We start from the raw sequence: 144,179 nt of genomic DNA on the forward strand, positions 1-144,179 counted from the left end.
CTTAGTGCCACCAAATTAGTTTTGGCTCTACTAGATTCATTTTCAGTAATTTTTTGCTGTTTTTTTAATGCCTACCATATCCATGAGCTCTTTTGATGTACCTTTTTTTTATTTGGTATAATTTTATTAATTATTGCAGTATTACACCTTTACTCTGTTTCACACGTGGGTCCTGTATACCCTCCGATAACTGAGCGAGTAACTTGTGCGAGTTGCCAGAGCTCCTCCCTCTAAATGCAGAGAGTTTTGGCGCCATGATTTTGAGCGAGTGACAGAGCCACAGCACGAGGGAGAGGGGAAGCTTGAGCGCGCGCAAGAGAGAAATCATGGTGAGCGTCGCCTCTCCAATGGAAATCGAGGACGGTCCGCCGACCAAATCCAACAAAGGCAAAGCTGTTCTTTTGGCCGCCGGCGAACCCAAAGCTATGCCTTGGGTGGAAAAGTACCGTCCTCGATCCCTCGCGGACGTCGCTGCCCATCGAGACATCGTCGATACTAGTGAGCCTGTCTAGCTATTTCTGTTTTCTTCTTCGCTTCTGACTTACTCGTGTTTTGGTTTCACTAACGCTGTGTACGTAATTTTGGTGTTTGTTTGCGCGATAATATCCTTAGTTGATAGACTCACCAACGAGAACAAATTACCCCACCTTCTTCTTTATGGTCCTCCCGGAACCGGGAAGACCTCTACCATCCTCGCTGTGGCAAGGAAGATCTTCGGGTCCCAGTACCAGAATATGATTCTTGAGCTCAATGCTTCTGATGACAGGGGAATCGATGTCGTTCGCCAGCAGATTCAGAATTTTGCGAGTACTCAAAGTTTTTCCTTTGGGTAATTCTTCTAGTTGATTCTATTTTCTCTTGAAAGACTTAAAAGCCTGATGCTAGCACATATATACTATTATGCACCTTATGAAACCTTTTTATGTTTTGTCAGACATATATGCTTATTTTGAAACTATTAAAATGGGTTTCAGATCTATCACAAAATGACCTGCCGAAGTTGGGAAGTTTTTTCCTACTGATAGTCACATTACTTTTTTCTTCACAATAACCTATATCAGATTATTCCTACTAACACTTCCAGCATGTCTAAGCCTATACAAATGTTCAACAGGCCTAAAGCCTGAGAAGTGAACAACACAAGTATGGTGCAGACATCCTGCATTCATACTGTGTCAAAGTTGGTTTCAGGTCCATCCTAAAATGACTAGCTGAAGTTGGGAGATTTTTCCCAACTAATAACCCTGTGACTTTTACTGATATAAACCTCACTGCCGGCTTGATCGTAGAATCGACCTCTGAGAGGTGGAACTGCGACAACCTCAAGATTTGGTTCGGAGATTTCTTTCGAACACAGCCCAGGGTCGCGAGGTTGGAGCCACGGAAATGGCTGGTTCTTCCAAAATCGATGGAGGAGACGGAAGTAATCCTGGAAAATAGGAACTGGCTCCAAGAAGATGACCTATGTGTTTCGCAGTGGACCGAAACTACAATATGCAAGCCCCTTGGCCAATGGATCTCGATCCGCGGCTTTCCGGTCGAGCTGTGGACGATGAAGGTTCTCAACGCGATTTTTGCAACCTTCGGAAAGATCATCAAGTGGTCGGACGCCACAATGGAGGGAACAGACCTTGAAGTTGCGAAGGCCTTCGTCGATCCAAACTCATGTTGGAGTGAGAAGTGTTTCCAAAAGCTCTGCTTCGGGGGAAATTTCGTGTGGATAGAGGTATCTTTTGAGGACCTCTGCATACTGTGTCCACCGGAACGGTGCCGGACGCGAGGAAGAAGAAGCACGACCTCAGACTCAGCCTCTCAGAGCACTAAACGAGTCTACTCCGGAGACATGAGTCCAAATATCTCCCACTCAGGTGAGTCATCCCCATTCCTGAGTCCTGACTCAGTTCTAAATTCAAAAAAGCTTTCAGCAACGAGCTATCCCGGGATTTCCCCTATCCCGAGACCCATTGACTCCTCTGGGAAAATGGGGTACGAGCTAGTAACCCATCTGCCGAGAACCACTTGCAATGTGTCAAAGGGTGCCCTCTCGAGGAATACTGATGGCGTGTTAGAGCTATTTAATTCAAATCAGCCTTTCCTATCTGGGAAGACGGGAGGTGTGGTACCAAACACTTTAATCTCGGGCCCAACTTTCGAAAAAGCAAATAGGGGTAACGTTTCAGATCAGCTCTCTTCCGGAAATTTTAAAAATCACAGCCCACTTTCAAATTCAAAGTTGATGAATCAGGAAGCTTCTCCGAAACCAGTTTTGCCTCGGAAAACGAGCCTACCCACTCCCTGAGTGCGCAGGGTACGCAGAACGAGCTCCAGCCTGTCCCTGATTCTTCTGAACAGTGTTCTGATTATGGCTGCTCTTCCCGTACCGGCATGGCTGATTTTGAAAATTTCGGAAATATCCTCTCTTTTCTCCCCCTCTTTTCTCTCACCCTCCCCCACACCCGTAAAAAATATGCCACCTGATTCCCATTTCCAGAAATACCCTTCCCCCCAGAAAGACTATCCCAATGGCCCTGACACGCAGAATGTTGAACTCGATGGGTACAAGCAGGGTAGTCAATCCCGGACTACAGAAAACAGAAAGGAGGACTCTAATATCAGTCTTGAAGATAGCTCCTCAAGTCAAACAAATGGCCCAAAAACTCTCTTGGGAATTGTGCCTGATATGGACTCTGAATCTAGAAGATCAGAGAGGCAGATGGAATCCACCCAAACTCTGAATACTCAAATGGAGACCGCCAATCTGAACTTTCCCAACTCAATTCCAAAAATACCCTCCACTCCACCCTCTCCACCTATCCTGACCAAAAACAGAAGAAGAAGAAGACAAGTGGAAACCGCCCTACAAAGGAGGCAATCTAACAGACTGGCTAAGAAGATGAGCATGGTTAAAACATCTCTCACTCCAAATGATAGATCTGCTCGTCTGGTGAAGGCCCTCCAAGTTCAAAGTCATAAATATGACGATGAAACATGGCAAAATATGATGAGATTGGCTAGCATATTGGGGGTTGTTTACAAGGGTCAGTTACCGGGAGACACAATCACATCAGGAGTACAAACCCGAGATAGTAAATGATTTTGCTTTTGTGGAATGTCAGAGGTATTGGCGCCGCCCGAAAGCGCGGCATGATATCAAGTTTTCTCGCTCAATTCAAGGCTTCTATAATAATCCTCCAATAAACCAAATGCCAAGAAATGACTGATGCCATCGCAAAAGAGCTCTGGTCGTGTCCCTCAATTAAATGGGAAGCTGTGGATGCTATTGGTCACTCAGGAGGTATTCTTCTAGCATGGGACTCAACTTTCTTTGACTCTATCAACATCATTAAGGGGCAGTATTCATTAGGTATTCAATTTCGTGATCTCTCCTCCGGGAAACTCTGGTGTGTGGGAGGAGTATATGGTCCGACCAGATACAGAGATCGGAACTCTTTTTGGGAGGAACTTAATTCTCTTAAGCAGAATTGGAATCTCCTGTGGATCTTTGCAGGAGATTTCAACGCTATCAGATATTGTCAAGAAAAAAAGCCTCCGGCAGTCCGAATTTCGGCCTCTATGCGAGGCTTCTTTGATTTTATTGGGGTGTGTGGGCTGGATGAGATTTCCCTATCTGGGAAGAATTACACATGGTCAAATGGACAACAACAACCAATTCTATCAAAACTGGACTGATTCTTGGCTTGTCATGACTGGATGCAGATGTTTGAGAACGTCACAGGTAGAGTCCTCAATAAGGTGGGATCTGATCATTGGCCTATTATGCTGACTACCACATTTGAAAAATGGGGACCCTCGCCTTTCCGATTTGAAAACTCTTGGCTTATGGAGGAAAATTTTGAACAACTTATCAATGATTGGTGGGATGCGGGGCTAAACCTTGGTAGAAGGGAGTGGGCGTTCCCTCTAAAGTTGCGGTACTTAAAAGAGAAAATTAAAGAGTGGGCCAAGAGTAGACATACTTCTCTGTTAGTTGAGAAAGGATCTCTTATGTCTCAGATTGAGACACTAGACCTGGTGGAGGAACAGAGACATTTAAATCCTGATGAAGTCTCTCGCTGAAGCTCTTTTAACCATAAGCTAAAAACTATCCTGCACCAAGAGAGGATCCGGTGGAAGCAACGTGCCAGGTTTAGATGGTTAAAGGAGGGAGATGCAAACCGAATTACCTCATTATGCATCAACAATGAGGTAACATCGAGTCGGACCTCAATTACTAATGAGTTGGTTCAGTTTTTTACAGGTCTATATTCGGAGGAGTGTGCCAACAGGCTGAGGTTCCAGCACATCAATTTCTCCCGTATATCCACAACAGCCGCCTCACTTCTTGAATCCCCTTTCTCGTCTGAAGAAATTGAGCTGGCAGTATTGGGCATGGAAAGCGACAAAGCTCCGGGTCCTGATGGATTTAATGGAGACTTTTTGAAAAAGTTTTGGCCCAAGATTAAGGAAGATATCAATGATATGATCGGAGGTTTTTACAGAAATGGCATAACATTCCGCAGCATTGGTGCATCTTTTATCACTCTAGTCCCTAAGAAGACAACTGTGGAAAAACCAGAAGACTTCCGGCCTATCAGTTTGGTCTCGAGTGCATACAAAATTATTGCAAGACTCCTAGCGCACCGTTTGAAGATTTTGCTTCCTCTTGTCATCCACAAAGGGCAGGGCGCTTTCCTCAAGGGAAGAGAAATTTTAGACTCCGCAATGGCTGCGCATGAGTTTATGGATCACTTCAAACGTAACCAGGAGCCGAGAATAGCCCTCAAGATTGATCTCGAAAAAGCTTTTGACCGTGTCAACTAGACCCTATTGGATGAAACAATGGAAAAAATGGGATTTGGAGAGAAATGGTGTTTTTGGATAAGAAGCTGTGTGGGCTCAGCAACCTACTCCCTGATCCTCAATGGTTCGGTATGCGGTTATTTTAAAGGCACGAGGGGAATAAGACAAGGTGACTCTCTATCCACACTTTTATTCAACATAGTAGCAGAATTTCTCTCAGCCATGTTCTATTCGGCGGTTGACCTTGGATGGCTCTCCTCAACCAGCTCTCAACAAGCCTTCAATATACCGATTTTGCAATATGCGGATGATACCATAATTTTTGGCACCGGTGATATGGATACTGCTAGGAGGATAAAAGCAGTATTAGGGCTCTTTGAAATTGCATCAGGTCAGAAAGTTAACTGGAGGAAGACCTCTCTCATTGGTTTTAATGTGAGGCCATAAGACCTTGAAGGGATGGCAAATCTATTTGGATGCTCTACGGATACGCTTCCAGCGAAGTATCTTGGTCTTCATCTGTTCCATGGGCGTATTTCCCAAAATCTGTGGATCCCAGTGGTTGAAAAGATTGAATCCAGGCTAGCCAGTTGGAAGGGGCGGCTACTTAGTAAGGCATGCAGACTAATTCTCCTTAAATCTTGTATTGCTGGCATCCCAAACTATGCACTATCTTTTCTGCCTTGCCCATCCTCAGTTTGCAAAGCCATAGATAAAATGAAAAGAAGATTCCTATGGAGAGGATCAAGTGACTCTTTTAAATATCATTTGGTCAAATGGAATGAAGTCTGCTTACCTAAAAGATTGGGAGGACTAGGGCTTCGGAAATCAAAAGAAATGAACAAAGCCTTAATGCTTAAATGGATTTGGAAGTACAACACAAACTCCTCCAATCTTTGGAAGGATATGGTTCGCGTCAAGTTGGGCTAGAATATGCCATGGTGGATGGTTGGAGGAAATCGGAGAGGACTATCCTCAATATGGAGATCTATTTTTTTGCTTCTTCAGAATTTCTCATTAGCCTGTAGATTTTTTGTGGGTAAAGGAAGATCTCTCAAATTCTGGGATGACTGGTGGATAGGACAGGCACCTTTACGGAACTCTTTCAGCACTCTTTTCCTTCTCTCCACTCACAAGGAAATTACAGTTGCGGATGCTTTTGAGGGAGGGAATGTGAACCTACATCCCCGAAGGGGTTTAACAGACATGGAGGCCATGGAAGCCAGCAGCCTCTTAGATGCTTTGAAACATGTTAGAATTTGGCCTTCCAATGACGACAAACTCATTTGGTGGCCTGAAAAAAGTGGGAAATTCTCAATTGCTTCGGCATATGGATACATCAACGGTTGGGATCCGACGCAAAGGGAGCATGACATCAACTTTGTCTGGAATCTTTGTGCCCCCCCAAAGGTAAAATTTTTCATGTGGAGTGCCTATCAAAGTAAAATTTTCATGGCTGATGTGCTCAGAAGAAGAGGTCACCCGTCTATAGATCCACTATGCCCTTTCTGCCACAGTGAAGATGAATCCACCAGTCATACTCTTCTTCAGTGCCAGTTCTCATGGATTGTGTGAACCTCTATTTTAAGCAAATTGGAGATTCAATTTTGGATTGTTGTTGACCTGATAAGCTTTTGCAAGTCGATCTTGGGATATCCCCTTCCTGGCCTCGGTAAATTGATTATCTCAGCTTGTGCTAGTTTCGTTCCATGGGGGCTTTGGAATGAACGGAATAGAAGGCGGTTTGATGCTAAAAGTGAATCTAAGGCTAGAGTTGTTGATAGAGTGATTGGGCAAATATCAACCTGGTTATTGACAAAAAACCCCCTCTCCTCTTTCAAAGGCACTGACATTCGAGACAACTGGAGCAATTTGGCGAGGATGCACATTGGAGCTAAAATCCCAGTTATACAGGAATGGACCCCTCCGGAAACTGGCTACCTAAAACTAAACTTTGATGGATCTTCTCTTGGAAACCCCGGGATCGCGGGATTTGGGGGCGTCATTTCAGACTCAACTGGGAACAAATGTTTTTCCTATGCTGGTCCTTTAGGCATATCCGACTCAATGTCGGCGGAACTACATGGCCTTCTTAATGGATTGCGGGTGTTCAAAGACAAATGTAGTGGGCCTATTCACATCGAAGGGGATTCCAAGGTGGTGATTGGTTGGTGCCAGCGCAATTCTTCTCCCCCATGGAGGCATTGGGACGTATTCCAGGAGATTTTGGATATCGTTTCTTCCTTTTCTTGTATTTGGTCTCATATTCCGAGATCTGCTAATTCGGCAGCAGATGTGCTTGCCAAGGAGGGAGCTTTCCTACAATCTCTCATTGTAAAGGATTTGCGCCCTCCGCTTTTGTAGTTTTCTCTTCCTTCTTTTTAATAATAATACATCTTCATCAAAAAATAAAAAAACTAATGTGGGATTACTCCTTCATTGATAAAATCCACTTGTACTTGAATATAATCTGATTTGTGCACTTTAAATTAAATATATAACTAGTTGCAGTTCCGTTACTGCCAGTTTTGTTGCTGTGTATTTGCTTCATTTTTTCGTTTTAATTTAACAGAAGATATCTTTAGGTGATGAACAAAGAAAAGAAAACTCTATTATCAAAATTGGCAGGTAAACTTTTTTCTCTAACATTTACTGTTTTTGTTATTTGCAGAGTGAAGCTTCATCTAAAGTTGGTTCTGTTGGATGAGGCAGATGCTATGACTAAAGATGCCCAATTTGCCCTGCGTAGAAGTAGGTGACTGATGGATTCTCATAATTTTTTTATGATTCTTTTGTAGTTTTTCACTGCTTTCCCTTTCTTCATGTTCACATGTTTGCCTTTGTGCTTGTATATGTTGCAGTTATTGAGAAATACACAAAGAGCACCAGATTTGCACTTATTTGCAATCATGTGAACAAGATAATTCCAGCCTTACAGTCAAGATGTACCCGCTTTCGTTTTGCTCCTTTAGATGCTACTCATGTAAAAGAGCGACTCCAACATGTGATAAAGGCTGAAGGGTTTGTTTCTCACTTTCACTTTCCCATCTGAAATGTAATGTATATATGAAAAAGAATTATAGATAAGTAGAATTTCTCTAAATTCTGAAATTTACAGTTTTCTTATATGTATTATGATCAATTTGTTAGGGACACTTTTTGATCTTCCCTTCAATCCTTGTAGTTAAGGTCCACACTGGGAATATTTGGAAGTTGAACTCTTCTTTTCACCTTTTATGGAAGACTAGAAAGATAGGAAATTTTAAAGTTGATATTGAGTTCACTTAATCTTTTGATGGTGAATCGCAATACTGTTGGGAAAAAGGTTCTGAAAATGATAATGGGAATAGTGAAATACTCTTTTGATTTCTTGTTGTTTTATTTTTTTCTTTCTTGATCATGGATGTGGTCAGCTTAACTCTTTTCATTTCTAGGGCATAATGTGGTTCTTTCTTCATCCTGGCTTCAGTGGATACAGTCTCCTACATATTTTCTTTATGCTTATTGTTTGTGAAAGATCAAACTGCTCTAGCTCCTCATTATAGCAATTAAATGACTTGCTTTTTAATTTTTGTTTTTTGGAGACCGATAAGAATTCTATTTGAGGGTGGAAACACAGGTAAACCGAAGAAAAGGCCAAGAACGTATTATCAAATTAAAATGAGGGGGACACTCCAAACAAGCCCATGGAATTAGAGAATTAACTTATTCAACCACTAGTGATCCTTTATACTACGAGGGAGAAACTCCAAACAAGCCATTGTGGATTTATTCTGCCATTAGTGATCCTTTATACAATAAGAGAATTAGCTTGACTCATGGAGTAAAGGGGCCAAAGAATGATGGGGCTTTTACTGACTGATATATATATATATATATATATATATATATATATATATATATATATATATATATATATATATATATATATATATATATATATAAATAAAGTTACAATGAGGGAGACACTTCAAACAAGCCCATGGAGTAAGAGAATTAGCTTATTCAACCACTAGTGATCCTTTATACAATGAGGGAAAAACTCCAAACAAGCCATTGTGGTTTTATTCTACCATTAGTGATCCTTTATACAATAAGAGAATTAACTTGACTCATGGAGTAAAGGAGCCAAAGAATGATGGCATTTTTACTGACTGATATATATATATATATAAAATAAACAATACACTGGCCTTGTCCAATAGCGAAAAACAACTCTATGAAAAACTGCTCTAATTGTGTTTCTATGGCATCTTTGGAAAAGAAAGGAACTCATTAATATTTGAAGGACAAGTCAGGCTTTCTGAGGCCCATTATAGAAAGAACATCTTAACTTGTTCTGTCTTGGGCAAGCTAGGTTTAACAGGCTTTCACCATGCCACTATTTAGTGTTTTTGCCATCTGGTTGGCAAAACTACCCTTTTCCATAATAGAGAGGTTTAAGGCATCCTCAAAAGTTTTAATGATTCATCTTGTTGTAATTACATAAGATTACTCTATTAGTGGAGAAAATGGTTATAGACCATTTTTGAATGTTCCTTGCAATGCATTTTGGAAATATAGATGTTGCTGAAGGGCCTAATGTTTTTAATTGCCGAATAAGTTAAGTGATGAAATGGTGATTCAAGAATAACTTGTCCAGATTTTGGTAAAGTTGCATGAAGTAAATGGAATGGTTGAATAATTGAGAGTGAGGCCTTTCAAGAAGGTCAACTATATTTTATGATTACACATTGAAGTTCTTGTATTGATTCGTAGTCAAGAAGCTGTTACCAATTTTTCAAGAAGAAAAGAAAGAAACCATATGGTAGGTATGATGTTCATCTTGATTCTGTAGAACTATGGATGGACTCACATTTCTCACATATAAGTATTTAATTGCTTGAGGCCCTAGTAAAAGATTCTGGCCCACTTATATTTGTAAGCTTTGATTTTCAAGAGGCAGTTTGCTTGAGGTCCAATCTCTCATTGTAAGGGGTTCCCCTTTTGCACAACTCTTTTCCAACCCTCTTCAGGCTCTCCATGCAGAGGAGGATTTTAGTTGTTGAAGCCGCCTGAGAGGAGGATTTTAGTTGTTCCGCCTGTGATGGGGGTTGGGACCAGAAGCTCTGGAGGCCAATCGCCTATTGTATGCCATTCGACCGACTAGGTTTTAGGCTAGCAGACCGGATAAGTTAATATGGTGGCCTGATAATAGTGGTTCTTTTTCGGTCGCCTCCGCATACCTCGCAATCAGAGGATGACTCACTCATAGCTCAGGGCATGCAGTGGATTTCACTTGGCATCTCAGTGCCCCCTCCCCCCCCCTCCCAAAGTGAAGTTCTTCATGTAGAGCGTCTGCCTCAACAAAATTTATTCGATTGACAATCTTAGGAAGCGTGGCCAACCCGGGGTGGACACCATTTGTCCTTTTTATGCCCTTTCTCTTGGGGGATTTGGACACGTCGATTCTCAGTCATATTGGTATCCAGTTATGCTTTCCTTTGGATCTCCCCACCACTTGTCGGATGCTTATTGGTCTACTGTCTCCGGCCTTGGAAGAATGATGATCTTTGCTTGCTCGACTTTCATTCCTTGGGGTCTCTGGATAGAGCACAACCAAAGGCGGTTCAACGCCAAGTTAGAATCCCAGGAGAGAGTCGCTAAAATTATCTCAAGGAATATTTTCACTTGGCTTCACACTAAGAAATCCTTCTCCCTCTTCACTTGATCCTCCATTAGAGACAATTAGTGTTGCCTTGTCCAGCTCCATACGTCTTCAAAGCCCCCAACTGTAATTGAGTGGACCCCATCGACGGCCGATGTCTTGAAGTTAAACTTTGATGGTTCCTCTCTCGGCAACCCTGGGAAGGCTGGTTTTGGTGGAGTTGTTCGTGACTCTTTGGGCAATGAGATCGTCTTCTTTGTTGGCCCTCTCGGTATTGCGAACTCCTCAATGGACTTCGAGTCTTTCGTGATCACTGCGTCGACCCCATTCACATCGAGGGAGATTCTAAGGTGGTGATTGGTTGGTGTGAGCGATCCTTAGTGCCTCCATGGCGTCATTGGGACACTTTTTTTGAAATTATGGAAATTGTTAGCCTTTTTGATTGTTTTTGGTCTCACATCCCGATATCAGCTAATTTCGTGGCCGATGTTCTGGCCAAGTAGGGAGCCTCCTTTCAATCCCGTGTTGTTAGGGGTTAGCTCCTCTGTGTTTGTTTCTCTTTGTTATCTCTCTTAATAAAATCGCCTTTCATAAAAAAAACGAAAAGAACAAAAAAAGCCTTCTCAAGGTCATGCTTTAAGGCGAAATGAGGTAATCCCAATCTCTTGAAAACATCAAGGAGCTCATTCGCAGCCATAGCGGAATCAATAATATTTCTCTTCATGAAAGCGCTTTGATCATGATGAATGACAAAGGCAAGGCTACCCTAAGTTGCCGAGTAAGTAGTCGGGCAAGTAGTCGAGCAATTATCTTATAGGAATTGGAGACCAATCTAATAGGATGATAATCCATAGGGCCCTCCACGTCTGCCTTCTTGGGTATAAGAGCAATAAAGGAAGAACCCATACCCCTATAAGTGAGGCCTCTCTGGTAGAAATCATGAACCATGGCTAAAACATCATTTTTAATGATTGGCCAACATCTTCTGAAAAATTCACCATTATAACCGTCGGGGCTAGGAGCATGGTCACGTGGCATACCCATGAAAGCTAGTTCAATCTCCTTGGCAAAGAACAAAGACTGAAGGAGTGAAGCAACTGATGGGGGAATAGAAGCCATGCTAAATGTGAATCCGCGGTGAGAGTTGCTGATAGTGTGTTGGTCAAATCTCCGTTTGGCTTCTTACTAAGAAGGTCTTTTCCTCCTTTGTGGGTTCCTCTATCCGAGATAATTGGAGCAACTTGGCTAGGATGTGGATTGGCGCCAAGGTCCCAGTCATGCAGGCATGGACCCCTCCAGAGCCTGGTTTCCTCAAGTTGAATTTTGATGATTCTTCTCTCGGTAATCTCGGGATTGTTGGCTTTGGGGAGTTATCTCTGATGCCTCCGGTAATTAGTGTTTCTGCATTTCTGACTCGACGTTGGCTGAGCTTCATGGCCTTCTCAATGGGCTTCGTATTTTCAGAGACAACTGTAGTGGCCCTCTTCACATTGAAGGTGACTCGAAGGTGGTTATGGGTTGGTGCGATTGTGCATCCTCCCTCCGTGGAGCCATTGGGACACTTTCCAGGAGATTCTAGATATTGCCTCTCAATTCTTTTGTATTTGGTCTCACATTCTGAGATCTACTAATTCGGCAGTTGATGTACTTTCCAAGCATGGAGCATCCCTTCAATCTCTTGTTGTTAGGGTTTTTCTCCCTTGACCTTTGTATTTTCTTTCTCTGTTAATATATACATCCTTTTTTTTTTTAAAAGAAGCCATCCTGATGTGTTGGAGCTTTGGTCTATAGTGGCATTCTACAAAGAAGTTGATCAAGGCGTCAATAATAGAGGCCCTATCCCATGTTACTTCACTATTGATGCATAGATATGTAATTCGGTTAGTCCTCCTCGCCTTGGCAAGCCATTTGAAGCAGGCGCATTGCTTCCAATGAATTTTTTCACACTGAATTAGGATTTGAAGCTTATGTTGAAGATAATTTTAGAGAAAAAATTTAGTGGAAGAGAGACACCTTTGTTCTTCGGCGGTGACCATGTTAACAATCTAAGAAAGGAGAGGATTTCTCAGCCTTGGTTTTTGAGAGACACTCTAAGGACCATTGTTTCAACTTCATTTTTAACTCTTTAAGCTTGAGAGGAAAGGTCCATCCCCTAGGCCTGCAAATGAGTCCAGCAGTCGGCAACCAATTCATCAAAATCCTTTTCATTTCACCATGAGTTCTCAAATCGCAATGGAGCTGGTCCCCATTTACCAAAATTGGTATCCAATTGGATCGGCCATTGGTTAGACCCTACACGGTTTAGGGTTTTTCTGGTAGCATTTTCATAGATTGAAAGCCATTCCCCATTAGCAAGAAATCTGTCTAGTTTGGAGAGAATAACCTGTTGTTGGCCATTTGACTTGGTGTAAGACCTGCCTGATAGGGGAATTTCATCCAATTCACAGCTGCTGATGAAGTTTGCAAATCCCCTCATAACGGATGAGATTCAGGTAGCTGGAGGGTGTATTTCGTTACAGAATCTAATGGCATTGAAGTCACCTGCTAGGAGCCAAGGATGCTGCCAACCTCAAAGAAGATTGAGTTGTTCCTCTCTAAAATCTCTTCGGTCTCGATATCTTGTAGGCTTGTATATTCCAGCAACACATCACATTACCCCGTGGCTCTGTCTTTCAGCCGAAGACCAATGGAGTGATGCCACGTTTTCGGTCCAAGAATTCAATTGCGTCAGAATTCCAGAATGCTAAAATTCCACCGAGTGCCCAATTGTGTTGACTGCATGCCAATCAAGACGAGCAGCTCCAAAGATCATGGGCGATGGGGTCAGTCATGCTTTGACATTTTGTTTCTTGAAGGATCATTATGACTGGATTAGGGGATTCAAGGAGATATCTAATTGAAGTCCTTTTCCTCGGACTATTAATTCCCTGGACGTTCCTGGATAAAATTATCATTTCCGTTGTCTCTTTGGGACTCCCAAAGAATCATCGTGACTTGGGAGTTTTCTGCCATAAACAACTCCCAAGATAGAAGACAATTCCATCGTGTTGTGCCATAAACAACTCCCAAGATAGAAGACAATTCCATCGTGTTGTGCCAAGTTTCATCATTGTACCTTTTCTCAGATTGTAGCTCAGCAATTAAGCAGTGAGAACGGTCACTAGGGGGTGGGAAGAGCACTTCGAGTAGCGGGTCGGATGGGAGTTGAGGTGGGTTGCTGGACTTTCCCTGAAGTAATCATCTGGGTTGTCCTCTTCGACAATGTTGGTAAGTTGCAAGAGGTAGGGATTTATCTAGTCCGATTTGTGAGTGGCGATTTTCGGTCCGATTTGCGAGAGGTGAGCGATTGCGAGAGGAGAAAGAAAGCTACGTGCATAACGTGAGCCGAAGCGACTTGTAACATGCGTCGGAGAAACGCGTTACGTGCGTTGAGAGCTTCAAGTGTGCTAATGTGCGCCGATTTTTGAAAATGAGCCGGGACCCTTCTCCGGTCACCATCCCCACGGCCGGTGACTGGAACCCACGACGACGGATTTCTGGCACAACCACCTTCTCGGATGCTGATCGACGGAAAGATGACGTCTCACCGAGAAGACATAGAAGATTCGATCCATAAAAATGTCACTACAGACACTTGGAAATCTCGGAGCTCCCCTCCGACGAGACTCCGGAACCTCCTACGGAAGGTTTCGATGCCAGCTAGAAGACGATCTTCCGACAAAAGAAGAGGAACCATCATTTCTGTTTCAGTTACAGAAAGAACAGAGTTACAGTGGAGATAGTCGCTCGGAGCTTTGGACAGGTGACTTGCATCTCCTCTGCCATCGGATCGAAGATGTCCTTCATCTGTGTTCCAGTGAAAGCCATTTCAAGCTTCGTTCTTCAATTCCAACAAGTCATGAACGAAGCCAGTTGAACCCGTGTACTTTGGACACGGGATTCGATTTTCTTCTTGTCGGTGAGCTCCTTTTGGGGACGAAGAGAGTGCTGTGTCGTCCATCGTTGTGGCTCAACAGTGCTCGCCATGATCTAATTCCCGAGCCCACCAACTAGGGATTTGGTTGGAAGGAGTTCGCAAAAGCCATCCGAAGCCTCTCTCTGACGCCAACTCCGGCAAGGGGAGCTCCCAGCTCCAGCAACAACACCCGAGCCTTCCCCCCCTTATTTCCAAGCCCCACCAGAGACAAAACACCCCCTTGAGCCCACCTCTCCCTCCAATCAGCCCTCCCCTTTCTTCAAAATCCCATAACCCAGCCATTCAAAACCTTTTTTCGGGCCACCATGTCCCACCACACCTTCTTCACCGAGAGACATCAAAAACTATCCAAACCCCTCCCAACTTGCTCCATAAAGGGCAACAATCTCTGGCCCGCTCTATCCTAGTCCACACCTCCCCCAGTATCGTCAAAACGAGCATCCTTCAATGACTGACCGATGAACTTCACCTCCCCTGCACACCCAGAATTTCCTACTTCAACCCCCAATCCTGGCTAGTTCATTTTGAAACCCAGCAAGAGTATTCTGTGGCCCTTGCTCTCACACCCCACACCCCCTTGGGCATCATTGGGATATCAGAATGGGTCCCCTAGACTCCTTCTAGTTAATTTGGGCAATGGGCTATAGTCACTGGCCTCCCTGCGAAATTATGGCACAATGAGGTTTTCATGAGCATCATCTCGGAGTTTGGCATCATAATTGCTCTGGACCCTCTTACTGAACACTGACATCACCTTGATGAGGCTCGAATCCTCATCAATCCTATTCGTCCTTGCGAAGGACACTACTTCCGATGCATTAAGGTGGATAATGCCCGATTCTGGATCCACATTGAATTGGCAGATATGGAAGACTTTAGAAATGTGACCTTGAGTCCTGCAGCTGAATCTAGAGATTCTCCACAGCCTGTCCGCACATCAAGAGCAGCAACCCTAGTCTCTTCTCCCCAGCAAATGCGTCCTCACCCAGCCAGTATTACAACTGGCACTGATGCTATTCCAGCTGCCTCCTTGATAGTCCCTCCCTCCAGCCTGCAATACCACCCCCTACCCGCCCATCTCAACTCACCACATATTTTATCCCAGAAAGAATCTATCCCAACCCCCAGATACCTACAGCCGCCATTCACCCTCCCACCTTATCCCACAGTCCTCACACCCCTCAAGCCACCACTCAGATAATGAACTCTCCCCCTCCCTCACCTTCGAGAAATCTCCACCCCAAAATTCCTTCTCATCCTCCCCTTGACACCTACCAGCGCCGGAATAGAGGTGAACCGAGACAACTTCTCTAGGGTGGTCCCTGTGTTATTACTAGATACACCTGCAACCCAGAGATAAGGGACTTCATCCTTCCAATATTGGGTGAAAGAGCTCAAAATTATGTGGCTGCTCTCCAGACAGAACAACAAAAATTCGACCTAGAAACCTGGGCTTAGATAGTGGAACTTGCCAAGGTGATGGGCACTGTCTACACGGAGCCCCTCCGAGGAGATAACCACTTGTCTGAGAAGTCCAAGAAGAAGACTAGTGATCAATGATCATTCTCTCTTGGAATGTTTGTGGAATTGGATCTGTGCCTCAGTTCGGGACTTCCTTGCCTCTACCAAGGCAAATATTGCTCAAGAAATCAAGGCGACTTCTCTGCACCTTGGATATATCTGTGAGTTGTGGCCTCTTAAGGAGCATGGATGGATTTTTGTGGATGCAATTGGATCGGCAGGCGGCATTTTGATGATATGGGACACTAATACCATTGAGGTGCTCGATTGTTGTTGTGGCATTGTTATGGTCCCTTGCCATGGATCGAGTAACGCGGCGTGAGATTGGTGAATCCAGAGTTGTAAGAGAGTTGCTGCTCTCGGTTAGGAGGACAAGAGCCTCCTTTTTGTAGCTATACTGCTCTTCTCGGTAAGGGGCTGAGAAGCCCTTGCTGCTCTCAGACAGAAGGGGGATGGCCCCCTGCTGCTCTCAGCTGAGAGGGGTTAGGACCCTTCCAGCTGCTGTCCATGTTAGGGCTGAAAAGCCTCTAACTTGGGCAGCCCACGGATTAGAGGTTAGGAGTCCCTAACCTTGCTGCTCTCTGGTTTAGAGGCTGAAGACGAGCTTTTCCTCAAGCTCGGAAGTAGTGTCTGTATGCCGACGTCTCCACCGGTGTCGAAGTAGCATCCGCGATAGCTATGACCCCCCCTCAGGACGCCAAAAATTGGATTTTTTTTTTTTTTTTGGCCCGGTCTGAGTTACCCTGGGTTGACTCGGTTCAGGAACCCCCGTTCGGCGCGCGACTCAGCTTCATGCGCTGATTAAAATTCCTAACCTAGGAAAATTTGAATCGGAAGCCATCTTCTTCCTTCGGCGGAAATTTCGTCGACGGGTCTTCGGAAATTGGAACCCTGTCGTATCCTCCTGCCGATCCCGAACATTGGGGCCGTTGGTAAGTGTGGGAACCTTGTCGACAGCAGCTCCTTCCCTCAGGGCACCGACGAAGGTGGGCGACGGTTGTCTTCTGTCCTCACGGCCCCGAACAGGGCGGAAATTTCGTCGACGGGTCTTCGGGAATTGGAACCCTACCGATCCCGAACATAGCGGCCGTCAATAAGTGCAGGAACCTTGTCGACAACTGATCCTTCCCTCAGGGCATCGACGAAGGTGGGCAACGGTTGTCTTTCGTCCTCACGACCCCGAATAGGGCGAAAATTTCGCCGACGGAGTCTCCTGTTGCTCCTGCGGTGAACAACAGCCCTTGGAGGCTTTGCCGCTTGGAAATTTGCCGAGACAGACTCTCAGAACTATTTCCTGGTCGGAATGGCCGAAATTTTTTCCCTCTTCCGTGCGGAACGGAGTGTGGCTTGCCGTGAGCAGGGGAGGATTGATTTCAACGTCTTGGCAGAAAACCCTGTCGAATGCCCCAAATCGTGATCCCCGCTATGCGGCTTTGGATCTCCCTGCGGGGAAATTTTGAAAGTTTCCGATGCCTTGCCCTTTTTTTTGCTCGTCAGCGTTGACCTCTGCTACAGGGACTTCGGCCGGTAACGGAGACGAATTTTTTGATTTTTCCGGCCATGGGCCGTTCTGCCCGTCCGAGATAGCTTCTGCTACCTATTGTGCGCATATGTGGTCGGCGATTTGAGGTCGTGTGACCTGTTTTTCTGCAGCAGCGAGTTCCTCCATTGCATAACGTTCAATGGAAGCATCTAACCGTGCTCGTATTTCTTCCAATTCCTTACCCATAGCAATTCATCTTTCTTGGGATATCGAATAACTCATTCTTGGGGGTGAGCCCTTATAGGTTTCAATAGGGAGACATGAAACACATCGTCCAGCTTGGCCGTGGCTAGAAGTTGCAGCTGATAGGCCACTGGTCCCACACACCGAATAATGGGGAAAGGCCCAAAGTACTTTCCTGTAATGGAGTGCTGTCTGTACGGTTGGAGTTGTAGCCAAACGTAGTCCCCCACCTCGTACAAGACGTCTCTTTGCCCCTTGTTGTAGAAATCTTTTATACGAACTTGTGTTCTCAGGAGGCGATCTATTATATTTTGCAGTACCTGGTCGCGGTCCATGAGGGCCTGATCAATTGCTTCCACGCGGGTGGAACCAAGAGTATAAGAGAGAAGCCTAGGAGGATCTCTGCCATATAGAACCCTGAATGGAGTGGATTGCAAGGCTGAGTGGAAGGAAGTGTTGTAACAATACTCGGCCCACGGTAGCCACTGAACCCAGGTTTTAGGACGATCACCCACAAGGCACCATAGATACATCTCTACGGTGTAGTTAACCACCTTTGTTTGGCCATTTGTCTGAGGATGATATGATGATGAAAATTTCAGCTTCGTGCCACTCAGACGAAAAAGTTCCTGCCAGAAAGTGCTGGTAAAGATCGTTTCCTGATCACTGACAATGGATTCTGGAATGTCATGTAAGCGGACAATATGCTCGAGGAAGGTCTATGCCACTCGGGATGCTGTATATGGGTGTGCCATAGGAATAAAATGTGCATACTTGGAGAATCTATCGACCACCACAAATACTACCGATTTGCCGGATGTTTGGGGAAGACCATCGACGAAGTCCATAGAAATATCGGCCCAGACTTGTGTAGGGATGTGAAGCACCTAGCCAATACTACCCAAAAGACGGGCCTGGTAGGTAGCGGGAAACCAAGTACTTGACCTAGGACCATAACATCACACCCATCTTCACGAGCTGACGTCCACAGAGGCCCACTTGTGACGGCCTACTCTAGAGACCCGGACCGCCTTTTTGCGCTACACAAGTCGCTGGGTCGCCCCCTCCGCTAAGTTTACTCACACCGGGATTCGAACTCGCGACGGCGTTATAGCTTTGATACTACCTAAAAGATCGGCCTGGTAGGTAGTGGAAAGCCAAGTACTTGACCTAGGACCATAACAATGGAGCGCGAGAGGTTGAAGAAGACCTGCTGGACTTAAGTGTTCGGTCTTGTTGCTTTGACATATCGGGCAGGCTGTGACATATGTTGCAATAGTGGTCTTCATGGCCTGCCAATAGAAATCTGCTTTCTGGTTGTTCTGCTCAAGTACGATTAGGCTAATCAACTGGTTGATTCTATGTCGGGGAGTGCTTTCTGGTTGGTCTGCTCAAGTACGATTAGGCTGATCACAATGAGGGTAGCAACTGGTTGATTCTATGTCGGAATGGTAGACTGGGTTGGGGTTGTGGTGCAGGGATGGGGGAGGGGGCAAGGAGATTTCTGGTTAGTAAGTTGGGGGTGTTACAGGGGATATTGTGGCCTCAGGCTGGGTATTTATTTGAAAGCGGGGGGCGGGGCAGGCTTATGAAGCAGCTTCTTTCAGTGTTGTCACAAGGTTTGGTGCATGTTATCAGCTTGGTTGGTGTCACAGTAGGACGTGGCAGTTGGCTTGATGAAGTTTGGTGTAGAAGGCTGCAGGCTGCACTAGGTTGGCAAGTGAACAAAGTGTTTTGACCAGTGGCAGTAGGGCTATTGGGACTGGCAAAGGATGCGTCAATACTCCGTACCTTGGGTGAAGAGTCCTGCATGCAGTGGGACATGCAGACTGCATTGGGGGACAGCGGCCGGCTTCGTTAGGCTATGCTGGGCAGAGTCAGCCCAGCTTGAGTGCACCGATTGAGCCAAGTTGACCAGCCGAGTCTTGATGCAGCCGGGTTTAGTCCAGTGGCGGCCAGTCTTCTGCCAGTCCGGTGGTTGGAGTTTGTCGTCCAGATGCCACAGCTCGTCGAAGTCATCACATGAGACTTTGATCCAGAAAAACTCTTCCCCAGCGATGAGCTTGACGAAAGAATGCCCATGCCTATGCTGCTCAGGGTTGATGAGGATGTTGGCAACATAGCACAATTACTTCAGCTTGTTGACAAATTATGCTAGACTTTTCATCTTAAGCATTAACAGACCAATCTGTATGACATTTAAAGCTGTTTGGGATGTGGTTGAGCTGTTTGCCTAGGAGGTGCGTGGTTGTTCTTCATTTTTGTTTTTGACTCTGGATTTTGGGGCTGTTGTGTTTCTGGCATCTGGTGAGGCCACTGACACTTCTTTATTTCTTTGAACATTAAGCTTCTGCCCTTTGATGTATCTGCCGATCTCCACCATTTTGGTTCCACTGTGGTTGTCTGCAAATTTTTTCATTTCTCAAACAAGATTTTACATACTCTATAAGCAAATTTAGTTTCTGTTCAGTTTCATTTGGTGGCTTTTTGACTGTCAGAATCCTTGGTTTAAATTTTATTCTAATTTCTGTAATGTTATCCCAAAGTTGTTTGTTTTGTTGGACCTACTGATGTTCTTTGCATTTTAACTCCTCCCCCCCTCAAAAAAAAAAAAAGCTACTCTAACAGGATAGGTAATAATAAATTGGAAAATGTTATCTGGTCTCGACTGGGAAGCAATATTCCTTCTAATTTAGCAGAATATTTTCTGGTCATACTTTTCTGATTTCTCTTCTTCTTCTTCTTCTTTGCTCTTTAACTTGGAAACCAGAAGAATGGCTAACTGGAGGCCATACCAAATTGCTTATTACTTGCTCTGCTGAGCTGCTAGTGTATCTCATATGATTTTCTAGCTATGTGATCAGTTACTGAAATTGAATTGGTTTTTAGTTATATTCAAATTGCTGTGATGACATATCTAACTAATCTATTGTATGTTTATGTTTTTCCATTGATTAGGCTTGATGTAGACGAGGCTGGCCTAAAAGCTCTTGTACTACTGAGCAATGGTGATATGAGAAAGACTCTGAATATTTTGCAGGTAATTCTTGTGTTTATTTGTTTTTGAGTTGTTGGAAAACTAGCTTTGCAAAGTTTTTCTGCCACAATTAATTCTGAGACCTATGGCAATCTTATTAGAAAATATTATAACGATTTTTCTTATGTGTTGAAATTCTTGATCTATAGTTGTAGGAGAAAAGTGGGAGAGATATTAGAGACCCCTCTTTCCTATTAATAACTTAAATATTGTTAAAATTACACTCATATCCCTATTCCCTTTAAACACCAGAAATCTAATTTCTATAGGAAAACAAATTCCTTGGAAATAATGTAAACTAAATAAACCTAAAGCTATGACTTCTAACGATCTCCTTCAGGTTGGAGCGTATAGCTTAAGCTTGTTAAAAAATGCTATATAGTTTTTCTCTTTAAGCATCAGGAAAAAAATCAGAACAATTAGTTTTCAAACTCAAAGTTGAATGCTTGGCTTCTCATTGCTATGTGGCTACGTCTTCTATATGGCCTCAACTCTTGAGCTTGGACTTGCACAACTTGAATATAATATAAAGCAATCCACTTTATTCAACTCCCCTAAAATGGCATACCACTTGAAGTCGTCCTATTAGGCACAATACAGAGAGCAAAAACTAGTGAACATAGACACTCCTAATTCTAACTAGAGGACACAACCCAAAAAAAGGATAGAAAAAATATAGGTGACACGAATATGAAAATTCGAAATCAACAAGAAACTTATGGTCTTGAACACAAAATAGTGATAACAATCACTAAGCACGTAAACTTGAATAAGACTTTGTGGGAAGAATGGCAGCAGAAGGCTACCCTCTTCTAAGGGTAGTACGACGTCACCTATGACGCCCATATACACCAAAATAAGAAGACCAACCCAAGGAGCTCAAACTAAGGGATTGGAATATTGAATTTCAAGCTAGGAGAAAAGCTTTGGAGAAACAAAGTTCAAAACACACATGGTATTTAAAAATCTGAAGAAAAAACAAAGAGTTTCAAAATAAAACAAAGAAATTGATCTCACCTGATGATAGAGTGTTGCCTCTACAGTTTGAGATGGAATGGGAGTAGACAAAATTCAAAGAATATAAAAAAAATTATGGAAGGATCATACTAACATACATGCAAGAAACATGACTAATCCAAAGTGCATAATAAAATGAGACCTCAATGGCTGTACCACGTAGGAAAAAAAAACATAAAAAATTGCCAGAAACATTGAACATAATTTGACTGGTGTTTCACCACCAAGTTGATCTCATCCATCCCAAAAAGAATCCACCAGAAAAAATAAGACAGATTAGATTAATCGGTACTTGGCATTGAGTTTCACGTAATACAAGCTAACCCATTTTTTATAAAAAAAAAAGTAATACAAGCTAACCAATGACAGCCATGTAAGAGGGAAAAGAACCTATCTTTTTGTTAGGCTGAAAAATTTTCGATGATAAAAAAATTGAAACAAGCAAGATTGACCTTTCTAGCAAAAGGAAAACTCCCAAGCGGAAACAACGTCTTAAAGTTTCTTACCTTCTCAGATTGGGTCTCAGTGGCTTTTGTTAATTTGCAATACCATCATGCCCTCTAATTCAAATGTACTTATAACTCCCTAAATACAAGTCAAAACTTAATGAAAATTGAAATATAGAGTCCAGACATGATGTCTAGCCTGTTGTAGCACTATGAGATCTATTTGAGTTTGTGAAAATACCAAAATACCCCTATACCAGTATTTTAACACTTCCTCTCAAGTTGGAGAGTAAATGTTAAAAGACCTAGCTTGTCACCGAACACCAAATGCTCACATTTTCCAAGGGGTTTTGTAAACACATCAACAAGCTGTTTTGAGGACTTCACATAAGGAGTAATAACCATCCCTTGCATAACAATATCTCTAATGAAATGACAATCAATCTCTATGTGTTTGGTCCTCTCGTGAAACACTGGGTTATTGGCTATGATATAGTAGTTTGATTATCGCAGTTCATAACCATAGGTTCTGGAATATGAATCCAAATTCAACAAGAACTGATTTCATCCACATAAGTTGACTAACAATGTGAGCCTTCACCTCTATATGCTGCTTCGGTGTTGGACCTAGCCTCTATAGCTTGTTTCTTACACTTCCAATTCACTAGGTTACTTCCAACTAGGGGTGGCATCGAATCGAGGCGAGCCCGAACCTGCCTATGTTTGAGCCAGGCTTGATTTAAATATTTCGAACTCCAGCTCGAGCCTAAAATTGTAATCGAGCTCAAGCCTAATAATTTTAACTTAGTTCGAGCTGAATTCGAGCTCTAACCTACATTTAAAACTTTGCATAAAATACATGTCAAATAAATTGTATATAAAATTATGCATACATTTTACATTAAATTGGGCATGACCTCTACTTAAAATTGGGCATAACCTCTGTATATTAACCCTGCATAAACTTATCTATACACTCTGCATAAAATTATTCATAAAAGTTGCATAATTATGCATAAACTTTATTCAATAATCAAACACAAAAACATTCCTTTGAAAAGCAACGCTAGTTTTGTCCATTTGTACTCAATCAAATCGTTTTGATACAAGGATTGGAAAACCAGATCACCGAGACAGAAAAAGTTTAAGAAAAATGGTTTTGGATGACTTAATCGCATGCCTATTTTCGTTTTTTCTTCAGAGCATGTTATGATAGTATTCATAATAAAAAAATTCGCATGTGTGAAGTTCGCATCCTAAATGGGACCGGGGGGAGTGGAGCGGGCGGCAGGCAACAATGACAGCAGAAGCATCGGGGAGGGGGGCAATGAGAGACGGAGACAAAGAAGAGGGAGAGAAAGTTGCGGGAGAGGCTCGACAGTGATAAGGATCGGCGACGACAGATGAGGGAGGAAGAAACTAAAGAGGAAGAAATCGGAGATTGAGAGTAAGAAATCATAGAGGAAGAATGAAAAATAAGCAAGGCGAAATCAATCTTCCCTCCAAATCCCATTTTGCTCCCTGATTCCCGAGAAGTCGAGAACGAAAGACGAAGAGTTGTCTCGAACTCGTAGAGTCGAAGACACCTCCCGCCTCCGCGCTCGGGCCCTCGTTAAGTTAATGAGTTGGTTCGCGATCTTTCGAACCGAACCATGGTTCGGTCGAGCTTGGCTCGTTAACTTAAACTAGCCTGATCTGGATCTCGAACTAGATTAGAGATCCAGATAAACTGAATCAAACCGAGCTCGAGCAGCTCGCGAATTGGCTTGGTTCGATGCCACCCCTACTTCCAACAAAACAACAATACCCAATGGTGGACCTCCTATCAATCTTGCAGCTAGTATAGTTTGCATCAAAGTATATCAACACATCAATATTCTTATAATGAGTGTACAATCTTTTCCAGGGGCACCTTTCAAATACTTTAGAATTATTTGGCTTCTAGGTGTATTCGCCTTAGATTTTCCATGAATTGACTCACCAACTCGACTGCAAATGGTATATCAGGCTTGGTAACAATAGCATAAATCAACTTACCCACTAGACATTTATTGTGTGTCTATAGGACTCTGAGAATCATGAAGGCTACCGTTGACTTCCATGTGAGTATCCACTGGTATTGCATCCAAGAGACCATGCTCCTGTACCATATCTACAACGTATTTTCTTTAAGATAATAAACACCTTGCTTCCTTTGAGCCACCTCAATACCAATGAAACACTCCAACTTTTCTAAATCCTTTGTTTGAAAATGTGTGGCCAAGTATGTTTTAACTCACTCAATCCCTTCAAGGTCACTTCCAGACAACACAATGTCACCCACATGCACAACCAGAATTACAATGCCTGTCTTCTTTTTCAATAAAAAATATAGAATGATCATAATAGTTTCTATAAAAATCTAAATTGCATCACAACACTACTGAACTTTTCAAACCATGCTCTGGGACTTTGTTTAAGTCCATAAATAGCTTTCCTTAATTGAAACACCTTCTTTGTCTCCTCCTGAGTAACATACCCAAGAGGTTGCTCCATATAGACCTTCTCCTGTAACTTACCATACATGAAGGCATTTTTAACATTCAGTTTGAACAATGCCCATCCTTGATTAACTACTACATATACCAAAATAGTAACTGAACAACTGGAGAATGTTTTAAACACATCAACACCAAAGGTTTGTGTATATTCTTTGGCTACTAAGCACGCCTTGTACCCGTCAATGGTCCCATCGGTTGTATTTAATTGTATACACTCAATGACGTCCCACAATAGCAGTTTCTATAGGTGGAGCACAAAGATCCGACATACCCTTCAACAACAAATCATCCATCTCCGCATCCATAGCTGGTTTCCACTAGTGAAACTAGTAGCTTGCACTGAATGAGGAATTGTGGACTTGAATAATGATAAAGCAAGGGACTTGTACGAGGGAGATAAAAAATCAAGGGACACATCTTTGTAGATTGGATGAGAAGTACATGACCTTTTACTTTTTCAAAGACCAATGGGCAAATTCAAACCAGAAGGAACCTGATCTGTAGGCACAGAGGAAGATGGTTGGTCATGAGGAGGAGGCTCATGATCTAGGACATATGGAGGCGCTGGTGCTTTTACCGTACCATGAGAATGCTAGTTGTACACCTATAGTGGTGGGGAGGAACCTGTGGTGGAGAGGAACCTGTGGTTGGTGCATCCATAGTTGTAATATGCATTGTGTCATCCATTCATTGTAATTGAAACCTCATTCCTTGATCAGCCAATTCTTTGGCTGATAAATTGGCAAAATTCGAAACCTCCCAGCAATCTCTCATTGTTTGGGAAGGCTTCCCCTCTTGTAATCTGTTTGTTTGAGAACTCTTAATAAAATTCAGCATCATTTCAAAAAAAAAATATATGCATTGGGTTATCGTTTGTTCCTGATATGGAAATTCGTTTACAAGCTACTCCCCACTTTCAAGGCCATGACTTCCTTCTACCCTGTGAGTGGGAGAACTCTTCTCTTTTGGATTGATGAGTGGTGTGGTTCCCGCCCCCTTTTCGAGGATTACTTGGGGCTATCTAGGATTGCTATGGATTTGTCATGCTCAGTGGTTGAATTGTGGAATAATCAGTCTTGGAGCCTTCTCTTCTATCGGGGTTTGAATGATGAAGAAGCCATAGCCTTCTGCTCGCTTCTATCCAACCTCAATAATGTCATCATTTGGGATTGGGTGTATGATAAGTTGATTTGGAAGCCTAACATCAATGGTATCTTCTCGGATGCCTCAGTTTATTTCCACATCAAGTAGGGTGACCCCAGCACGCCTGAGCACAATGCCAATCTTGCCTAGAAATTCTCTGCGTCAAACAAGATAAAATTCTTCATATGGACAACCATTGGGGAGCAAATCCTCATGACAGACAACCTCCGCAAGAGGGGCTTTATCGCCTCTGATAGCACCTGCCCTCTTTGCGGCGTTTGTGAGGAGTCCGTTCAACATGTACTCTTTCACTATTGTTACACTTGGAGAGTTTGGATGATGATCCTTCAGAAAATTGGCATACAGTTGGGCCTTCATCAGGACCTTTTCGGCATTTTCCAGATGGTTTTGGGGACTTGACTGCCTAGAATTGGCAAAATGCTTCTATTTGCTTGCCTTGCCTAGATCCCGTGGTGTCTCTGGCTTGAGTGAAACAACCAGTGGTTCAACCTCAAATTTAGCAACCTGGAAAGCACTGTCTCTTTTGTTGTGGGTATGATCTCTAGCTGGCTACACTCCAAGAAGGAGTTTGCTCCCTAGGCAGGTATTTTCCTTCACTGGAATTGGAGTCTTTTGGTTCATATGGCGGGTCCCCAAAAGGTGCCTACCATATCAGAATGAGAGCATCCTCCTAGCGATTGCATCAAGTTGAATTTTAATAGGAGTGCATTGGGATGCCCAGGGCCGACGGGTACGGGAGGAGTCTTTAGAAACCACAAAGGAGAGACCGTTCTTTCCTATGTGGGGCGGGTTGGTATTGCTGACTCCAACACCACTGAAGTGACTGCCCTTCTCCATGGGATAAAATTTTTCAAGGACCGTCTTCATGGGAAACTACTTATTGAAGGGAATTCTAGAGTTGTTATTAGTTGGTGCTCTTGCATGACCTCCCCCCCTTGATTGGCCCATCATATCTTCTATATCAGACATTTTATCTACTATTTCATGTACATGGAATCATATTCCTAGATCAACCAATTCCTTGACTGATAGATTAACTAAACTTGGAACATACCTGCAATCTCTCATTGTTTGGGACGGTTCCCCCTCGTAATTTTGCTCTTTGGAGCCTTTTAATATAACTTAGCACTATTTCAAAAATAAAATAAAATGCATTGGGTTATCCAAAGAAGACTCGAATCATGGTGAAGGATAAGTAGAAATATGTCTTACGCTTGACAAGGTCATAACACTTCTAGCTCTTTTGATGTCAGGAATAACCCAAAAAGACACATTTAACAAACCAAAAAGACAACTTATCTATAAAGGTACTAAACAAATGAAGAAAATACAGAGATCCAAAGAAACGATGAAGGGCATCAAACAGTTTACATTGTGGTTTTAAAACTTGCATAGGAACTTCTTCATGCAAAATTGATGAAGGCATATGATTAATTAAAAAACACGATGTTAGTATTGCATCACCTCAAAAAGATTTGGGAACATTCATATGAAATAGTAAATTACGAGTAACTTCAAGGAGATGTTTGTTTTTGCAATTAGTAACTCCATTTTGTTATGGAGAATAGATGCAGGAAGTCTGATGAATAATGTCATATAAACCATAGAAAGATGCAAACTTATGATTCATAAACTCAAGGCCATTATTAGTGCGAAAAATATGAACGTTTGTGCTAAACTGATCTTTTATTTCCTTAAAAAATTCCACAAATACATTAAAGACTTTGGATGTCTCTTGTTGGATGTAAACCTAAGTGACTCTACTGAAATCATCTATGAAGGCAACAAAGCATGTGAGCCAAAAAGGACTAGGGACTCTACATGGGCCCCATACATCATAGTGAATTATTTAAAAAACTTTAGAGCTATGACTGAAACTAGCCCGATGATGTTTCCCAAGTTGATACGACTCACAATCAAAGGAAGTATCAACTGGCAAAGATGGAAAAGGTTGACAAAGCTTAGCTAGTGATGGATTTCCCAAATGCAGGTGCCATAGGTAAGGAGAATCCTTAGTTGTAAGAGCCACTGCTTTTGGAATTGAAACATTATCCTGCAAATAGAGTCCTTATTCATCATGATTGGAACCAATTGTCGTCTTCGTTTGCAAGTCCTCAAAGAAACATGAATGGGGAGAGAATGTTATAGAACAATTTAGTTATTTAGTAATATGACTGACAAATAAAAGATTAGTAAGAAAGTTTGGAATAAATAGAACAAACTCTAAGGATATTGTAAAGTTGGGTCCAAGGCTTATCCCAAAATGACTAACCAACTTAGGAAACCTCTTTCCCAACTAATAAACTCAAGATCTTTGTACTCACTAATTCATGTGGGACTATACCTTAACACTCCCCCTCACGTGTAGGCCCTCTTTTGTGGCTTTACAAGTGGATAATTTTAGGTGTAGGCCTTCTTTTGTGGCTCTACAAGTGGATAGTTTTAGGTGTAGGCCCTCTTATGTGGCTCTACAAGTGGATAATTGTAGGTGTATGCCCTCTTTTGTGGCTCTACAAGTGAATAGTTTAGGTGTAGGCCCTCTTTTGTGGCTCTACAAGTAGATAATTTAGGTATTGGCCCTCTTTTGTAGCTCTACAAGTGGATTATGTAGGTGTAGGCCCACATATGAGTACCCACATTGATACCATGTAAAGTTGGGTCCATGGCCTATCCCAAAATGACTAACCAACTTGGGAAACCTCTTTTCGAACTAATAAACTCAAAATCTTGTACTCACTAATCCATGTAGGACTATTCCTTAACAAATATCATAGGTGTAGTATGCACAGTGCCTTCCCTCTGAATAGGGGAGGTAGATCCATCAGTTAAAGTAACATAATGATAGGACTTGATAGTCTCGATAGCGTTATGGTTCGCCTTCATACAGGTGACCAGATGATTTGACTTGACTCCCTGATGACAGCGGGCGATTCTCAGTTTCCTCGGCCTACCGTCATCTTATGGGATGGACCCGGCTCCCGGCCCACATCTGGCTGCTCTTGCCTAGCTCCTCTCGGCCCCGCCCAAGGTAAAGTTTTTCCTTTGGAATGCCTGTCACAATAAGATCCTTACTACAACCAACCTTATTAGGCGTGGCAACACCACTCCCGATCCTTTTTGCCCCTTCTGCGGGATGGTGGCTGAAATTGTGAATCACCTCTTCCTCCACTATGACTTCGCCTGGAAGGTCTGGATCTACATGATTGACAACATGACACTTAGCTTCTGCATCCCACTTGACCTGAGCTCCATGTGTCGTTTCTCTTTAGGAACCCGCCTACCCAGCTTGGGCAAGCTTCTGTTGGCTGCCTGCATTGCTTTCGTTCCTTGGTTCCTCTGGAAGGAAAGGAAATCCAGACGGTTTGACCGTACTTTTTGCTTTGTTGCTGAGGTTGCCTTCACTGCCATTGGTCTCATGTCTACTTGGATCCGCATCGGAAAGAGTTTGCCTACCTCTCTTGCGCCCCGATCCGCACCAATTGGAAGATTATCTCTCAGATGCCTGTCCCCACTGCCCCCCGTCGAGTTGCTGTTTGGGAGTCTCCTCCCTTGGGATATTATAAGCTAAACTTTGATGGTAGCTCCTTTGAGAACTCGGGTTTGGCTGGGTTTGGTGGGGTGATTTTTGATCCAGTGGGCATTGCCATCCTCTCTTACTCTAGCCCTCTCGGAATTGCTAAGTCGACCACTACTGAGCTCTCCGGTCTCCTTCATGGCTTCAGTGGTCCCCTTATCGTGGAGGGAGACTCCAAGATTGTCATCGGATGGATGGTTTTTCATATACTCAAATAGTCAGTGAGAGACGGGAGAGGCGATTTCGGAGGCGATCTACGCGAAAATGAAAGGGAGAGAAACGTTATGCGTAACGTGCGCCGATCAACGTGTATTGTGCACCGGAGAAACGTGTAACGTGCGCCGTTAGCTTCAAATGTGCTAACGTGCGCTGATTTTCGAAAATGAGCTGGGATCCTTCTCCAGTCACCATCCCCGCGGCCGGCGACCGGAACCCTCGACAACAGACTTCCGGCAAGGACACAACCACCTTCTCTGACACCGATCGACGGAAAGAAGTCGTCTCTCTGAGAAGACACAGAAGATCTGACCTCGAAAAATGCCACTCCAGACGCTCGAAAACCTTGGAGCTCCCCTTCGATGAGCTAGTGGAACCTCCTACGGTAGGTTTCGACGCCAGCTGGAAGACGATCTCCTGGCGAAAGAAGAGGAACCCCCCTTTCCGTTTAAGAGCAGAGTTACGGTGGAGAAAGTTGCCCGAAGCTTCGGACAGGTGATTCACATCTCCTTTGCTATTGGATTGAAGATGTCCTTCATCTGTGTTCTGATGGAAGTTATTTCAAGCTTTGTCCTTTAGTTCCAAAGAGTCACGAACGAAGCTAATCGAACTCGTGAACTTTGGACACGGGATTCAATTTTCTTCCTGTCGGTGAACTCCTTTCGGGGACAAAGAGAGTGTCGTGTCGTGTCGTTCATTGGCGTGGCTCAATAGTACTCGCCAAGATCTATATTCCCGAGGCCACCAACTTGGGATTTGGCTGGAAGGAGTTCACAATAGCCATCCAGACCCTCTCTCCGGCAGGGGGAGCCCCCAGCTCCAGCGGCATCACCCGAGCCTTCCCCCCCCCTTATTTCCAAGCCCCACTAGAGACAAAACACCCCTTTGAGCCAATTCTCCCTCTAACCAGCCCTCCCCTTCCTTCGAAACCTCCTAACCCAGCCATTCAAAATCTCCTTTCAGACCACTATGTCCCACCACACTTACTTCCCTTAGAAAAATCCAAAACCATCCAAATCCCTCCCAACTTGCTCCATAATGGGCGACAATCTCTGGCCCGCTCTATCCTAGTCCACACGTCTCCCAGTATCGTCAAATCCAACATCCTTCAATGGCTGATGGATGAGCTTCACCTCCCCTACACCCAAAATTTCCTACCTCAACCCCCAATCCTGGCTTGTTCACTTTGAAACCCAGCAAGAGTCTTCTGCGGCCCTTGCTCTCACACCCCACACCCCCTTGGGCATCATTGGGATATCAGTATGGCTCCCCTCGACTCCTCGTCAATTTGGGCAATGGGCTACAGTCACTGGCCTCCTTGAGGAACTATGGCACAATGAGGTCTTCACGAGCATCATCTTGGAGTTTGGTGCCATAATTGCTCTGGACCCTCTTACTGAACACTGACATTGCCTTGATGAGGCCCAGATCCTCATCAATCCTATTCGTCCTTGCGAAGGACACTACTTCCGATGCATTATGGTGGATAATGCCCGATTTCGGATCCGCATTGAGTTGGCAGATATGGAAGACTTCAGAAATGTGATCTCGAGTCCTGCTGCTGAATCTAGGGATTTTCCACAGCCTGTCCGCACATTGAGAGCAGCAACTTCGGTCTCTTCTCCCTAGAAGATGCGTCCTGAACCAGCCAGTCTTACAGTTTTTTTTTTTGAGAAGAGTTGTAAATGCATTCAAAAGAGATAAAATACAAACTAAAAAACTAAAAAGACATTTCCTCCACAACAAGATGTTGGAGGGTAACGCCTTTTTTAGCTTGAACAGCCAGTCTTACAGTTGGTGTTGATTCTATTCCAGCTATCCCTTGATAGTCCCTCCCTCCAGCCTGCCATACCAACCACCCACCAGTCCATTTCAACTCACTACAAATATTATCCTTGATAGAATTTATCCCAACCCCCAGATACCTACAGTTGCCATTCACCCTCCCACTTTATCCACCGAAATAATCCACCACCCCCCCCCCCCCCCCCATTAAAAGCCTCACAGGCCTTCCTATAACTCTATCCCAAAGTCCTCAAACCACCACTCAAGATAATGAACTCTCCACCTCCAAGAAATTCCCACTTCAAAATTCCTTCTCCTCCCTTTGCCACCTACTTGCGCTGGAATAGAGGTCAACCGAGACAACTCCTCCAGGATGGTCCTAGTGTGACTACTAGATACCCCTGCAATCTAGAGATAGGGGACTTCAACTATCAAGAGACGGGTGAAAAAGCTCAGAATTATGTGGTTGCTCTTCAGATAGAACAACAAAAATTCGACCCAGAAACCTGGGCCTAGATAGTGGAACTTGCCAAGGTGATGGACACTGTCTACACGGAGCCCCTCCGGGGAGATAATCACCTGTTTGAGAAGTCCAAGAAGAAGACTAGTGATCAATGATCATTCTCTCTTGAAATGTTCGTGGAATTGGATCCGTGCGTCATCGTGCCTCAGTTCGGGACCTCCTTGCATCTACCAAGGCAAATGTTGCTATTTTTCAAGAAACCAAGGCGGCTTTTCTGCCCCTTGGATATATCCGCGAGTTGTAGCCTCTTAAGGAGCCTGGATGGATTTTTTGTGATGCGATTGGATCGGCCGGCGGCATTCTGATAGTGTGGGACACTAATACCATTGAGGTGCTCGATCGTTGTTGTGGCACTTACTCCCTTGGAATCAAGCTGAGAGACAAAAGATTAGGAAACATTTGATGCCTTGAGGTTTCATCAGGGCTAGAGTGCTTTTTTCAAGGGAAGAAATATATTAGATTCGGCCATGGCATGTCACGAGCTCATTCACCATTTTAAGGCTTTAAAGTTTCCCAGATTCATCCTAAAGTTTGATTTTGAGAAAGCCTTTGACAGAGTTAATTGGAGGCTTCTGGACACTCTCCTGGGGAAGATGGGATTCGGGAAAAAATGACGCTTTTGGATTCAAAGTTGCATCTCCTCTGCAAGCTACTCTGTTCTTCTCAATGGAACAGCTTGCAGGTATTTTAAGGGATCTAGGGGATTCAGGCAGGGAGACCCCCTTTCCCCTTTGCTCTTCAATTTGGTTGCAGAATACCTATCATCTTTGATCTATTTGGCCAAAAACCTGGGTTGGCTCTTCCCAATGACAGACTGTGCAACCTTTGATGTGCCGTTCCTTCAGTTTGCAGATGATACCGTTTGCCTTGGGTTGGTACTATGGATCAGATCCGAAAACTGCATGCTGTATTGGGACTATTTGAACTGGCTTCTGGTCAGAATATTAACTGGAAGAAAACCCTATTGACTCACCTGTGCTTCAGGTTATGGCTGACTATTTGGGGTGCTCAGTGAGAAATTTGCCAGCTACATATCTTGGACTACCACTCTTTGACTCTCGGCCTTCGGCGACGCTTTGGTCCCCCCTCATCGAGAAATTTGAGAAGAGACTAGCTACTTGGAGGAGCAAGCTTTTATCTACTGTCGGGCAACTCACTCTCCTTAAGTCTTGTTTGGCAAGACTGCCAAACTATTTATTATCTTTCATGCACTGTCCGGCCTTCGTTTGCAACAGGATTGACGCCATCTGTCGACGTTTTCTTTGGAGGGGATCAGAGGACACCTTCAGATATCATTTGGTGAGTTGGAAGGATATTTGCATGCCCCGCAATTGGGGTGGTTTAGGCATCAGGCCTACAAAGGAGATGAATAATGCCCTTTTGCTCAAATGGATATGAAACTTCAACATCAAGCATAACAACCTATGGGTGATATGGTCAGGTTCTATCTTCAACCTTCGGGTGCCTAGTGGAGGGAGGATGGCGCTACTCGCTTCCTATCCCCGATATGGCAATTAATTCAAAACTCCTCCCAATATTCAGAGATGCAACTTCCTTTCACACAGGCAATGGAAGTACCCTCTTTTTTTTATTGGATGAATGGTGCGGCCCCCGCCCCCTCTCCGAGGACTTCCTAGGGTTCTCTAGGGTGGCGAGGGACCTCTCTTGCTCAGTGGCTGATTCTTGGAGAGATCGCTCATGGAGTCTCACGTTTCGTCGGGGATTAAATGATGAGGAAACTTTGGCTTTTTGCTCTCTCCTCTCTAGACTCAACAACATTACTATTCGGGAGCATGCAGTTGATAAACTGACATGGAAGCTTAGCATTAATGGCTGATTCACAGTTGCATCCATCTACTCTCACATTAGAAAGCAAGATTACAGCATGCATGAGCACAAGGCAAACCTGACATGGAAGCTCTCAGCGTCTAGTAAAATCAAATTCTTCGTATGGATGACCATCAGGGAACAGATCATCACCTCTGACAACCTCCATACCCCCGATCGTACTTGTCCCCTTTGTGGTGTGTGCGACGAGACAGTCCAACATGTTCTCTTACATTGTGATTTTTCTTGGCAAGTTTGAATGAAGATATTTCAAAAGATTGGTCTCCAAATGGGGCTACATCAGGACCTTTTCAGTACCTATGAAATGGTTATGGGGATCTTCCTTCCTAGGGTGGGCAAGATAATTCTCTTGGCATCCCTTGTGCATATCCCATGGTGCATATGGCTCGAGCGAAATAATCGGAGATTCAACTCCAAGGCTAGCACCCTGGACAATATAGCTTCTCAGGCAGTGGGCCTTATCTCGAGTTGGTTACATTCTAGGAAGGAGTTTGCTTCTCTATCAGGCGTTTCCCTTTGGGAAAATTGGGGTTTGATTGCTTATATGGCAGGCCCCTGTAGGAATCCGGTTATGGCCACCTGGGATTCTCCCCCTTACGACTGCATCAAACTCAATTTTGATGGCAGTGCTTTAGGCTATCCTGTGCCGGTTGGAGCTAGTGGTGTTTTCAGAGACAACAGTAGAGACCCTATTCTATCCTATGTTGGTGTTATGCACCTAGCCAATACTACCCAAAAAACCGGCCTGTTAGGAGCGGAAGGCATAGGTACTTAACCTAGGACCATAACAGTATACCCTGCCCTCCCGAGCCGACGACTACAATGGCATTAACACAGCGACGAGAGCCTTTGAGGAATGTCTAGGGATTGCGGTCGCCCGCGCACATGGGGAGTCTTACTTGGGATGTAGCGCCTTCTCTGATACCAAATGTTATGCACCTAGCCAATACTACCCAAAAGACCGGCCTGTTAGGAGCAGAAGGCATAGGTACTTAACTCAGGACCATAACAGTTGGGCCAGTGGGTATTGTTGATTCACATACTGCTGAAGTGAGTGCTCTTCTATTCGCCCTCTAAATTATTAAAGAGTGGCTTCATGACAAGCTGCTTATCGAAGGAGACTCAAAGATTGTCATCAACTGGTGTTCAAAAGATAACTCCCCTCCTTTGCGCTATTGGCCAATCACTGATTGTATTATTGACATTGTGTCATCCATTCATTGTAATTGGAACCTCATTCCTAGATCGGCCAATTCTTTGGTTGATAAATTGGCAAAATTCGGAACCTCCCAGCAATCTCTCATTCTTTGGGAAGACTTTCCCTCTTGTAATCTGCTCGTTTGAGCTCTCTTAATAAAATTCTGCATCATTTATAAAAAAAAAAGATTATCATTGGATGATGCTCCACCTCATCTTTCCCCCATGGCGTCATTGGCAGATTTTTCTTGATATTTTGGGCATTGTATCCACCATTTCTTGTACTTGGTCTCATATACTTAGATCAACCAATTCGGCTACTGATTTGTGGGCTAAATTAGCCCCCCCCCCCCCCCCCACCTCTCTCTCTTCTATCTCTTGTTGTTAGGGGAGGTTTCCCTCGATGTATCTTCTCTTTCTTTGAAATAAAATTGTCAACATTTCAAAACAAAAAAAGACAAAATTCAATGAATTTTGTCTCCACCTGTAGGAGGAATTAAAAGAAAATTGAGATTTTCCTGCTCTTTGAAAGCTGTCTCTTCTCATGTTCACTTTGCAATAGTTCACCAAACATATATTAGAGAAACTCAATTACCAATCTTCTCTACTTGCTTTCTTTCTCACAGGGAGAATAGTGATTGCAGGTCAGCAAGTGGAAGGAGAAGACGTCGTGTTTTAGATAGATTGAGATATATGCAGGCAAAACTAGCTTACAATAATCGAGTAGAGATAAGAAAAAAACTATCCATCAAGAACACTAATACCTAATGAAGATTGCGTAACAGAAAAAGAAGAAGCGTTGTGAGGACTCAAAGAAGAAGATTGATGAACAAACGAAGTTGAGAATTCATTATCTTGTGAAGTGACCAGGTCAACCCACAAATCCTAGAGGTTGACCTGCTCTGATACCATGTAAAATTTGCATGAGAAAAGTGTTAGAGAGATATTTCCATCGGAAGACACTTTCCTCTACTTGCTTTCTTTCTCACAAGGAGAATAGTGATTGCAGGTCTGTAGGTGGAAGGAGAAGACATTGTGTTTTAGATAGATTGAACACTAATACCTAATGAAGATTGCTTAACATAAAAAGAAGAAGCGTTGTGATGACTCAAAGAAGAAGATTAATGAACAAACGAAGTTGAGAATTCATTATCTTGTGAAGTAACCAGGTCAACCCACAAATCCTAGAGGTTGACCTGCTCTGACACCATGTAAAATTTGCAGGAGAAAAGTGTTAGAGAGATATTTCCATAGGAAGACACTTTCCCCTACTTGCTTTCTTTCTCACAAGAAGAATAGTGATTGCAGGTCAGCAGGTGGAAGGAGAGGACATTGTGTTTTAGATAGATTGAGATATATGAAGGCAAAACTAGCATACAGTAATCGAGTAGAGATAAGAAAAAAATTATCCATCAAGAACACTAATACCTAATGAAGATTGCCTAACAGAAAAAGAAGAAGTGTTGTGATGACTTAAAGAAGAAGATTGATGAACAAACGAAGTTGAGAATTCATTATCTTGTGAAGTGACCAGGTCAACCCACAAATCCTAGAGGTTGACCTGCTTGATACCATGTAAAATTTGCAGGAGAAAAGTGTTAGAGAGATATTTCCATAGGAAGACACTTTCTTAAAAAATCAAAGAAATTAAATAAACCTAAACTATGACTTCTAACATGATCTGACATTGGAATGGCAAAAGAATTTATTTATGCAAAGAGCCAAAACCAGTAGCTAACAAGGTAAATAAGCAAATGGAAATAATATAAAAAGAAATAAACTTGAAAAATAAAAAACTTGGGGGGGGTGGGGGGTGGGGGAGGACTGTAACAACAAGATGTTGCAGAGTAGTCCCTCCCTTTGCTAAAGTGTTGGGGCCATCGATTTTGCCAAACACAAAACATATGTGAATGTCATCATAAATGTTTTTTATCTTACAACTACTGGTGAATGCCAGAACTGCTTCACATGAGGATACTCAAGAGCATGATGTCTCATGTTGTCGGCTTTAAAATGAATCTTTAGCATGCTCAGGGCATGTAGATCATTAATGAGTCACCATTTCTGATTGTTTTGTGCACTAACGTGGGTATGGTGTTTCTTTATTTTCCTTTTTCTGTTATGTCTTAATGAGCAATCGTTAAAAAAATTTAAACAAGAAACATGTAATTGCTAAAGGCTTGCGTGTGTTGTTTTTGTTTAACATCAAGTCAAAATCAATGCAATCTGAAGCGGTATGTAAAATATTTTTTCATTTTTAATTTTATTCTGAAGTAGCAAATATGTCTGCTATGTAAATTTACTGTTCTTTTTGCATGTGCGCTGCTTTTAATAATTTGAGTACTTTGAATGTAGTTGAACTCTTCTTGTTCCAACTGCAATATGAAACAAATTATTTTGTCAACAGTTAAGCTAAATCAATGCTGGAGGGACTATCTTTCAATCCTTCTGTTAGAATTTTGCTGTAGTATTAGGTGATCTACTTTTATATCTCAAAATAAAGTATCTTTTGTTTGTGCAGTCAACTCATATGGCTTCTCAAACAATAACAGAGGAAGCAGTTTATCTATGTACAGGGAACCCAATGCCGAAAGAGATTGAGCAGATATGTTTTTGGTTACTCAATGAATCATTCTCAACTTGTTTCAGACGTATCCAGAAATATCATCCATTTTTTTTTAATTTCTACTTTATAATGTTTTTGAACTATTGACCCGATTTTCTGCTTATGAGATGCAGAACTATTTCTTTTATTCCTGGAATTGGAAAACTTCATTTTGGCAACTTCAGATGACCTTGCCACTGGTTTTTCACAGAGAAACTCAATAATTTTCTTCTGCTTAGCCAAAAAGTGGATGAAATGGAATGCAGTTTTTTTTTTTTCTTGAAATATTTTAAAACTTGTGTTAGTGGGGATAAAACAAACCTACTGCCTACTAACAGAAAGGACCAAAGTGATTTTTCAGGAATGAGATTGCCTTAAAAGATACTTTATCCTCCATTGCAAATAAAACAGGATATGTTGATTGGAAGACTTTTCTTAAATGTAAAGTATCTTTTATGTGAAAATAATCTGAATGTTTCTGATTTTATGTCCAACACATGGATGTGCAATCATTCAGGAAAAAAACATGGATGTGCACTTAACTTTGTCTAGGTATATCTGAAATGAAGATAAGAAAAGGGTTGGCGCTAGTAGACATTGTGAGGGAGGTGACAATGTGAGTGTAATTTTTACCTTGAGCTTATTTATCTTGAAATGTTCTCTAATTATTTGATAAGAAAAAAAAAACTAATCTTTAATGCTGGCATACTACCTATCTGAAACAATCATTTCTTGTTACAGGTTTATATTCAAAATCAAGATGCCATCAGATATCAGAGTTCAGATAATCAATGATTTGGCTGATATTGAGTATGCCTCTGTTTCACACCTGTTTTTTAATGAGTTTCCTTCCACTGTCAGTTTTGCTTATTGAGCTATCACCTGTATCTGTTGCTTTAGTAAGTTGCTCTCGAAAAAGTTCTGACCCACTTCTCTGTTAGGAACTTACGGGTATGGTAGTCATTATTGTTGTAATTAAGAACAGAGGCATTTTATATCATCAAAATGGGTAAATTAGTAATTAGGAATGTGTATGGGTTGACTTGGATGTGGGGATGCCCTAGTCAATGTAAGAGTCATACTATGTTACATTCACACTTGCATGCAATGACTCACGAGGATAGAGAGGGACCTAAGATACCTAGTAGAAGTGTTGCATGAAAGATTTGGAGAGGTTTTTGTGAAACCTTCCTAGAGAAGCCTAAATTGCATTGACTGTAGAATTAAAGTTTCTGTGTTCGCACACTAATAGAACAAGATTTGGGAATGGGGAAGGGAAAAGGCTGACACACTTTAATAGTTTGGAGGGTTAGGAATCTAATGGAATTGGTTTTGTCGCAATTTGAGAGGTGGAAGGAAGAGAACCAAGCATTTTCCTATTAATGTTCAGATTAGGCAGTGATAGAGAGAGGAATTAGGATTTTTGTGAAATTTGGGTTAAAGATTTGCAAAGAAGGACTTAAATAGACTTGAGGGGACTCCAGAACGTGGGGGAAGACTTCTAGCTTTAGAGATGAAAGCAAGTGATTTGAGTAGGAAACTTAGCTTTCCTAGAGTTAGTGCCTAGTTAGAGGAACAAAAATAGAATGTGAAAATCATATCAAGGGCATTTTGGTCATTTTACATGATTGGTTATTTGATATCTTTGCACTATCTTATTCTGCATATTTGGTTTAGTCTATGTACAAATTTTTATATTCATAGGAAGTGTAGAATGGGAGATATAAGGGAATAAGTGATTTTATGCAAGAAGGGGCACTTTTGTAAATTGTCCAATTAAACTTAATAAATAGCATTAGGGATCGTGCACGACCCCCCAATGTAGCTCATTCAAGAGCTTCTCTCAAACTCTCCTCCTCTCATTCTCTCTCTCTACCTCCAAGTTTCTCATATTTTACATGGTATCACAGTGGTAAATCATTGTTGGTAGTGCTTAGGGGTGGCATCGAGCCAAGCCAAGCCGAGCCCGAACCTGCTTATGTTCGAGTCGAGCTTGATTTAAATATTTCGAGCCGAGCCTCGTCTCGAGCCTAAAATTGTTATCGAGCTCGAGCCCAACGAGTTCAAGCCTAGCTTTGAGCCGAGCTCGAGCTTCAACATACATTTAAAACTTTTCAAAAAATATATATCGAATAAAATGTATATAAAATTATGCATACATTTTACATAAAATTGGGCATGATCTCTACATTAAATTGGGCATAATTTATATATATAATATGTGTATAAGATTGGGCATAACCTCTACTTAAAATTGAGCATAATCTATATATATAATACTTTTATAAAATTCAGCATGACCTCTACTTAAAATTGGATATAATCAATATACATAATACCTGCATAAACACTCCATAAAATTGTCTATACATTCCATAAACACTTCATGAAATTGTTTATACACTCCATAAAATAATCTAAACACTCCATACACTGCATAACATTATAAATAAACTCCATACAATAATCAAACACAACAAAATTAAATAAAATATCACTATCAATTTACAATCACCCAAATAAAAACTATAAATCCTTTAAATAAAATCCTATTACTATTACAGGCTTACTAGAAAATTACAAGAAATATTTTAAATTTTTCTTAGGAAAGTTAAATGGACCTCTTATTGCCTTTTCTAAGGAAATAAATAAAAATTAATAATTAATCTAATATATTATTATACTTATCGATAAATTTTTAATCACATAAAATGTCAAACACAAAATTGCTATGAAAATTGCCTCATGCTCAAAGTATTATATCATCAACTGTCAAATACTTATTCAAAATTTTTCTATATGGTTTTCTAACCCATCTTGGCAAGAAAATCTTACTTGGAAAATTATATGATTTTTTAAAAAGAATTTATAATTAGAAAAATATTTTGAAAAAATATGAGGCACTAATGGTCCCTATATTTCTATTAAAAATGTTTTTTCAACATTTATTGAAAAAACCCTAATAGTCTCTAGAAACGTATTTCTACTAAAATATCTTTTCAATTTATTTAAGAGCCATGAGGAAGGGACAAAGAGTTTTTTTTTTCCTTGTTTATGATCTCGCACGTAGGGGTGGCTTTGAATAAATTATATATAAAATTATGCATACATTTTAAAAAAATATAATGATAGGGGAGGTTCAGGATTGAATTTCAATAATGGATTAAAATGCACCAATATTAATATTTTTTACTCCAATTGTTGTCTAACTTGTTTTGTAATTTTTGAATCTGGCCATAATTTATTATGGCCTCCTTAGTGCCCCTAGATAAAAATTTATATTCTAGGAAAAACTAAAAATATTTTTCCTATGGTACATATTCCCAAAAAAACCTTTAAATAAAATCTTATTACTATTAGTGACTTATTAGAAAATTACAGCAAATATTTTAAAATTTTCTTAGGAAAGTTAAATGGACCTTTTATTGTTTCTTCTAGGGAAATAAATAAAAATTAATAATCAATCTAATATATTATTATACTTATCGATAAATTTTTAATTGAATAAAATATCAAACACAAAATTGCAATGAAAATTGCTTCATGCTAAAAGTATTACAGCATCAACTGTTAAATACTTATTCAAAAATTTTCTATACAGTTTTCTACCCCATCTTGGTACGAAAAATCTTACTTAGAAAATTATATGATTTTTAATAAAAAATTTCAATTAGAAAAATGTTTAAAAAAACATGAGACACTAATAGTTTATAGAAAATTATTCCTATAAAATTTATTTTTAATTTTATCCAGAGGAAAAAGTTTTTTTTATTTTTTTATTTTATGATCTCGCACGTGCGAAAATGCACGTGCGAGATCATCTTCTCGCGAGGAAGGGGGAGATTATTTCTCCCCTGTTCTGGTTTTCCGCCAAGACGACGCAAAGGGAAGGGGGTTACGGTGCCGGGGAGGACCTATCGTCGGTGATGACGGCGGCGACGGCGAGGAGAGGAAGAAATCGAACGGACGGCCACAGAGGCAGCCGGCGAGCAGCTGCGACGACTGTATAGACACCGGCGAACAGCTACGACGGCGGTAGAGGCGGCGACAACAACCGATGGGAGGGGTCAGCGGTGACGGGGGGGAGGAAAAATTTTTCCCCCCCTCGCTCTTGCTCCCGCTCCCGCTCCCTCGCTCGCTCGCGATCCTGTTACCAATTCATACCGATCCGACTCATTTCGAGCCGGCTCGCGAGCCGACGAACCGAACCTAGCTTCGGTCGAGCTCGGCTCGTTAAGGTAAACGAGCCGATTTCAATGCTCAAGCTCGATAAATGACAAATCGAACCGAGCCAATACTGAGTCGAACTGAGCCGGCTCGCGAACCGGCTCGGTTCGAAGCCACCCCTAGTAGTGCTTCTTTGCCACTAAACTTCATTTTTTTATCAGGGCGACCTCATAGAAGCAGGGTTTTCAAATTTCCTCTGTGACTGGTTGGTAAAAATTTGATTTTTCCTTCTTTTCTTCAGCCATAACCCTAGGGTTCCTGGTTCTATCACTTTTTGAAGGATTGTTTATGTCTTAATTGCCCTAAAAAGGGTTTTTTGGATTGATCTTGGGATGTGGATAACTTATGCTAAACCTATTGCAGCTTATTTTATGTAATAAGGTCTACTTTTCTAATTAAACTTAATAAATATCATTGGGGGTCGTGCACGATCCCCAATGCAGTTTATTCAAGAGCTTCTCTCAAACTCTCTCATTCTCTCTCTACCTTCAAGTTTCTCATAATTTATAAAGTTGTAGTGGGAGAGACTTGAAAGATAAGTTTGGTGCTCTAGAGGGAAAGTGGACTCTCGTTTGGGCAAAAGGGAACTTTTGGAACTCCAGGGTAATAAGGAAAGAGAGTTTTTAGTTAAATGAGGAAAGTACTTTAGATGAAAGGTTGCCAAGCTTTCCAATAAAGGCAGTCTCTTGTTGTTGGACCCACATTCCGAGATCTGTAAATTCAGTGGCAGATGTACTTGCTAGGCCAGCTACCCTACAATCACTAGTTGTAAGGGAAATGCTCCCTCAAACTTTGTAATTTTCTTCTGTTTTATTAATACATCTTTATAAAAAAAAAAAGGGATTAAGAGAAGAAAGAAGAGGGAAGAAGGGAGGAGAGAAGAAGAGCTCTAGCTCGTGGAGAGGCTAGGAGGAGAAGCCAAGGGAGAGAAAGAAGAGAGAAAATGGGAGAGAATAGGAACACGAATTTGTGCTAAAGAGGATTTAGTTTAATGCTTTATTTCATGCCTTGAGGCTCTATTTATAGTTTTGAGATGGTGTTTACAAAGACTATAATGCCCTTAAGGCTACATCCTTCAAAAGCAAAAAGGCAATAATAGATACACTAGTTTGTAATATTACTACTCTATGCCATCTTTGTAGAAGTTCCCCTTATTTACTATCTATGCTACCAGTGTCTTAATTTACTATCCATACCACACCTACACGTGTCTTATTTACTATCCGTGCATCCCCTACACATGAGTGACCCTTTTAACACTTGAACAACATGCATTTCTCATCTACTTCCAATGTGGGACTAATAGTTTCCCACATTTTCTAACTTGAACACCAAACTATCTTGGTATTCTTCTAAACTATTCCTACCTCTCGTGGCTTTATTGGAGAGTTTCCTCTTCCTCGAGTCTTACATGTGTACACTTTTATCATTGAAATACTACTTAATTAAAGAGACTTGCTGAAATAAAGCTACTACTAGTTGATTTTTCTAAATCTATCTAGTCCACATAGGGGCAGTCTTGTCTTCTGCTTCCTCTACTTGTCTAGCCAACCTCTATAGCCTGGCTGAGCCCTCTGAGGGTGAGTCTTGGGCCAAGTTTATGTTAAGTTATGAAGACTAATTAACACCCTACGCTGGTCAGGTTGCTGTGGGGGTTGGCGCCCTGCCCAGTCCATGACATATTAACTGTTATTTCATTAAGGGCAGTTTGGGAATTTTACTCTCGTATCGTGGTTGCCCTAGTTTTCTCTTTATAATTGAGGGGCGTCGCTATTAGGGTTTGATCATCATAATCCGAGGAGTATCTCGAGTTGCAACCCAAGAGGTAAGAGAAAAACACTTTTAAGTGTGCGATTTCTCTTATAAACTTTTTCATCTTCATAGTGGATTATTGCAGCGGCGGAAGACAGGACGTAGTCTCACCTTGAGGCGAACCTGTATAAATCTTGTTGTGTTTGTTTTTGTACTTGTTTTTCCCTTCTTCCGCGTTTATTGTTATTGCTCTCGTTAGTATTGAATTAAGGCGTCTAATTCCTAACAGTTTAGAGCTGAGTCAAAGGTTTGAAAAGTGAGTTTGTAACATACTAGTTGTCATAATTAGAGTTAGAATGAAAATAGGAGTTAGAGTAAAAGTAGCACTTAGAGTTGAATTTTTCTCAAAGGAATCCTTATGAATGCAAGAGTTGTGGTTTATCAGTTGAAGAATAAAAAATTAGTTTTAAGATCCCTATTGAGACAATTTTGATGATAACAAACACTTAAGTTACTATAATGTGTAGACCTAAGGGCATCATTTGATTGGACAAAAGCAAGAAAAACCCTATTGAGGAACAAAAAAAGAAAAGAAAAGAAAAGATATAGATTTGGGAAAAAAGTTGCCAGTACACTCATTCAACAGAGTATTGATCTATCGAATATTGTATCCAAAAGGCCCAAGCGAGTTAGTAAGGAAATGACGAAGGGCAATTGCATGGTTGCAGCTCAATCGAACGACAAGAGAGAAAGAAAGTCTTTGTTTGAAGTTGTTCACCTGGATGACTGAACAAGCAAGAAGCACGAAGGTTTGAAGAGGGGCTTTGTGTAAAATTGACTGTTTGACACCAAGTTGATTAAATGACATGAAACAAAAGAGTCTCTATTGCCACACAATCGTCTCATCAACTGCAGTCTTGAAAAAAAGAGATCAAAACATTTTATTAAGTGCGACCAATTGAAGCCAACTCGATTGAACAACATGTTTGAAATTTGAAATGTGGAAATGCTTCTCAAATTTAATGGGTCCAAAATTTATAAGTGATCTATCTATGTGATTAGCATTTCATAATGAGAATTTTAATTATATTATCATAGATTTTAGTCGATATTTCATAAAATTTTGCAAAAAAACAAATGGACCATTGTCAACATCTTCTTAAAAGTTGAGTGCCTTTTTGCTCAAATGGATGTGGAACTTCAACATCAAGCATAACAGCCTATGGAGAGATATGGTCAGGTTTTGTCTTCAACCTTCGGGTGCCTGGTGGAGGGAGGACGGCGTTACTCGCCTCCTATCCCCGATATGGAAATCAATTCAAAAGCTCCTCCCAATATTTAGAGATGCAACTTCCTTTCACATAGGCAATGGAAGGACCGTCCTCTTTTGGTCGGATGAATGGTGCGGGCCCCGCCCCCTCTTCGAGGATTTCCCGGGGCTCTCTAGGGTGGTGAGGAACCTTTCCTACTCAGTGGCAAATTCATGGAGAGACTACTCATGGAATCAAACATTTCGCCGGGGATTAAATGATGAGGAAACTTCACCTTTTTGCTCTCTCCTCTCTAGCCTTAGCAGCATTACTATCCGTAAGCATGTAGTTGATAAATTGACATGGAAGCCCAGTATCAATGGTCGATTCACAGTTGCATTTGCCTAAAGCAAGATTACAACATGCAAGAACACAAAGAAAACTTGGCATGGAAGCTCTTAGCGCCTAGTAAAATCAAAATTTTCGTGTGGATGACCATAAGGGAACAAATCCTCACTTCTGACAACCTCCATAGTAGAGGCTACATGGCCCCCGATCGTACTTGTCCCCTCTGTGGTATGAGCGATGAGACAGTCTAGCATGTTCTATTACATTGTGATTTCTCTTGGCAAGTCTGGATGAAAATCTTCCAGAAGACTGGACTCCAAATGGGGCTACATCAGGACCTCTTTAGAACCTATGAGATGGTTATGGGGATCTGCCTTCCTAGGTTGGGCAAACTAATTCTCTTGGCATGCCTTGCGCATGTCCTATGGTGCCTATGGCTCGAGCACAATAACCGGAGATTTAACTCCAAGACTAGCACCCCGGAAAACACGACTTCTCATGCAGTGGGCCTTATCTCGAGTTGGTTACATACCAGGAAGGAGTTTGCCTCTCTATCGGGTGTTTCCCTTCGGGAAAATTGGGGTTTGATCTCGCATATGGTGGGCCTGTGCAGAACCCCGATTATGGTCACTTGGGATCGTCCCTCTTGCGACTGCATCAAACTCAATTTTGATGGCAGTGTTTTAGGTTGTCTTGGGCCGGCTGGAGCTGGTGGTGTTTTCAGAGACAGCATTGAAGACCCTATTCTATCTTATGCAGGGCCGGTGGGCATTGCTGATTCAAATACTGCTGAAGTCAGTGTTCTTCTATTCGGCCTTCAAATCTTCAAAGAGCGTCTCCGTTACAAGCTGCTTATTGAAGGAGATTCTAAGACTGTCATCAGCTTGTGCTCAAAAGGTAGCTCCCCCCCTTAGTGCCACTGGTCTATCACTAATTGTGTTGTTGACATTGTGTCATCTATTCATTGTAATTGGAACCTCGTTCCTCGATCAACCAATTGTTTGGCTGATAAATTGGCAAAATTTGGAACCTCCCAGCAATCACTCATTGTTTGGGAAGGCTTCCCCCCTTGTAATCTACTCGATTGAGCTTTCTCTTAATAAAAATCAGCATCTTTTCAAAAAAAGAGTTGAGTACCCCTGAGTTGCCCATTCAAGGCCTTGCTAGAAAAACAAAAATGGATGACCTTCTTGGCTTACCCCCTGACTAGATGCATTAGATTCAATCACAAACACCTTTGTAAAATCAGGCCAAGCTAAAGCTGGAGCTCACAACATAGTATCTTTAAGTCGTTGAAACGACTTTGTAGCATCCATAGCCCCTTTTTTCAAAAGCTTTGTAAGAGGCCAAGCAAGAGCACCATAGTCCTTAACTATCTATAACACATGGTCAAACCCAAAAAAAACCCTTAGCTGCTTGAGGGTTGATGGGACTTGCCAAGTTTTAACTGCTGCCAACTTTTCTAAAATAGTTGACACCGATGGGTGACAATAATGTGACCAAATAGGCCACTTTTTCTGTACCAAAGACTGATTTAGGTTGCTTCACCAAAAGGTCATGCTGCCGTAGAAGGTTTAACACAAAGTACAAATGTTTAATGTGGGCCTCCAAAGTCTTACTGTAAATTACAATTTCAACGGAAAACACCAGTGAAAATGCCTAAAAGAAGAGTTTATGAGGCTTTAAAATGTAAATGGCACATATTTCAACCCAAAAGGTATGACTAAGAATTCATATTGGCCTTTGTGAGTTTTGAAAGCGGTCCTCTGAACATCTTGTGGAACCACTCGAATGGGATGGTACCTTGTCCTGAAATCCATTTTAGAAAAAATGTAGGCTCCATGTGATTCATCTAGCAATTCTCCAACCATGGGAACGGGAAATTTGTCATTCAAAGTAATCAGCGTTTAGCATGCTGTAATCTATATAGAAACACTAAGTGTTATCTTTCTTTCTCACCAACAATACTGGTGAAGAATAAAAGCTATTGTTGGGCGCGAATAGTAGTTGCATCAAGTATTTCTTTGACAAGGCATTTAATTTCAGTTTTTTGGATATGAGGATGCCTATAAGGTCAAACATTTGCTGGTGGTGCACCTGGAATGATTGAGATCTTATAATCATGCTCTCAGGCTGGAGTCAGGCCTTTTGGCTCTTGAAACAAGTCAGCAACATGAGCTAATATAAGGTCATTTTCTTTACGTGTGTGTATCTCAGTGGCTGAATAGTGGCTAGTCTCCAATATCAAATAAATGACCTCAGTTACCCCTTCTTCCCCTATGGCCTCCAAAGTTAACTCCAAGCCTCTCTTTGGGGGACTCTCAATCTGCAATTAACTGAATGGAATTACCTTGCATTTCAAATTCAAAAGATGACTCTGAGAAATTCCAATGGACCATTCCCAATGTTTGCAGCCACTGTAATCCCAACACGACATTTGTGCCTTTCATCTGTAAGTAAAAATCTACAAGGACAGAGGTGCCTTGGATGTTTATGAGAATTTGTTTGCACATCGAACAATAATACAAGTATTGTCCATTCCTCACCATCACGCAAAACGAGAAACTTTTGGTTGCACTAGGTCTAGTCTTTTAACATTTTTCCATCAAATGAAATTATGGGTGTTTTCTACTATCCAATACAACCACTACTTCCCTGTTCTTTATGGCACCTTCCAAATTCATTATGCGAGGATTATAATTAACTGCCATAGCATGAATGGACATAGTGGAGAAGGCCTCAACTGGCTCCTTCAGATCCTCTTTTTGGCTCTTCAATCAATTGTAACTGGAAGTCGTCGAGACAACCTTCTAGCATGTGTACTATCTATTTCTTCTTGAGTTTGAATGGTTGATTAACGGGCTAGTTTAGTGACCGAGAAGAGTTATTAACCCTCCTTTGCATGGTGTTAAAACAAAGATAATGTGTATTCGAGAGGGCAACCTAGATTTCTTAAAATATTGAGCTTTTCCTCTTTAATATTGGCCAACCTGTTAAAGTCCTAGGCAAGAGTACTTCCCAGGAGGTCACCCATCCTAGAATTACTCTTGCCCAAACTCGCTTAACTTCGGAGTTCTGAGTCAGATGCCTAGCCAATACAACCCGAAAAGACTAGCTGTTTAAGGTGCGGAAAGCCAAGTACCTAACTCAGACCACAAACTCTAACAAGAGTGGATGGAACCACTCTGACACCCACCTTCCCATTCTGGAGCCGCTTCTCACGGATACGAACGCAGGCCGTGGCGTGCCTAGCTCTGATACCATGTTAAACGCCTAGCCAATACAACCCAAAAGACCGGTCTGTTAAGTGCGGAAAGCCAAGTACCTAACCCATCAGTGGTGGATGGAACCACCTAACTCTAACACCCACCGTTCCTGTTCCCTACCGCTTCCACCGGGGTTCGAACGTGGAACGTGGTGCCCAGCTCTGATACCATGTTAAAATCCTAGGCAAGAGTACTTTCTAGGAGGTCACCCATCCCAGAATTACTCTTACCCAAACTCGCTTAACTTCGGAGTTCTGAGTTAGATACCTAACCAATACAACCCGAAAAGACTAGCCGTTTAAGGTGCGGAAAGCCAAATACCTAACTCAGACCACAAACTCTAACAAGAGTGGACGGAACCACTCTGACACAACCGAGTGGCATCAATCACTTTTTGAGGGTTAAAAGAACTTTGGTTGCAATGTCTTTCCTCAATTTACTGATAAAAAAGAACCAACCCTTGCATCCTGAGGCCAATCTCGCACCCGATTGAAGAGTCTATCAAATTCAGCCAGATATTTTTTGAACATGAATATTTGTCTTAACTGAACTAGTGCATGCAAGTTTTCATATTCCTTTGCCCAAAGCACGTACAAAAAACCTATACTAAAATCTACTCAAGTGGGTTCCCCATTATCTGTCTTGTAACTGTTATACCATTGTTGTGCCTCACCCTCTTAAGTAGAAACACACTAGACCTACTTTCTATTCCTCCTTGGTATTGTGACATTCAAAAAATTATTCTATCTTCTTAATCCATGCGGTTGCCTTGTTGTGGTCCACATATTGTGGACAACCCAGTCTCATAAACCTTGCACTAATGCTAGTCGAATTTTGGGCATCTGTCAACCCAAAATGCGAGATTGTATTCCCCTGCCACCCTCTCCTTAAACAAATCTTGTAGAGATGTGGACGTAAGCTTCTAGAGATTGCGTAAGGCTATCTATCTTTGTATTAGCCCCCTTCAGCTCCCCTTCTAGCCCGTCACAACAATTAGACAAGCCTTCCCCATTCGTGTTTGCAATTGAGACTTTCTATCAAACATGAGGTGTGTTCTTTTGTCCATGACAGAAAAACTTCTCAAGTAAATAGCAAATCTGCAAGTCCAAATCAGAGAAGGACTTACCTTGCTCCGAGCCTGCTCCTCTCTTCTCGGGGATAAGCGAATCCCCTTAGGTCGCAAGTTGACTTCTCTGTACCAGTTGATACATTTCTTTAATAGTGAGAAACAAAGGATAAATAGAGACAAAAATGAGTGTAACAAATTGAGAAAGATGGATATCTACCAATTTGAGAAGTACCAAGTCTCCTAAAATCTGAACACAGCAATTGTGCGAGATTTTGTCTGCCAGACAGGTTGGCCAGACAAGTGCAATATTCCTCTCACTTCTCTTGTAAAAAAGATCACCCTTTACATGAGCCCCCTATGGCATATTTGGCTAATGTAAACTGATAAAAATACTAAAAAATGACAGAAAAAAATTATATAAAGGAGTGTAAATGTATTAGAATTGGAGAAGCTTCTCCTTCAAGCCAATATGTCATCTCCCATTCTTTTCATACTAATATTTGCAAGTTTTTAAAGGAAATGAATCAACTCCAATGTTTAACCATGACATGAGACGTCCTCAAATTAAGGTTTCAAGGTCAAACTTTACCTTCCAAAATGAGCAGAGATTTCTAAACTAAACTTTCAGCATGCTTGTGAAAAGATTTCAACAAGGGGCCTATCTTCCACACAAATTTTGCCAGAATATGTGGAGGTTACCACTTGCATAAATTTGTATGGCATTTATATGACTCGAGGCTTAAGCTTGGCAGTAGACTTTTGAATTTGGTAATTTTTTCAGAATTTATTAATGACAAATAGTGTCATTTACTAATTAGAAGAAGATCCTGAGATAAGAAACCTGGGAGGGTGAAAAGGAGAACGACAATCCTCCCACTCTTTGGGCTAATAAAAGATGACAGCAAGTGCCTAACAGAAATATTGGAGACCATGGAGAGTGAGGATCGAGGTGTCTGAGGCCTCTTGAACTGAACCATTAATGAAAACAGAGGTTGTAGGGAGACAACTTTGCCAATTCTTATTCTTCTTCGTAAAAAAAGGAATTGACAAAGCTCAATAAAGGCCAAGGATGGCCACCTGAGTCAAAGAAAGGCTTTTCCATGTCTGATGTGGCCAGTACAGTGTAGAGAGTAACAATTCATGGGTAGTGAAGCTGTTTCGAAGAACGAAGGGCAATGAAGGCAAATTCAACAGTTTGTCTTGTTCACATAAATGCAATTTGGTTGTTCCTTAAAAGAGGGAGGAGGTCCTTTATGAACTTTTATTTAGGAATTAATTTATAAGAGCTGGAAAGCAAACTAATTGGGCAGAAATCACATGGGCAAGTGTCATTCCATAGAGATCCAGGCAATAGAATGTGCACTCATCACTCTTCTGGTGAGTTCTCTCCTGTCCACTTCAGATTCCAGAAGCTTGCAGGGTACTTGATCTTGCACTTTAAATTGCTTGAGCTTGCGAGGAGAAGTTAAGAAGAGGAGAACTAATAGTGGAAAAAACCTTCCAAATAAAGGGGCACAATCGGAGGCCCTAATCCTCATATCACAGCCCCAAATTGGAAGGGACAGTGTCCCAATCATTATGGTTGTCAGACATTGGCTTCGGATAAGCTAGTATTGGTACAAGAGTTGGCAAAGATATTCAACCAATCAGAAGCAAGAAAGCATCCAGCTTGACAGAATAAGAAGAGATTGCTGGTTGGCCCAAGGGAACTTCAACTCAGATAAAGGAAACTCCACAGGATGATGATCACCAAAGAAGCTAGGAAAATTTTGCCTTCACAAGATCAATCTCAAACTATTGTAGTTTAACATGTTTTCCCTGTATCACCCTGTAGTGAGGAGTTCAAGTGTCACCTGCTTGGTTTAGAGTTTCAACTACTATTTGAAAACAACAAGTTTAATTCCTGAATTTCTCCGTGAGGAAGAAATTTATAGAGCACAACAACAGTAGGCTCAGAACACATTTGGGAAAATTTTCAGATGCCCAAGTAGTCATATCATTTCAGACGCCTCAGTAGTAATTTATTTAATCTGTTTCACATGTTCGTGCTTCTCTCAATGTTAATATACGACCTTGGCTTGAATATGCAGGTATAGACTGAGCTTTGGATGTAATGATAAGCTGCAGCTTGGAGCACTTGTCAGTGGTTTTACACGTGCTCGAACTGCTCTGGTTGCTGCAACTAAGTGATCCGTTTTTCCTACCACCCTGCCTTTGTAAATGTAACTTATATTTTGTTCAAATTGTACTAAATTGTCCAAACTTATAATTGTTCAAATTTTACCAAGAGATGTGGAGCTAACTGTCTTTCATTTAATTTTCTTCTTTTGACTGACTTCATACATATATATTCAGAATATTACATCCACGTTCATGAAACCTGAGTTTGTGCTGCATTGGTTTGTGTGGTTGCTGAAACAATTGTGCGAACAGAACCTTTAGAGCGCAATTTTTACCTTTCTCTTAATGGTGATTTTTAGTCTTTTTAGATAAAGCCAAATTTGTGATATGGTCTACGGAATTTCTTGTGTAATAGTAAAATGGTCGTCCTTATAATTAATGCTAGGTTTAAAATGTTAAAAAATTGGCCTTACTATTTGGCCCCTTTTTGTCACGTTTTTCTTTCTTAGTTGAGATGATAAGTTTCCCTCTTCCATCCATACTCCATCACCAGTGTCCTTCCATGGGATACTGATTTTTGATTTTTAAGTGGTAGGAGAAATAAATATTAATTAAGGGTAATAACGGGTAATCATCTAGAAGATAATATTTTTAGGATCACATTGGTTTTCGTCATCCATTATAATAATTAAAAATCAACAACTGAAAAATCCTTCCATCTAAAAGAGATAATAGCTACAACTGAAATGGGTTAATGTCTAAGTAGTATGTACCAAATTTACAGTAGTATAATAATAGATAACTGGTAAGTAATGAAAATTCTTAAGAGTAATAAGGACACATGAAATAATCCGTTGCAAATCCATCAGTAAATAAGGAAGTTGCACAAAATGATATATTGGAACCGAGTAATAATCTAAGATAATAATTCAGCCGGAAATAGAAAACCGAGTCATACTTCCAGATTCAATAAAAATCCCACCAAATTCAAGTATAAATCAGCAAACTATGCAGCTCAAGGATTAAGCTGACTTGCTGAACTCTTGTGCTACCAACAATAGCAGTAATGAGACCTGCAGAATGGGCCCTGGCCTCTTCATATCCTCAACATGAAAGTAATGGCAAGTTGCTGAAGATTAATGCATGACACCATTTAGTTATTGATTTACAAACAGCATCAATGTGCTTATGCAACAACGATTTACTGAGACAAACTTGGCAAGAAAACTCTACTAATATATTGATTTACTGATTATGTAGCAATGTGACCAGCTTGGTTAGCTATTCTCAATAGCCGTAATGTGATTATGCAGCAACAAGACCTGCTTGGTCAATGTCTGTCTAGACATGTCTTCTGCAGTTCAAGCATTCTTCGTGCAGTAGCAACAACGATTATTAGAACTTGTCTTCTACCGTTCAAGGATTCTTCGTGCAGCAACAACCAACACATCTCAAATATGAAACCACTAGCGACCAATAGAACAAAAACATTGGATTATCTGGAAGAACATATGAGACAAACTCAAAAGCTAACATCGTGTACTGGTTTCTGTTTGTCCTCCTTGACTCCATCTTATTCCATGACAATTAAAGTTCGTAGATGTAGAATAATCTATAGTCTTCCAATGTAAATATATTATTAAATATAGATCGAATTGATATAAAATTTTCTCTTTCTGAAACTAGACTTAAATACCTTTCATCCAAGTATAAATTCTTTTTATAAAATATATATTTTATTTAGATAAATAATTTGATAGATTTCGGTCTCTCATTTTGCCAGTATGACCATTGACTCTTCCAACTTGGTCAAACTGATGTACTATCGACTTTCTTTCCAAGTATTGTTTCTATCCACATTGTTCATTTAAATTTTATAATTAATCTTTTAGTGTTTATTACAATCAAAGTTAATTGAACAGGTCTTTTCATGCCAACAATAAACTCACAATCAAAACAATACTAAAGACAATTGATTTCAAAATCAACAGAACCAAGTCCAACATGTAAAATATCTAGTATACCTTGAATTTTAAAGAACATTCTCGGATACTTAGCTCTTTCGAAATACTTCATTGCATCAATTGGTTGCGCATGGGTCTTTCAAACGAGTGAGTCACCAAATTTCTTTTCAAATCTTCTTCTGCCCAAATTGTTAGTTTTAATTTCTCTATTAGTTCTAAATTGTTTGCTATCATTAGATTAACTTCATGGGGATCATTAGAGCAACATTATGTTATTAGTATTCTTATAATATAATTGACTTTTTTCAAGAAAAAAAGTTCAACTATTTATGAATATTTATTAGCTATCTACTACATGTTTGACATAAGACCAAAACACATGATAGTATGAAACATCAAATGCTAATAAGGAAATGCATTTGATTAGTCAAAAGAATTAAAGCCAATTCTGGTGTCAAAATCTTTGAAGTGGCAATGATGGAATAACTACTGGTACAAGGTATAAAATCAATTTTTTTAAAAATTATTTTTGATCCATTATTCAACTTATTGTGAGGTGTGAAACAGGTTTTCAATGTGTTATATTAGAATCAATGAATTTTTATTTTTATTATGTTATATTGCAATACCTTTTTATTTTTTGAAAAGTTCTTTATAAGAACAAGTATCATTCATAACAAAAAAATAATGTACAATCATGATTTATTTTTATTTTTGAAATATTTTATATATAATACATTTGTTGTTCCTAATATATATTTTTTATAGATTTCAATGTTTTCATGAATACAGAAGATTAAAAAAAAGATAAAAAAAATTTAGATAAAGAACAATTAAAGTGTGCATACTAAAAATCAAAATGGACCAACAAAAACAGAAGCAAAAGAGCCTTTGTAAATTCTAGGGATGAACAACTCATAATTTAAACAATGCTTGGCACCTACTGCATCCCCTGGTATTTGGAAGACCTGTACACGAGAATTAGTTGCATGCTGTTGGAAGATATGGATATGTTGGAGTGTTAGTGTTATTGATGTAATTAGTTTATGTTTCCTCCTCTATTTTCTAAATTCGTCACTCTTCCTCTTCTCCTAAAACACAATTCTACATCTTCTTCTCGCCCCTCAATTCCTCTTCTAGTATAATTATACATCATGGAATCCTAAGTCCTAAGTTTCAACATATGCTTCACCTACTGCGCCTAAATCTTTCCACACCCAAAGAATCCAAAGTTGTATGTGCAAGTGATTTATTACTGATAAAAGGTTACCTTGCTGAAAGAAGACCAGGAAACCGCATAACTGAAGTTGCTTTTGTAATCACTCTTTTCTTCTATTTTTGATATTGCTGCATCTACTACATCACGGAATCTTCGTTAGAAATTTTATATTGAATACACTTGAACAAATTAATCAATATAGAGAAACGTATAAAAGCCACACTGGCCCCAGCAGTTCCTGGAGGCCATTACAAAGAACCTGAGCAATGGTACAACCTACAGAGTCATCTGTACAAAGTTACAATCCTTCCTCTTCCCTAACCCAGCTTCCTGAACTCAGCACTCTCAGAAGAATTAACACATTTACCATCTCCGTACCTACAAAACTGGAGCTCACAACACAAGCAACTTACACCAAAGTAGTAGAAGTTGACTATACCGTGTGAAGGATCATATTACGTGGTCCTGTCTCGTGCAATTTACCTTTTGAGTAGAACTCAGGGAGAGAGGAACAATGGATTTTTGCTGGGATTTAAATACCCAACCATGAGAATCAATTCAAACACTCTCATTTGATATTCTATTGGACCACACAATCTCAATTTCAAGGGTGCGAGATGACCCGCCCTTGTTGCCATCATGGTTAAGGCTGAAGAAGCCACTGTACACACCTTCTGTTACAACTTTGTCTATTTGAATTGTCACCCTTCCAAGAGTTGTCTGAAAGATAATATTAATGTGGGTCAACTGATCGTGTTAGATGAAGAAAATTATAGCCCAGGTAACACACCAAGCTTAGGAATCAAAATCAGGTGCACTCGTATCTTAACATACTTTTCCAAATGTATTTTTGCTCTTGCAGAGGATGTGAAGCTTTTGCCCCTTAGGTGGTACATCAAATGCCCATGTAAAGCCCTCCTTCCATTCTGGAGAAGTGCTGTGACTCACCACCTGAAACAGAGCGTCCAGTTCAGAATTGATGTGAATGACAAATACCAAATCAAGATGCATCAAACTAGTTCTTGTTGTAGATAAATGTCAGTAGGTGGAAGTTACATGCATATTAGGTAATAGAAGCCTCCCCTGAGTCTTGTATGCCACAGTTCAATACTCAAGTACATGCTTTTAACTTCTTCGGGTCTCCGAGTAATGTTATGAGGACCATCCAGATCCTGACTCCGACAAAAGTTATTGACAAGTTCTTTTGGAGTCACAGAAAAGATATGTTTTGAACATCAGAAAAGAAGAAAAAACCATTAACAGATCGTCATAAATGTCAACAGCACAGTTGAAGGCTTTCTTTGATGCTGAGAAATACACATTGGAGATGCTTGGTAAGAATTGATTAAGTGAATCTGAAATTGCATAAAAAATACAATGCTTAATAAGTATCAGATCCACATGCAGCTTTTTACCTTTGTCTGCCGTGGTGGTCCGTTCCCTATTGTCAACAGGCAAAAAGAATTTGTGCTTCCCATGGTTTGCTTCAAGTTATTCCCGCGCTTAATTGTGACTGTCAAACACCCTAGTAAGCAGTGCAATAAACTTTCAGCCCTTTCATGTAAACTTGGTGAGCAGGTTCTTATTAGTAACTGGAGAATTGGGATAGCTTCAGCAGCGATCATTTTTAGCAATATCTATGGGCATGGTGGACCAAGACTGTTTCAACAAGCATAGTGTGTCCAATACAGATTCCTGGGCTACCTCACTACCAGCTTTAAGGGCCCCCACCAAGTGTGGGATACATAATGTGGTGGCTTCTGACATATGCAACTTGAAAAAGTTCATAAATATCACATTTATTGTTCTTAGAACTTCTTCATTGATGGTTGCTGTGGCCGACAACTCCTTCTCCAAAGCAGCTGCAAGACAAGCCGACAAGATGAGTAATCCAAATCCCAATCCATTATGAGAAGGGTAGCTATAACCTATTTTTGTTAATTAACTAAAAGCATAACTTCAAAAAGATGACACTGAACTTGCATAAAGGCCCCAGAATAAACTAGCAGGTTCCGGTGGAGCAAGGTTCCACATCAGATATGTGCGGCACACATTAAAACATCTAATAAAGACATAATATGTTTCTGAAGAGAGAATTTCGCCTTTTTCATCTAATAAATGATATGGTTGTGGGTTGTGAATGATTTTTGCAACTTTTTAGCTCTGTATGTGTCTATTTCTGTGGTGCATTTAGGTATATATGCTACATGAAAGTGTTGAATGTGCCTTTGACAATTGGATTGACAATCCAATGCATAACACAAAACTCACAGACAAAGTACAAAAAAAAAAGTAATTGAAAGTTTCTTCCAACTCTCCAATAGCTTCCTTCAAAATAAACTCTATCTAGTTTATGGGTCTAAAGTGGAAAGTGTCATAATTCCAGTCAACATACCTGTAAGAGACCTGATCAGCTCATTTGATACATACTCTTGAAGAGTGGTTTGAGAAAAGAAACTTGATCAACAAAGCAGCCTGCCTGGAAACCTCTGAATTTGGAGAAAGTAAGAACTCCTGAATTACCAAAATGCCTCCGGCTTCTGCCACAGCTCGCCTATTTGTCCGACTGTGCATGACCAGATTCTGCAAAGCACAAATTGCCACCATCTTCATTTCCTCCATAGGTTGACCCTCAAGCAAACTAACTAGCGCTCTACATGCAGATACTGAATCAGAGGCTCTTGCTAATCCCTCGTGTTGGAAAAGATCACCAAGGGCAAGGGCTGCCAATAACCTGGCAGGTTGGGACCTGGTTAGGGGGTCCAACAGATACTGGGATAAAGGTGCAATAGTATATCTGGAGACTTTCATTTCCCTGACACTAACATTGTTAAATAAGGCCTCCAGTAGTCTCCCACCAGCTTCTTCACATTGGTGGGATTGCATGAGTTCAATTAATGCATCAATAGCACCAGCTTCAGCCATCAGGACAGCACAGGAAGTATCACCTCTTTCTTGAACAATCAGGGCTGCCAGGGCTACTGAAATGGTGCTCTCTGAGCCTGAATGTAACATTCTAACAAGAACCACCGAAGGAACTTTAAAGTAATAGTCAGAATTAAATTGCAACACATTGGAGAGGACAAGGGCAGCAGACTCGCACAGGGAGTGAGGTGGTTGTGGGTTCTCCTGGATGATGACCTTAGAGAGTTCAAATATCCCACCGGCATCAGCAACTGCCTTAGGCCAACTTGTGGAGATACTCTCCAGTGCTTTTATTGCTGTTTGCTGCAAACTCAGTATCCCAATCCCATTTTTTTTTTTTTTTTTTTTGATAAAGATGTATTGATAAAACGAGAGAGAACAAAATTTTACAGTATCCCAATCCCTAATAGCCTTACAAGAGGAACAACTGCATTTTTTTGTGGTAATATCTTGTTGGAAGTGCTCTTGTTCTAAAAGATGTGACAAAATTTCAGTGCCTAGTTAGATAGCTTGAGATGGAGATTCAAGAAAAGATATTAATGGTTCAATCGCTTGGCTATGAATGAGCTTCAATGTTGTGAGACTCTGGGTTTCTCCAAAATATTTACAAGGGCTTGCAAGGCACTCTGCTGGCCCCACAAACTGAAATCTGGCCGTTGCAACACAAGGAAAAGGGGTTCCACCACTTTAGCAACAGCTGAGCTTTTGGCTATGCCACTATTGTTTGTTAATATACGAAGTAATTCTGCAATTGAGGAACAAACAGAACCATGCATCAAAGGAAGCATTTCAAGGGCATCATCAATGACCCCTGCTTTGACCATGTCCAGTTTGCAGTGTGGTCGATCTTTTCCGAACTTTATAAGGGAATTGACACTGGCCTCTGTATGTAAATGGTTTGACCCTCTAACCATTCCAACAAGAAGGTCCACCACCTCATAATGTGATGCAGTCTCTGCATGTTGTTCGTCATCCAGTAGTCTTTCAAAAGCTCGCACACTAGATTCCACCAACTCATTTGACTCAGACCCAATTAGACAGATAAAGAGGCACAATAAATTCTGATGCAAGTGGGGCTGATCTTATCTTCAAGTTATCAAACAGAAGGTAGCAGAGTTGGGCAGCATTTCTTTTTAGTTCCAAAGAAGAATTCGATGACAATATCTTATAAAGGCTATCCAGTGGGTTTCCCTCCGCATCAGCCAAAGTGATTGACTTCGAAGCATTTCCAGAAGACAACTTGATCAGAGCAACTAGTGCAGCCTGTTGCTCCCTCTCAGATCCTGCATTTAGCATATCAACCAATGGTTGAATGGCTTGCCTGGCCATTTCAGTATCTCTGATATTTTCTGCTTCAAAAAGCTCATTTAGGGCACATACTGCACTATACCTGGCACTTCTTGACCCCAGATGCAGTACTGCTACAAGTTGTTTCAGAGAACTAAGCGATGCTTCATGGTGAAGCAGATTTGAGTTGCTGAATAAGATTCTTAAAAGCTCTGATATCATTGCTTCAGTTGAATCTTGTGGGCTCAAAGACAAATACTTGGTCAAAGCATCAAGAGCCCCAGCTTCTGCCATGGTGAGTTTGTTTGCATCATTTCCTTCGGCTAACTGAATTAGAAGTCGAAGAGCAATTGGTGGCGCTCCAGGCCTATCTGACATTGGTATCAGAAGATCCACAAGAAGAGGTATAGAGTTCCATGCAGTTGAACCCACTCTCACATCTTCAATTTCAAAAAGAGTTTCCAAGACAAATTGGTCAGGGTTTTGAACCAAAGAGAATTCTTCAGATAACTGTATATGGTTAGACATATCCGCTTCTACATTGCTCAGAAGGGGTATGAGCCCTCCCACTGCCCCTGAATTTGCAATAGCAAGAAGAATTGCTTTTTTTCTGTGAGAAACAAGGCTTGCCATGACTTGAGCAGCAAAGTATCTGTCAATAATTTCATCAAATTTGAGTAAGAAAGCAAGAGAAGGTATTATTTGCATGGTAACAGGCGATAACTGCACATCATGATGTGCAAAAAGAATGGCCAAGAGGAGTGCACTAATCCATGTTCCTTCTGTGTCTTCAAATTCTGCCTGTTATCCAAAAAAAAAAAACACTCAGGTTCAGAACCAATAGATGTGTATGTGTGTGTGTGTGTGAGTGATATGTTATTATGAAACACATAGAAGTAATGAACAATTGGAGCCCTCCAACCACATAAAGTGAGTAATTGCTACAGTAAAATCCTGTAATTCACCTCTCTTATAGAAATGCTAACAAACAAACTATATCTATGCAGGGAATCTGTCCTTCTTATTTTCTTGCCATATAATTATAACAGATGTATAGAGAGAAAATAGTGAAAGCAGCATAACAAAATGCCACTTAGAGTTGATCTGCAAACATTGTTGAACCACTGTTGGGAGAAGAACACATTTCAATTGAGGGGCAGATACCATTCAAACAGAAGTGCTGCAACATCCTAGCTGAAGACTCCATGGAGTTTCTAAAAGTGAAAAATTATATATTTCATCCTGTCTGGTTTTTGTCTATGTTAATGTGTCTGCTCATATGACAATAGAAAATAATAATCCATTAACGCGACTAAAATTATGATAACAATAATGATAGCAATGCAAAAAAAAAAAAAAAAAAAATTACCAAGAATAGACTAAGGCATGCAGTTTCAGGCTGTTTCATTCTATCTTAGAAAAAGGAATCTATGAGGAGGGCCAAAGCTTTAAAGACCAGGCGTGATGTAATTTGAAACAAAAAAAGGCAAAATAAGCAAACACCTCCGGTACCTGTGGACCAAGAGCATAATTAGCAAACCTTTCAGATAAGACCTCAAGCCCACCAGCTTCCATGACAGTAATTTTGATCTTCTGATGTGAAGAAGAAATAAGTGATAGCAGCCACAAGGCAACAGTTCCCCCAAGAACGGTTGCAGGGTCAGGAACCCCATCCCCTTCAAGAAGGTATAGACTTTTCTCCCTAAACCCTCTTCTGGTTCCAACTTCCATTTCTGAATCTCTGGAATTTGAATGGTGCTTCACCATATCTAATAGGGCATAAATCAGCTGCTTCAAAAATCCTGACTCATCAAGCGCATCTATTGTCCTCTGTCTGTGTTCTTTTACTACACAGACTAGCAGGGCAGCCCCACCAACTCTCACCTCTGAACTTGAGGAACTCATAACCCTACTAACAAGAGATGCAATACAGCCAGGGTGCCCAACCAAGAGGTCACCTAGTAGGACTGGATGTTCACCACATAACCGAGAAAGAATTTCTATAGCCTTTTCTTGAGCTGGATGGGTCCCACCAGCGAGGCAACGAACTAGAGGCTCCATGCTTGATGGAACTTCAGAAATGGCAGTCCAAGGAGGGTATGTGAAGTTCATACTTTGCTTTGTTTTGACCAAAAGGGAAAGCACTTCCAAAGCATCAGATGAATCTGTTCCTTCCATGTGCATGACATTTAAAGAGTCAACCTGTGCCAGGACTGCAAATTGGCACTGAACATTTTCTGTAAGCACTTCACCCACAGGAAAATAGTTCAGTAATTGATGAAGAGCTCGTGAAGCATTCTTCTTACCTTCGAGATAACCTTCGCCATTCTTTTCTAAAACTCTTGTCAAAGCAGAGACCACATCCTCACCAAGAGCTTCTCCAGCTATTTGTGGGTCTGAAAGAAGATTAGCCAAGGCAGCAACAGCAGTCTCAGCTGCATTCGTGGAAGAAGTCTTTGCCAGCTTGATTAAGGGTTTGACATCACCTTCAGCAATATAAGGCATCTTACAAGCTGTCTTAACCTTTGCAGAGCGGGATAAAGCTCCCAAGGCCCGAGCAGATTGGGTTGCAATAACCTGAGTTTTGCTGGTCAAAAGTTTCATGCATGGATGAACAATCTCATCAGTTGCTAGGCTGTCACAGATATCTTGCCTTGTGCTGAATAGATCAGCCAAGACAGAAGCTGCATGTTCTTGAGTGTCTTCATTTGAGGAGTTAAGAACCTGAACCAGAGATCTCAGCCCTTTATTTGCCAAGCCTCCTTTCTGTACTAAGTCCTTTTGAGAAGCCATTGTAAGCACATGCCCCAGAACAGAAATAGTATAAGCTTTCAATCTAGGAATATCTCCCAGGAGCAGAGCTAAAAGTTGGTTCACAGTGGCAGAGTATGCAGATTGGATAAGCTTCATAAGAGCCTTTGCTGAAGCCTTTTGTCCCTTAGAGCCCCCACTTTTAAGAAGCCAAAGGAGAGCAGGGACTGCAACTGCACTCTCCACACATGCACGAATATCTTCACTGTGGCAGCATAAGTTCCACAGTACATGTACAGCATCCTCTCATGCGTGTTGAGATCCCAACTCTAACAATTGTACCAAAGGAGGGATCCCACCTGCAGCTGTAATTGCCCATTTGGAGTCATCAACATGGTCCGACAAGATCACCAACAACAGCATATTCTTGATGTTGTTCACCTGATAGCCCAAGTAATGAAATTAGCAACTGAATTCCTTCTCTTTTCCCTAGTGCTTCCCAAAGCCCAACCCGATCGCAGCATAATCTTATAAATGAGTTTACTAGCTGCTCCTGCACATCCCCACCGGCCATGATTATCAACCCAATAAGAATCCGTTTAGCTTCTGCATGATCAAGATACCTTGAAAGATATTGATTGCCATAGAGGCTTGCAAGAGCCTCAAGCACACTATCATGAATATGCTTATTGTCTCGAGGCTTCAAAATCATTACTAGGATATCCTCTATCTTTATCGCGTTAAAGGCCTCCTCTCTGTTGAAGAACATTTCATAAACCATTAATGAATATGCAACCGCTCCAATTATATCAGCAACTGGAGCAAGTAACCTAGGAGCTTGAGATAATTCTCCAAGATACATAATTAGCTCCGAAATTCCCCCACAAATGTTGGCTAAAGCACGCATCGCATGACCCTGAAGAGCTTCAGCAGATTCGCCCTGCATACATTCTTTAGAAGGTGCAACTACTGCACCTAGCAAAACAGGAATTCCATTTGCATCCACCACAGCTTTCTTAGCTTGAGATAACTTGGAAGAAAGACTCTCCAAAGCATCAGCTGCACTTGCACGAACAGAAATATCATTTTCCTGGCCCACTAGGTGGAGAAGTGCATTGACAGCCCCGGCATCAATAGCTGTGGGAATACTATCACTAAAAGCCAGTATTAAACAAGCCAAGTGGGAGGCAGCATTTGACTGAGCAACTGAATTATCAGAAGACAAGAGATCGACAATAATATCCACTCCTCCAGCTTCAAGGGTGGCCTGCAAATATCCATCCTTATTACTACAAAGGTTCCTCAAGGCTCCTGTTACAAATCCTTCAACCACTTTGTCTTGTTGGACCTTTGGATTGAGCTGCTCCCACAGGTTGGCACCACACCCTCAGTGACAAATATCTTCATTCCAACATGATCTTCAGATAACCCACCAGAAGAAACCTCATAGATGGCCTCTGCAGCAGCCTTCCTGGCATCAGTTTGATCAGATTTTAATAGAGAGAGCAAAGGAGGTATGCATCCACCCAAGAGTACCCTCAGTCGTAAGTCTTCTTCTTCACACAATACGCTTAAGGTCATGGCAACATTAACTTTAGCAATGGAGGTCCCACTCCGGAGAATAGATATGAACAATGGCATTGCCTGGGAGTGAGATCCAATAAGATTTCTAGCATCTTTTCTGGCTGGAGCAAGGCCGAGTAAACGAGCTGTGATCAGCTCCTTTTCATGGGGGGAGTTCATATTTGCATGCAACTGTTCCATAAAGTGAGCAACAGTTGCCATTGTATTCTCTTGGTCATCCATCTCTTTTGTTCCATTTGATTCCCTATAAAGTTACATAGAAATTTCTGTCACTATTTGATTTTACTCTTAAACAGTTGAAAATGGTGAATGATTGAGTAGCAGCTTAGATCGATAACCAGAGGACTTCTTTTAAGAGTAAAGAACACCAATTTGCTACTACAATAGCAAATACAATACTCTTAGTATTTTTTCTTCTTTCTCTTTTTCAAGACATAAATCATTTGAATCAGTAAGTGGTGTTTCAAGAAGGAAAAATATTGTAGACTACATATGACAGCTCAACGGGACCTAGGTTACCTAGATCGAGAAGAGGATGAAGATATGGATTCGCGAGATTCAGGGGAGGGAGGTTTTGACATGTACACCAATGGTAACTTGCAGATCAAAATAACAACCAATTGAATATAAAGGTTTAATATTTAAAACAAAAAAAAAAACAGACTAGGGAGAGCATCTGGATTCTGACGCGCAAATTGTAACTTAGGAAAAGAATGTATATATTCCAAAAGAAAAAAGACTAGAGCGGCCAAGCTTACAAGCGCCAAATTTATACTGAAATTTTTTATTAAATAAAGCGAGTCTTTGACAGATTTCAATCCCCTGGACTTGACAATGAAGAAGCTACCTCTAAAGCAAATGTAGCATATCTCTACAGATCAAAACTCAGACGTACCCTAAGAAAAACAACAACAACAAGAAGGGAAAAAGGAAATTCAATTTTCAGATAAATTGCTAACTACACTTAATCTACAGAAACTAGAAACAGTTACACATACCCAGGCAAAAATGCAAATGCCCAATAACTCTCTCTTCAAAGTTACAGCAAGTTCCCTTCTAGTTCCTCGACATCGACCACTCTAGGGGAATCCAAGTCCCCAAAGGGATCGAAGTCAACTGACAGAGCACGAACAACCGGAATGAGGAAGCGGATTTCCTCCAGTGCCCAATCGGAAGCTAAAGCTGAAATGATCGGATTACACCGAAAAAACGCCAGAAATCGGAAAAGAGAAGAATTTTCTAATGTTGCACCTCAAGATCTAGAAATGTGCCGCGAGATTTGCGTATTAATTCCAGCTGGTATGTGATGTGGTGGCCATGGAAATTTTTCACTGCTTCGTTTATCTCCTTCAAGGAAAACGGGCGACGGCATTGGACAAATGGGAAGAAAGGTGTTGGCGAAAGGACCAATTTCTGGGCATTCACATCAACGAAGCCTCTTTTTCTCAGTTTTTTCTGCTCCTTCTTTCCCCTGTCATTATGTTCTTAATGATTGATTATGAGTCCATTAACTAGCATTCAAAACGGTTCTTCTACTGATAAGTTCAGGGATTAAGGTACCGTTAGAACTCATAAATACCTCCCACCACCCAATCAACCAGACAAAACCAAAAACCAGTATTATCTTTTTATTTGAAAAAACGTTTATTAGCAGTTGGAGTATTATACGCTTTTATGCCGTTTGAAGATCACTCATTCCCCCCTCTCGGCTTTCCCTCTATTGCTTTATAAACATTTTCGTTCGAAGATCAAATATAATTATTTAAAAAAATAAAAAAATATTTTATGAGATTTAAAAGTTCACTCATTCCCCCCTCTCGGTTTTCCCTCTATTGCTTTATAAATATTTTCGTTCAAAGATCAAATATAATTATTTAAAAAATAAAAAAAATATTTTATAAGATTTAAAAGTTGATGAGCTGGATAGTATAAACTCCCCCTTTTTTTTTTTTTTATTGGCTACTACAAGGCCCAGAAAGTAGTTCAACTCTTGGACAATGCATAATTAACTTTGCCGAATTGTTCTTAATATTTTTATTCAGTTACTACTAAAGAGTGAAACCCCTGAGGACCCACTAGAAAACTATAGAAAGAGGATAATCGATAATAAAGAGACAAACATCTTTTTCAAATACTGACTCAGATTTCTCACTTATCACACTCGACACACGACCAAAACAAGACAAAACATGTACTTTGTGAGCCCCTCTTGGTGATACTTGATATGAATTATGAATACTTGTTGACATCGATAGTTTAATATCTTCTAGACTATTTTATTTTCCCTCTATTTACTCCTAAATATGATATAGATGGAATACGGATGTAGAATAGTTTATATTCGTTCATTTTAAAGTGTATTTATGCCAATGTAAAATGATAATCATTATTACAGATTGCTTCTACACTACTTAGAAGCCACTGCCTTAGAATTAAAAATTCCACTATGATTTGTCAAACAATATAGAAGGTTCAATTACAACACCTGATCAAACACCTTGGAACTTATGGCAAGTAGCTCCCGGGACATGCACCCAGACACAAAATGGACTTTTAAAATTACAAATAGTCAATCTAATTTGAATGACCTATGAGTGAGGATTACTTGTTTTACAATCAAGCTTCCAGATACCTCTTAATAGTTAGAGACCAAATTGAAAAGTAAAAATACTGTCACACCAACTTACGAGGTGAAACTATTAAATGATCAACAACACCAGAATAGATATCAAAGCAAATTCAAGTAATGCTAACTGAATAAAAGTTTTGAACTTGAAAACAATAGTTCTTATAGTAAGGATAATCGAAACTTATGTTACTTTGAAAAGTTATCAGTGGGTGTAAAAATAAATGCAAGAATTCTAAGCTCTTTGAAGATAAATTTTGAGTGGGTGCCTCAAATATTAGATTTCGAAATCCAGGCTCTTAGAAACCCCTAAGATGAAAAGGAAGCTTCTAAAAATTCATGTGTGGAGTTGTTATTTAGGCTAGAAAAGCCTTAGGTATTTATAGGGAAAACCCAGTTTAAAAAACAAGACATTGCACAATATCTGACTTGTTTCTAGCTCTCATAAAAATTTAGTCACAAGTTTTACAAAAATTAAGAAAAATACTTTTTTAAAAGCTAGTAATATCCTTATCATTTTTGTAGGTCACTTACACAAATTGAAGACCTACAATATATCCAACTACTATTTGCACAATTAACTTTGCCCTCAAGAGTGAAATCTTTGTTTCCTAAGGACCCACTTCAAAACCATGGAAAGAGGACAATTAGAGTAAGGAGACTTAAGCATCTTTTTTTATGCCAACTTAGATTTCTCACTCTTCACACGTGACACACAACCAAAACAAGACAAAACATATACATTTGAGAGCCCATCTTGCTTGATACTTGATATGAATTATGAATACTTGTGGATATCCATAGTTTAATACTTTTAGACTATTTTGTTTTTTTGTTTTCCCTCTATTTACTCCGAAATATGACATAGATGAAATATGAATGTAAAATAGTTTATATTCATTTATTTTAAGGTGTATTTATGCCAATTTAAAATGATAATCAATATTCCAGATTTCTTATCCACTACCTAGGAGCCCTTTCCCTGCAATTAAAAATTCCACTATGATTTGTGAAAGGACATCTACAACATAGAACCACAAAGGTTCAATTACAACACCTACTCAAACACCTTGGAACTTGTGGCTAGTAGCTCCAAGTACATGCACCTAGACACAAAATGGACTTAAAATTAAAAGTAGTCAATCTAATTTGAATGACATATGAGTGAGGATTACTTGTTTTACAACCACTTAATAGGTAGATACCAAGTTGAAAAGTAATAATACAGTCACACCAACTTCCTAGGTGAAACTATTAAATGATTAACAACACTACAATATATATCAAAGTAAATTCAAGTAATGCTAACTGAATAGAAGTTTTGAATTTGAAAACAATAGTTCTAATAGTCAGGATAATAAAAACTTCTATTAATTTGAAAAGTAAATAAGTGGATGTAAAAATAAATTCAAGAATTGTTAACTCTTAGAAGCTAAATTTTGAGTGGGAGATTCCAATATTCGATTTCAAAATCAAGGCTCTTAGAAACCGCTGAAGATGAAAAGGGAGCTGCGAAAAATTTGTTTGGAGATCTTTTTTTGGCTAGAAAAGACTTGGGTATTTATAGAACAAAACCCAGTTTAAAAAACTAGTCATTGCACAGTATTGGTCATGCACCTAGCTCTTGTAAACATTTAGTGAAATATTTTAAAAAATTTAACAAAAATACTTTTTAAAATCTAGTTATATCCTTATCATTTTTGTAGGTAACTTACACAATTGAAGACCCACAATAAATCAAACAACTATTTTCACAATTAACTTTGCCGATTTGTTCTTAATATTTTTTCTAAGTTACTACTGAAGAGTAAAATCATTGTTGCGTGAGGACCCACTTGAAAACCATGGAAAGAGGAAAATCAGAGAAAGGAGACAAGCATATTTTTCAGATACCGACTCAAAGCTCTCACTTTTCACATACGACACACGACCAAAACAAGAAAAAAACATATACATTTGAGAGCCCCTCTTGCTTGATACTTGATATGAATTATGAATAATTGTGGACATCCAGAGTTTAATACTTTTTAGACTATTTTGTTTTCTGTTTTTCCTCTAATTACTCCTAAATATGATATAGATAAAATACGAATGTAGAATAGTTTATATTCGTTCACTTTATGGTGTATTTATGCTAATGTAAAATGATAATCACTATTTCAGATTGCTTATCCACTACCTAGGAGCCCTTGCCCTGCAATTAAAAATTCCACTATGATTTGTGAAACGACATCTACTACATAGAACCAGAAAGGTTCAATGACAACACTTGCTCAAACAACTTGGAACTTATGGCCAGTAACTCCAGGTACATGCACCCAGACACAAAATGAACTTTTAAAATTACAAATAGTCAATATAGTTTGAATGACCTATGGATGAGGATTAATTGTTTTACAATCAAGCTTACATATGCCTCTTAATAGGTAGATACCAAATTGAAAAGTAATAATATTGTCAAACCAACTTTCTAGGTGAAACTATTAATTGATCACCAACACTAGAAAATATATCAAAGTAAATTCAAGTAATGCTAATTGAAAAGAGGTTTTGAATTTGAAAACAATAGTTCTAATAGGAAAGATAATAAAAGCTTTTGTTACTTTGAAAAGTAAATCATTGGATGTAAAAATAAATGCAGAAATTCTTCACTCTTTGAAGCTAAATTTTGAGTGGGAGACTCCAATATTAGATTTCAAAATCCAAGCTCTTAGAAACCCTTGAAGATGAAAAGGGAGCTTCGAAAAATTCGTGTGTGGAGTTGTACTTTAGGCGAGAAAAGACTTAGGTATTTAAAGGACAAAACCCAGTTTAAAAAACTAGTCATTGAATAATATCGGGATTGATTCTACCTCTTGTAAATATTTACTGAATTTTTTTTCAAATATTAACAAAAATACTTTTTAAAATCTAGTCATATATTTATGGTCCCAAATCCCACAAGACGATTCGTAGGGAAGAAGAAGAAGGAGAAGCAAATCAAGCTTGAAGGGGAGCTTGAGACCCTGGGTTCATTGAGGAGAACACCAATCCTAGGGTTCGTTGAGGAGAACGTCGATCTTATGTTTTGGGTGAAATTAGACTTGTCCATTTCATTCCAGGTCATCCCTTAAATAGGACCCATGACCACAAGGTTCTAGAGAGAATTATAATTTTGCCCCTCCATTGCATTTAACTTGAAAAGTAAACTAATTGACTAAGTAACTGACTCAGCTAGGGTAATTGACTCAGCCACGACGTCTGCATGACTCAACCCGCTGTTGGGTTCATAACATTACAGCCCCCTGGAGATCGACCTTGTCCTCAAGATAGAAGGTAGGGAGGAGTGCCAAACGTCGCCACATCTCCCCAAGTAGCATATGTGGTGGTTGTCATCCATCCAATTCAGATACACGTTGTCATCCATCTTGTACCATGACCCCTGAATATTCCTCCCATAGCAGAAGAAGTTCCTAGAAATTTCCCTGTTGATGAGCTCAGCAGTTGTTCCCGACTGCAAGCGCTGGACAACAAGTGACAGAACACTAGGGTCCTTCAATATGGTCAGCTGGTGCTCGGCCTTGTCATAGGAGTTGCATCTACCACAGGGATGCTTGATTGCTCCTTCCAATTTTTCGGAAGAAGTAAAGTGCTGCAGTACTCCGAAGTCACCCTCATGATTGTTCTTTGATGTACATGGAAGTAAGCTTTGTCTATTAGCTGCTTTGGTCTGCTCGCGAATCCCTTCAAGCTGAAGAGTAGTACCATGAGCAGAAAAATTCACAAGTTCATGGGCGACCACGGTCTGATTTTTCACCCTACAAGCTGCAAGTGGAGAAGATGCATCGAATATCAAAAGATCAACAACATTGGAAAGTAAATTTTCCCAATCACATTCTGCCACTTCATCCTGAGCTTGCTTGAATTGACACACACCCTGCAATTTTACAGCAGTCTCCATTGCACTCTGTTTTGCTGGTGAACTACCTCTATTGATTTTCAGGACTCCATGAATTTAGTTCCTGGAGAAAAAGGGAGAGAAACCCATTGGGAGAAAATTGGAGGAAGAAGGGTTATAGACTTGATTATTCCTTACCCTCCTCCTGAAGCTCTATTTATAGATTTATGAAACTACTATATTACAATAATACCGCTGAACTTAGGGTTTTAACCCTGGAACTTTAGCTTAATTACATCAATGTCATCTCTATGAGATGACCCTTTATTTACCATCCTGTCATCAATGTATATGGGCCTATGGGCCTTATCCTTGATCTGTGGGCCTTGGGCCCGTCTTCTATTTCTCTTGGTTTCATGGGTCTTCCTTGGTCTTATAGGCTTGGACCCATCTTCTAATACACTTTGATATGTGAGCCTTCCTTGGTCGTGTGGCCTTGAGCCCTGTCTTCCAACACTTCCCCTCAAGCTGGGGGTGAGAGAACAGCATGAACTCCCAGCTTACTGCAAATGATGTATAAAATCTTTTTTTGTATAATATGCATTCATCTTCCAACACTCCCCCTCACGCTGGTGCTCTCGTTCATGAGGCCCAACTGATATAATATGAGTGAGAGTAAATCACTCCAAGCCGTTAAGACATTGTTCTGAAGTGTCCACCTCCACCACCGTCTCTCCACATGACAACGACTCTCAAGTCGTAGAGTAATATATAATATTAATGGGGGAAAGTAACATAAATATAATAATAAGTTCCTCCGTCATGGACTTCCAACCACAAAAAATGATATTTTTGACGGGGATGAAGTTCATCTGTCATGGACTTCCAACCACAAAAATTTTGATATTTTTGACGGGGATGAAGTTCCTCCGTCATGGATTCCCAACCACAAATAAATTTGATATTTTTGACAGGGATGAAGTTCCTCCGTCATAGACTCCCAACCACAAATATATTTGATATTTTTTACGGAGATGAAGTTCCTCCGTCATGGACTCCTAACTACAAATAATTTTGATATTTTTGACGGGCACATAAATAAATAATGGTATGAGGCTACCTCTTCTTCAATAATAATGTCTCATCAAAACAGACAAAATAGCAGCAGCTGAAATGGGTTTGGGCCCATTTAACACAACCAAAATAATCCTTGTAAAATGACCCATGAAACAATCCAATACAAGTATTTGTACCAAATAATATGCTGACCAAGGAATAATCTGTCAATTCTTCAAAAATAATAATCCAACCAAAGAAAGAATTTACTGACTCGTGCCGAAATCTTGGGCACACATCCTGAGGTAGAAATTAAGTGACCCGGTCAGGTTGACCCGGACCTGAGTTGACCTGAACCGAGTTGGTCTAGGTTGACTCGGTCAGCTGGGAACTCGGTCACTGGCTTGACTCGGGCGTGCTGAGTTGACTCGGGCGAGTCCTGATTGCACCAGAATAGAGTGCTCAATTAAATGTTCCGAACTTAGGCGCATAAATAATAAATTTCCTTGACTTAGGACAAGCTTTAATCGGAAAACAGAGCCTTCTTCCCCGCGCGAAGAGACGAAAACTCGGAAGGAAAGTTTCCAACCCTCTTCTTCCCCGACACAGTGGCGAAACTTGGAAGGAAAGTTTCCAACCAGTCTTCGTCTTCTCCGACATAGGCGGGTCGTCTTTCCCAGTGGCCGAACAAAGAACGACAGAAAAAAAAATGCAGCAGTAGTACATCTTCTTCCCGGACGCCGACGCTGTAATGGATTTGGTGACGAAGACAACTCGCCGGAAACAGTATTTTGGACGGAGTAAATGGCTCGGGTAGAAAAGTTTTTTTTTCGCAAGCTGTCGTCGTCTTTGAACAGTGTAGAGTTGTCTTCTCCGACAACGGAAAACAGAGTGTGGCCGACGTCTTTCTTCTTCTTCGGTAACGATGGTGAACACTCCTTTGGCAACGGCATGAACAGAGAAGCAATTAAACTCCTTCTCCTTCTATTTCGCGAGCCTCAACAACCGTGTCTTCTCTCTTTCATTTTTTTTTCTTTGGCAATGACAACGTTATCTTCGACAAAAATCAGAACCTCGGCATCACGGCAACAACCAGAGAGCATACCTGGTGCTGATCCAGTAGAAAATATTCACGCCATAAAGCATGCCAGAAAAAACTAAGGCTTAACGATGCAAAACCAGACTTAACGAAGCAGAGAAAAAAACAACAATAATAATATGACGGGTAAAACAAAACTAACAAAAATTATGAGCAAAGAAAAAAATAACAGTTTCTTTGAATCTGAAAACCATAGATGGGAGTCCTGAAAATCAATACTTTGATACCATGTTGATTTTCAGGATTCCATGAATTTTGCTCATGGAGAAAAAGGGAGAGAAACCCATTGCGAGATTATTGGAGGAAGAAAGGTTATAGACTTGATTATTCTTTACCCTCCCCCTGAAGCTCTATTTATAGATTTATAAAACTACTATATTATAATAATACCCCTGAATTTAGGGTTACCTTGGAACTTTAGCTTAATTACATAAATGTCATCTCTATGAGATGACCTTTTATTTACCATCCTGCCATCAATGTGTATGGGCCTATGGGCCTTTTCCTTTATCTGTGGTCCTTGGGCCCGTCTTCTATTCTCTTGATTTCATGGGTCTTCCTTGGTTTTATGGGTTTTGGCCCATCTTCTAATACACTTTGATATGTGAGTCTTCCTTGGTCATGTGGCCTTGGGTCCTGTCTTCCAACAACCTCGAACAAAGTGTACAAGTAGCCCTGAAGGCTCAACAATTTCTATATCAGTATCAGTCTCAACAACCCGACAAAGTGTACCTTTACTATTTGGACTAACACAGTCATATTTTAAGGTCCTAGATAGCTTCACAACTAGTTCTACGTGGTCATCATCACATGGTTCCACATATGCTTCTCCCGTAGAACAAAACCCAGCTTTGCATGAATCCAACAAGTTGTTCCTTCTAAAAAATCTAGACCTCACAAGCTGTTGCTCACTATCCCAGAGTACAACAAACACCTCCCCACACATAAAGTCCATGTTTTTTGAGATCTCTACCGCTACTGTTTGAATCCAGTTCGGATGACATTAGTCATTAAGTTCCAAATTCAGAGGGGAGTTGTGAAAGGAGACCACCATGCAGACTGCAACAACAACAACAATTTTAATTTGTATCATCCTCTCAATCTCAGGATGTCCAAGAATGGCACCAGCAGTAATAACAATGGTTCTGTTCTCAATACCAACAAAATAATTCCTCACCTTCCTCTGTTCAATAAAACTTCTGAGCACAGAAATCCCGTACTCTCCCGCCTTTGCGAGCAGTGTATGAAGTATAAGATTAGTCCACTGCAATAAAGTGGTTATTTGTGTTGTGGTGAAGACAACATTCTGGTCAGCAGGCATGATGCTCACCAGCCATGTAGGTAAACGATGTGAGGTGCCCCTAAAATTAGCCATAGCAACAGCCTCAGTACCCATGTTGGCGAAAAAAACAGCACCACTACTTGCATCTGTTTTGTTGTTGTAGCTTTGTCCCCCATCGCTGCAAGATACCCATGAATACAGTGTCCCAATAGGATTTCACTCCAACACTTTAATTTTCTCTGTGAGATTTGGTCCAAAACGCGTCTAGGAGTATCCACCTTAGGTGCCTTGCCAGGCCTATCATGGAACTGGCCAGCAACCTCATACATTCGACCTAACAGTGATAGGGCCATTTCAAATTGTGGCCCAACTCCAATTTTTGGAAGCCAAACAGGATTCCATTGATGCCTAATTATTGCTGTCCGCCCATTCTTCCAGTGTCTCATCTTGTTTCATTGCAACAACTATTGTTGCTACCTTTGGACTCCTGGCAGTAAGGCCAGCCTTTCTGAGACCGTCAAATGGCATTGCTGCAGCAAGTGGAAGTCTTCCCCATTTTTTAGAGTTCAACATTATAGTAGTACCTGCCATATCAATTGACACGATGTCCACCCAGTACCCCACACTTGTCTGAATCCCGTTGAGCATTTCCACATCTATCTTGTAGGTTACAACAAACCAAACTCTGAGTGGATCTCTGCAGAACCCCTATGCTGCAAACCCAACAGGTCCCTCTCTCGATTCACTCTTATCCTTGTCAAAATTTTCAAAAGCCGTATACAAGTGGTGTTCTTTTTTCACTCTATTTAGAGGCATCATTGCTATTATGAAATCAATATAATCTATTATACCGTTGCCCTCCACCTCAGTTGCTTCCCTTAGTTGCCTAACTTCAGATTCTGAATGGGCATCATACCTCTTTGAGCCCACTGCATTTATTTCATCAATAACTACAATAGACGGAGGAAGATCATCAACCACCCTGAAAGTCTCCTTAACCCATTTTGGGCCATCACCTAGATGTTTCTGAATCAACTCAATACCAACAACACGCATGACAGTGGCAAATTGACCACTGCCTTTGCAAGTAAAGTTTTGCCAGTACCAGGCCCTCCATAGAGTATCACACCCTTCGGAGGCTTGATTCTAATGTCTACTGTTAGCTTCTCAATGGTAGCCTTCTCAATTGCAACATTATGCTCATGCTCCTCACTCTCAACTAGAGTTGCACGAACTTTCTCTAGGGAGGAGTAGCGATTCATGTGAGGTTGTAAATCAGCAAAAAGATCCTGAATGGCACACTCCATATCGAGAGGTACCCCCCTAGGATAGCTACCGCCACCCTTTCCAATGTGATCACCACCATCACTGCCAGTAGGGGCACCATTATCACCTCCGCCACTACCCCCATACACATGACATAAACAATGAGGATTTGGAGACTTTGAGGAAATTAGAGAAAATGAGTCGGCCCGTGTTGAAAAGAGATGAAGAAACTGTCGGAAATAAAAATTGTCATCATGCTACTGTTGACCGGTATCCCAAAATAGAGGGTGCCTTTCTCCAATTTGTACACGCAGAACAGAGGGATTCGAAGACTCACCTGGCATTGATGTCGATGAGTTGAGGTATGTCTCTGTTGAGTGAGAAGTGGAGGCGATGCCAACTTTCATATTTATCTAGGAGGTCCTCCCCGCACCGTTGTCACCGAAAAAAATGCCCATAGGAAGCTTTTCCCACTGGCGAACAACATCAACTGTGTTGACAAAGGAGGCATCTAGTCGAACACAAACTTGCGAATCCCAATCGGGCAGTTATGAAGAGATTTCAGGTCGAACGACTTCAGAATAGACAAAATTATTTGCCGAAGACAGAGGCTGCATCGTCTTCTTCCGGAACGGTGATTTTTCTCTCTGAATCCTTATCAAGATGTGTCTCTATTTCGGCCCCTCTCTCAGACCTTTCAATGGAAAACTACTGTCTATCACGTATTTTCAAAAATACATCTGTGCGCACTGCTGCAAAATGATCATGGATTATGGCACGCATACCATCACTTATTGCCAAAAAATGATCATGGAATAGGGCACGCATTTCATCTAGGATCGAAGAATTGCTCATTATGTTCCTGCTCTGATACCAATTGTTATGGTCCATGATCCCACAAGGTGATTCGTAGGGAAGAAGAAGGAGAAGCAAATCAAGCTCGAAGGGGAGCTTGAGACCCTGGGTTCATTGAGGAGAACACCGATCCTAGGGTTCATTGAAGAGAACGCCGATCCTATGTTTTGGGTGAAATTAGACTTGTCCATTTCATTCCAAGTCGTCCCTTAAATAGGACCCATGACCACAAGGTTCTAGATAAAATTACAATTTTACCCCTCCATGGCATTTAACTTAAAAAGTAAACTAAATAACTAAGTAATTGACTTAGCCAGGGTAATTGACTCAACCACGACGTCTGCATGACTCAACCCGCTGTTGGGTTCATAACATATATCCTTATCATTTTTGTAGGTCACAGACACAAACTGAAGACCTACAATAACTACTATTTGCATAATTAACTTTGTCGATTTGTTCTTTATATTTTTACTAAGTTACTAATGAAGAGTGAAATCATTGTTGCCTGAAGACCCACTTGAAAACCATGGAAAGAGGACAATCAGAGTAAGGAGACAAGCATATTTTTCAGATACCGACTTAGATTTCTCACTATTCACAAACAACACTACCAAAAAAAGACAATACATATAAAATAGAGAGGCCCTCTTGCTTTATACGTGATATGAATGATGATTACTTGTGGACATCCATAGTTTAATACTTTTTAGACTATTTAGTTTTCTGTTTTCTCTCTATTTATTTCTAAATATGATATAGATGGAATACGAATGTAGAATATTTTATATTCTTTCATTTTAAGGTTTATTTATTCCAACGTAAAATGATAATCACTATTTCAGATTGTTTATCCACTACCTAGGAGCCCTTGCCTTTCAATTAAGGTTTCCACTATGTGTGTCAAACGACATCTACAAGATAGAACCACAAAGGTTCAATTACAACACCTTCTCAAACACCTTGGAACATATGGCCAGTAGCTCCAGGTAGATGCACCCAAACACAAAATGGACTTTTAAAATTACAAGTAGTCAATCTAATTTGAATGAACTATGAGTGAGGATTACTTGTTTTACAATCAAGCTTACAAATCCTCTTAATAGGTAGATACCAAATTGAAAAGTAATAATACTATCACACCAACTTCTGAGGTGAAACTAATAAATCATCAATAACACTAGAATAGATATCAAAGTAAATTTAAGTAATACTAACTGAATAGAAGTTTTGAATTTGAAAACAATGATTTTAACTGTAAGGATAATCAAAACTTATGTTACTTTGAAAAGTAATTACTGGATGTAAAAATAAATGCATGAATTTGTAACACTTTGATGCTAAATTTTGAGTGGGAGACTCTAATATTAGATTTCAAAATCCAAACTCTTAGAAACCCCTGAAGATGAAAAGGGAGCATTGAAAAATTCGTGTGTGGAGCTGTTCTTTAGGCTAGAAAAGGCTTAGGTATTTATAAGACAAAACCCAGTTTAAAAAACTAGTTATTACACAATATTGGGCTTGTTTCTAGCTCTTGTAAAAATTTATTGAAAAGTATATCTTTATCCATTTTTTAGGTCACCTACACAAATTAAAATCCTACAATAAAAGTTATGGCCTCTTGAAAGTCTTTAATGTCTATATCTACAGTTTGAGGTTAAACTTTTTCCTTGGGTCAAATCCTATATGCTCCAACAATTCTTTTGAAGGTCGGATTCTTTGTCTGACTTGAATCTTTTGTCATGTACTTTCTATAATAGTCACTATAAGAAAATATGGTTATGCAAACAAATACTTCTGCCAAAAAATTATAATTCATTGTCAAAAATGGAAATACTAACGAATTTCAAAATTTACAAGTAAAAAAAATAACTACAACAAATTTCAAATTCTCTAGTATAGTTTTACCTCTACTAGTCAATTTTGAAATTCAATGGTGAAAGGGTTTCCCTCTTTTGGGAAAAATTTTTACTAACAATTTTGAAATTTGTTGGTAAAAAGTAAGACTGTGATAATGAATTTCAAAATTCACTGCTGAAGGTATTTCTATTTTTTAAACATAGAATACCTTTAGCAACAATTTTTGAAATTCTCTAGTGAAAGAATGACATGCAAAAACAATCTAGAGCACTTGCAGCAATGAATTTCAAAATTAGGTGCTAGAGGTATCTTTCCACTAGTTAATTTCAAAATTTGTTGTCACAAATATTGAACGTGAAAACAAATAGGAAAACTTACTGCAATGAATTTTGAAATTCACTAATGAATGACACTTTATTGTAGCAAATCTCAAAATTTGTTCCAATAAGTATTTTAGTTAAAACCAATCTGGAACACCTACAACAGCGAATTTCAAAATTCACTGCTATAGGTGTCATTTCTCCAATGAATTTCAAAATTCGTTGAAGCAAGTATTTTATGAAGAAAAAAAACTAGTACACTTGCAATAACAAATTTAATTTTTTTTTTTTGAAGGTATAAATAAGAAAACCTACAATGAAGAATTTTGAAATTTATTGTTGAAGGTTTTGTAGATGTTGACTAGGTAGGCCAGTAGCAACTATTGAATGCATTTTATATAAATTCTCCCAATAACTCTGTTAAACTTAACATTGTTTCCATTATTTCCATTGTTTTCAAACATAAAATATTATTAACATAGTTAAATTCAATAATTTATTTAACATATTAAATTAATTTAATTAAATTTTATAATAATATTTTTGATAAAAATTATATCTATTAAATAAAAAATGATAAAATTAATACCATAGTCTTAATTAAATGAAAAATAAATAATATGTATAAAATTTAATTTATTTAAATTTAAAATAATTAAAGGCATATAAGATTGTTAGAATTATTGGATTAAATAGTATATTCTATTTACTTGAACTTATTCACTTCTATTTATATAAAAATTAAATTAATAATGAGAAAAAAATTAATCACTATGCTACATATGTTTCTTGAATAAATATTAATAAGTCTTATTACACTAACTTTATTAATTAAGAAACTAAGCCCATTTAAGTAATAATAAATAATTTGATTGATTGAGTAAATTTAATTAACCACTAAGTTATGCTGAACTAATTGCCATTAGTTTACACATAATTAATCACTATGGTATACAATATTAATTAATTATTTACATTAAGTTACTCAATGTTAAGCTTCAAGGAGGAAGCCGGGAAGAGAGAGAGAGAGAGAAGAAAAAGAACAAGAATAGAAAACCCGGAAAGGAGAGGTGAGAAAAGAGAAAACCTATAGATCATGTGTAGATTGAAATGTAAGGAAAAATATGAGAGAGCATCTCTCTCATACATCCATGTCATTTTATAAAGGAATATAACTTGAATCCTACTAAGAATAAACTTTTCCAATAATCTTAACTACCCCCAAAAGTATAGCTTGTTAAACTAACATAAAAAAAAAAACATAACTAGAAAATATCCTCCTAAATTTCAGTTTTTTTCCTTTGAGTTTACTTTTCTTATGAGACTTATCTTGCATGAGACTTTTCATTCAGCTTAGACTCAATGAAACTTGTGAGATATGCTTGGTATGGATTCATCTTAGACTCATTGATATGGATTCTTCAAGACTCACCCTCAAGATGGAGTTAGTGACTTCAGCTTGCAAACAATCTTGGTTAAAAAACTTGTGTACCTGAAAAAGAAATTCTAATCTTGTGTGAGTTGAAAAGGAAATTTTTATTGCATTACCTTGATTCTTCTTGTTCTTTTTAACATCTTTCTTGTAATATTCATCTTGTTCTCCCCTTACTTGGATACTCTAGTGACATAAAATTTGACTACCACAACACATGAAATTATTTTGTTGGTTAACACTTTGTAGTACTTCTTCTTCTACTTCTCCTCAAACTAGGGATATCTTTGTTCTTTGCCAAGAGAGCCAATATGCATAAAATAATAGAGAGAGAAGAAAAATCACCCCTATCATAATGACAAAACTCTAACTCCAATAATAATAGTCATTCAAAGTTGAATGTCGTTCGATCTATTTTTAGGCAATAAAAATAGTCTACTCACTTTTTTTAGGGTAGCTTAAAATACTACTTGGGTAAAAAAAAAGTAAAAGGGTTGAATTCAGGCAGATGTTGGGCACACTCATAATCTTTGTAGGTGGTTAGTCTATAGGCAATGCTCTAAAGTGATTTAAAAAAATAAATTATTTGTCGTATTAAGGGTGACAATAAAAAAAATAGTGACTCTCATACTTCAAATAGAAGGAAGTGTACAGTGCAACTCTTCATACTTCCAAATAAGGAGGTGCTTTTAGACCATAGACTTGATAAAAAGTGACTAGGATTAACTCAAGAGAGAGAGAGAAAATAATTCCTCTTTGAGAATGTATGATTGAAAAAATTTCAAAAAAACTCTAACAAGGAAAGTTTTGAGATGAAACATAATAATCTAAAGTTTATGAAAGCATAATTCTCACATGAATCAATTGCTTTTTGTACACAACTTGACCAACTTGGAAAAAAATTGGAAATAGGAGATTAAGATCACTAATATTTAAAATTTAGAATTAGGAAATAAGATTTTCTAATTCAAAATTTTCTGACTTTGTAAAAAAGGAGACTAAACATGAAGAAGAGGGAAAGAGGAGAAGGAAACTTGACTAAATTTTTTTCTTTTTCTTTGAATTTAAAAATTCACAATTAAAACTCAAAATTACCAATTATAAACAAGGACTAGAATTTGAAATTTCTCAAAAATCCGAAGACAAAAAAAGGGGAATGGTTCTAAAGAATCAGATTTTAATAAGATATTTTGTTAAAATACTAATTCAGGGGTATTTTGCTCATTTCCTACAGTACACTTCTCGTATTGTATGGTTGTTAATTTTAAAAAAAAATTAGTTTATCTATGGTTCAATTTTCATTCAATTTAGACATATTGGATATATGTAATTTTGAGTATTGAATGGCATTTCTATTTTGTTTCTAAAATATCACTTAAACCCTGATTAAAAAGAGTGGTGATGTGATTTTTTTGGCACACTCACCAATACTACAAGGCCGCTCTTCTCCTGGGTCTTTTTTTTACCTCTTTTTTCTTCTATTTTCCCCCAAATCTCATATTTTTTATGGTATTAGAGCAGTACCACACATCTTGGGCTGATTTCTTTCACTTTTGTTAACCTTCTCTCAATTTTCAGCTATCTCCTTGAAAAATTTTCCTAGATTTCTTGACTGTTAGGGTAAACTTTTTAGTTTTTTCCCTTTTTCCACCTGCCTGAGCCTCTTGGCTAATAACTACTAATTCTATTTGATTGTTATTGGGATTTAGTGATGATCCCAATTGAAGAAATTCTTCAAATCTACCTATGCCATTTGTTGGAAGATATGATGTAATTAGTTTGAGTTTCTTGTCTCTTCTTCACTCTTATTAGGGTGAAGGGTTTACTTGTAATATTGGTATTTTTAGAATCTATAAATAAAGCTTATGGGGGAGGGTGTGAAAGTAACTACCCTAATTATTCATCTTTTTTTCCCAACGTGCTCTCTCTCCCTCTCCTTGGTCGTCTCTTTTCTTTTTCCTTTTACTTCTCCTTCTTTATTCTATCTGTTACATAACAATGTGATCTATGGAATCCTGAAATCAACATGGTATCAGAGTAGTAATTTTTGAGATTCTAATTATTTTTCGTACTAGATTATGCGTCATGAAGGCATTGTTATTTTGATGAAATTTGACAGAGTCTTTTTTCGAGAATCATCTTCTTCTTTGTTTTGTTTATTGTTGCACAGTGGATGATCAACATGATGATCAATCTATCTGATTTTTCTCTGTCTTTGTTGCCTTGGTGGTTTGGTTTATGGATCTTGGTTTCTAGTAACTTTATCGTTGTGGATAAAAAAATATTTTCTACTGCATCATGATAGTTTTTCTGCTGTGTATTTTCTTCTCTGGTTTGTTGTTGAACATGATTCAAATTATATTATATTTAACTTCTTGTTATCTCTGAGTATCTATGGCTGATTAGTGTTCCTATTTTTCAGGAAGTTACAACAATTAGATATAATCCTTATCAAGTAATTTTTGTGATCATAATCGTATCAAATCAGAAATTTTTACCCGTCGTCTATTGTCTTCTATTGTCTTATGTTTTCTGCCACTATTTTTTTCTTGGGTGTAGTCTTTAATGCTTCATTGGATTTGGAAATAACTCTATTACTCTTTATCTGCCTGGATACGATAGCAAGGTAAAGGAGATGACTTTGCAATAACCATCTATTTGGTCATCAGAGAGTGTTATAGCTCTTCCAGCCTTTGAAATTATTACACTTGAGCCTTTGAGATTATCTTCTTTCTGATGCCGTTGCTACTATCTGCTGCTTATAGAAGTGATTATCTTCTTGCTACTGGTGTTGCTACAATCTGCTGCTTACAACAGTTATCATATTCTTGCTATTGGCACCAATTATCTTCTCTTGTTGGACAGGTATTTGCATAAGTTATTTTGATTTTGTATTATCGCTCAATCAGCGCAAAACTATCTTCAGAAGATTTTTTTTCTATTGATCTTACTACTGATTTCTTTGGAAGAAGTTACTCTTCTCTGCTCGAGCTTGTCTCTTCTTTGTTTTTGAGGCATAATTGCAGCAAATATATTTACAGCAGCAGTTGAACTTTGGCTCCCCTCGTAGAGAAATCCATGAAGAGGTCTTCATATCTCTATTTTTTATCGATCCATCAGAGGAAGAGGATGTGTTTAGTAGCTCTTTTATTGGTAGTGATCTTCTCTGTTTTGTAGCAGTGTTGGGAGCATAAACAAAATTAACAGTTAGCCTCTCGGTTGACATTCAGCAACAACAAAAACAACAATACGTTGCTGCTATACTCCATTCTTCTTTCAGCCAGTATATAACTAAAAAATGCCTTCTCTATTAATCAACATGTTGCTACCAATCTGGAATTCTTCTAACAGGCTATAACACGTTGCCGAACTCTAGTCACCTGCTTTGATAAGAGAAGTAGTTGCTGCCTTCTCTACTCTCTTGGATTCCAACACTTGCTCTTATTGTTGCTCATGTGCAATCCTGGTGTTTTAATGAGCCATACACTTGGTGATGAGATAATTGGGTGACATTGCTGTTGTTGTTTTGTTTTATTTAGTTGGTGAATCAACAAGTAGTTGAGTTTCAACCGTTCTGGAATGTAAATCATCTAGCAGGTTACATTGCAGCCACTTTTTTGAATTCTAGAAAGATGGTTGTTTTATCTAGTTGGTGTGTCAGCTGCTGTAATCCGCAATGGGTTTAATAAGCTTGCTTTGATTTATTGTTGAAACTTATCACAGTTGCTGTTTTATCAAGCTGGTGAATCAGCAGCTGTAACCAGCACCTTCCCATCTTTTGTTCGAATCTAGCTGGTCAATTATTAATCTTCATGGGGTATCATGGATGCACACATGAGTTCAACATAGTCCTCTTAAGGATTTGATTTTCTCACTCTTATGCTGATTATCATATGTTGTTATCTAGTATATGTATCTGCATTTTTTTATGTATTGATTATCAGCAAACATAATTCTAGCTATTATAGAAGTCTCTTGCTGTCCAAGAGGCTGCTGGTGTTTATTGGTGGTAATAAACTTGCATTTTGTTACAATGATGATTAATTGTTGATATATAGATGTTTGCTACTAGTGGGGGATATAAAGCACACGAAATTTGGACTATCTATATTAGACAGTCAACAAGTGTTTTGTCAATGTTATTTGGATAACAGAAGTTGAAGATTATTGAATTGGATTCACACTGAAGAATCCAGGTTCCATGTTGTTGCTTATTTGCAACAAATAATTGGTTACACAATTATCATCTAGCATCGCCTACTCAGTTTCAGAACTTGTTTAGTTTTGGAGTTATACCTCAGCTTATTATTCTGTTCAACTTATTATTGGCAGTCTATTACTCATATCAAGCTTGGGGCCCCACTTTCTGATGGACTCGCTGCGAATTATTTCATGTGTCCTTATTACTCTTAAGGTCTTCCATTATTTACCGGTTATCCACTGTTATACAACTGCACATTTGGTATATGTTATTTGGACATTGGCCCATTTCCGCTATTGCTATTATGTCTCTTTTATTGAAACATTATTTTTGAAGAAGAACTCCATGGTTGCTTGCCTTGGGTTCATTATTTGGTGACTATTGTTGGCATTGGTTCGTCTGATGCAGAATTTGAATTTCTTAGAAAAGTAAATTACATGGTGGTCATAGCATTGTATCTTCCTCATGACCCATTATCCATTGGTTATTTGATAACCTTCCTCCTATTATCCTTGTATTTGACTCTCACTTACCCCTATTGGCCAACCCTATTGGAGCATTGCTTTGATGGTCCCTTTTATTTATATGGGTGTTTTAAGTCCTTTGAGACTTTTTATTGGTACCCGTAGGTATTTTATCACCATCTTGTGAATGACAGGCATTACCCACTTTAGTAATTATTATCACTATATTATGTCGAAATCATTTGAGGTTGGTTTTGACTTATATTTTATCACCCATTTTTACCCTTTGAGAGTTTGTACTCGGTGTCACATGATGTAAAATTTAATTACATCGGCTTCTATACCTTGCAAGCATACGAATCGTTCATGTAATTTAGCGGGAAGCGAGGGTCATATCCACAGGGAGGACTGAATTTTGTGTATTCTTCAGTCAACTAGCCTAACCAAATATGATGAATTAATCTGAACTAAACACTAATTATATCATAAATTATCAAGCAATCATCTGGTTAACTACTTGCACAACAGGAAACGTCAACTCTGGATTTTACGGTGATTCGTGCCTCTCTCGAGCGCCACGTAACCATGGATCCGATTTCTCAATTCTTGCGTCTAGCCCCTCTCGGGTGCATAGAGTGAAAGACAGAAATCAGATTAAAATACCAAAATCCAACCTAAATTATAATCCTACCCTAACTAGCTAATTTAATCAAATATCCGAAAAACAAATATTCAATAAACATTAATTATCAAATCAAATTTAATAAACATTCAAGACCTAAGTTCAAACTATTGAAAAATTAAATTCCAAAATGACGAATTACTCCCCTTCTCCTTCCTCTCGCTCGGGCAACAGACTCGTTCTCACGGGTGCTGTAATTTCCCGAAATTGATGGCTTCAGGTAGCAAGAGTGAGTGGCCGGAGGTAGAGACAATGCCGACGACGAAGGATAGAAGCCGACGGACGGAGGTGACGTCCAGCGAAGAACGAAACATAACTGAAGTCCTCTAACCAGCTCTCTCGAGTCTCGGTCGGAGTCGGAATAGCTCCGGGAATGGTAAAAAATACGTAATCGACGTCGGAGGATGGTCGAAATGCGAAATTGGCACCATCGGCCGAGCGAGCAGAAACTGGCACTGTCGAACTCACCGCGACGGAGACTCTCTCGAGCAGAAACTGACACTGTCGAACTCACCGCGATGGACGATGATGGCAAACTCCTCTCGGGTTTTCCCCTGTTTCGGTCCCCCGGTGCTCTGTTTTGGTCGATTCCCCCCCCCCCCCCCCCCCTTCTCTCGACGTTCTCTTCCTTTAATACGATTTTTCCTTTCTTTTAATACCATTTGCCCTAAAAAATACCTCCATTTCACTAAGGGCATTTTGGTAAATATCTCCTTCTCCACCAAAGTTCTCCTGAAATCCATAATTGAATCCATAAAAAGTATTTCAGGAAGAAATAAACCTTAAAAACAATAAAATATAATTCAGGAGAGAAAAATATGCAATATAGATAGTGATTAATGCCAAATTCAATAAATGCACGTTTCATTTGAAAACCGATAAATAACCACCTATAACACAATTATAAAGGTTATTCTATTATAATTAACCTAGTTATCATGTCAGAATATGGCATCTATCATCACACTTATCCTTGGGACACTGTGATGGAGGAGCTTATTACTACATCTATGTTATTTGGTTCAAGTTGGGATCACTGTCATTACCTCCCATCTTGAGGGGGAGTGTTGGAAGATATGATGTAATTAGGGTGGCAATGATGTAATTAGTTTAAGTTTCTTGTCTCTTGTTCATTCTTAATGGGGTGAAGGGTATACTTGTCATATTGGTATTCTGGAATCTATAAATAAAGCTTACAAGGGAGGGTGTGATAGTAACTATGATTCCTCCTTTTTTCTCAATGTGATCTCTTTCTCTCTCCTTGGTCGTCTCTTTTCTTTTTCCTTTTACTTCTCCTTCTTTCTTCTATCCGTTGCATAACAATGTGATCTATGAAATCCTGAAAATCAACAACATTAACCCTAATACTTACATCATCATTCATATGGCATGTGTCATCCTGATTTCTTTTGGTTATGTCAATCTTTTATCAATTTATGGTCTTAATTGCAGAAGTTGATCACTATTGCTTGGAAATTGAATGAATTGGGTGTTGATATTGCCCTAATTGACTTTGTTGTAGGGCCCATTTGAAAGTGCATGCATAGAAATTTGGGGAAATGTTACTATTTCATTGATTCACGCTCTATTGTACTAAATTTTGGTAGTTTGTGATATTTAATGGTTGAATTCAGCACACAAGTTGCTTTCCAGAGGACTACAAAGAGCTCAGATGTGAAACTCTCTTAACCCATTTAGGTAAATACGTTTCGGTGCAATGGATCAAATTATGTGAATGGTCTAGAATAATTTTGATGTAAAGAATGGCCAATATATAACACATGATCCCCCTGTGCCTCTTACTAAAGATTGGGTGGCAGAAGACAATTCAGTAATGAGTTGGTTAGTCAATAGTATGAAGTCCAAATTTAGTGACCAGATTTTGAACTATAGTACTGCTAAGAAAAATGTGGACTACCTTGGCCTCTATTTTATCTCAAGAAGCTCATTTTTTAAAGGATCTATGATTTATATGTGAAATATTTTAATATGAAGTATAGAAGTTGTTGGAAGATGAAGACATATTGGAAGATGTGCCATTTTATACAAAAATATTTTATACATCATTTGCAGCAAGCTGGGAGTTCATGTTGTTCTGTCACCCCCAGCTTGAGGGGGAGTGTTGGAAGATAAGATCAAGCCCAAATGACCAATGAAGGCCCACATATGTAAGATTATTATAAGATGGGCCACATGACCAAGGAAGGCCCACAAGATGGGCCCAAACCCATAAGAAGTAGGACCCACAATGATTACCAAGAGATGGCATCCTTATCACATCAGTTGGAAGATCAAGAAGGACTCACAAAAGTATCTTTATCTTAGGGTCACGACCAAGAAGAGTTTTAGTTAATTTATATTTGTCTTTTGTCAATATTGAGTTACCTAATTATGTTAGGACTTACCTTAAGTGTTAGAGTTTGGGTGTAATTGGGACAAGGGTAGTTTTATTGTAATTGGACTCTACTACTTTCCTCTATTATAAATAGAGGTTCATGTACTCTGATTACAACAAGTTATTGATGTCAATGAAGTATTTCACTTTTCCATAAATTCAACAGTAGATTAGTGATAGATTATTTCACTAAGATGAGAGGTATATTTCTATATGCAATTTAATTTCCTAAAGCTCCCATATCACAAGTACTTAAGGAATAGGAGTTAAAATACTCTCTTGTATAAATTGATTGAGTTTAAATGTTTGTCTATCGAAGCTTGAACTAAGTCTTCACATTGACTTCTTCCTTTTGGGTGCTTCTTCAAGAGATGTTCTTCATTTTGGCTTTGAAGCTATAGACCTTGAGATGCTCTTGAAAGTATATGAAATACTAGATTTTCAAGTTATTAGCTCAATTGAGTTGTTTATCATCAAAAGAAATGTGAGAGTCAACCTATGATCAACAAACGATAAGAACATCCTTCTTCGAGTAGGCTAAATTCTTTAGTTCCTTCCTTGAAGTCTATTTCGAAGTTATCTTGTGAACATTGTGAGTTTGGATGCTCCATAAAAGTAATCTCTCTTCTCGATTTGAGAAGGTTAGCCTTGGTCCATTTTCTTTTGTACATTTAGAAGTTTGGGGACATGTTTCTATTCCTAGTATAAATCAACAAACTATTTTGTTATCTTCATGGATGATTGTACTCGAGTAACTTGATTGTTTTAAATGAAAGATATATATGAACTTATCTCAATATTTGAGTCCTTTTATTATATGGTTGAAACTCACTTCCACTAGAAAATTCAAGTGCTTTGTTTAGATAATGCCAAATTTATATATACCATCTCTATTTAAACCCTTTTTGCACCAACAAAAGAATCCTCCATTGAACATAATGCCCTATACACCACAAAAAAAAAAAAAAAAATTGTCCTCTCTTAGAAATTGGTCGAGCCTTACTATTGTCCATGAATGTTGCATAGTTTTACTAGCCTTTTGTTTTGATTGTTTGCTATCTTATTAACTGTATGATTTCTAGTGTCATTTGCTAGAAAAAAACCATTTTCATCCTCCAACCTCAAGAAAAAGCCTTTCAACTTTCTAGTATTCTGTTGTGTGCTTTGTTCATAATCTTTTAGCTAGCAGAAATAATCTTGATCCTAAGTCATTTAAATGAATTTTTTGGGATACTTCAAGGATAAAAAAGGTTATGTTGTGCTATAATTTTCCTGACATGAAACCTTTGGTTCTATAATGTTACAATCTTTGAGAACTGACCCTTTTAGTCCAAAGGATCCACTCCATTAGGTTTTGAAATTTCTATAGGTATGCTCAGATTGGTTGAACCCATGGCTGAACTCATTCAACGACCACAAGATCACCCATTAGACCAGTTGGTACAATATTCTTCCTCTCTTCTGGCCAACCAATCACCTATCCCATCAGTTGATTCTTAGGTTAGTAACTCATCTTCTTCTCCTCCTCTATTTTGGCTTCCATTAGATACTCATCATAAAGCTCTTCGTAAAGAAAAATGTAATGTACTGCTCAAAGATCTTCTACCTTTCATCCAATTTCTCATGTTATTTCTACTCACCGACTCTCCTAGAAGTGATTTTTTTTCTTACATCATTGTCCTCTATATTTATTCCCAGGGATCATATTGAGGCTCTTAAAGATCTAGGATAGAGAGCTGCCATGGAGGAGGAAATGGCTGCCTAGTGATCATGCATGGGATTTGACTTCATTACCACAAGAAAAAAGGTTGTAGGTTGTCGATGGGTGTTTACTGGTAAAAAAATTTGAAGGGGTTTGTTGCTCTATTGAAAGCAAGGCTGGTTGATGAAGGATTTACTCAAACATATGGCATTGATTATGAATAGACATTTTCTTCAGTTGCTAAAGTCAATTCCGTAAGACTTCTGAGTTCTCTTGCTGGTAATTCTAATTAGCCTCTTTTTTAAGTTTTGGAGCCTCATTAACGCCTTACACTGAGGGTCGTTTGGGATCTACTGTTTCATTAAGGTAGTTTGGGGATTCCGCACTTATAATCTGGTTGCCCTAATTTTTCCTTTATATTTAGGGGTGCTGCTATTAGGGTTTTATCATCATCTGAGGAGCATCTTGGGTTGTCGCCTGAGATAAGTTAGAGAAACACCTATAAGTGTGTGTGGTTTTCCTTGTAAACTATTTCATCTTTATAGTGGATTACTACAACGGCGGAAGATAGGATGTAGTCTCACCTTGAGGCGAACCTGTATAAACCTTGTGTGTGTTATTCGTGCTTGTTTTTCCTTCTTTCGTGATTATTATTATTACTCTAGTTAGTTTGGAATTAGGGTGTCTAATTCCTAACAATCTTCATGAACTAGATGTCAAAAATTTCTTCCTTAATCAATATCTTCTTGAAGAAGTATACATGCATCAACCAATTGATTTTTGTAGTTGAGGGGCAGAAGGTGTGTAGACTTAACAATTCATTCTACGGCCTCAAGCAATCTCCTTGTGCATGGTTTGACAAATTTAATAAAGTAATTTATGGGGTTTGATTTTAGGCATTGTGAAACGGATCATTGTAAGTTTATTAGACATATTAACAATGGTGTTATTCTTTTGGCTATTTATGTGGATTGTATGATTCTCACTGGCAGTGATCAATGGGGCATTCACCCAATAAGGGATAACTTATCCAAGGTTTTTAAACTAAGGATATGTTGAAGAAGCATTAATGATATATCTTGTAATCAAAGGATTAAGTGGCATACTTTGTAATTACTATTAGAAGATATGGACAAGTTTGAGTATCATTGATGTAATTATTCTATGATCTTTTGTCTTTTATTCACTCCTAGTAGGGTGAAGGGTATACGTGTAATTATTATATTATTGGCTTTTGTAAATAAAGCTTAAGGGGGAGGATTAGGATCTAAGTTCATTGCCCTAATCCTCCTCTCTTTCTCTCCTCAACATGCTCTCTTTTCTTTCTCCCTCCTCAGCCATCTCTTCTCTCTTCTCCTCCTCTCCTCTTCTCCTTCTCCCTTTTCTCTTTCATTACCTTAAAACTGAAGACCTTAATGGTATGGAATCCTGAAAATCAATATAGTATCAGAGTGATATTTTTAAGACTCCTAGGTCAAGTTTCGGTTTAAGTGTTGGACTCTAGCTGCCTCAGTTTGTGCTAGAATGACTTGGGAAAGCTAAATATTTCTTCCCAGTTTTTTTCTTGGTTCTTCCTTGATCTTAATGTTAGATGTATGCCAGACATATTTTCCTTCAGAAATTATATTTCTTTCATGAAGTTTATGAGGAAAAAATTGATGTTCTCTTATTCCATGCAAGCTAAATTACCAGTTTATGAGAAGACTACTATTTGTTCGGTTTAAAGAAGATTGTCACTACAGTGTTTCATAAGGCCTTGTTTTTCTGTAAGCTTATGTCTTGTTGATGATATTGTGCTTAGAAATCCAGTGGTTTTATCTATTACTACTGGATGAAGTTATTTCTATCATATACCTGCATTGGATTGCTATAATATCGAATGATGAACTGATGCAGATAGACGTATAAGAATTGCTCCTTTCTTATTTTTCATTGCATGTAAAGGGTATTTTTGAGTTCCAAAGATATGGAAGAACTACAGCACATTGAGTTTCCTTTTCTAAAGCCTCTCTAAACTTGGTATCTCTTCTCTTTGGAAACAATTCCTTACTGAAAGGTGTTGCTAATTAAGTCAAGATCTATCATTATAAAGTTTCATTTTTTAATCAATTGAATCTAGAAAGTATCCCAGATAGTATATTTTGAGATTTCCTTTTCGAGAAACTTTCCTATGATGAACTGATATCTTGATCAAGTTAAAGATACTTCTTACTTCTGAGATATGCACTTTCCAAAACACGACTTACCTTTCTTTGCTATTGCTCGATATGAGGAAAATAGTTGCAGATGACCTCTTCTTAAGTTCGAATTCAGAACTTGCTCTTGTTCTGTAATTACTTCTCTTAGACGTCCATCTCAGCAACAGTAACGTGAAGCATCTGCTCTCCATTCTTTACAACAGCAGGATATCATACTCTTGTAATTTGCAGAATGCTCGATTTCAGAACTTGTTCCAGTTCTGTAATTATATATCTGAGACGCCCATCACAGCAGCAGTAACATGGAGCATCTGATTTCTACTTTTTTTTTACAGCAGAAGGATATCATACCTCCTTACAGCATCTGCATATTCTTGCTTCTTCCAAAGGAACTAGTTGTTGCTATCAAGAAGACATTTTATCTACTATTGTCAAGAATACAATTTGACTGCTGATATTTGTTGGTATCTTTTGTTATATTTGCTGCTTTTTGTACATCCAGAAGAACTATAACCAAAAAAGTACGTGAATTCTGAAGCTTATAAGATCTAAACCTTCCTATTACTCTCGTTTGAACGTGAGTTCTATTTGGGCCTTTGTTCATCACAACAACTGCTATTGTTATCAATACTTAAAAGCCTCTCTAATTGAGACATTATTATTGAACAAGAAGACCACCAACCCAACTCTATGGTTTAGTATTGCTTCACTATTGCATGTGAAGAAGGAAATCCTTGGTTGCTTATTATTTCTTGAGACGACAAACATCCTCTTTTATAGCTGATTGTTATGTTGTCAGCATGATATGACTTAAAATCTTTCATAAAGGTTTCGGTTAGTTTGAAAATTCAGTTTTACATTGGATCTTAAGAACCCCAAAGGCGAGAAGACTATTTCTACAGAAGAATTTAAATTAACTCAGAAGATAAAGCATATGATGGTGTCAACCCACAAGAAGATTGTTTTCTAAAGAGCGATTTGAATTACTTCAAAAGATAAAACATATGATGGTCCCAACAAAAAACCAAGCTACCCTAAACAAGGCTTCTTCACCTTCTCCTTCTACTGCTACTACTATAATAGGTATGGTCTCGACTACTTCACCTTCCCCATCCTAGATTATTGATTTGGGGCCAGTGAGCACCTAACAGGTAATGGTAACCTCTTGAGTTTCATCTCTCCTTGTTTGTTTGATGAGTTTGTTTATATAGTAGATGGATCCCAAACCAAGTTGTGTGGTGTGGAGCCCACATTTGCTACACCTACACTTCACTTACAAGATGTCCTTTGTGCTCCCTATTACTTTTAAACCTTTTGACTGTTTATCAATTAACAAAAAAAATTAACTATTCCATTACCTTTTCTCCTACTTTTTGTGTCTTTCATGATTTGAAGATGAAACAAGTGATTGGTGGAGGCGATGAACAGGGGGGCTCTACTATCTCAATTAGTTAGCAATCTCAGTCACATCCATCTCTCAACATATGGCTCTCTAGTGGCACAATATATTAGGTTATTGTAGTCACAGTCTCTCAAACATATATTTCCTTCCTTACATTCCATTTCAAGTCTGAATTGTGAAGATTGTCAAGTAAGTAAGCTCTAGCGGAGTACTAACTCCCCTCGAGGGGAAACTAAAGGTGTTGCTCCTTTCTCTTTTGTTCATATTGATGTGTGGGGACCATTGAACATATCTAATGTTTCCTAGTCATAAATATTTTATTATTTGTTGATGATTTCTCTTAGGCTACATGGTGGTTCTTACTTAAAGATAGATCAAAGGTATTACCCACTTTCAAATCTTTTTGCGCTTTGATTTCTACTCAGTTCCATACTATGAATGTCCTTCGAACAAATAATGCACAAGAATATATGTCACGAGACTTCCAATCCTTTTGTAGGGAAAAAGCAATCCTTCACCAAACTTCTTGTGTCTACACACCACAAAAAGAAAGGTGTGGGTAAAAGAAATAATAGACACCTTCTTGAGGTTGCCCGAGGTCTTCTACACCACATGCATGTGCCTCACTTCTAGACACCTTCTTGAGGTTGCCCGAGCTCTTCTACACCATATGCATGTGCCTCACTTCTACTGGCTACATGTCATCCATATGACATGTTTTATCATTAATAGGTTGCCTTCCTCAGTTCTTGGTAATAAGACACCATACTATCACCTCTTTCCTGGTGACGAGATGTTTTCCCTTTCTTTGAGAGCCTTTGGGTGTATTTGCTTTATTCATGTTACATCCCCACATACTACTAAATTGGACCCGCGGGCGATTAAATGTATCTTTTTGGCTACTCTCATACTTAGAAAGGAGACAAGTGTTACAATCCTTCTCTCAAAAAGATGTTTGTCTCCAAAAATGTGACATTCTTTGAAGAGCAACCTTTTTATTCATCCACTAGTGCCCTACCTGGCTTCTCCATGCTAATGAGTTTCCTAATCCTATTGTGCTGATTGATGACCTAGCAATTCATGGCCATGATGGCATATCTTCTTAGCTCCCTGAAGTTTTAGTTGACACTGTTATGGGAAGCTCAAACAACCAAGCTTAATCAAACAACCACAACACAAGATTTACGTGGAAAAACCCTTCAGTGTGAAGGGAAAAAACCACGGGACAAATCCGAATAATCTTCCACTATTAAAAATGGGCCTACAATATCAATTACTCTCAAGTTTGACCAAACTTGAGGTTTACAAAATCATGAGAGAAAAATGATTTTCTAATTCAAATTCATTCACAAGAATTGAGAGACAACCAAATAAACAAAGGTTAGAGATCACCGGATATGGAGATTTCATAAAAATAAGGATCTAAAGAAACACCAACTTTGGAGAAACTTTGGAGAACCTTCTTTCTTTCCTTCCTTTCTTTTCTCCTCTCTTCTCTTTCTCTTCTTCTTCTCTTCTTTCTCCTCTCGATCGAACCACCTTTTTCTCTCTTGACCCAACTTCTTCGCGTTTTTTTTCTCTCGCTTACTGCCAAGTCCCCCTTACTTTAGGGTTTTAATCTCTTTATTCTATCTCTTTCACATGAAAGAGATTTAGTGGTGGGGCCCACTCATGGGTTGGACCCCACTTGCTAAAAGCAATAATCTCCCTCTCCAGACCATGAAGAGGGCTCACCACAATCTTCCATACCGGCTAGACTTGTGCACAACTCATATTTTTCCTTAGTCACTACTTTTGTCATCATATCTTATGGGTTTTTATCGGTGTGGATCTTCACAAGAGATAACATATCATTTTCCACCACATATCTAATTCAGTGATACCTCAAATCAATGTGTTTTGTCCTACTAAGAAAAGTAACATTCTTACTCAAGTCCAAATCACTTTAACTATCACAATGAATTGCATACTCTTTTGTTTAAAGCCTATCTCACCCATCAACCTCTTCAACCACAACATTTCTTTACTAGCTTCAGTTCCTGCAATGTATTCAACCTCTTTTTTAGAAAGATCAATGCATTTTTTAAGTTTAGATTACCAAAAGAAGGCTCCCCTTGCAAAAGTAAACAAGAAACCTGGCGTAGACTTTCTCCCATCTATGTCACCTACCCAATCTGCATCTGTAAAACCTTCTAATATAGGTTTTGAACCACCAAAACACAAACACAATTTGTTAGACCCTTTGAGGTACCTGAGAATCCACTTAATAGGAGCCCAATGTTCTTTCCCTGGATTTGCAAGAAATCTACTCACAACACCAACTGAAAAAGCAATGTCTGGTCTAGTACATACCATAGCATACATTAAACTTCCTACTGCTAAGGAGTACAAAATTTTCTCCATGACTTCCTTTTCCTTCTCAATTGAAGTACATTGTTGGGAGTTTAATTTGACATGATTTGCAAGTGGTGTACTTACCGGTTTTGCATCTTTCATGTTGAACCTCTCAAGAATCTTCTCAATGTACTTTTGCTGTGACAACCAAATTTTCTTCTTCCTTCTATCACGAGAAATCCTCATGCCCAAAATTTGTTTGGCTGCACCTAAGTCCTTCATATCAAATGACTTGATGAGATCTTTTTTCAACCTGTCAATCAAATTCATATCTTGCCCAATAATTAGCATATCATCAACATACAACAAAAGAATTATAAAACAACCATTTGGGAACCTTTTATAGTAAACACAATGATTTTTAGATGTCCTCTTATAGCTATGACCCATCATAAAGGAGTCAAACTTTTTATACCAGTGTCTTGGGGCTTGTTTCAACCCATTCAAGACTCTTTTTCAGCTTACAAACCATATGTTCTTTCCCTTTTTCTTTTAATCCTTCTGGTTGTTCCATATATATCTCCTCTTCTAAGTCACCATGAAGAAATGTTGTTTTGATATCCATTTGTTGAATCTCTAAGTTTAGGCTAGCAGCTAGACTAAGAATCAGTCTAATTGATGGCATCTTCACTACAGGTGAAAAGATTTCTTCAAAATCAACTCCTTTCTTTTGGCTAAAACCTTTTACAACCAATCTTGCTTTGCACTTGACTTGATTATTCCCTTCTTGTTTTAGTTTGTAAACCCATTTGTCTTTCAAGGTCTTCTTACCCTTCGGCAATGTCACCAACTCAAAAGAGTGGTTCTTATGCAAAGAGTTTATCTCCTCTTCCATATCTTTCAACCACATATTCTTGTTCTTATCTTTCAAAGCTTCTTGAAAATTTTCAGGTTCACCTGCATCAATTAGAGTAATAAACTCATTAGAAGGATATTTCTGAGATGGAATTCTACCTCTTTGAGATCTTCTCAATTCAAGTTTAGCTACCGGTTGTTCAATAGGAGTTTCTTCTTCTCCAACTTCTTGAGACGGTTCATTTAGTTGCTCCCCCAATTCAGCATCATTAGGAGTCACATCTTCATGGATAACATCATCCTCTTCATGAGATTCTACACTTTCTTCAATAACTGGTGTAGGAAGAGACACAGGAGGCAAGAATGACGTAATATCTGGAGTACTTTGACTTTTCTCAAATTTTTCAAGGTCTTCAATGGTTTTGTCTGCATGAAAGACTACATCTCTACTTCTATGCAACTTCATGTTCTTAAGATCCCATAATCTGTATCTGAACTCATCATCTCCATATCCAACAAAGACACATGGAATAGATATCACATCTAGCTTTGACCTGTTTTCTTTGGGTACATGCATAAAAGCTTTAAAACCAAATACATGCAAATGGGAATAAGAAATGTCTTTTCCTTTCCATACTCTCTGAGGAATATCCTCTCCCAAAGGGTATGAAGGTGACAAATTTATCAAATAAACTGCAGTCCTCACAGCTTCCCCCCAATAGGGTTTAGGTAATTTAGTTGTAGAAAGCATACACCTTACTCTTTCCACAATAGTGTGATTCATCCTTTCAGCTGCACCATTGTGTTGAAGGGTCATTGGAACTGACAACTCATGCCTAATTTCATGTTTTGAACAATAATCTTTAAATGCTCTAGAAGTATATTCTCCTCCATTATCACTACGTAAGCATTTAAGTTGTTTACCTGTCTCCCTTTCAAACATGGCAGGAAACCTTTGAAATATATCAAAAACTTCCCATTTGAATTTCATAGTGTAGACCCAAACCTTCCTGAAAGCATCATCTATAAAAGTAACAAAATACTCTGCACCACCAAGAGACTTAACATCCATAGAGCATACATCAGAATAAACAAGATCAAGAATCTTGTGTCTTTCTTATGAGCATTTCTAGCAAAGGTAAGTCTATGTTGTTTACCAAACAAACAATGATCAGAAGGAGAAATTTTCATACCTTTAGGTAAAAGGTCCTTCTTTACTAGAATCTCTAACCCTTTCTCACTCATATGTCCAAGTCTCTTATGCCATAAATTTGATGAGTTTGCTTCTAGGGCTGCATTCAAGCCTTCATTAATGATTTCTACTTCAGTTTTGTAAAGAGTACATGACTTGATTCCTTTTGCTAATATAAGTGATCCCTTGCAAAGCTTCCACTTGCCATTAACAAAACGGCTCTCAAATCCCTCTTCATCTAATATGCCTTTAGAGATTATGTTAAAGCAAAGATCTGGGACATACCTTACATTTCGAAGAATCATCTTGGACCCAAGGTTAGTTTTGATGGCTATGTCCCCTGTTCCTTTAACTTTCGAAAAACCTGTGTTTCCCATTTTCACTGTTCCATAATCACCTGACTAAAACATATAAAAATACTCTGCATGAGGAGTAGCATGGAAGGAAGCACCACTATCAACAATCCAACTTGTTTCAAAATCACTTGCTAAAAGAGAATCTACATCACAAGTCATAATAGCAACTTCATTATCCAACACTATTGTGTTTTCTTCTTTTTCATTCTCTTTTTCTTTGGCACTATATTTTCCTTCCTTCTATGCTTTCTTGAGAAACCGATACTCACTCTTGATGTGTCCCTTCTTATGGCAATAGTAGCACTCAAGATCCCTTTTTGATTTTGACTTTCCTCTAGATTTTCCTCTCTCTTGAGGTTTTCTACTTTTGCTTCTACCTCTCTTTTCAAACACCAATGCTTGAGAGTGGGATGAACCTAGTGATTTTCTTCTTGTTTCTTCATTCAACAAGCCGCTAGTGACAAGGCTCATACTCACAATTCCATCCAGAGCGGAGTTGCTCAAAGACACCACTAAGGTTTTCCAATTATCTGGTAGAGAACTCAATAGTAAAAGGGCTTGAAGCTCATCATCAAGAACCATCTTCATGGCTGCCAATTGATTTACAATGCTCTTTATCTCATTGAGATGTTGTGCAATGGAACCATTGTCATTCTACTTCAAATTTACAAACTTCCTAATGAGGAAAGCTTTATTTCTAGCTATCTTTCTCTCATATCAATCCTCTAATTTTTTCCATAATGATTTAGCTGAAGTTTCACTTGAGACATGGTGAAAAATACTATCATCCACCCATTGTCAGATATGTCCAACTGTTTTTCTATCAAGTTTCTTCCATTCTTCATTTGAAATATTTTCAAGTTTTTCCCCTTCAATGGGTGCATACAAGTCTCTACAATACAAATAATCTTCCATCTTTGCTTTCCATATTATCCAATTTTCTCCATTCAAACCAACCATTCTATTAGCTCCATTTGAACTCTCATTTGGATTAAAAACACCCCAAACAACCAAATGCTCTGATACCACTTGTTATGGGAAGCTCAAACAACCACAACACAAGATTTACGTGGAAAAACCCTTCAGTGTGAAGGGAAAAAACCACGGGGAAAATCCTAATAATCTTCCACTCTTAACAATCGGCTTAAAATATCAATTTCCTCAAGTTTGCCCAAACTTGAGGTTTACAAAATCATGAGAGAAAAACAATTTTCTAATTCAAACTCGTTCACAAGAATTGAGAGATAACCAAATAAACAAAGGTTAGAGATCACAGGATATGGAGATTTCACCAAAAATAAGGATCTAGAGAAACACCAACTTTGGAGAAGCTTTGGAGAACCTTCTTTCTTTCCTTCCTTTCTTTTCTCCTCTCTTCTTCTTTCTCTTCTTTCTCCTCTTGGTCGAACCTCCTTTTTCTCTCTCGGCCGAACTTCTTCACGTTTTGTTTCTCTCGCTTACGGTCAAGTCCCCCTTACTTTAGGGTTTTAATCTCTTTATTCTATCTCTTTCACATGAAAGAGATTTAGTGGTGGGGCCCACTCGTGGGCTGGACCCCACTTGCTAAAAGCAACAGACACTACAATTGTGGAGTCTTTTGACCCCTCTAAGGTAAGTTCTCCTTCTCCTCTTTGTATTTGTGGTCCCCCATTTGAAACTCAACCAATTGCTCTTCAAAAAGAGCCTAGGTCTTGCACATGACCATCTACCTCTCACCTCATCTCCAATTTTTTACCGACTCATCGGTTATCCTCATCTTGTTGTTAGTTTGTTCCCTCTATTTCCTATGTTTCTATTCTTCAGTCATATCAAGAGGCCCTACAACATCCAGGATGGAAAGTAACAATAGACGAAGAGATGGCAACTCTCTATGAGAATCAGACTTGGCAACTTGTTCCCCTTCCTTCTGATAAATAGCTTCTTGATAAAACTGAGGAAGATGGATTTGTGGTCGGCCTTAAAGCATAATTCATGGCCAAAGGCTATACTCAGTGTTATGGGGTTGACTATGAGCAAAACATTTTCATCTGTCACGAAACTCAACTCGGTATGTCTTTTATTATCTCTTTTTGTTAACTCTCGATGACCTATTTTTTAGCTTGATGTGAAGAATGTATTTCTTAATGGCGATATTAAGGAGGAAATTTATATGCAGCAACCACTTGGATATGTGGTTTAGGGGGAATTGGTATGTTTCTTAGAAAATCCTTATATGGTCTAAAGAAATCTCTGCAGGCTTGGTTTGACAAGTTTAGTCAAGCTATGCTTCGATTTGGGTTTACAAGTGTAGAAGTTAGGACCCAATTAGAAGGACTCAAGGTTAACGTGGAAGAAGAAGGAGAGAAGAGAGAGGAGAGGGAGAAAGGAGAAGGACGTGAGAGAGGAGAGTTTGGATTAAGGGAAGAAGAGAATGTCTTAGGGTTACAACTCAAAGAGAGGAGAAGGCTTGAATGTCTTACCTCTTAGCCAATGCTCTTATTCATAGTGTTACAAAAACCTTAGGGTTACAACTCAATAGATTAAAAGACATAATAAGACAACGTATTTACATCTTCATGACATCCTTATGGAACATACCATAAATAACCACTTGTTGGTGGGGCAGACTTGTCTTCCTTTGTACCACTTACTGAGGCTTGATTTGCCTTAGCCCATTCCGGTGTGCCATGGTTTCCAACACTAATCGATAGTGTGGCAATATTTCCCACAGTGAGTGAATTCCTTGCCTTCTGTTCTAGAGGAACCATTCCTTCCACCTCTTCACCGTCCTCCTCTATAATTTCTTCCATGGCATTAGCCGCGGTCGATTGATGTTCCCCTATTCCCGGAGTACATATTGGATGATACTTCAGTGGGAGAAGGGGAAGAAGAGTCTTGAATGCGAAGTAATGTGACACATACATCATCAAAGGTGGGAATAGCAGAGGTGCTAAGGAGTTGACTTTTAGCAACCTCGAGATATGGCTTAATATTTGTTAGGCAAATGGTGTTAGGAATTAGATGCCCTAATTCCAAACTAACGAGAGCAATAATAATAATCGTGAAAGAAGGAAAAAACAAGCACAAGAAAAAAATATGATTTATACAGGTTCACCTCATGGTGAGACTACTTCCTATCTTTCGTCATTGCAATAATCCACTATAAAGATGAAATAGTTTACACGAGAAATCACACACTTATAGGTGTTTTTCTCTAACCTCTTCTCTGCCGCCAACTGATGATCTTACTCTAGGTGATAAAACCCTAACAACGATGCCCCCAACTATAAAGAGAAAATTAGGGCCACTGGATTACAAGTATGAAATCCCCAAACTACCCTTAATGAGACAATAGTAGGGCATTGATTAAGCTCCACAAATTAACAAATGGTAGTGGTTAAGGCTTCCTTCTGCTTGTCTTGGACAGAGACATCGGTGGAATTAGGCTAAGCTAGCTTCCATTCTAGAAGAAGACCTCTAAATCGAGCCAAATATTCATGGATATTTTCTCATTGTTTAGTATTGAACATACTTTGGAGAATATCATATGGCTTTTGTAAGTTGTCGGAGCTAGAGTACAACTTAGCACATGTCTCCCAAATTTGCTTTACGGTATCTAGATGAACAACTTTGTTGTAGACAAGTTCTTCCATGTTTTTTATGAGCCAACTAATTACCAAAGTGTCATTTTTAACCACTTCGCATAAGCAACATGTTCTTCATCAATGGGTGGCCCAAGTTTGGTTAGAAAACCAAGTAGGTCCCTTGTAATAAGAAACCGTCGAACCAATGTAGACCAGCTCAAGTAATTCGCAAGGGTATGGTAGTAATCTTAAGAATATCATTCTTGCTACCCATGTATTCTTCAGCCATAAGAGGCAATTCAAGGGTAATAGTGTACTCCAATGCGAAGCAGCCTAAGTAAGCAGCTTGTACAATCAAGTGAAGCCAAGACTAGCCCGCGTATATGGGTGGAGAACCCGAGCTTATCAAGCCTTTTAGGCAGCGAGGGAACCCTCTTAGGCAAGTAAAATTTCTGGTAAAAAAATTTTATAATTAATTCTCTAGACTTTTTTAGAGAATAGCAAAAATCAATCAACAAGCATGAAATCAAGTAAGGTGAAGTGGCATTCCTAGTTAGATCTTTCCAAGATCATTCAAAAAAGATATTTGACTCCAGCTTGGAATAAGCAAATCTAGATTCAATCATGAGTTAGGCAAGATATGAATAATAATTAAACAAGGGATCAGGCCTAATCAAGAAGATATTGATTGAATGATCTCAAAATAATAGCAACTTTTCTTCAAATAGATTAGCGCCAACTAGACTTTCCAAAGGACCACATCCTTAATTATTTTGTGTTTGCTTCCTTTTTTATTTAAAACACAATGTTCTATTCTTGATTTTTCAAGAACAAGCAGCCAACTCGTGGCATTGAATAAAACAAGGTCAGGCCTCCCCGTTTTTAAAAACTCTGCACAACATTTTGCACAAAAAATAACCTTCTTCTTTCATCTTTCCCTTTCTTTTTTTTATTCAAAACTGATGAGCCTTGGCATGAGAGATGAGCGTATCTCTATAATACTCATATGAGCTATGAGACCTCAAAAAAATTCTCCAAAAAAGGTCACAAAACCGAGTAGAGTTCCAACTCTTCAAACACTCAGTTAATGGAGAAGCTTAGTATAGAAGCTATGTAAGCAGATTTATGAAATCCAATGGATAAAAAAACACTCATAATAGGCTCAAGAACATTGTTCTTCATCAGAAAAATCTTGTTCCCACGAAATAACAACTCTTCATGCAAAAAATCTCAACATAAACCGATTTTCAGCCAAGAACTTGCAAACCAACAAAAACAACCTTGGTAAACTTCTTCTAATCCGAAATGCATAAATCTCAATACTTTCATATGATGAATATAGTAATAAAATCATCTATGAACAATCTTCTAGAGGTAAAAAAAACTAAAAGCATGAAATCATAATAATAAGTATGAAAAAAAAATATTTCAACAAACTTCAATCTTGCTTCACAAAGAGCCTTCTACGAGTAGCTTTGATCATAACTTCTTAGAGCATCCTTTTGATGTGAGGATCCTAAATTCAATGATTTGATACCATGTTGAATTTAGGACCCCATGCTTGAAACCTTGAGCAATATGAGATAGGGAGAAGAGAGGGGAGAGAGAAGAGAAGAAAAGAGCAAAGAGAAAGAGAGCTCGGGTATAGAGGAGAGAAGAGAAAAGGGAGAAGACACACTTTAGCCTAAGAGACAGATTCTTCCCCGAATTTGAGAAGAGGAGAGCTTTATTGAAGCCTTCAACCAAGACCCCTATTTATACTATTTTTATTAAATATTTAGGGAAATTCTTCAATCAATTAGGATCATTAATTACATCAATCATGATTAGCTAGATTACATCAATCAAATGAATATCAATCAATTACATTAATCAAAGAAGATTGTCAAATCTTCCAACTCATGTGATGAGGATTCCACTTCGTGTGATCTCATCATGCCACCTCATGTTGTGACTCATCATGCCACCTCGTGTGGGCACGGTGGGTTTGGTCCCACCTTCTAACAAATTCATTTGAGGAGATTTATATGGTTCAACCATTGAGTTATGTGCTACAACTTGGTCTTAAAAGATGTGAGAGTGATTATTTTATTTTCACTAAAAACACCATACAAGGAATTATACTTATGGCAATTTATGTAGATGATATTATCATCGCAAGGAGTGATTTTGTGTGCATTCAAGAAGTAAAGAAAATTTTGAATAAGGTGTTTCAAACTAAAGATATTTGTTTATTAAAGTATTTCTTTGGTATAGGAGTTCTTCAATCTAGTCATGGCATAATTTTGTCTCAAAGGAAATATGTGGTTGATTTGTTAAAAGAAACAAGGATGCTTGGTTGTAAGTCGACCAATACACCTATGGAACTAAATGCTAAATTATGTGAAAATTCTGGGGAGAATATGGATGTTGGAAATTTTCAATGGCTGGTTGGAAGACTTATTTATCTCGCAATCACAAGACCAAACAAATCTTACTCGGTTAGTGTTAGCACTCAATTTATTCATCAACCATGACAATCTCGCTAGTTGGCATTAGAAAGAATCCTTCGGTATTTAAAAAAAAAAATCCAAGTCAAGGACTGTTAAACAAATGTCAAGGGCACAACAATATCTCGCGTGCTGATAGGAAATCTACTTCCAATTATTGCACTGCAAGAGGAGGTAACTTGTGTTGGATGATATGATATAAATAGAGTGTGATTGATGTAATTAATTTACGTTTTCTGTCTCTTCTTCACTTTTACTAGGGTGAAGGGTATAATTTTAATATTAATATTTTTATCATTTATAAATAGAGCAATTGGACTAATTCCATAACCCTATTCTTCCTCCTCTTTTCTCCCCAACATGTATTCTCTTCATTACGCGAGATGTAATCTATAGAGTCCTAAAAATCAACAAGGTATCAAAACTTTGATTTTCATGACTCCTAGCTATGTTTTTTGAGAATTCCAAACTTGTTATTGCTCCATGGATGATCGATTTGCTGATGGTATCTCATTGGTTTATTTGTCGTCTTTGATGGTTGCTACCTTGATGCTGAGGTTATCTTGTCTTTGATCATTCTTTGTAGTCTTTGCTGCTGAGTTGAGACAGTTGTTTTTCATGTCTTGTTCAATTGCTTCCAATTCTAGATTTGACTCTCTTGTTCCTGAGTTGACTCTGTTAGTGCTGATTTCAAGTAAAGGGAATTTGTCCATTCTCCCCCTCAGAACTCGGAACTTTGTGAGTAAATTGGTATCTCTCTGTTTTTCTTAAGACTACGATCGGCATTGTTTAATCTACCTTTGCTATCGATTTATTCGCATTGTTTGATCGGTATCATCTTCGATTTCTCTGGCATCTGCGTCACTATATTTTTTGTTTCTCTCTGTTGTATCATGTTCTGAAAAGCGAAAAGGAAGCAGCAGATCTTGTTCTCGGAAACTCAAGGAAAAAAGAACAGAGCAGCACCGGAGAGTTTCACCGCCAGAAAATTGGCTGCTTTCTTCGCAACCCTTGTCTTCACGGTAATCGCCTTCGCAGGCAAGTCGTTCGCCGCTGATGCTCCAGCTCCGGTTCCTACCTACGGTCCTTGGTAATCAAGAAACAACAGCTAGAAGACAGCTCTGATATTTCGTCAATCTGCTTAACTTGATATTCCATCGATCTTGAGCCACGCTGTTTTTCAGATTTAGTCGACACATTGGTATCCATAGCCACACTATTCCATCAAACTAATCCGAGTTTTTTCCCGAGCCACCTCATGATTGATCTTGAGAGCTTAATCTGGCTATCCAGATCTCAGACCAACTTGGTATTACTGCTGGCTTACTCGCCCAAATCGAGCTTACTGCTCTCATCCAGCCTGGCTGTCGGATTCACTCTCTATTTGCTCTGCTTGATCCAGCCTGGTTGACAGTTATGGCACCAGTCATTCCGAATTATCAACTTCGGATAGGCACATTGATATTATCTCAACGCTGCTACTTCAGGATGGATTCCCGATTCATTTTAGATCGTATCACTTCACTGGTTTGAGTCATTAACAGAAGATTTTTCGTGTTTCCTTATATACCTCTGTTGCAGCTTTGGACATCCCCATAGCTGGATTGAATTCCTGTTATTCAGGCTTCAGCACATGGTATCTTTGTTGTTGTTTATCATGGTATTACGCTTCTACTGATTGTTTTTCATCCTTATATATCTTGGTATCACGTTGCATATATCAAGTTGCTGTTTTTTCGAATTGATTCATCATTGCCAGCCAGAGCATATCTCGTTTAACAGCAGATTTTTTTCGTCTGCCTTCCTATTTTTTACGTTCCCATACTGCTGGTAACTTTCATTCGGACGTTCCCATTCTAGTTGGCATCTTCATTGGGAAACTTTCCTGATCGGAAGCTGTTGAGTACGGTGGAGTTTGGTCCACACGTGTGACCAGGACGTGAAGGTCATTTTTTATTTTATTTTGCCCTTTGGCGTGAGCTACACTCAAGTGAAAAATTAAATCTCCCTTCTGATTGTTTCCTAGGGCTAATACTTTTTCTCATCGGAAATTACAGAGACCGGCAGCGGAAGAAAAACAGAGAAGCTTCTCTGAGACTACGGCAAAACGAGGTAAGCTCGGGACTCTCGGCGCCGGGAGAAAAAACAAAGGTAAGCTCGGGACTCACGGTGCCGGGAGAGAAACAGAGGGAGGCTCGGGTCTTGGCGCCGTGAGCACTGCCGCTAGGCGCAGCTGCCGGAACAGGACAGGTTCGAGACGCTGCAGAGTAGGGTCTCTCTGGTCAACTCTGGTGAGAAGGGACTCTCCGGTCGATGCTGACACTGTAGCGGGGCTCTCGGGACTGCGTCGCCGCTGTCGGAAGAGGGTAAGCTCGGGACTTCGGGTATCTGCGTCAGTGGGAGCAGCAGTAAGACGATGCACCGTTGTCGGAAGAGTGAGAGCTCGGACTTGGCACCGTGAGCACTGTCGCTAGGCGTTGTTGTCGGAAGACGGAAGTCGAGGCTCGTTGTTATCGGAAGAGAGAGACCTGTGAAGGCTCGCCGTTGCCGGACAGAGTGCTCAAGGAGCGACGCTGCTGCTGAACAGTGTCGTTGTGCACTGCTGTGAGAGAAAGCAGATAGAGAGGACTCGTTCCGGTGGCAGTCGGGTGACGTTCCGATGCTGCTGGTAGAGGCAGCAGGGAGAAGTTCTGGAGCTACTGGTTGATGCAGTAGGGAGAAGTTCTGGAGCTACTGGTTGATGCAGCAGGGAGGAGTTCTGATGCTACTGGTGGAGGCAACAGGGACGCATTCCGGTGGTGCTGCTAGTAGAGCCAGCAGGGAGGCTTTCCGCTGATGCTGCTGGTAGAGGCAGCAGGGAGGAGTTCTAGTGATGCTGCTGGTTGAGGCAGCAAGGAAGAGTTCCGATGCTGCTGGTTGAGACAGCAGGGAGGAGTTCCGGTGCTGCTGGTAGAGGTAGCAGGGAGGAGTTCCGGTGCTGCTAGTAGAAGCAGTAGGGAGCCGTTGCAGGTGCTGCTAGTAGAGGTAGCAGGGAGGAGTTCTAGGTGCTACTGGTAGAGGCAGCAGGTAGGAGTTGCATGAAGACAGGGGCAGTGAGTTGCAAAGGTGGAGGATTTCATGTTTGAGGAAGAAGGCGATACAGTGGGTATACTAGTCTCCAAGTGGGAGAATTGTTGAGTACGATGGAGTTTGGTCCACACGTGTGAGCAGGACGTGAAGGATATTTTTTATTTCATTTTTCTCTTTGGCATGGGCTACACTCAAGGGAAACATTAAATCTCCCTTCACGCAGATTTTTTCCTTGGGCTATACTTTTTCTCATCGGGACTTACAGAGACCGGCAGCAGAAGAAAAACAAAGAAGCTTCTCGAAGACTACAGCAAAACGAGGTAAGCTTGGGACTCTCGGCACCAGGAGGAAAAAAATAGGTAAGCTAGGGACTCTTGGCACCGAGAGAGAAACAGAGGGAGGCTCGGGTCTCGGCGGTGTGAGCACTGCCTCTCGGCATAGCTACCGGAACAGGGCAAGTTCGGGTCACGAAGAGAAACAGAGACACTACAGAGTAGGGTCTCTCCGATTGACTCTGCTGAGAAGGGACTCTCCGGTCGACATTGCAGAGAGAGCATCGATGCTGACGCTGTAGAGGAGCTCTCGGGACAACGTCGTCTCTGTCGGAAGAGGGTAAGCTTGGGACTTCGGGTATCTACATCAGTGGGAACGGCAATAAGATGATGCGTCATTGTCGGAAGAGAAGCTCTCTGGACTCGAAAGAGTGAGAACTTGGACCCGACACCATGAGCACTACCGCTCAGGCATTGTTGTCGGAAGACAGAAGTCGAGGCTCACTGTTGCCGGAAGAGAGAGAGTCGTGGAGGCTCGCCATTGCCGGACAAAGGGCTTGCGGAGCGACGTTGTTGCTGAACAGTGTCGTTGTGCACTGCTGTGAGAGAAAGCAAATGGAGGGGAGTCATCTTGGTAGAGGCAGTAGGGTGACGTTCCGGTGCTGCTGGTTGAGGCAACAGGGAGGAGTTCCGTTGCTGCTGGTGGAGGCAGCAGGGAGGCGTTCGGGTGATGCTACTGGTAGAGGCAGCATGGAGGCTTCCTGGTGATGCTGCTAGAAGAGGCAATAGAGAGGCGTTCCAGTGCTACTGGTAGAGACAGCAGGGAGGAGTTCTGGTGTCGCTAGTTGAGTCAGCAGGGAGGAGTTCCAGTGCTGCTAGTAGAGGCAGCAGGGAGGAGTTCCAGTGTTTTTGGTTGAGGCAGCAGGGACGAGTTCCAGTGCTACTAGTAGAGGTAGCAGGGAGGAGTTCCGGTGTTGCTGGTTGAGGCAGCAGGGAGGAGTTCCAGGTGTTGCTGGTAGAGGCAGCAGGGAGGAGTTCTGGTGTTGTTGGTAGAGGTAGCATGGAGCCATTGCAGGTGCTGCTAGTAGAGGCAACAACGAGGAGTTCCAGGTGCTTTTGGTAGATGGAGCAAGGAGTCGTTGCAGTGAGAGATTGTGGGACGACGTTGCTGCTGTAATTGAGAAGCCTCTCTATTGTATTGTGATTCCTCAAAGAAGTAATGAAATCTTCTGCAGCTCCCGTGGACGTAGGCAATTTGACGAACCACCTAAATCTTTTTGTCGTGCATCATTACCTTTATTGTCATCATCGTTTTTTTCCCTAATAGAAGCTTCATTGGTTGGCATATATATTCGGATTCATTCTGAATCTGAATCATCTTGTTGCTTTCCATTTTGAGTTGATCCTGCCCAGCTAGTGATTTTTATGTGATTGGCATCGATAGTTGTCTCTACTACGTTTCCTCTTCCAAAACATCATTTATCGTTGTCATCTTGCTGTCTGTAGGTTGGTTTATTTTTTAAATTGTTGAGCTGGTTCATCATAGCTTTACATGACATCCCGAGTTGGTAGCTCATCCCGCTATTTCGCTCATCTATACTGATATATGATATATAATTAATGGCTACCTGATTAATGGTCTTTGATTATGAGAGAATATTGAAACCGAGCCAGCACACTTACCTTGAAATCAAGCCTGATTCAACCTAACTCAGATTGACTCAATACCAGTGAGTTCTGACTCAGAGTGGGTCAACTGGAACTCACGAGTCAACCTGACTCAGCCATCTCAACGCGGTCACTTGACTTAGTCACTCTGCATCTTGACTCGGTACCCGACTGGGTGTAACTTGGTTTTTTAGCTCGGGCTCACTCACCCTTGACTTCGACTGGATTATTACCTTGGATTATCGCCAGCTTATTACTTGGTGCACAACTTCCTTATTCAAGGTTGGACTTTATGTAGATTATTTCATATGTCCTTAATACGCTTAAGGACCTTTATTATTTACCAGTGTTGCGCTACTATATAACTATATATTTAATACGTGTTATTTGGGCATCGGCTCATTACCACAGTTGTTATTGTGTCTTTTTATTAAGACATTATTATTGAAGAATAAATCCTTGGTTGTTTGCCTACCATCCTTTATTTGACTCTCCTTTATCCCCTATGGCCAACCCTTTGGTGTGTTGCTTTGGTTGGTCCTTTTTATATATATGGGTATTTTTTAAGTCCTTTGAGAATTTTTATTGGTACCCTTGGTTTTGTTATCGTCTTGTGGATGAAAGGCATTACCTACTTTAGTGATACTATATTTGTTCGAAATCATTTGAGGCTGGTTTCAACTTATATTTTATCACCCATTTCTACCAGTTGAGAGTTTGTTCCCCAATTTTGTACTTATCCTTGGGACGCCGTGATGGAGGAGATTATTATTACATCTATGTTATTTGTTTCAAGTTAGGATCACTGCCATTACCTCCCAGCTTGAGGGGGACTATTGGAAGATATTATGTAATGAGAGTTTCATTGATATAATTAGTTTATGATTTTTTGTCACTTCTTCACTCCTACTAGGGTGAAGGGTATAATGATAACATTGGTACTTTTATCATTTATAAATAGAGCTGAAGGGGGAGGGTTTGGACTAAGTCTAACTTTTATCATTTATAAATAGAGTTGAAGGGTGAGGGTTTGGACTAAGTCTAAAACCCTATTCTTCCTTCTCTTTTCTCCCCAATGTGTGTTCTCTTCTTTACCCGAGATGTAATCTATGGAATCCTGAAAATCAACAACTTGGTAATTTTGAGAAACAAAAAACCAAGTATGATGGTTAGATCCAATGTTGATGCTAAATATAGGGTCATAGCACATACAATGAATGAATTGTTGTGGCTCAAGTCCCTAATGGCATAGATTACTTTTTCGATAACCAAGTCCATGCAACTCCATTGTGACAACCAAGTGGCTATCTGTATTGTAGCCAACCCATTTTTCCATGAAAAAAAAAACCACATCGAAATTGATGGCCATGTTTTTCACAAGAAGCAATTAGTTGCTGCAATGACATTTGTGAAAACATCTACTATCTAGTTTCTAGAGTTAGTGTACTACAAATAATGGGTTAAATGGCATACTTTGTAGTTACTAGATGTTTTTTGTTCATTTTGCTCTTTATTATGTATTTAGGTTTCTACCCTACATTATAAATAAGAAGTCTTAGAAGAGCAAGCTCACATCATGCTTTTCTTATTTTCCCCTAAATCATCTCCTCTCTTCACACGTCTAGACTTCTCTCTTCTCTTCTACTTCTTCTCCTCTCTTCTCTTTTACTTCTTCTCTCTTCTTCTACAAGTACACTTTAGTATCCAAGTTTCAAGCTTGGGGTATTTGATGTTTTTACACCACCAGCATGAGGGGTGTGTTGAAAGAATATGATGTAATCAAGCTTATATTATGTTATTTGTTCTCCTTAATTGGCCAAGGGCCACTCTTGTAATTTTATAAAGACTTATCAATATAAATTAAGGTGAGAGGAGTTAACCCTAATTTTACCCAAATGGTGAAATCTCTCTCTCACTCAAGCTCATACTTTCTCCTACCCTAGCTACTTGTACACTCTCATTCCTCTTCCTCTCTTCTTCTCCTTTTCCTTCTTTCTTCTCAACTTACCACTACCCTCTACAATGGATTAAACCCTTATCTAACAACTAGCAAAGCTACCAAGCATGTGATAGCATGTGACAAACTTCTTTTGTAAAGGTTCATTTTGGAATCAATGTGCTTGGTGCCATCTTTCATGGCAGATGGACCTTTTTGTGATAGTGGCTCATGGATGCTTACTCATTTTTTGAGTAAGAAAGGACTTGATTTGGGCAAGGATAGATTGAACAAGGTTGAAAATTTTGTAAACAAGACAATATTACTTGGGGTAGTAGGGAAGAGAAAGAAGAAAGAAGTCCAAGGGAAAAACTAGTTTTTTGTTGAATTTTACTTCCATATGAGAAAAAACCTTTGCTTCTGCTAATGTCATATCCTTCAAAGATCAGCCATACTTTTCAAAAATTTTCCCTCCTAGATTTCCATCTTCTACAGAGGTGCCTAGACCAGTTATTTCATTGGACCACAACCTTCCACAAGAAGAGTTTCTATCTACCTCAGCACCTGACCTCTCTCTCTCTCTCTCTCTCTCTCTCTCTCTCTCTCTCTCTCTCGGCTATTGATCACTCACCTATGGAGTCTCATGATGTTTCTAAGGTATACTCTCCTCCGCCTTCTCCTATTGTGCATGGTCCTCCTTATGATAGTAGGCTTATTGCTCTATGCAAAAAGAACCTCATTCAACTGCTTCTCACCCTAATGCCCATTTTTTATCCACTCACTGATTGTCTTTGAGTTGTGTTTCCTTTTTAGTTTCATTATTATTATCATTTCTGTCATACCTTCTACTTATGAAGAGGCCTCAAAAGATCCAAGGTGGAAAGCTGCCATGGATGAAGAAATTTAAATAATGTATAAAATTAATACTTGGAACTTGCCCTTTTTTCCCCCGTCAAGAAAGCAATAGGTTACAAGTTGGTTTTTACACTGAAATATAATCTTGATGGTACAGTGGCATGATACAAGGCAATGCTAGTTGCTATAGGATATACAATGTCTTATGGTATAGAGTATGATAAGACATCTCGTCAATTTGAATTCAATATGGGTTCTTATTTCCCTAGTAATGGTGTATCTATCAGTTAGATGTTAAAACAAATTTTTTAATGGTGATTTATAAAAGGTGATTTATATGATTCAACCACTTGCTGTGGTTGAGGGGAAGAAATTATGTCATCTAGATAAGGCTATTTTTGGGTTGAAATAGTTTCTTCATGCCTAGTTTGACAAATTTATGATGGTTGTTATCCGTCTTGGATTCACAAGATGTGAAAGTGATCACTCAATCTTTACAAAAACAACTACAAAGGTATGATTCTTATAGTTGTTTATGTTGATGATATCAATATCACAGAAAGTGAAATTGGGGATATTCAACAAGTGAAGAAAGATTTGAATAAGGACTTTCCAATCAAAGATCTAGGATTACTCAAATATTTCCTAGGTATAGAATACTTCAATCCAATGCTTAAGTGTAAATCAGCTGATACACCTATTGAACCCAATGTTAAGTTGTGTTGAATTAGGTGATCATGTTGATGTTTGTAGATTCCAACGGTTGGTTAGAAAATTGATTTATCTCATAATTACAAGACCAAATATATCTATTCTATAAGGGTCATTAGTCAATTTATGCATCAACCTCGATAGGCTCATTGGATGGCATTGGAGAGAATTCTATGTTATCTAAAGAAAAATCCAACTCAAGGATTATTTTATAAAATCAAGAGCATACTAATATCAAAGGTATTGCATGTGCAGATTGGCTTGGTTCTCTTGATGAAAGAAAATTGACTTTTGGTTATTGTTTCACAATTATAGGAGGAAAAATTTGGTCACTTGAAGAAGTAAAAACAAAGTATTTGTGGTGAGATTAGGTCCTATGGCATAATACAGGGCCACACAATACGTGAGTTGTTATTGTTTAAATCACTAATGACAGAAATTATTTTTTAAAATAACCAAACCCATGCAGCTGCATTGTGACAATCAAGTGGCAGTTCACATTGTGGCCAACTCTGTCTTCTATGAAAGAATAAAACACTTTGAAATAGATTATTATTTTGTTTGAGAAAATGAAAAGTCAATGTCATATTTATGCAATATATTCCTTCCAAAATCCAACTGACAAATATTTTTATAAAAGCTATTACTATAAGACCTCTCTTTGTCACTTGCTCCAAGTTGGGAATATTTAATTTTTTGCACCAGCTTAAGGGAGAGTGTTGACGAAGCATTAGTGGCATATATTGTAATTAATTAGATGAGTGGCACAGCTTGTAATTACAAAGTACATTTTAATTTTGTATCTCTTTCTCACGTACTAGGGTTTCTTAATATCAACTATAAATAAGAAGGGGGAAATGTGCTAAAACTTGAGCTCCCCATCAAGGCATCTTTTTTCTTCTCTCAACTTGCACTCTTCGTATGCCTTACCTTTTTTTCATTTTCTTCCCTCTCCTTCTCTCCTAAACCCTAGAGTCTAACAAACAACAACATAGTTTCACATACTTTCCCTCAAAATATAACAACTAAGTAGTTGCAACTTAGATCCACTTGAAATTTTATAGCAACTTTTCCCCAATCACACAAGTTACTCTTAATCAAATTGAGACAAGAGTAGTCTTGGATTGCCAAGGGTTGACCCAAATTGAAAGGATTACTTGTTTACACTTCAGCCCAATACAAATGCCTCTCCAAAAGATAGATTTCATAATTCAAGCATGATCAGATAAGCTCAACTTAGATCCACTTGAGATTTTATAGCAACTTTTCCACAGTCACTCAAGTTACTCTTAATCAAATTGAAACAAGAGTGGTCTTGGAATGCCAAGGGTTGACCCAAATTGAAAGCATTACTTGCTTACACATCAGCCCAATACAAACGCCTCTCCAAAAGATAGATTTCATTATTCAAGCACAATCAAATAAACTCAAATTAGATCCACTTGAGATTTTATAGCAGCTTTTCCAAAATCACACAAGTTACTCTTAATCAAATTGAGACATGAGCAATCTTGGATTGCCAAGGCTTGACCCAAATTGAAAGGATTACTTGCTTACACTTCAGCCCAATACAAATGCCTCTCCAAAAGATAGATTTCATAATTCAAGCATGATCAGGTAAGTTCAACTTAGATCCACTTGAGATTTTATAGTAGCTTTCCATAGCCACACAAGTTACTCTTAATCAAATTGAGATGAGAGCGGTCTTGGATTGCCAAGGTTTGACCAAATTGAAAGGACTTCTTGCTTGCACTTCAGCCCAAATACAAATGCATCTCCAAAAGATAGATGTAATAATTCAAGCACAATCAAATAAGCACACCAGTCCTAAGTACCTATACAATATAAATAGTTGTTTAAAGGTCCTTAAATAACCAAATTTCAAGATACAAGTTTGATCAAAACTTGTGGTGGTTTGTCAAATAAGGGCACCATTTAAATGAAAGCTCAAGTTAGAATTAGTTTTACAATATAATCTGACTAGTCAGTGATCCAAACAGACTAACTTTGATTTCAAAGTAAAAAAATCTTGAAGATAAAATTTTCTTAGACCAAGACCATTCAATGAATTTCAAAGTAAAAGCTTAGTGATACTTGGATCTTGAAAACAACTCCATATAATCAATAATTTGAAAGCCCTATCAAATGCCCCAAATAACTTCAAATCAAAACAAATGCCACTTCAGATAACTTGCTAGAACAAACAATATGATTTCAAAGTAATGGCACACGAAATTTAGCAAGACTCAGGTTAACCAAATAAGATTTCATAAGTGAAAGCACAATAAGTTCTTAGATCTTCAGTAGGTGGTCTTTTAAATCACGATTTCGACATCCAAAGTCAGTTTTGAAGTACCAGAGCACTTAGATGTGGTCATTTATTCTTTGAGAGTCGAGAGAATGAAACATTGGAGCAACAACAACTCATACAGTAAAGCACTCCATGTTCAAATTTTGAATTGTTGAACTTCAAAATGGTTTTTTTTATCATTTTTGTTGATTTTTAGAACTCCATGAATTTAGTTCATGGATAAAAAGAGAGCGACACCCATTGGGATAAAACTAAAGGAAGAAAGAGGTTATGGATTTATGTCCTAGCCCTCTCCTTGAAGCTCAATTTATAGATTGATAAAACTACAATAACAATACCCCTAGAACTTAAACTAATTACATCAATACCAACTTTATGAAATGACTCTTTATTTACCATCTTGTCATCACTATATAGGGCGATGGGCTTTCTCCTTCGTCTATGAGCCTTGAGCCCATCTTCTAACACACTTGGATGTGTGGGCCTTCCTTGGTCGTGTGGGCTTGGGTCAATCTTCCAACACTCCCCCTCAAATTGGGGGTGAGAGAACATCATGAGCGTCTTGCTTGCTACAAATGGTGTATAGGATCTTCCCGTATAAAATGGCAGTCCACCATATCTTCCAACACTCCCCCTCAAGTTGGTGGTCTCTTCCAAGAGGCCCAACTGGCATAATATAAGTGAGAGTAAAATCACTCCTAGTCGTAAGACATCACTCCATACTTCGGTCAAATAACTCATATTGGATGTTGGACACACTCCTATCTTCTATAGGTAGTAGGTCTATAAGCATTGCTCAGAAATGTAATAAAACTCCTCCATCACTGTGTCCATCCATAAGACACTGACTCTCAAATGGTAGGAGTAATAAATGCCAATTAAGGGGGGTAACGGGTAATCACCCGAAAGATAATATTCTGGAGCCACCATATGTTTTCTACTTCATCAAAATAACCAATGATGATAGCACTCAGCAACTGAGAAGTCCTTCTTCAATAATAATGTCTCAGCCAAAGAGACACAATAGTAGTAGCTGAAATGGGCCTGCACCCAATAACACATACCAAATAATGAAATTTCTTAAAAAATTACCTATCAAATAATCCATTGCGATTCCATTAGAAGGTTGTGCACAAAATAATATGTTGACCAAGGAATAAGTTGTCAATACTTCAAAATAATAATCCAGTAGGAGAGAAGGAACCAAGTCAAATAGTAGAGTAATATAGCCGAGTCACGAAGGAAATAGGTATAGAAGTCAAGACCCAGACACGTATAACTGAGGCAAAAAAAAGTGGGCCGAGTCAGGTTGACCCAGACCCGAGTTGACCAGATCAGAGTTGGCTCGAGTTAACCCAAGCGAGACAGAAAAAGTAAGTGACGCTCGGGTCGTTGGTTCTTTGGATTAAATCCAGTTTCCTAACGTAGGCAAATATTTTAATTTGGCAACAGTGCGTCTTCTTCCCCGAATAGCAGAGACGTCGGTGTGGTTGTTATGGAAGCGACGTCCCAAAATGGCAATGCAGAGGAAGGAAACTTTCCAAGAGTGTACCAAGGATATCCAGCGGCTTAATCCGAGTAGAGTCAGTACTGCAGTGGCAAGCACAATTAAGGGAACATCAGTAACTTTCAGGATTGAACAGAGAACAGACAGGCTGGATCAAGCAAGCCACAACCAACCAACCAAGCTCCACTCGAGAAAAATCCAGGAGAGAGCTTTCTAAAATAAGAACCATCACAGTAATGTAATCATTTTTCGCAAATATTTTTTCTCCTGGATTGATAGTAAGGTGTCAATATGTTAGACAGCTAGCCAATGCGACCCGAAAAGGTTAATCGTTTAAGGTGTGAAAGACCAGGTCATAACACAAATCACCAACATATTCCAACACTCCCCCGCAAACCAAACCCCCGGTTAACCCCAGGATAAATTCCAAATACAAATGCAAATGCAAATGCAAAGTCCCCGCGCCAAACATGCGAACGCGCGGGGATTCAAAGGCGGGACGGACGAAACCTGCTTTGATACCATGTAAGATAGCTAGCCAATGCGACTCAAAAAGTTTAACCGTTTAAGGTGTGAAAGACAAGGTCATAATACAGATCACTAACATATTCCAACACTCCCCTGCAAACCAAACCCCCGGGTTAACCCCAGGACAAATTCCAAATACAATTGCAAATGCAAATGCAAAGTCCATGTGCCAAACATGCGAACGTGTGGGGATTCTAAGGCGGGACGAACGAAACTTGCTCTGATACCATGTAAGACAGCTAGCCAATGCGACCCAAAAAGGTTAACCTTTTAAGGTGCTGAAGACCGGGTCATAACACAGATCACCAACGTATTCCAACACAATATTCTAGTTGAGATTCCAGCCTCGGGAGACATTTACAAGATTATCGAAGTTGATGGGCCAGAGAATTGTCCGAAAAAGGAAACATCAGCAAATATATTCTTGGACGACAATCATGGCAGGAGATCACAGAGAAAATTGGAGACAGTAGTCAAGAGTTTCTTCCTCAATGGTGCTTCCTGAAGACGGAACCTGCTTTGTTTACGAAGAAGTGGAGCATTCCAATCTCCAGTTAATGGTTGGTTCTAATTCCATGGAGCCCGTAGAGGCAATAACAAAGAATGCTCCTGGAGAATTCCAGCAGTCTGATGTTCAATCAGTGGATACTGGAGAGCTGCTTTCAAACTTGAAGAGGGAAAAGGCTTCTGAAAACTAATTAAATGGCCCTTCCAATCCTCTGTGGAAAACAAGCCTTTGCTCATATTTCAGACTTCAAAACGCAAGGTGTAGAACATATGGCTGCCTGAATACCAATTTATGGTAGTCCTTAAATTTTGTATGATCCACTCTCTGAATCTGCTTTCCACCATTTTTGCTATTAGAGTGGGAAAATATGCTAGAGAAAAAGGAGACAATATCTTTTACAACCAGATAGCTCTAACTACTTTTGGAAGACATTGATTGTGCTTTACAAAACGATGTTAATGCACTGAAACCTGATCCAGTATTATGGAAGAAGTTGTTGACGCCCTATGCTTCGCATTGAAGTCCTTATGTATGCTTAGCATCAAACAAAACCCAGTGCAGGCTTCTCCTCTTCAGGTCTGATGAACTGTGCAGGCTTCTCCTCTTCAGGTCTGATGAACTATGTCGGTATGTTGGGCCAACTCTGAATGATTAGCTGAGACAACAAAATAGAAATTTAAAAAAAAAAAAAACATACTACGAGTCCTGAAAATCAATTATCTGATACCATGTTGATTTTCAGGACTCCATGGATAAAAAGAGAGTAACACCTATTGGGATAGAACAGGAGTAAGAAAGAGGTTATGGATTTGTGTCCTAACACTTCCCCTGAAGCTCAATTTATAAATTGATAAAACTACAATATTATAATAATACCCCTAAAACTTAAACTAATTATATCAATATCATCTTTATTAGATGACTCTTTATTTACCATCATGTCATCACTATGTGAGCCTATGCGTCTTGAGCCCATCTTCTAACACACTTGGATGTGTAGGCCTTCCTTGGTTGTGTGGGTTTGGGCCTATCTTCCAACACTTTTTAAAACTCAATAAAATCTCATCTCAAATCTAGGAAAAAACACATAAAATTCTCATTATAAGCTACTAATCATGTAGATAGGTCATAGATTTTAAAGACTTATCTTGCCTGAATAGAGGCCTTCAATCTTGTTCAACAACTTTCTTTAACATATCATTTGATTGACTAGAGGTCAACCAAATAATCTTCATTAGATGCCTCTTTTTTCTCATGTAGGCATTCAACTTCATTTGAATTGGTCGTTCAATAATCTAGGTGAACAATCCCGAACAAATACTTTTTTCTCTTGTCATTGAGATAGATTTCAATTTGATTGGTAGTCTTCATAAATCACTTCCTTGATTTTCTTCCAGATGGTTGGACAAGGCCGTCCGATCAATCACTGAAAGAACTTGTGAGTATGGGTATGTAACTTTAGCAAATTGTTAACTTGCACTTTGGGATGAAAGTCATTTAAATAAATGCTTCTTCAAAAAAATTAGCCATTGTGCCCCAAAAGAGACTTTTATCATTTTAGCAAAAACCCAATTAAAACCTTGCTCAAAACTTATAAAAGAAAATGTGACATGTTTGATGTTAGCTATTGATTAGAATCGAAGGTTGCAAGATTTGAGATTTGAAACTCCTTGCTATAGTCGAATGCTCCTTGCTACAGTCGAATGCTTGTGGCACTCTGCTCCTAAGTAGTCAACTGTTGAAAAATCCAAAAGCTTTTAGTTTTAACCTATCAACTACATTCTTATGTTTGTTTTGGTTTGTTATCATGAAAATTAGAATTAAAGAAAGATCTAAAGACCTTAATCTGACTCTCTATACCACAAGCATTGTTCTACCTTCCCCTCTAGTTTTTATTACATATAACTTGATTGCCAACTCCTACCAACAACTTCATTGGAGAGCCACCAAGATCATTGGGTCATCAGCTTCATTGGAGAGCCACCAAGATCATTGGGTCATGAATCCAAGTCACATAACCATGGTATTGAAAAAGTTGAAAAAGGCTAACATTGACTTGGATGATTCGTGAATGAAAAATAAGAATTTAATTATTATTATTATTATTATTCCCAAAATTAGTTAGCGAAAAAGAGAATTTGATTATTATCTCATTTTCACTAATTATTTTTGGAAATAATGATGATAAAATTCTATTTTTTTTTCTTTTATTTTCTTTTCTAAGGGTTCCAAACACAGAACCTAGGTGACAAGAAAATTAACAATCCCATGATGATCTCTGAACAAGATTACTAGATATTACAGCAACAAACCATAAGAACTACATTTAAGTGTACTCGGAAGCACATGCCAAAACTGCTAGATTTAACAAGCTAATCATTAGTTCAAGTATCGATCATACAGAATCAAAATAATCAGCCTGCCACATAAGAAAAAAATTCTCTTCCTGTGCTACTAGGGGAAAACCAGAGGAAGAAGTCAGAAAATTGAGAAGAGTCAGCACTAGAGCAATTTCTCTGCAATTTGTACAGCATTCAGGGCAGCCCCCTTGCGGATCTGATCTCCACAGACAAATATGTCCAACCTGCCATCAAATGTGTCCAACAATTTAGGTGAAATATCGAATAGTTTTTTATTTGAATTGGGTTGTTGAAAACCATCTTACCCATGGTTCCCATCCTGAGAAACATCTTGTCGAATTCGTCCCACGGCAACATCATCTTTGTTTGATACCTATCAACATAAAGCTTGTTTACAATTTGCTTTCTCCTCTCTGAATGTGTTTGTGTTTTCGTGTGTGTTTGAACAAGTGTGACTGTGTGTATGTGGTGAGAGAAGCAGACCTCCAAAGGTGTAGGGAAGATATTTGAAGTACGATCATCAATCACAATCACACCTGCAGCTTTCTTGAGAATGTCTCTTGCAGTATCCTAGGCAAACAAAGTCAGAAAGAGATCAGCACCTACTTTCCATAATGCAACAAAGGATTCCCAATATAGTTCTCATTTTCATTTCAAAAAAAAATATAGTTTTCATAGCAAAAACTTCTCTGCATGTCCCAAATAAGCAAACATGCCAAGGTTGTAGGAGGCCTCGAATAAACTACTGAAAAGCAGCCAAGGGGTAATCAAATTACAAAAAAAAAAAAAAATTAACAGAAACTTCTTCCATGTCTCTACTTTGAAGGAATTGTACTTGTAAGAAAGTTTACCTTCATAAGAAGGGTGCAATTTCTATTCTTTTTCCAGTTTTTTAAACTTCCACCCTAAGGGACAATCATGCAATTGTATCCATGGCTCGGTTAATAGAAAGGGGGAGGAGACTTGTCGTCTCTTTTTTTTTTTTTTAAATGTTGATAATTTTATTTTTAACAAGGATGATACATCAAGGGAGACCTCCTCTAACAACAAGAAATTGAAGGGGGGGTTGCAATTTAGCACACAAATCAGTAGCCGATCTAAGTACATGAGACCAAGTACAAGAAATGGTGGAAACAATATCCAAAATATCAAGAAAAATCTGATAGTGACACCATAGGAGGAGGGATTAGGTAGAGCACCATCTGATGATGACCTTGGAGTCTCCCTCCACAATAAGGGGCTACTAAAACGGTCCTGAAAATACGCAAGCCATGAAGGAGACTAGAGAGCTCAGCAATAGTCGAGTCAGTAATACCGAGAGGGCCAGAGTAAGAGAGTATGACAGTGCCTCCTGGATAAAAAATAACTCACCAAAGCCAGCCAAACCCGGGTTCCCAAAGACGTTGCCATCAAAGTTCATCTTATAATATGCGGTGGGAGGAGGTGCCCAAATAGCAACTCGACGGGGGGCAGAGGGGATAGACATCTGAGCAATAATCTAGCCGGGGCACAAGAGAGGCAGGTGAATTCTTTCTGAGTGCGGATCCAGGTAAAGATGAGCCATGTGGCAGTGTAGGAAACCTTACAGCAGAGCATAAAGCACAGTCAAATTGTTTGGAGTTCTTCTCCTTCCAGAGGCACCAAGGGACGAAAGCAATACATGCAGCTAGCAGAAGCTTGCCCAAGCTAGGAAGGCGGGTCCCAAAGGAGAAGTGACACATGGTGCTTAGGTCGAGTGGGATGCAGAAGTTGAGTCCCATACTGTCAATCATGCAAGTCCAGACTTCCAGGTGAAGCAATAGTGGAGAAAGTGGCCAACAGTTTCAATCTCCGTCCCATAGAAGGGGCAGAGAGGAACGGGAGTGGTGTTACCATGCCTAATAAAGTTGTCTGCAATGAGGATCTTGTTGCGGAAAACACTCCAAAGAAAAAACTTCACCTCGGGCGGGGTCGAGAGGCGCCAAGTAAAAGCTATTGGGTGGGGGGCGGGTGGCCAAGTCCATCCCATAAGATGGCGGTAGGCCGAGGAGACTGAGAATCGCCCACTGTCATCAGGGAGCCAAATCATCCACTCAGTCGTCTGAGGACGGACCTTAAAACTACTAAGACTACCGATCAGGCCACATACAGAAATGGCTTCTTCATTAGTAAGGTCACGTCTAAGACAAAGATTCCATGAGTGATTCCCCAAAGCATTAGAAACAGATAAGTCGCGACTGGTGGTGAGCTAAAGCAGTGGTGGATAAGACGAGGCAAGAGAATCATCACCCAACCACCAATCCATCCAGAAACACAGACTAAAGCCATCCCCAACAAAGAACCAAATGGCAGTGCAGAATGTGGAGAGCAAATGGAACATAGTGTTCCAGATGGGGGAGAGGTGACGACAGTTGCCGTCAGTGATCCATTTTCTCCAAGATGCCGAAGCTTGAAGGCAATCATTGGGCTTCCACGAAGCCCCCTAGGCAGAGTTGAGCTTCCAGAACCACTTGAGCCATAGAGCATGTCCCATTTCCTTGGTGCATCTGATCCCAAGACCACCCAAAGACTTTGGCATACACACTTCATCCCAGAACTGAAGGGACATTGTTGTCTCCTTACATGACACAAATCAAGGAGTCTTCCTCTTCTTCAACTACTCTCTGTTATCACTCTTTCATCTTCTATTTTCCTTTCTTGTCTTCCAGCCACCAAGACAAATGGACACTAGCCTAATTCTCTAGCCTTAACCATCTAAGAAAACTAGAAAGAAAGGACACTATGCTAGGAAATAAAATTGCCTTAACTACCCTCACAATGTCCCTTTTCACACTCCCCCTTAAGCTGGATTTGACAACTGCAACCTGCTACACAGTTTATCAAATAAAAAGTCAAAACGTTTTTCATGCTTATGTGTACAATGTCTTAAATGAAGCAATTGGCTCACAAATCTTCAGCTTCAACTTGATCCGCTATTTGATCTTGTTAAGGAATAGTCCCACATGGATTACTAAGTACAAAGATCTTGAGTTTATTAGCTGGAAAAGAGGTTTCCTAAGTAGGCTAGTCATTTTGGGATAGGCCTTTGACCCAACTTAACATGGTATCAGAGCGGGTACTCATGTGGGCTTGCACCTAAACTATCTACTTGTAGAGCCACAAAAGAGGCCTATACCTAAAACTATCCACTTGCAAACCCACAAAAGAAGGCCTACACCTAAACTGCCTACTCCTAAATTATCCACTTGTAGAACCACATAAGAGGGTCTACACGTGAGGGGGAGTGTTAAGGAATAGTCCCACATGGATTATTGAGTACAAAGATCTTGAGTTTATTAGCTGGAAAAGAGGTTTCCTAAGTTGGCTAGTCATTTTGGGATTGGCCTTGGACCCAACTTAACAGATCTTGCCATCAGCCATTTCATAAATTCTTATCTGTCCATTCACCCCCTTAATTTAATATCTTGAATAAGCTTGACACAGCAACTTGATCAACTCTTCACTTCCACTCTTAGCAAACTTAAGGCTTCACTTTAGGCCACCACCGAGCATCCATGTAAACTTCACCACCACTATAGTACTTTGTATCTCTCCCCCTCAGGTTGGGTTTCCATGAGACAAAGAGACCTAGCTTGGACGTCAGCCCAAACCAAACAACAAAACTTCATACTCCAACAAACAAGAGGACGACAGCTACCAAGTATTGACACAAAACTCAATCCCTAGCAGATTTCTTAACTTGCCACAACCCCTAGCGATGATAGAAACCGAAGCCCAAAAAAAGGTCAAGCCCATCGATTCTGGTCATATGTATTCCTTTGTACAGCACCAAATCACATGTTTACACTCTTCAATTATTTAGAAAAGGCATGTCACAAAGTTCTACTATGGGTAATAAGTGTGCAGGTATTACTCTGAAGTGATGAAATAACTAAACAATATCATGAGATATATTAGTAGAATTTTTGGAAGAATTGTTGTAGATTGTAGCTAAAGGCTAGGCCTTTCTCCCTTTATTTGTATTTGAGGAAACACAGCTTCAGATCCAAAAGCGCCATCTCTGACCAAAGCCCATTTTACCAAGAAGGACATCAAGGAGCTTCCAATCGACTCTGTCGAAGGCCTTCCCAAAGTCTAACTTGAGAACAAATCAGGGTTGTTTTAAGGTCTTGAAGTAGTGTATAAGTTCATGAAACGTCATTACTGAATCCAGAATATTGCGCCCTTTGATGAAGGCACATTGTCCGTGATGAATGACAAGGGGCAACACAGCTTTGAGATGGTTGGCCAGCAACCAGAAAGAGGCTCCTAAGCTTCTGTAAGTTATGCCGTGGTGGAAAAAATCCTGCACCATGGCATTGATATCCTCTCTAATGATGAACCAGCAGCAGCAATAAAATTCTCGGTTGTACCCGTCAGGAGCTGGCGCACGGTCCTGAGGTAGACCAAGGGTGGCTTTATCAATCTCATCAGCTGAAAATGGGAGTTCAATTAAGCCAGCAGCAGCAGGTGGAATTTTGGAGAGATTGACATTCTGGAAGAAAGGGTGGGATGAGCAACTTTCGGTATTCAGCCCTGCAAAAAACTCACTAAGGTGTTAGTAATGGAGGGTCAGTCCGAGGTTACTTCACCATCAACACATGGCGCAGTAATTCAATTGGCCCGACGCCTAGCAGAGGCAACAGCATGGAAGAAATTGGAGTTGGCATCACCTTCAAATAGCCATCTGAAGCACGTGCGTTGCTTCCAATGGGTACACTCATTGTGAGTAAAAGTTTGCAGTTGGCTAGATTACAAATCTCTCCTTGAGTTTAAATGGCTAGATTCTAGCTCTAGCAAATTCTCTTGTATACATTAACCGGCTCTAGATCAGTCTTATCAAGAAAATAGGGAAAATATAAGAGGAAAACCTACACCCTTTGAAATATGGAGAGACAATTTTCTCCTTGAGATTTCCATATCTTCAACCTTTGATGCACAAAAGGAAAGATTTATGGAGCTTGATGCATAGAGAATTTGAGAGATATAGGAATTTTTTGCAAGTTTCGAGTTCTTTTCTCTCAAAAATGGGTTTATGAAGAATTTCAAGTAAAACAATGGTTGAGTGTTGCTCTCATGTGTCGTTACTACATGTTTGGAGGGGTATTTATGAGTTTCCCCTTCAAAAGAACTGTTTTTTGCCCATTACAAATAAGGGAAAAAAGTGTTGATCGATTTTCGGAAAGATATGATCGATTAACCATATACAATGGCTATATTTTTCAGTTCCCTAAGCTTGTTGACTGATCAAGCCATCGATCAGTTGAATTCTCAACTTATCAAAAATGACTAATTGATCGATCATGCTTAGGTATACCTGGCTATGCAACACTGTGTGATCGGTCACAGTTTTGGTATGATCGATCATGCTTTATAGCTTTTGTTAGGCAGTTTTTGTATGATCCATCAATCCAAGTAGGTTGATCCATCAAGTTTTATGGCTCCTGTAAGGCAGCTTTGTATATGATCAATTAATTTGTTTCATAGATCGATCATGCTTTATAATCGTCTATCAATCTATATTAGTGCGATCGATCAAGCTTAGTAGGTTGATCGATCATGCTTAGTAGGTTGATCGATCATGCTTTATGCCAGATTATGAAATTTGGACTTTAAGCATGACAATGAATTTGCTGGTTTTGCAAGTTTAAAACTCTATAATGCATCGGATAAACATGATTGTGAGAGAAATATGCCCTAAAACTCCAAGATCTCATGTACCTCAAAATCGGACTTTTGGTGTTGTCCCCTTAAATGACTAGAGTTCTTGAAATTTTTCTATATAGCTTAGACTCTAATCTTTAAGTTTTCATTTCTTGGCTTGCAGCTGCTTCTTCAAGATGACTTGACACACATTTAAGCTCAAGGTCTTGCTTTGAGTTTACCGGTTCTTTGTGCAGACCTTGTCGTGGTGTCTCTTGAAGAAGTTGCATCTAAAATGTTTAATTGCAAATGTTAGTACAAACAAGGTTATGTTTTGTTATCATCAAAATATAGATGGAGGTCAACATAGGTCAACAATGTTTTCTTATAAAAACTAGATTTTTAGGGCTTAAGAGGAACAGGGACATTGATTAAATTAGAAACAAGGGTGAGGGGTCTCTAAACCCCAATATCTCCCAAACTTCTATTATCCAAATTTGACAAAAAACCTTTTGAGAAAATCACATTCCATTTCAAAAAAAAATCACATTTGCATTTCTATCTAATAGCATCTCTTGCTTACATTCCACAAATTTCCATCTTTCCCTTTTCAGCATTGCCATATTTTTCCGTTGCATTCATTCCCAAATTTCTTAATTAAACATCTCTCACCATGTTTGAATATTAAAAAATTTAACATTTTTCCCCCCTTAAGACAATCCCCTACTAGCTAGTCAATGCAAAGTAATAACAAAAAGTAGACCACACCCAACAGCCCTTTGATATGGAATGGGGGGGGGGGGGGGGGGGGGGGGGGGGGGGCGGTGTTAGTCGACATGACTCAGGACATGATCTACATGCGCATTACTTGGTTCATGTCCTGAAGTCGTTAGGGAGCGCCAAACTTCATGTCATGTACATGATCATCCATGACTCAAGAGTTCATGTCCCAAGAGTAAACGGCGAAAAGTACTTTCCGCCCGATTTTGAGAATCATGTACATGACACTATCGCGGGGCTCTCTCTGCCGCACACCCTCCGTTTCATTCCCGCAGCCCTCTCTCGTTCTCTGCTTCCTCTCTCGTCTCCACCGACCCTCTCCGGTCTCCCTCTCTATGGCGTCCATCTCGCTGCGAACGTCCTTTCGGCGTCCTTCTCTCCATCTCGGACTCGCTCTCCCTCTGAACCTCCCGCTCGATTTTGACATTTGGGCTGCGATTTTTTAATTTCTACTTCGATTCGGCATCGATTTCCCCATTCAGCTTTGATTTTAGCCATCGGCTTCGGTTTAACAGCCATCCTCCCTCTCCTCTCCCTCTCGACCTCCGTCGCAGAGCACGAGAGGTCGAGCATCTGTTGCAGAGCTTCTCGGCCTCCCTCTCTTCTCCCTCTCAACATACCGTCGGAGTGCCGCCTCTGTCGACGTTGCCCACCGCCGTCGCTGTTGCCCGCTGGCTCGCCGCTGAGGAAGACAACAATGGTTTAATTTTTCCTAAGTTAGAAAAAATTAAACTATCGTCATAAAAATCATTAATTTATAAATTTTATTTATAAAATAATTATTTTTATTTATAAAATAATTATTATTTTTATAAAATAATTATTTTTTTTATTTTATATATTTATTTTATAATTACTATATTAAAATAGTGGTTTAATAGTTATAATTAAAATCTTTTTAAAATAAATATTTGATAAATTATTTTGGCATAATTATCCGATTGCTATAGTTAATTAAACCAATGGTTTTAAATTTTGTGATAATATATTATTAATTAATAATACAAAAAATATATTATGTACAAATATATAGTGTGTTAAAGTTATGATTAGATCAATTTTTTCTCTTAAATTATTCATTTTTAGGTTAAAGTATATCATATGTCATTAATAAATTAATAACTCAACGTATTACTTTCGTTTTTGTTATTTATAACGTTATTTATATATTATTTGTAATTAATCATGTACTTATTTCATTGGCTCATGTAATTACCATATTAATGCACAATAAAATATCTAATTCAATTAATAAATATATTAATATATTTAATTATACATTAAATAACTTATTCGTGTAGTAATAATGGTTGTTTTACTTAATTTGGGGTTTAAGGATTATGTTGTAATTAAGTGCACTGTAAAGGTTTAGGGATTCTCTTGTTTTTTTTGTTTTTCTCGTGTTGGGGCACTAACACTGGAAACTGTTTTCCAATGCACATGAAGTCGTCAACACTAACACCAAGTGCGAAGATGATCTTCATGTACATGACTGACATGATCTTCATGTTGGACATGAACTTGAACTTCAAAAATCCATTTAGGGGACTAACCCCCCAAAGTGATCAATTGAATCAAGACATCAATAATGATCAAATCTCTTTCCTTCATTCAACTAATTCAAGAGCTGCACATTCTCAATATCCCAATGCAAACATGAAATCACCTTACAATTTAGCTTATTTCCACTTTCTGAGATGCTTCACATTCAAGACGAACCCGTGTGTTCATGGTATTTCTTAAAGAAACATGAAAACAAATTAAGATTTTTTTTTTTAAATGAAAACAAATTAAGAATCATACTGTTAATACGTAACCTTCCTTTCTTTTCCTTTGAAAAGAATTAAACTAGAAGATTTACAAATAGACCAAATTGTTACAGAGCTGCACCTAATATTTCAATGCTAAAAACCAGTAAAGATTGCAGAAAAGGTCCACCTGACCTAATAAGTAGCATTCAAATAATAGTTAAAAACTATCCTAGAATATGGTTAGCTAAAATAAAAAAGTAAGATATGCATCTAAAATTACCTTTCACGTTTTTTGAGAATGTTGAAAGATTATAAAACGATATATTTGATTCAGAAACACTTTAATGAAGTGACCTTTTAGAGAAGATTAGGTACAACCTCATCAAGGGGCTTCTCAAATTGGAGATTGACACTCTCAGCATGTGCACGCATCACAGGAACTCGTATACAAGTAGCGGTCAGCTTAACATCATTATCATTCTGTGACAAAGTATAGAATCCATGAAAAGAACATGAACAAGATAAGTTTACATGTCCTACAATAATCCAAAGAGAACGTACAAGGGGGAGATAGAAAGAAAAAGAAAGAGAGGGAGAGAGAATGAAAAAAACAAAGAATAAATTAAATGAATAAATAGAACACAATTCACAAACACATACCCAGATTTTTCTTGTCTCCTTCACCAGTTTCATTTCCTCCTCATTGTACCCATTTGAAAGGACCGGTGCATTGTGAGAAAAGAGATTAAATGCATACTGCATAGTCTCAAAAGTTTCAAATAGTTACTGTTGAACAAGAAAGAAAACTCATAAAGATAGAGCAAGTGTGAGTAGCAGAAGAACCTGCTGCTTAAATATTTTGCAGGTGGGTTGCTTTCCCTCCAGAACCTAAAGAAAAGAATGGAGAAGTTCCAGGCTTGTTAAAAAATGATAGACACAAAACCAAAAGTATTTCATGAAAATGCTTGAAAAGAAGAGAACCTCACGAGTCTGCAGTTCAAGCTCTTCCATTGCTGCTGCACCAGCACCGCTAGCTGCCTGATATGTGCTAACAACCATCCTTAATACCTGGCCAAAATCTTAACCATGTAATTCCCCAAAATATATGGAGTTGTTTTTTGAAAAGTAAAAATTTGGCTTACTCTAATAGTTGGGGTTTTTTAATGTTAAATCAACGATTTGTCAAACACCAAAAAAATAGAGAGAGTACATAGCAGCCAGATAAAAGCTGCAAGTACAAACACAAGGTAATACATATACTTACAAAGTGGGAGGAGCCTCTCTTTACGAGGAAAGAGCGAGATGATTGCTAGATTGGTATATTTGATTATAGACACGAGGATTCCATTAGCAAGATTTAAAATTTCCACAAAACAGTACCAACGTAGTAAAAACCAGACCCGCCACCAGATCAATGGCATAGCCAGTTTGAAACTTTTTCTTTGAACTATGCATGATCTTTCCTTTTTATGGAGATTTCCATTTGCAATTAGATTTGGGACTAAGTTATATGTAAATGGTAATCAATCACACAATTGACACTAAAAAGATTTATAATATTCACAACCCAAACTCATATTGCTACATCCACTCCCGAGTTTTTTTGTCTTGGAGTTGAATGCACTATGCAGAAGCCAAATAGCCTTTACATCAAAAAGACCTCAAACGCCAATTACCGCTTTAACCACAAAGAGACTTTTCAGAACAGCACACTAGCCAAGACCCACAAATGGGATTTTCAACAGCTCACTAGGCTACACAAGCCTAGACCCACAACTGGATTTTGGCACCTCAACAGCAACCTCAACAGATATCTCAATGAATTGAGTTGAGGATTGGTCTTTCCTACATAAGATTTGACCAAAAACCTGAAAGGGTCACTTGCCTACAATTAAGCACATACATCAAATGTCTCTCGATAGGCAGAACATAAGCTCAAATAAAAGTACTCTCCTCCTATTTGCTCTTTGAATTTATGAAAGCATCTCAAATTAAGTTCCTAAACAATTTGATTTCAAAGTAAAAAGCTATTTTGGGAAAACTCGAAACCAATTTCAAAATGCAGCCCTTGTAAATGCTTCAAGAAGATGACAAACGATTAATTCAAGCCTCAAATGTAATCTGCTGAACAAAATTGATTTCAGGAAAAAGAAAAAAAGTATTCAGCAATGATAATGCACGCATACATAAGGATTTTAAAGTAAACAGCTTAGGGTGTTTGTTTTATGCAAAGGCCAACTTCATGTGGAAGCAGAATTTGAGATTTTGAGCACAAGAAGATAAGTTGCTAATATAAAATTGATTTCAATGTAAAGAATACAAGTTTAGCAACAAAAATACTAAGTACAAACTCATATTTTAAAATAAAAGCTTACTATACTTAGCTATTTAGAATTGGTTTTTTTTCTTCCCCAAATCAACTTCCAAAGAGGATTTCAAAGTCTAGAATGCTTTGGACGGCTTCCTAGTCATTGTGGCTTGCTTCTCATGTAATTTGGAGCAAAAGATAACTTAACTAGAAGAGGATCCAACATTCAAAAACATTAGCCATTTTGCCTAGAAATGACCCTTTCGCCCTCTAGTAAAAACCAAATCAATGCTCAAAATTTGTGAAAAAATATTTAATAACTTCGTTTTGAGTTGCTCATCACAATAGTAAAACTAACAAACTTTGGAGTCTTCATCTACAACATTTTTAGGTTCCACCATTCAAAATGTCTTCTTTTTCAAGTTGCTCATTGTTGGAATGTTGAGATCATCGCTCCAAAGGACTTCATTCTTAATCACTTTCCCTTGTCTTCAGCCATTTGAACAAGTATGAAATCAGCTCTCGAGATGGGATAACCTCACAACTCTCAAGATGATGGATTCTACCAAGGGGGTGATCACGGGGCTTTCTTTCAATTTAAAACTTTAAATCACACTCTCACTTCCTAATAGCTAATTGAGGTATTGAAGATGCAGCGAACAATAATTAAACTATTGGTGGAATGAATGATGTATATATTAACAAAGAAAACAAAACCAATACAAAATCAGAGGAGCAGATCCCAAACCACAAGGGACTGGAGGGTTGCTCCCTGCTTAGCAAAGCACATCTGCTACCAAATTTTTGGATCTCGGAATATGAGACCAAATACAAGTAAAGTGGGAAGCAATATCCATAATCTCTAAGAAGACATCCCAGTGGCGCCACAAGGGGGGGAGGCACGGTCACACCATCTGATGACCACCTAGGAATCTCTAATGCCACTTGAGAATGGATGATGCTTTTGTGACTTGATTTATGAATTTTGAACCTTGAGGACAAGGTTCTTTTGTAAGGGCGGAAGAATATTATACTCCAAGACTTGGAGTGTTTTAGTTATATTCTTGCTATTTTCAGTGTTTAAGGCATTGAGAGTAACTAGTAGCAAATTAGAGGGGTTAGTAGAAGCAATTTAGAAGGTGTGTACTGTAATTATCTCTAGGCTTGTCACTTCCCTATTCAGAATAGGAAACCACCAATCAATAAAGAGAAAGAAGACACACATTGGGGAGGGATCCAAAACCAAACCAATTGTCTAGAACTTTTTGCGTTTTCTCTCTCCCCAACTCTCAAGCTTCTCTTTTTCCTCACATCTCTCTCTATAACTGACACCAGATTTCTGCTCTAAATGAGGAATACAACAGCTTCATAACCTCTAATGCAACACCTTGAAAGAGAGTGCAATGAAGAAGGAGAAGATCGACTATGTCTTCCTTGATACACAAAGCTTGCAATTGTGGATAGGAAAACACAAAGCCCTTCTATTAAGAGTATTAAGAGTTAAAAATTTACCTTTGAACAAACAATATCTACACAATGGAATCGAAGAGAAGCACATAGGCTTCCATGACAGAAAAAAATCCAGGAGGAAAGAATGAAGGTGACCTCATAGTAGGAGGCAACTATAAATTTTACATTACTATGCCATTTCCAAATAATATCACCCTCCTTATGATTTTGGATCTAAAGATGGTCAAGAGCAGAAGGCTACTAGCAGAGACAATCTTGTGGTGATTGTTTCCTCCCCCTCCGAGCCTTCATATTTCTTTTCTTTTAATAAAATTTGCTCACTTTTCAAAGAAAAAAAATCCACCAAGAGTTCCACCTGCTCATGTGTTGCTCCTGTTACTTGGATGCTTGAATAGAAACATCCCCATTCCTCACAATAGTCTGAATAAACCATATAAGGAGAGGAATCACCTGTGCAGTAATCTTTCTAATAGTTTAGCAGATTCTTTTTCAAGAGGAGTTGAGAAGTAATCTCTTGTTGCACGGTGATTAACTCCTCTGTATTTTGTTTGTTGTAGATGAGCTATAGACCCTGTAGTAATTGGTGTCTTTCCTCTCTCTACTTTACTAAATTTCTCACCTTCCAAATAAACAAAAGAAATCGACTGTAGAGCCATTATTCACATGAAAGCAATGACAGCCAAGTAAATACTTTTCACAAATCAATTTTCCACAAGGGTCCCTATATGAACTGTCATTATGGAGGCAATACGTATCATTTAAAATTCTCTTCCAAGTCAACTTTCTCCACAGGATATCTCTGAACTCATTCCATGACAAGACCATTGTTCTCGTTGTAGAACTTCTTCACACACAAATAGGGGCAGTGTATTGAAAACCTGACCCCAGCCTGCAAAGCAACCACATCACCTCACCATGCCCCACACCACATGCCCACTTCCGTCCTACCCTCACCCCCACCCCCATCTCCATCTCCAGCACAACAAAGAAAGGAAGCAATCTGCAGCAGTATAGAACCACCCCAAGGGATGGGGTGAGGCCCCCTCTCCACTGGAAAATTTTAGAGGAGAGAAAAGCCTCCACGTCCTTCTCCTCCTTGCATAAAGAGAAGTAAAGACCCTCCTCTCAATAAACATAGAGAGGAGGAAAGGGGAAGAGAAATCCCCTCATTTACTGAGAAGCATGAACAAGAGGAAGGTAAAGGGCACAAAAGGAAAGAAGTAGAGGGAGGGGACACGTGGACCTGTTGTAGACTCAATAGCACACCGAGTCACACAACGAAGAAGCCAACAACAACTCACTCAATAGGATTTAATTCTTATATTTCTTTGAGTAGGATTTATTTCTTATATTGTTTTAAGTAAGAGTTATTTCTTATATTGTTTTAAGTAGAAGTTATTTCTAATTACTTTTTATGTAAGGGCATTATGGGGAATTATTGTAACCCTAACCCTAAAATTCCTTTACGTGACCTATTTAAAGGAAAGGTATGAATGAAATAGGTAAGTTTTGAGATTTTAGAATAACCTAGTCTAAATAGGTTGAGATCACCTCTTGATCTCGAGTTTAGGGTTTACTCCAAAAATCCAACCTATCCTTCACCCTCCATTGCCATCCATCTTCACCCAAATTCATCCCTCATCATCCATACTAAGAAAAGGAGCTTCCTACCCCTTTTCCGAGCCCAAAGAGAGGATCTTCTCTCATCACCACCGTCAACAAGAAGTTGGGTTCAATCCCCTCTTGACGAGCAGCAAAGGAGGAGTAATTCTGGTTCTTTCACGTGAGGGATTAGAGCCACTCTTCTTGCTGGGAATTCATCACGAAAATAGAGCAAGGACAGCCATCAACGTGAGTCAAGGCTGCCCCATCAAGCTAGGTCTTCAAGTCCTAGAACGAGCTGCATCAAATCAAGGTTGAAACCTTGATTAACGTGAGCAAACAGGTATTTCTCCATTCTTTCTCCACCTGAATTACTTCTATTCTAGCTATAACTTTAGCACTAGAATGAGATCATAAAAAGGGAGATTGATCACTAGTGGAGAGTACCCGAAGAAGGGACCTTTAACCCTCCTTACCGAATCCAGCAACTCAGTACCAGTGCTGGATTCACAACTCCCACAACGTGTTACTCAATCCATGACCCGGGACCGTAACAACTTGGTATCAGAGCAGGGTAACATAGGGGATAATATCAGCAATGAAGAAATCCAAATCAGGATACAAAAGATAGAAGATAGCCTTGAAACAGCACAACCAGTGTTGGGAAAGGTTTGTGGTTTGGAAGAAGAGATGAGCCGAATCATTAGCATGCTACAGGAGTTGAGGACAGAGAGACATCAGAGTCCAAAGGTGAGAGAGGTTGTTCAACCATATCACAAAAGAGGGGAGCAGTGGCCTGGGCGCACTACTGTCCAAGCACTTCAGCATGGAGGCATAATCCCAAGGTACACCAAGTTAGAGTTTCCCTCTTTCAATGGTTTTGTGGATCCCGTAATTTGGTTGCATAGATGTGACAAAAAAAATTTGAACCAAGGGACTACTGAATGGGATAAGGTGCAATTAGCCTCTTTCCATATGACAGATGAAGCCATGTTATGGGTGAGTCAAGTAGAGAAAGAAAGACTGGGAATGACTTGGGGAGAATTTAACAATCTATGCACAGTTAGATTTGGGCCTCCTGCCAACAGCAACCCCCTGGGAGAGTTAGTCCTATTGAGACAAACGGGTTCGGTGGAACAATATCAAAAACTATTCCAGGAAAAGTTGGCTCGTGTTGGGGAGAGGGTATTGGTTGACCAGCATGTCTCCTTATTCACAGCAGGTCTCAATGAGTATTTACGGCTAGAGGTAGAACTCCTTATGCCCACGGATCTAGCTCATGCCATGAATATGGCCCGAGCAATGGAACAACGACAACAGCTGCAACAACGTAAGCCGGGTTGGTCGAGTGAGAGGAACACTTCCTCCACGTGGCAAGGACGCCGCTATAATTCATCTCAGGGAGCATCTACAGCAGCACCATCCAGACACACTCCGACTACGACTCGGGTAGCCGATCCCCACCCTGGTAATTCCCTACCTAGCTTTATAAAAAAATTGACGAGTGCGGAGATGGCAGAAAGGCGGTCCAAAAATCTCTATTATAACTGCGATGAGCAGTATCGGGTCGGACATCAATGTAAACGATTGTTTTGGCTCGAGGTGGAGGAGTCAGAGGATCCAGAGGATATTATCGAGGAGGAACCACTAGAGATATCCTTGCATGCTATTACTGGGCAGAAATCGCCTACTACAATGCAAGTCCGAGCTCATGTCATCTACCGCGAACTGGTGGGACTAGTCGACTCGGGGAGTACACACAATTTTCTGAGTTTGACAACCGCACAGCATCTCCAGCTCCAGATATACACTCATCCGACAGCCACCGTCTCAGTGGCCAATGGCGAGAAGGTCCCTAGCTATGGGATTAGTAAGGCGGTAACTTTTTCCATTGGATTTACTTCATTTAATGCGGAATTTTTTGTTATTCCCCTGGCGGGATTTGATATGGTTTTAGGCATTAAATGGTTACAAACATTGGGGCCCATTCTGTGGGACTTTTCGACTTTAACCATGAGCTTTGATTTGGCCGGAAGTCGTGTGCTCTTACAGGGTTGTCAGGTGGACAGGGCCCACCGCATACACACTTTGCAGACACAGGATCAGCCTGACAGTACTAGTGATGGTCTGGTTCAGGAGTTCTCTGACCTCTTCCAGGAGCCTTCGGGGTTGCCTCCCATGAGGCACTGTGACCACAGAATCTGTCTGAAACCAGGTTCTGAGGTAGTGGTCGTGCGACTATACCGTTACCCACACCTTTAGAAGGACGAGATAGAGCGTCAGTGCCATGAGATGTTGAAATAGGGTCTTATTCGTCCCAGCCGCTCCTCAATCTCTTCACCCGTCTTACTTGTGAAGAAACATGATGGGACATGGAGGTTCTGCGTAGATTATCGGGAGTTGAACGTGCAGACAGTAAAAGACAAGTTCCCGATTCCGGTAGTGGATGAGCTTCTGGATGAGTTACATGGGTCGTGGTTATTCACTAAACTCGACCTCCGTTCGGGATACCATCAGGTCCGGATGCACCCCTCTGATATCGAGAAGACGGCATTCCGCACGCACCATGGTCACTTTGAGTTCGTCGTCAAGCCGTTCGGGTTATCCAATGCACCCTCCACTTTTCAAGCTTTGATGAACGAGGTATTTAGCCCCTATCTTCGAAAATTTGTTCTTGTATTTTTCGATGATATTTTGATATATAGCAAGTCGGTTGAGGAGCACTTGGCACACTTGAGGATTGTTTTCGACTTGTTAAAAGCACATCAACTCTATTTGAAACATTCCAAGTGTTCTTTTGCGGCTTTACATGTGGGGTATCTGGGACACATTATCTCACATGAGGGGGTTACGGTGGATCCCGAGAAGATCCGAGCTATTCATGAGTGGCCGCAACCACAATCGTGTTCTGCATTACGGGGTTTTCTGGGTCTTGCGGGCTACTACCGCAAATTTATTCAGAACTATGGGCCAGTGGCAGCACCATTGACGAGTTTACTAAAGAAAAATTCCTTTATTGTTACGGTCCCGGGTCATGGATCGAGTAACACGGCGTGGGAGTTGTGAATCCAGCACTGGTACTGAGTTGCTGGATTCGGTAAAGAGGGTTAAAGGTCCCTTCTTTGGGTACTCTTCCACCAGTGATCAATCTCCCTTTTTATGATCTCATTCTAGTGCTAAAGTTATAGCTAGAATGGAAGTAATTCAGGTGGAGAAAGAATGGAGAAATACCTGTTTTGCTCACGTTAATCAGGGTTTCAACCTTGATTTGATGCAGCTCGTTCTAGGACTTGAAGACCTAGCTTGATGGGGCAGCCTTGACTCACATTGATGGCTGTCCTTGCTCTATTTTCATGATGAATTCCCAGCAAGAAGAGTGGCTCTAATCCCTCACGTGAAAGAACCAGAATTACTCCTCCTTTGCTGCTCGTCAAGAGGGGATTGAACCCAACTTCTTGTTGACGGTGGTGCTGAGAGAAGATCCTCTCTTTGGGCTCGGAAAAGGGGTAGGAAGCTCCTTTTCTTAGTATGGATGATGAGGGATGAATTTGGGTGAAGATGGATGGCAATGAAGGGTGAAGGATAGGTTGGATTTTTGGAGTAAACCCTAAACTCGAGATCAAGAGGTGATCTCAACCTATTTAGACTAGGTTATTCTAAAATCTCAAAGCTTACCTATTTCATTGATACCTTTCCTTTAAATAGGTCACGTCAAGGAGTTTTAGGTTTAGGGTTACAATAATTCCCCATAATGCCCTTACATAAAAAGTAATTAGAAATAACTCCTACTTAAAACAATATAAGAAATAAATCCTACTTAAAACAATATAAGAAATAAATCCTACTCAAAGAAATATAAGAATTAAATCCTATTGAGTGAGTTGTTGGCTTCTTTGTTGTGTGACTCGGTGTGCTATTGAATCCACAACAGGACCCTCCTCCCTCTTTCTCCCAGGGAGAGACATATCCATGGGATGGGTTCAAAAAATTCTGACCTGCACCTGAACCCTGATTTTTTTCTCAAAGGGATCCTCCCCACAGGCGAATGGCTTCCCTATACCTGCACTGAACAGGTCCAGGCAGGACAAACTACACCCAAACTGCCCATCTTCTTTAGAAGTAAACTTACTCCCAATTGATTAAATGGAATAGAAGCAATTTGAGGTCTCCCTCCAAAAATTTCACACATTAAGTGCTTCAATGTTGGCAAGCAAGCTACCTGGGCAACTTATGAAACAAAGATAACATATGGAGAGACTTGATGGGTGGAGGATGACTCAGCTTCTCCTTCCAAGAGGAAAATATTTAACCTTGAGAGGCCAGATCACACAGTCCTTTAAAGCATTCAGAGAGAAATTATGAAAGAGTATTTAGTAAACTCAGAGGCAACTGGAAGAGTCAAAAAGCTAGAACATTGCTTATTCGCCTGCAGGTATACAAGTAACAGTACACACAGAAGTGAACCGCTCACCTACTTGACCAGCTTTCCCTCTTCTAGCTAAATGCAATTCTTTGAAGAAATATCTGAATTGGAATTACAGGTCGTTCAGTAGTGTAGAATAACGTAATAACACTTCTAAATCCAGTAAGGAACATCCATAGTGCCTCACATATCCAAAGCCTAATACAAAAGGTATAAAAGTTATTTGCCACTACATGATCCCAAGCATATTTGGTTTTCATGAACAATCAGAGAATGAAATGTATCGTATTTTTTAAGGAACATCCATAGTGCCTCACATATCCAAGCCTAATACAAAAGGTATATAAGTTGCTTGCTCCTATTTGATCAACAAGCATATTTGGTTTTCATGAATAATCTGAGAAAGCAATTTGTCATATTTGTTATTAGATGATAAGAGGCATCCTAACTTCAACTAATCATTTTGGCAGAAATTATCCCAACTTGAACAGGATTCTGTAAGTAGAACCACCCATCAAGGACTAATTCGTTTGCATGGACCCATGATAGCGAGAATAGTCTGTCTTACTTCTTGCCTCTTTTTTACAATCACCTACCTCCTTGGTGTGTCTCATCACACTTATATTGAGTACACATGAGGAGAGCGGCGGCAGATTCAACAACCAGAGTTCACCACGGGGCAGAGAGCTAAGAAAGAGTTGATCCCAGTCATTCGATTATTAATTCAGTTTTTTTATGTTTTCTTTGACTAAGCGCCTAGCACGAAAGCCGTTGCTTGTTGGCTTGGTTTCCCGATTGAACCTAGGCGAGCAGCTGTAAAGGTTGCTATTGCTGTTTTCTGCAAGAGCAAGTGCAGTACTCGTTACTGTACTTACAGAGCTTTCAAGGGTACTTACTTGATTGAGCTCAAATTTTGAGTAGTCTTATCTTGGAACAGGAGAAATCCCAATTTTCGAAGAAGGCATGACAGCAGTGGCATACAACTTTGGACCTCATGGCCAGCCCCGTCACCTTTCGGAATGGGGTTGTCTACAAGACGCTCTTAAGGGCTCTTGTCTTCTCGGATTTCATTTTTTTTTTGTTATAAAAAGCTTTGACCTACTCCCTGAGTACTTGAACCTGGCAAGATCCTTAACACATCAAATTCGATGGAAAGACTGATTGATTGTCCAAACAAGAATATTGCCCTGATTAATAACAGCTAAAAATCTTGGCCTTATGCTATTATTTCAATCCCCTGTGTGGTACAGAGATTTTAAAGACTAGGCTCATAGCGGGACTCCTTCTCAAACAGTAGGTTTTTGACCATTGATCCGAGAGTGTTAGGACCTAGCAAGCAGTTAAAAGCCAAAACTTTGTTTCACTGACTAATCAGAATGAACTAATCATAGGCAGTTGGTTATACATTTATTTTTTATCTTTGTAAGTAGACAGGTTGGCTAGTCAACTACATGCAATTTAAAAAAAATAGTTGTTTATCACCTCATAATATGTTGTGAACCTCCATCTTACAGAGTTCTTCGTCTTTTTTGTCAGTAGAAAATGCTTACACTAAAATCTTTGTAACCATCAAACTAAAACCCCAAATAACAGAGATTGGTGCCATCTCATGGAAGAAGCTCCAATTTAACACGTCAAGTATGAAGAACACAAGAGTTCTAACCATAGCAGATCTTTCAAGTTCAAATTTTTAGACATGTTTTTTAAAATCTGTCCGTGCGTGTGCGTGTGCGTGTGCGTGTGGGTGTGGCAGCCATAAGACATATGATGGTAGAGCAACTTCTAAAACACGCAGTACTCAAGCTGTTTACCTTGGCCCGCCGATGAAGCGGAGTGGCAGCCATAAGACATATGATGGTAGAGCAATTAGGGTTAGCAATGATAGCTCCCTTGCCAGAGCCCAGCTTAATGTGAACCATTGCCTCAGGATTGACCTCTGGGATGACGAGAGGGACTAAATCATCCATCCGAAAAGCAGAACTGTTGTCCACAACAATCGTACCACGCTCCACAGCCAACGGGGCGAACTGTTTGCTCACTGAACCGCCCGCGCTGAACAGCGCAATATCGACTCCGCCGAAGCTTTCGGCGGTGAGCTCCTCGACGACATAATCCTTACCTTCGAAAGACATACGCGAACCGGCGGAGCGCTTGCTGGCGAGCATTTTGATCGATCGGTAAGGATAGTCACGGTCGGAGAGAACCCGGAGGAATTCCTGACCAACGGCGCCGGTCACCCCGACTACGGCGACGGAAGGGCCGGACTCTGTAGCGCTCATGCGAACGTCGAGGCGCCGCGGGCCAGCTTTGATGCGAGGGACACCAAATCGGGAGGAGAAGAAGGAATAGTTGGCTGGGGCGCAGGAGGCGGCTGAGGCTGGCATTTTCAGTATATTACACTTTGCACGGCGGCGCCTCCTGTGCTAGTTGTACAATGGTCTTTGAGTGAGAGAAGGGGGTTTAAGAAGAAGGTAGAGTTCGAGCCAAGAGAAAAATAAACTGAAAACCCCACATCAAACAGTGTCCAACGTGTTTGTTTCAAAATATGAATGATTCAAGTTAAACCGGATACATATTTTAAAATTAAATAATGGAGCCTCAAGGGCATAGTGGCTAACCATAGGTTCCATACGGAATCAGGGATGGGCAAGGATCAGTGTAAAAATAGAATGAAAGAGACCAATTTACAGTGGTTCAGCTGACCTACGTCCACCTGAGTGATAAGGATAAATTTTTCACTAATGATAATCAGAGTTATATAATCCTTATATAATATTAAACCCTAGAGGTATTTGTATAAAAAAAACACAAATACCCATATACATTAATAACCCCCCAACCTTATATTATGTGAGTCATATGTTCAACAATCTCTACTTTGGCGAATATTCACTCCTTAAGAAATAAAACATAACTTAGGACTCCACCTGGAAGAATAGGTTGGGGGTCGTATCTCATCTAGCAACTGGAGACATTTTATAAGTCCCCTATCGCTCTCTTCCCCATGGGAAGCTCCACTGACTCCCATGTCTGGTTTTTATGCAGAGACTCCATCTGCTCCATATCCTCCACCATAACACTTATCCATCTACTTTTCTCCTGGATTTGTACTGCCTCCTGAAAAGTAGGAGGATCCCCACTACTAGTAATAAATGCATAAAAAACCAAATCTTCAAAACCATACCTGGTAGGTGGCTTGATAGTGCGTTTGGGTCTGTCTGTGGCTATACGGTGATGTTGTTGCTCACCTGAACTAGATCTTTCTACATGCTGAATATCTTTTTCTCTACCATGGTTATCTAGCTTCACCTGCACCACATGCTCATTGGTGTTGCAATTTTCTGGCACCTGTTTCTCTTTTTCTTGAGTATGCTGCAACATGGTTTTTTCATCAAAAAACACATCTCGACTGATCACCGTCTTGTTTGCCTTCAGATCCCCTAATCTTAAAGTCTTTCACCCCTTTCTAATAGCCCAGAAAGATACATTGTCTAGACTTCGCATCAAGCTTCGACCTCTTCTCACTAGAAACATATATATAGAATGGACAACCAAACACTCTCAAGCCAGAGTAGGCTACCTCACTGCCTGTCCACACTTCCTTTGATATTTTCCCATCTAGTGATGCTCTAGGTGATTTGTTAATCAAGAAACATGTCATATTCACTGCTTCTGCCCAGAAGTTATTTGTAAGCCCTGCATTCAACCAGAGACATCTAGCTTTTCAGCTATATTTTTGTTCATCCTTTCCGCCACACCGTTCCGTGTGGTGTCTTGCGTACTGTAAAGTTTCTCTTAATTCTATGCTACTTACACAACTCCTTGAACTTTGAGTCTGTGTACTCAATACCATTGTCTGATCGGAGGCATTTAATCTTCCTCCCTGTCTGGTTCTCTACTTCAGTTTTTCACAACTTAAACTTGGCAAACATTTCTAACTTATGCTGTATGAAGTACACCCAAACTTTTTGTGAGTAGTCATCAATTAAAGTCACGAAATACATGTGTCCTCCTTGGGATGCTACTCTTACTGGCCCCCAAACATCTGAGTGAACATAGTCTAGAATCCCCTCCGTCTTGTGTGTGGCTGCCTTGAACTGCACCTTATTATGTTTCCCAAGGACACAAAACTTGCAGCAATCAAGCTTGCATGTTTTGATACCCTTCAATAGATTTATCTTATGAAGCTCCATCATCCCACACACTCCCATATGACCTAACCACATATGCCACAAAATTGTACAGTCTGACTCAGACTCTACAGTTGCAACTCCAACTACTACTATGGTACCTTGCAGTGTATAGATATTGCCAGATATTTTCTGTCCCTTCATCACTGTAAGACGCTTTTACTAATTTTCATTATTCCACTTGCAAACTTGTAACTATATCCATTACAGTCTAAAGTGCCCAATGAAGTCATATTCTTTCTTAAATCAGGTATGTGTCTAACATTACACAACGTTCTAATAACACCATCAAACATTTTAATTTGCATACTTCATGTTCCAACAATTTTGCATGAAACATCATTACCCATTAAAACATAACCAGAGTATACTAACCTGTAGGTCTGAAACCAATCTTTATTTGGCATCATGTTATAAAAACATGTTGTATTACCGTATGTTGGAATGTATATAAGATAGGATTTGTGTTTATATTTTGTTGTATAGTTTATGTCTCGTACATGGGCTCATTAGTTCGGCTGGGATGCCTTGTATTTAGCCGATGGGTTGTAATGTAACCTAACCCTAAGTTTAAATAGAAAAGAAAAGGACGGGAACAGGACTCCCATTTTTCCGGGCTTCCGCTGTGTCTCCTTCCTCACTGTGAAACCAGAGCTTGAAGCTCTTCTTCTCCCTTGCTGTTCCGTCAGCGCCTCTGGTGGTGGTTCTGTCCACCAAATCTCAGAACTGGAAGCTCTTGTCTTGGCTGTTGCGTCAGCCTCCATTGGTGGAAGTTGGGTGCTTCTTTCAGGTAACACTCTTCGAGAAATATTTAACATGGTGTCAGAGCTTGGTTGGAGTCCGAAGCTTTCCCTTGCCGACGAGCTGCTGTACGACGACTCAGAGGACGGCCGGAGCTCAGGCGAGATCGGAAAAAGTCGTCCGACCACAGAGGAGTGGTCGGAAACCACCGACGGATCTCAGGGCTCCATCCTCGACGCGCTGCTGTCCGAAACCATTCCTTGCCGACGAGCTGCTGCCCGAAGCCTTCCCTTGCCGACGACCTGCTGTCCGACTACTCAAAGGTCGGCCGGAGCTCAGGCGAGATCAGAAACCGTCGTCCGACCTCAGAGGAGTGGTCGGAAACCACCGACGGAACTCAGAGCTCCGTCCTCGCCGAGAAGGTGAACCGTCGTGGAATTTTTTTCACGTACAGGAAATTTGATTTATTTGCCTAAGGTGGTTTTTGGAATTTCTGAGATTGTGGGGACAGAACTGGAATTTCTGAGATTTTGGGGATATAACTGGAATTTCTGAGATTGTGGGACAGAACTGGAATTTTTGAGATTGTGGGGACAGAACAGGAATTTCTGATATGTGGGGACAGAAGTGGAAATTCCGAAATCGTAGGGGCAAATCTGGAAATTTCAGCTGGTATCATGTCAATGGACAGGTTAGAGTTCTCCCCCATTAGTTTCACGCGTAAGAACTATAGTAACTGGGCATTTCAGTTCCGACTATTTATCATGGGCAAAAATTTGTAGGGTCATATTGATGGGAGTATTCCGGTGCCTCGCGAGGCTAAAGCATTGTCCAAGTGGACCACCATGGACGCTAGAGTCATAACTTGGATACTTGGATCCATGGAGCCTCATCTTGTCCTTAATCTGAGGTCCTACAAAACTGCCGCAAAAATGTGAGATTACCTCTACAAGGTTTATCATCAAAACAGCATAGCCACACAATTTCAAGTTGAATATGAAACGGCTAACTTCACACAAGGAAGTCGTTCCATGGAAGAATACATTTCGGGTTTTCAAAATCTTTGGGTTGACTATACTGATATAGGTTATGAGAACGTCCCAGTTTTTTCTCTCTCGACTGTGCAAGTTGTACACGAAACCAACAAGAGATACCAATTCTTGATAAAACTCCGTCTCGAGTTTGAGATTACCCGCTCACATCTGATGAATCGTCATCTTGTGTCGTCTCTGGATGCTTGTTTGAGTGAACTTCTTAGGGAGGAACAACGCATGAGTAGTCAAGCTAGGATGGAACATCGGGTCCAGGCTGATGCCTCTGCTACTATGGCCTATGCAGCACAAGGGAAGAATAAGGGTCGAGACATGAGTTATGTCTAGTGCTTTCACTACAAGGATTATGGTCATTTTGCTCGGGAATGCCCCAAGAAGTCTTGTAACTATTGCAAGAAGTCGGGTCATCTCATCGCCGCTTGTCCTACTCGCTATGAAAAGAAGAAGAATATTACTTATCATGCCTCCACTGGTACTTCTAGTTCTGCAGCATTGCCGACTGCCATCCTGGTTACTACAATTCTTGTTTCTCCAGCACCAACAAATCCGAACATACTCACCCCTGAAATGGTACAACAGATGATCATATCTGTTTTTTCTACTTTTGGTCTCTCAGGTAAGCATAAAGTCTCTGCTCAGCCATGGTATTTTGATTTTGGTGCTTCTAACCATATGACCAATAACATCATCTCTCTTTCTAATGTCTGCAAGTATGATGACTATCTGAAAATCAACACTACTGATGGCAGCTCTTTGCCTATCAGTATTATTTGTGATCTCTCTAACCCAGGTGAACCAGAACCACCTAGCTCTGACATGCAAAACTTCCCCTTAGGGGTGGCATCGAGCTGAGCCGAGCCCGAACCTGCTTATGTTCGAGCCAAGCTTCGAGCCGAGCCTTGTCTCGAGTCTAAAATTGTTATCGATCTCGAGCCCTACGAGTTCGAGCCGAGCTCGAGCCTCAACATACATTTAAAACTTTTCAAAAAATATATATCGAATAAAATGTATATAAAATTATGCATACATTTTACATAAAATTGGGCATGACCTCTACATAAAATTAGGCATAACATATATATATATATATATATATATATATATATATATATATATAATACGTGTATAAGATTGGGCATAACCTCTACTTAAAATTGAGCATAATCTATATATATAATACTTGTATAAAATTTGGCATGACCTCTACTTAAAATTGGGCATAATCAATATACATAATACCTACATAAACACTCCATAAAATTGTCTATACATTCCATAAACACTCTATGAAATTGTTTATACACTCCATAAAATAGTCTAAACACTCCATATACTGCATAACATTATAAATAAACTCCATTCAATAATCAAACACAACAAAATTAAATGAAATATCACTATCAATTTACAATCACCCAAATAAAAACTATAAATCCTTTAAATAAAATCCTATTACTATTAGAGACTTACTAGAAAATTACAAGAAATATTTTAATTTTTTCTTAGGAAGTTAAATGGACCGCTTATTGCCTTTTCTAAGGAAATAAATAAAAATTAATAATTAATCTAATATATTATTATACTT

The 144,179-nt window shown here is 39.6% G+C and overlaps 2 protein-coding genes and 1 pseudogene across 2 annotated transcripts; 1 reads left to right on the forward strand and 2 right to left on the reverse strand.

Moving 5' to 3' along the window:
• Nucleotides 1-278: 278 nt before the first annotated feature.
• LOC137946203 (replication factor C subunit 3) lies at nt 279-51,920 on the forward strand. The gene is made up of 9 exons (XM_068792416.1): nt 279-498; nt 613-829; nt 7,472-7,551; nt 7,662-7,821; nt 20,629-20,710; nt 37,539-37,668; nt 38,175-38,238; nt 38,364-38,432; nt 51,625-51,920. Exons 1-9 carry the CDS (start codon nt 327-329, stop codon nt 51,722-51,724), a joined length of 1,074 nt encoding a protein of 357 aa, XP_068648517.1. The 5' UTR covers nt 279-326; the 3' UTR covers nt 51,725-51,920.
• A 3,061-nt stretch (nt 51,921-54,981) lies between these two features.
• LOC137946602 (protein CELLULOSE SYNTHASE INTERACTIVE 3-like) lies at nt 54,982-69,951 on the reverse strand (annotated as a pseudogene).
• Nucleotides 69,952-118,513: 48,562 nt separating this feature from the next.
• On the reverse strand, nt 118,514-139,082 carry LOC137945929 (uncharacterized). Its single transcript, XM_068792031.1, has 8 exons — nt 138,423-139,082; nt 127,790-127,876; nt 127,652-127,696; nt 127,469-127,564; nt 127,187-127,288; nt 119,100-119,186; nt 118,922-118,989; nt 118,514-118,840 (listed from the first exon to the last, which is right to left on the reverse strand). The coding sequence occupies exons 1-8, from the start codon at nt 138,993-138,995 to the stop codon at nt 118,759-118,761; spliced, it is 1,140 nt and encodes a 379-aa protein (XP_068648132.1). The 5' UTR covers nt 138,996-139,082; the 3' UTR covers nt 118,514-118,758.
• Nucleotides 139,083-144,179: the final 5,097 nt, after the last annotated feature.

This window comes from Aristolochia californica, unplaced genomic scaffold (genome assembly GCF_029961685.1).
Source record: "Aristolochia californica isolate CCGP_79_NKW_82.1479 unplaced genomic scaffold, dmAriCali1.0.hap1 SCAF_12, whole genome shotgun sequence".
Classification (NCBI taxonomy): Eukaryota; Viridiplantae; Streptophyta; class Magnoliopsida; order Piperales; family Aristolochiaceae; genus Aristolochia; species Aristolochia californica.

Coding starts and splice junctions, on each gene's coding strand:
- LOC137945929 (XM_068792031.1), bottom strand. CDS start 138,995: ATGCCAGCCTCAGCCGCCTCCTGCGCCCCAGCCAACTATTCCTTCTTC. Junction 127,877..138,422: donor CGCTTCATCGGCGGGCCAAG/GTAAACAGCTTG, acceptor GATTTTGGCCAG/GTATTAAGGATGGTTGTTAG. Junction 127,697..127,789: donor TTGAACTGCAGACTCGTGAG/GTTCTCTTCTTT, acceptor TCTTTTCTTTAG/GTTCTGGAGGGAAAGCAACC.
- LOC137946203 (XM_068792416.1), top strand. CDS start 327: ATGGTGAGCGTCGCCTCTCCAATGGAAATCGAGGACGGTCCGCCGACC. Junction 7,822..20,628: donor CATGTGATAAAGGCTGAAGG/GTTTGTTTCTCA, acceptor TCCATTGATTAG/GCTTGATGTAGACGAGGCTG. Junction 38,433..51,624: donor AATGATTTGGCTGATATTGA/GTATGCCTCTGT, acceptor TTGAATATGCAG/GTATAGACTGAGCTTTGGAT.